Source organism: Tauraco erythrolophus, chromosome 4 (genome assembly GCF_009769465.1).
Source record: "Tauraco erythrolophus isolate bTauEry1 chromosome 4, bTauEry1.pri, whole genome shotgun sequence".
Classification (NCBI taxonomy): Eukaryota; Metazoa; Chordata; class Aves; order Musophagiformes; family Musophagidae; genus Tauraco; species Tauraco erythrolophus.
In genome coordinates, this window is record NC_141468.1 from 41946463 (window position 1) to 42090641 (window position 144179).

Sequence of the window (144179 nt, forward strand, 5' to 3'; positions counted from 1 at the left end):
GTGACAAAGACCCTTATAGCATGGTCCCGCCACAGCCTGAGGTTTGCTTTCACAGGTTGCGCATCCCACTTTCCCACTTCCCAAAGTGCTGTTGGACAGCTTGGAGAGGGAGACCGGCCGAAGTATAGGAACAATGAATAGTCTCAAAAATTATTATGCTTCAAATCTGCTTGTTGTTCCCATTATCAGTTCTATAAATGTAGCAGTGTTATTATTGTAGGCCAGGCTATTTTAAGGCAGACAGACTAATAGAGTTGGGTTTCAACATTTGTTTAGGTTCTTAGTTTTGCCATTGCATATGTTAGCTCCTGGTTTTTGTCAAAATGGCTCTAGTAGAACTAATGCCTAGCACATATCCCCTAGGGAGGGATGCCAAGCTGAGCTGTGAAATACACTTGTCATTTCACACTCTTCTACTGTTACTTGGGGTGAATTTGGTCATGACAGTCCTGCTCAAGCTCTTCCAAAACGAATTAATCAGATGGAGTCTGTGGTCCTCTACAATTTTTAAGAGCCAGGCTGCAGAGATGTCAAACTGAGGAAAGAAAGTAGCGATCACCTGTTCAAAAAAATGGTCTCTAATGTCTTTCCGCTCCCTCCTGGGTAAAATAAGGGAACTCTGGCTCCTTGGTAAGGTGATTTGAAGTCCATGTACAAAAGTACCAGAAAACAAGGTTTAGATGTTTTTAAGACAGCTCTCAATGAAGAAATTTCTTCCTTCCCAGTGAGATTGCTATGCCTTCCCACAGATTGCCATCGTTATTTTGTTCATCGGTATTTTCTTGCATTTGACATGTTTTTCACTGTATTTGAGAGTAGAAAAGATCTTACAGTGGCTTCTTTGCAAGGACAATAATAGTTTAAACTCCCTGAGAATGAGTCCTTTTGTGACTTCTCAGCCCCACATACTGGACTTTCTTAGGATATGTAATTCGATGTCCCATTAGTCTTTTCTTGCAGCTTGAATCTTCCCTCTTTCATGTCCTCTCTTGCTTTTTAACACTGTGGAGATTGTCTGAAGCCAGCAGTAAGCTAAGAAATTTTTTCACTGCTAGCATTTCTTCTTCAAAGAAGTCTTGCTATGGCCACTCCAGTCTCTGCTAGCAGAGGAAGCCTTTGAAATGCATGAGGCTCCACAGCATGGTCACAGCAATGATGAGCATATTAAAAAAAAAAAAAAAAAAAAAAGAAAAGAAAAAAAAAAAGGATTGTTTGTTTAAACTGTTGGTAGTGACCATATAATTAAAGAGATGAGAAGGTCTGGAGTTTGTTTGTCTTTTGGAGGAAGGTTACCCACACACTGTCTTCTACTCTACTATAGGTTGGGCCAGCTATAGCCCTGCCACTCACCCAGTGACTGCCTTGTTATTGCTGCCCAGATGGATTTGGCTCTTGCGCCTCAGCACAGCCTTGGTACGTGCCTGCTAACCTGTGACTGTCTACTACAGAGTAAATGTGAGGTTACCCAGACAGTGTGACACCTCCTGGAGTGACCGCAGGATGTCCGGGCTGGCAGGCTGCCTGCGGACCTTAGACTCCAATGGTGACAGGACAAACCGAGAGGCGGTTTGGTCCTTGCCCCACAGAGGTTGCCATCAGTCAACAAAGCGGGTAAAAGCTAAAAATACCTGCCAGGTGCTGAGAAGCTGTAGGATGAGCCCAGAGTGGGGACGGCGAGGGCCCTGTCACCTGGGCAAGGTCCTGGGCAAGTGCTTCGGCTTCTCGGACTGGCATCCCGTCAGTGGCTGCCTCGCTCTCTGCAGGGACAGGCAAGAGCCAGCAATGAGAAACTATGGCCACAGAGGTCGTTAAAACATGTTTTGCTTGAGGATGAGTCTTCAGCAGCAGGAACTGTCAGCAAAACCCCTCTGGGAGGTGAGAGATCACCACAGGCTCTTGCCGACAACAGTCCAGGGATAAGTAGTTTCCAACAAAGTAATGCAAATAGAGCAAAGAAATGAATCAATCTGCTTTATCCTATCTGTAAGCACACAAAATGACTCAGTTACTCTGTCAGGTAATCCTGCCCTGGATAGAATTAAGTTTGTTAGCCTCTTCAGTAAAGCAGCATTAGCTAAAATGAGAGCGCATTATATTCAATCTATCAAGCTAATCTGCTGTGCTAATGCGATAATCTTGAAAAGACAATTTGTAGGAGATCTCTAGGAAGCTGTGTTTTCTTCTTTTCTTTTTTCCTCTTTGGGAGAGTTCTAGGATAAATACATGAAACATCCAAATACTGAGAAGTTATTGAGATGAAAAAAAGATTAGTATACAACAATACAGCTTCATCTGTGGAATGACAAAAAACTTCATGGTGGCAAAATAAGCATTGTCACTGTTGTTGAAATGCTCTTTTTTTACACGGCATTTCAGAATGCAGCTAGGGAAGATTAGACAAATGTGCCAAGAAGACAGAAAAATATGTGAGATTTATATGAGTGAAGGATATGAATGCAACATCCTCTTGCTTGCTCCTGCAGGTTAGCTTCTCCACAGCATCTGCTCTGCCCTGTCACATCTGAGAATCTTATCAATAAAGAAAGTAAAGCTCAGATTTGGAGGTGTCAAGTTTTTTAACTTCATGGAGTTTGGATCAGGCCTGGAGGATCACAGGGAACAAAATGATCTGTAACAAAACACAAATGCATTTTGAGTTAAATGAAATCTGGAGGGAACCATTCTGATGACAAAATGAACCGCGGGGATGCGGACACTTGGCTGATCAGGCTTTGCCACCGGCAGGCAAATGCTGTGATTTGCTTGGCAAACTCAGCTGATCTGTTGGGTACTTTCTAATGCTAGTCTTGTACTTTCTGAAATCTGCACCTATGGGTAGATTTCCGCTCACTTAAGCTTTTCAGGATGAGAAAAATGCAATAGTCTACGCTTGCTGCTTGGGATGATGGGAAGCAACCCAGGCCTCCAATGCTGTTCAGCCCCGATGCTGTAGAGCACCTTCATTTTCCCAGGCATCTCCATTTCCCCACTCCCTATGGAAGAACCTCAGACAATGAGTCTAAACTCGGAGCCCAGCTTTCGGAGAGCTAGAAACAGCCTTGCTAAATCAATCCATCCATGAATAATTGAAAGTGGGATCCATCTCACCTGGCTTTAGTGACCTAAAAATTACATGTCCAGTCTAAGGCAGCTGACTTCTTCTAGCCAATGCAAGGAAGTAAATGCCTGCGGAGTTCGATTTATCTGATACGACTAGGTAAGACAAATTTCCCTCTGGTGGTCACTGTTCCTCTCCAAAAGAAAAAAAAACAAGTCTAGGGTGAGCAGCAGATGCTCTGTCTTGTCAGCTTCCTGTAGTCCTGTGGAGGCATTAGGATTTCCTCAGTACGACAGAGCTCCACACCTGCACTACTGCAGAACACAGCTGACCACATATGCAGAAAGCCACTCTGGTAGTGTTGTGCTTCAGTCAGAGCACTTAAGCAAAAGTCTTCCTATGAGAAGGAACATCTCCAATATAATTGTCGTGGTTTAGCCCAGCTGGCAGCTAAGCTACCACACAGCTGCTCACTCACTCCTCCCTCCTGGTAGGGTGGAGAGGAGAAAAATGTAACAAAAAGCCTGAGGGTCAAGATAAGAACAGGGAGGGATCACCCACCAACCATGGCTCTGGTCACAACAGACTTGCCTTGGGGACAAATCAATTTAATTAGTTATCGGTTCATTCAGAGAGGATAACAAAAACAAAACCACATCTTAAAAACACTTTCCCCCACCCCTCCCTTCTTCCTGGCTCTACCTCCTCCTCCAGCAGAGCAGGAGGATGGGAAATTGGAGTTGCAGGTCAGTTTGTCACACACTGTTTCTGCTTCTCCTTCCTTAAGGGGGTGGAGTCCTTACGCTCCTCCCCCACTTCAACATGAGGCTTCTCCTTATAGAAGACATTCCTTCACGAACTTCTCCAACATGAGTCCTTCCCGCAGGATGCAATCCTCACCCATCAGATTGTTCCAGTGTGGGCTTTTCCCACAGAGTCACAGCTCCTTAGGGTACAGCCACCCGCTCTGGCGTGGGGTCCCTTCTCATGAACTGCAGATGCATCTCTGCTCCACTGTCAATATCCAGCAGCGTGAGGCTTTTCCTACAGGAGACAGTCCTCTACGAACTTCTTTGGGTGCTGGCATCTCTGCTCCAGTGTGGGGTCCTTTCCCATGGGCTGTGGGTGGATCTCTGCTCCACCATTAAGCTCCATGGGCAGCAGAGGGCCCACTACTGTCTCACCACAGGCTGCAGGGGAATCTCAGCTCCGGCACACCTCCTCCCACTCCATCTTCACTGACGTGGTGTCTGCATGCCATTTCTCTCAGATCTCAATCCTGTCTTTGCTGCAGCTGTGCCAGGCCCAGCTCACCTCAGCAGTCCCAGCAGGAAAAACTCATCCCAGCAGGCACCCTGGGAGTGGGGCGCTTCGGAGCTCTCCAAAGCTGTGCCACCGTGGCCATCTCCAGCTGAGTGGTGGTGGCCCAGAGTGGGCAGCTGCCCACATAGGAGGCTGAGGTGGGGAGGAGGGTAGCCTCCCTGTCTTCCCCCTCCTTCACTGCAGGTCCCACATGATGCGGGTTCCTTTGTCACCTTCTTAAATAGGACATTCACGGAGGCGCCTGTTGGCTCGGCCCTGGCCAGAGGTGGGTCCGACCAGTTTTGGAGCCAGGGAAGCTTCTCGCATCTCCTTACAGGGGCCATCTCTGCAGCCCCTCCCCTGCTACCAAAACCCCATCACATAATCTCAGCACAGTCACACACTGGGTACTCTAAGCAATGGGTTGGAAAAGCCTGTCTGTGCTGTAATCACATTGGACACTCAATAGTAGTATAGCTGCAGGTGCTGTATACATGTAGCCTATAGCATTCATGAATCTGTGTAGATGGATGTGTGAAAATACTTATATTTTATTCACCAGCAGTATCTGGAACTTGTTGAAATTTTTATTTTCATTAAACATGCAAGAACACTATGTACTGTGGTGTGATGTGAATGCATAATTTAGAAGGAAAATGATTTTTTTTTCTATTTTATGAGGATTATTTGCTGCCATCCCTGCCTAGAATTTATTAAATTAAATTTGTTTGTAAAACCAGCCCTTTAAGGTGAGAATGCAACACTACATATACAGATATTGTTTTCCCAAAAGCAATAATAATTATGTACTTACAAAACTTTTTAAAAGACTTTCATCAGTTTCTGTGAAGCAGCTAAAATCTGTGTTTTTAACAAAAAGAATCTAAAAAATATAAAAAGAATCTAAAAAATATAAAAAGTTGACAAGTAATTCCTTGTATAATGTATTCATCAGGTCTGAGTAATTATAATAAATGTGGACTGTCTGCCCGGATTTTTGCAGACAAAATCCCTGAGTCATAGCTGCCTTTATGATTTCAAAGGTTATTTGGTTGAAATAACACTCAGCCTCCCCACTCATCCAAACTCCATTGCTGCTCCATCACTTTCTTCTGTGATGAAATCCAGCAGAAAATTTCCTAGACCTGTACTAGTTTTGATGTAATCCCATCAGCTGCACTCAACCACATACTGCTCCAGACACCCTAAAAAGCCAGTTCTCCTGTGCACGAGTTTTATCAGGTCCCTTATTAGTAAAGTTCACTTTAATGTGAGCATGTTCACCATGGAGAGAGCAGATTACAACTATTAATATCACAGTATATAATTGCAGTGTTTAGTGTGAAATTCAAAACGCAGATACGGATATGCACCATAAAGCTCTTGCTTCCAAAAAGTCCACTGAAGGAGAAAATCATTTTGAAGCTAAGTAAAGCATGATCAAACAAAATCCCTTGACTGATACTCTGGATTTTCAAACTTGCCTAAGTTTTATGTGACTTAGTCAAGTGATTTTCTACAGTTTACAGAACGCTAACAACAACACAGCTGAAAAATGTAATCTGGTGTTTCAAAGGTCTTTTAATTTGTCAGGAAAATACATCACTATGTCATATCTGTTACAATGCATTAACATTTGTGACTATTTTGTTTTGCTTGTGGGATGAACTATTGTTTCTAAATTACATGAAAACAGCAGAAGCACTACTCTTCTGGTGAAGAACTTCAAAAATATTATGAAGAAGTTGATTAAAATCTTACTGACAAGGTTTCTATTAGAAAAAAATTGGGACTTAAAGCAGAGAGGAAGGGATAACGCCCCCTATCTTCTTTCTTTTTCCCTTTTAAAAGAATAGAAAAAGACAGAATAAAGTGGAAGAGCCAAGGACTGTGGGAAGGTGAATAGTTTAGCTATACACTTTTTGCTGGAAATTCTGTGTGTAATACCATGAAGTGGCACTCACTTTTACAAACCTTAGTAGAGGAAAAAAGTCCTCTGATTGATGCGCAGAGCTAGAGAGGAGATGAAGAGCTCGGCTTCATCTGTGCCACACAGGTGCTGAACTGTGGAGAATCCACCTCTATTTCAGGACCAGGGAGGATGTCCTGGGCAAAATGAGGATGGACATTTTGTCCCAGGACTCAGCATGGGATGGTGCCTCCCACTCACCACATCTGCCTGGACCTGGTGGGGTCAGGCAGCAGCAAATATGGGGAAGGCAGCGTCCATGAATTTCATCTTGTGTCCTCCCAGGATGTCACACTGCTGCTCAGTCAGCCATGCTCCATGTTCTCACTTGGCAAACGGACCCTTAAATCTGACATGACAGATGACATTTTCCATTTTCGTACTTCTAAACTCTGCTGCATCTTTGCTGAACCTTCACTGATGCCCTCAACATGGGCTCGTCAAAGGTCTTTCATGCTAGCACCAAGGTGTTGCCACCAAGCTCTGGTGCCTATAGACTGTGCCAAGGACAGCCAAATTTAGCTATGCTTATCTACTGTGCTGCATGACGAGGTGCGTGTATTCGACATTCCCATGCTGTAACACGTGCCGTCGCAGCATTAGCAGAGCGAGCATTTATTTTGTGGTGGTAACTTTCATGATGAGAAAGAAGAGAAGAGAGCTGTGTGACGGGACGTAAAGTGCTATTAAGAGCTGGCTGGGTGCCTGAAATTATCTCACTAATGCTTCCCACTATAATGTGGTAATCACAGGGGACTGGGGTTATTTATAGCTAACTGGGAGGGGAGTCACAGAAATTGTTTTACATGCATGGGGAAAAGTACTTAGGCTGTTTCTGGTTTCGAGACTCCCAGGAACATGAAAAAGAGCTAATCATTTGGCCATAAATGATAAAGAGTTGACAAACGGGTTGTTTTGATGTGATTTAGCAGCTAGAGGCAGTGGCCACGTGCTCTCAGACTTAGAATTGAGCTGGAAAGCCCAAACCCACCCCTGGTCTCCTTAGCTTGTGCCTCCAACCTCATCTCCTGCTATCACCAATGCGTGGCCCTCTCGCCTTCCCCCTGGGAGACAGGAAGCGGTGCCAATGGAGGCAGTGAGGCTGCTTGGATGCCTGCTCAGCATGGACGCCCACCATAATTTGAAGGAGAACAGGGCCATAGCTGCTGAAACACCAGGAAACCCGTAGGAGATTGGGACAGCACCCCGTTTCTGTGCACCTGTGTGTGCTCTCAGGCTGTTGGGAGGGGTGTAAAGCCAAGTGGCAGGGACACCTCGCTCTCTGTATTTGTACCACGTAATGAGAAGGAAACATAGCTTTGGTTCCCCTGGCCCCATATACTGTGAGAAGTCCATCTCAGCATACACGTGGTGTCTCTGGTGGCTAGCGAAACACAGAGAGGGCCACTAGAGGGCTCAGAAACTGCTACTGGGAGATATCCAAACCCCATATATTCCCATGGGCCATAACCGCAGCATGCACCCGTCTGATTTACCACGGCGTTTACTTCATCGACCACTACCAGGAGTAAACGGCATCTGCAAAGTGTCTTCCTGTGGGTTTGACACATCAGTCGATTTACTCAGCGATGCATCTTGGCATCATCGAGTCCTATTTGCAAGTGCAGGTCATTAATCGTCACTGAAACTGAGTCTCCAGAAGTTGAAAGCAACTACTAAAGGAGTGAATTAATTCCAAATTGCCACCTACAGGGGATTTCCCATTTTGGAAATATTTTTACTTTCATCTTACTGAAAAAAGAGGTAACTATATTGAATACTTCAAAGGTAATATAATAGAGAATCATGTCACAGATTCAGGTTATAGTGTGCACAGCTTAAGGCATGTGAAAAGCGGTTCAAAAGCATTTTGGCTGAACTGTGTTCAATTAGAAAAGAGTTTCACTAAAATATAAATATTTTGTAGGACTCTTTCAATTTCAACAAAATAAGAAATGAAACAAAAGTCTGACATAAGATTTCATCATGTCAAATATTTATTTTTGATACTGATTACTAGCCCAGTGACTCCAACAGAACATCTCCAATGAATAACTAAAGCTAATTGCTATAACACGTCTGCTTTTTCTGGGATACTTCCTTGACACTAATATGCTGAGTTCTGACACATAATGGTGTGAAGTAATATACCTCTAAAATGCAAAAAGTCTTTTGCATAGGCAAACTGCATGGCCTGATATGCTCCGTTTTATTTTCACTATTTTTAATTTTAAGTTTAAAGTATAGAGCTCACAGTTTATTTTCTCATTGTCAGCTATCCACCTACAAAACAAAGCATTGGCTAGGCATTGCCAAATCACTGCTTAATTTTGCAGACAGGGTACTTGTGTTCATTTTGATTTTAAATATAATACAGTTTATTTTGTTTTCTAAAAGTAATTTTATCATTAAAATGGTACACAGTTAAAGAATGCTAAGGAAACTGAGTTTATCAGAATAAGTAATGTGATCTGATATAGCTGCCCTTAAAATAAAGTCAAAAAAGAGACATATGATGGCTTCCATTTCACTTCTTACTATAAAGTATGCAGGTAGGCATAACTCCTTTTATTAAATCAGTTGATACAGTTGAATTAAATGAACATGCTGTCAGACAAGCAATTCTTGTCTCAGTCTAACAACATTATATCAAAAGTGAATGTTTCTAGCCTTGGATTTTTGACACTTCTTTGCCAGAGCTACTGGAGATACGGTGTGGTGTGCTCAAAAGTTTCATTAGTTTTTGCAGACGGCCTAACAAAAATATTACCTCTTTCTACAAGCATTTGTTTGTACTGGATTTTGGAACATCATGCTTGCAACACTACCCTGACAGGTATTTGCTACAACATTGATTCTTTGTTGCTTGACACCATTGGCTTTATGAGTTAATTTAAAATATATCTTTTTGTGCATATTTGATTGATTTTGGCTCACTATCAGTAAAATATCCATTTTAGTGTTTGTCTCCTCAAAGCAGGGTGCCATGGAATTTTATTCTCTTAGACCTAGGAAGATTATTCTTGTATATGGACGTCAAGGTTATAGCCCCTTACTCTCCACACCAGAGAATTACACTGTCCTTCCCTTTATTAAATATTTCACTGAAGCAGCTCAATCAAAAAATGTATGACATAATATAACCATCAGAGCTTCGATACTGAAAAAAATCAAGAGTAAAACTCAGCACAGACCAGGATTTAATCCTAGTGGAACGTGCCTACTGTGTAGCCACAAGCTACTGCGCAACAGGTGATGGCTACAGGACCCTGCTGTAAGCTGCCGAGATCAGACACCTAGAGGAACCTAAGCATGGTGTGGAGAACAAACACAGACTATTCTGAGAGATGCTCCTGTTAAAGAAAAATTTTGCAATGTCCCTCTGGTTTCTTGTCAGGTCAGCTGGTAAGTGCCAAAGAACCTCACTGTCAACAAGTAACTTTCTTGTTGGTTTCAGGAGATGGAGACAACCCCTGCGGATGCCTCTCAGCATCCTGGCGGGGCACTGATTCAACCGTGACTCAGAAGGAAATGTGTCACATAATGAGTCACCAGCATCGCTACCCCCAACTCTTCTGCTTTAGTAATTCAGGTCTCCCATCTGAGAGCTGACAGTGACCTCATCCTGCTTGTGGTTCCTTGGGATGGTGAAAGCAACAGATGTCATCACTACGAGGCAAAAATATAGTGGAGACTGATGAGCTACTACTCTGCAGTTTGACATTTGAAGCCGTGTGTACTCTTTTTCTGTTTTTGGTAAGGATGGACTATTGCTCAGGTTTTCAAGAAATGAAAAGCCAGGATAGCATTTACAGGATATTGGTGCCATTATCAGGATAATGATCAATCGTATTTATGTACGCTTTAGACTATGGGTGTGTAACTATGATCCACAGAAGAACTGGAAAATTGTGCCATTTTCTTTTTTCTTTTTTTTTTTTTTTAATGTATTGGAAATAATATCACAGGGAAGAATCAGTTACATGAAAAACTGGAAATGAAGAAGGTTGGGCCATCAAAGGAAACAGAATGCACCCAAAGGGAGCTACTCCTACATAATATCACCTCTTTTGGGGAAGGATCTAGTGCAGTAAAAAATCTCCCACTTTGTTTCCATTTTTAAATAAATATTTCTGATCTGGATAAGGGTTTTGAGTTTTAATGAAGCCAGATGTCTGCCCTTTTGGGTCTGGGGCAACAGATGGGTTGTTCAGTATTAATATTGTATTCATTGTAAGCCTGAAAAGGAACAAAGGCTACTGGATAGTTTGGGGAGGGAGAAATGTGTGGCAGTGGTGCAACATTTGTCACACTCTGCTTAGTTTAGAATAGGAAAAGAGGAAGAGAAATGGGGAAAAAAAGGAAGGGGAACTTTTACTCGTACAAATGCCTTTCTAATGGGAAAGATAATTTATTTGCAAAACCTGTTTCTTTCCTTACCTCTCCACTGTTTGTGTTATTCTCTGCAGAGTTAGGAGGGATTGTCAATGACCCTCTCCTCACTTCTCCCATAATTCCATTAGTTCATCTGTTAGCAGGAGCAATACAATGCCATAGCAGATATTAAGGCAATATGTGTACTGGAAAATCAAACAGGGCAGGTAGGGGCTTGAGTCCTGGTTCAGTCATCCACATCACTTGATTATTGGTGTGGTCCCTGGCCTGTGACACCTGGTACTCTCTGAGAAACGCCTGGGCACGGTCTGGGGTGGCATGTCCCCACCATACATGCTGAGTGTGCCGGCTCTGTGGTTTTGAAAAGTCAGGCTGGCAAAGGTGAGCTGTGAGGGTGCAGGTCAGCCTCAGAGGCAGGGACAGGCTCCCAGGCCTGTCTTATTTAGCAGCGTCGCTGCAGCTGGAGATGGTGCAAATAGACAAGATGGCAAGCAGCAGGAGTGAAGAGGCAGATCTCCTGTGGTCACAGGTCTGGTTGCTGTCCAATCCTTCTCAACCTCCTAGTCTTCAAGATTCCCTAACCAGTCCTCTGTGATCACTGTACTCTGATATACCTCTCCAGGGTGGTTTCTTCAGTACAAGGAAACACTTTAAAATTGTCCATTTAAATGTGAAACATCTTACGTTTTCATATTGATTTAATTTGGTTTTCTGGAATAACCACACTACTCCCTTTCTTGCTTTTTCACCACTTGAGAGTAATGATTCTTTTTTTCCATCCCATGCTAATATTTCTAACAATCACACCATCTTCTAGTCTGGTTACTCAGAAAACATAAAAAAATACGGTAGTACACTGTCAAGGGGAAGATACTTCTCTAAAAGCTGATATTTCTGGTGGTAAAACATCATAAACCCTTTTTTTTTTTCTGCATCTTTTACCAGAAGTAGATCATACTCTGCTGAGCATGTTAAATCTTTGTTTGAAAAGGCTCCTGAGAAACGGTAGCCTGCCATAAAGTGCCATGCGACTTTTGCGTTGTCACTTCAAACCCTCTCCTGGGTGCTACAGAGCAATGACTGCCCATGTCTAAAAGATGGCTGGGGTCAAAGAGCACGATCAGAAGTGCTGCTGTGCCAACACCAGGCACCCTTGCAGAATTTAATCTCATGATTAAAAACACATCGTGCTACGAACGAGTTGCATTGTATAAGACAGAATTTCTGAAACATCAGCAGTTTGGTGACGTGCTTTTATGAGACCTGTCATCAACCAACAAGCATAGAAAGGCTTTTGATTTTCTAATTAAAAGGGTGAATTTATCTTGATTCCCCATATGCTAAGTGAGGTTGATTAGTGAAAGATATAAGGGATTAAAACTTTAGCTGATTATAATTAAGACTAAATTATTCATTGCAAATAATTTATCTGACAAGTTGAATGTTATCCTGCTTCTGAGGTGATCAGAAACTGATCTAATGTTTTCAATCTCATAATCATTTTGCAAGTTATTTCCAAGTAGTCACTACACAGAACAAAAACATTTCAGAAGACAAACATGGACACTTATGTTGATTGTCCATCAATGTAAGATGGATAAGTCTGGAAAAGTTGGACAGTCTTAGAAGTTTTACTGTATGTCTGAAAAAATATATAGATACATCTTGCACACCATCCAACACTCTTATGTATGTATTTCATGTATCTTGCTAAAAGATACCTAGATGTAAAGGAACTTATTTTCAACTGGAAGAGGGGCATAGCGAGGTATTTGCTACTGTATTTTTATGTTTCTGCAGAGGTGGGCCTGAGCAGCTGCAGGTTGCAGAATGGTGCTCAAGACCTTATGGCCTTTTTCGGGTTTTTCATGCAGTGCAAGGCTACAACAACTCCTTTTCCTTTTATAAAATCAGCTTTACATCTGAAAAATTATAAAATCAAGCTTTCTCTGCCTATACCATCTCAAAGCTTCCTGCTGCTTTCAAAGGATCAGTCTAGCAAAAGCTTTCTGTATTTCCCACTGGCAGGTACCTAAGAAAGCAGCGTGACGTACCAGCTTGCCACAGTGTGCCGTGGCGGCTGTGGACCTCGGCATGGTGGTGGGATGTGGCCCAGGCTCGGCTGGCCACCGCCTGTAGAGCCGGGACTGGCACCTTCCTGACAGCTGCCCCTGGCTCCCTTTGAGGCTCAGCAGCTGCTCGTCAGGTAACACTGCAGGAAAGAAAAGCAGGAGGGTGAATGAAGGCTTCTGTAACCCCCTAAACTGCTATTTGTTGTGGGATAACAGCTATCCTGCTGATGCCTGTGCTCTCAAACAGCCCCTGCCCCAGACGCCCGAATACAGCGGTGCCTGTGATGAGGACAGAGCTATCTACACCCACATCACAGGACACTCACCAAAACCCTTCCTAGTTTGGCACTGATGAGTCACTAAATCTGGCACAAGCCCTCGCCGGTGGGCAGGATGCCATGTGAACAGATGAAAAGCAGCGCAGGGATCTGGCCGACTTCATCCTGGGAGCAAGGGCACTGGCGTCGGTGGCATTGCACCTGCGAGCTCTTAGTGCCAACGTGCTCGGCTAAAGATTTAAGACTGAGGTTCACATCTGCTGAGCCAAATGGGCAGAGGAGCATGTTGGTGTCACTGCAGGCCAGAAGTAGATTACCTGAAAATTTTGAGTAAAAGTTTAGTGGTGGCATGGGAGAAACTTGGACTGAATTTTTAAATGAATAAAGAGGAAACAATTATTTGCAAGGTTTGTGTGGGGGTTTTGTCTTTTGAGTGAGTTTCAGGCTGTTGGGTTTTTTTTTTGTTTCAGAATCATCAGATCAGAAACCTCATTTGAATTCTTTATTCTAGAAGATGACTTGCATGACTGGTGTCTGAATTTTGATCAGGTTCTTGAACATTTTTCTGCTTTCAAGCCAAAACATCCACATAAATGCATCTTTCAAGGAAAAATGTCATCAGTTTGTTCAGAATTAGGAGAATATTTCAGGAAAGCAAAATCTTTTCTCTACATTTTAAACATGAACGCTGTATTTCTAGCTGGCTAGGAGGGTTATTAAAGTTTGAAGCTGAGGTGCATAAAATGCATTGCCAGGAAAGAAAGTGCTGTGTTATTGAGCAAGTTTGCAGTTATTTAGAATGAATCCTCTTGTGATTCTTTCAGACAGAAAAAGGTGTAAGCAGCGAAATGTCTATGTAAAAGAGCCAGCTACAATGGATTCAGTGTCATCGTTCTCTTCTCTTTTCCCAGTCTCCTTTTGCAAAAGGAAGGGAATAAGAAGAGTGACTAAAGAGGGGCATAATTTGCAGAGAACTGTGCTCCTGTAGGTATTGCATGTCCTGGGTTGCCACAGTTGTGTGTGTCTCTGTGTGTGTGTGTAGCTGCTGATAGTAACACCAGACTTTTGTCTAATCCAAGCAGTTTCTCAGCTACTCTCCTTCTCACTTTCGGGACACAACCTCATGTGTGACAGCAAAGCATGACCGCGAGCACAGCGAAGGTCAAGATTGTACAACAGGCAGCGTGTTGGTGAGCCTGTGGCTGCGCGCCAGCCATTCTTACCTCTTGTGGTGAGGGATTTCACGACAAATACTCATGGTTACCACATCCTTGGCCTTGGAGGTGATCCTCTGTGATGCACTGAGGTTGGAGAGAAGCAATTGTAGCCCATGCAGGGTTCCCAGATGCAAAAGGTTGTTTTGACACACTCCTTGGTTGTTTTTGACACTCCTTTCTGTCAGAGGCAGCTGGATGGAGGCAAGTGTAGAGTGCAGAGCTGTACCAAGCAGGGAACATGAAACAAATAAGAAGGCCCAAATGAGTATCCAGGCTATCTAAGTGCTTGCCAAAAGCTGAGGCATTGAGAAAAGTCTAAAAGACAGAGGTTTTATTGGCAAGAATGCCCTTTCCACTGATGGACCAAATGGAGCTGAAGAAATTGTACTTCAAACATCAGAGGGGGCGAGAGAAAGAAAGAAAGAGTCCTTGATTAGATGAAGAGAGTAACCTAGAAGGGAATCCTAGAAGAAGGGTGAGGAGGTAGGAGGAGAGATGTCATAAAGCATAAAAATTTACTGACCTAAATCCCAAAGAATGCTAAAATGTGGTAGGAAATCAAGCAGAGATGTACATGCTACATTTCTTATCCTGCTTAAGATAAAATTCAATTGAAAGAGTTTAATTCAGAATGAAGGTTTCCACAGGATTTGAATTTTGAGACAACATAAGATAAACTAAGAGAGTGTATTCAGTGGTTATTACTGGTCCAGAGATGTTCACCACCGCTGTACTGGAGCATCCCACATACAGGCAGTGGATCATGATGTACAGACCTAATTGATCCAGGGAGTGAGCTGGAGGGACCAATGACAGAGGCAGTGCTGTGGGTTACCAGCCCAGGAGAGGTGTACAACCACGCAGGTCAGCGCTGGCATCCTGCATGCAGCCATGCAGTGAGCGTCCGACAGGGACTTTTGGCTTAGGTTATGACACTCTCCACATTTCATGCAAGATCACAATTTCATTTCAGAAGGCAGACCTAAGATAATTAAATGCTGAATATATGATTTAGAAAGTATTGATGGATGAAAGATGTTCCTTTTATAACAGATGAAGAGAAAATCACTGCAGATTGCTCCTTTGCTAAGGAAAACAGAAAAATGTTCCTAAAATGCAAGCTATAAGCAAAGTAGCAATACTTTTACAATAGAAATGAAGTAAAGAGGTGAATATCTGTGATATTTGTGTTCCTTTTGAGTGTGAAGTGAATTTCACTTCTCTGACAATTTGGTTCGGTGTAGAAGTAGCGTTTCAATACTTCCACCACTGACATACAATAATCAGAGTATGTCTCCTCTGGAAAAGTTCCTAGTCTAAAATAAACAAATATTAGGACTTGAGAAGTAATTCTATAGGCAAATAAGTGCCAATTTCAGATATATCTGGCAGACAAGAGAAAACAGAATGTATATAAAAATATGTTGATTTTAACCAATATTTCTACTTCTTTTTTATACAAGAATTTCAGGGGAGGAATGGTTGTGTGAAAATTGTAACTGAGAATCTCTTATTCTCAAGAAGCTCCAAAGAAGATGAAAGTCATGCGACACGTAGCAGCAGGGATGCCTAGCGAGCTTTTATTTTCATCCCAGGAGATGGGCTTAGAAAGTAAGATCCACAACTGCTCTGTTTCTCTCCAGAGAACTGTAACAGTACGGTATTCACACACACGACGCACATGCATGTGACACAGCCCTTGAAACACAATTGTTAGTTATTTTCCTGGCTGTGGGTGGGTGAAGCCTCAGTGCTCATAAAACATCTCTTTTCAAGCAGGAGTGAGAGACTGTTTGCCCAGTTCAGAGAACACAAATGAGGAATTATTCTAAACTAATTCAATAGTTTTTCTTTTCCCCACATTGCCATAAAATGTAAAATATTTGATAATACTGTAAGCAAAAAAATTATTGCTTGTACTTTTCCAGATGAATTTGTACAAGTTACTGCTATATTATACCACAGGGATCTTAACTATATGTTACAAATCATAAATTCTTTAATGCATTAGATATGATTATGCTTAGGAAAATGCTCAACAGTAAGCTTAGAAACATATGTTTTAGCATTAGGATTACTCCCTTTCCTCCAACAAAGTTTTTATCTATAGCATCTATAGTTTCTACTGAAACTACCATGAGACCAAGATGCAGAAGTCACTTCACAGTAGACTCGAATGAAGATATTTCTTTCCTGATAACTAGTGAAAATTTGGTCGACATCCTGCATTTCTTTATTTACAGTGGCAACAGAGAGTGGAATGAATTGGGGGATTGGACTAGATGATCCTTGAGGTCCCTTCCAATCCCTAACGTTCTGTGATTCTGTGATTCTGAGAATAGTTGAGGCTGGACATTTGTGGCAGAGCAAGCATCTGGAGCAGCATAGAGAAAACAGGCTGCTTCTGAGCATCAGATCCGCCTGGGAAAAGGGTTCAAGTGATCTGTCCCAGGCTGCACTGGAAATCCATCTCCCCTGCACTGTAGCAGCTGGCTGTCATGCTGGGAACCTTCCAGGGTAGGTCCTGACTTAACACACTGCAACCTGGGCTCGGTTAAACACAACTCTTCTACAGGCAATTAGCAACTCTAATAATGATAATAGCAATAACATTGAAACTTATTTCCCTAAATCCTGCTTAAGAACACCTATGGGAATTGCAAGAGAGTAGACAAAACTACTTCTGTAAACATGAATTCACTCAGGAAGAGTTAAACCACCAGCAGCTAATGCCCAGCAATCAGAGTTTCAGCTCAGACCTGGATGATTTTGGCAACAAGTATCCTACGCTGTACTCCCTTTTATTGCTTCAGTGGTTTGACAACTGTCTTTGTTGTCTGTTTGATATCTGTTTGATATCTGTGCTGGCTACAGATATCACTTTACAGCGCTTTATATCGCTTGATAGGACAGTAAAACCCCCATCTGCACCAGAAAGAGAGCGATGCCATCTCAGCCATCCCAATGGCAATGAATGATGACTGACTCATGCACTTCACCCAAGAAGAGGGAGAAAAAGCACGAAGGCCAAACCTCTGAGTGCTTCGCCAAGCAGCGGAGCAGCTCACAGGCTCTGCTCTCAGCGTAGGTCTATCGGACGTTTTGCAGGCAGATGCGAGGCCTCTCGCACAGCTCATCCTCTGAAAAACAACGTGACTTTGTTAGTCGAGCACAGAGACCTGATTATTAGGGCTTCTTGGGCTAGGCATTTTTTTGTCAGTTTGCAATGTGACTTGGCTATATAAAAACCCCACAACTAAAATAAGGCTACCTACCCACAGGCCATGATGCCATGATGGCTCATGCCAGATCTGCGCACTGCTGGGTCACTGCACGCTCCGGTCCATCCCAGTACGGGCTTGCTGACCCAGCCAGAGCTAGTTCATAGCTTTTCCTGGTTTTATGTTGGCTGCAGAAGGATGGACAACACATGATCTGGCATGAAGCTAGGCTCTTGATTTAGAAGAGAGCCTTCAGAAAGGCTGCTGCTACAAAATTAACTGGTTTACATATTTTAAAACAAATATGAACCAACCGAAGAGGGGCCGCAATCTTTTAGTGTCAATACTGGGAACTGTGAAGTCAGATTTATTTTCTGGCCAAACCTCAAGTGGTTTCAGGGCTCAGAGCACCATCTATCTTTTCAGTGGATTAGTATGAGGAATCTCCATAAATGTTCTCAATAAAGAAACACTCGAGGCTGAGCGGGGAAGTTGGCACAGTGCCAGAGTATACCTGGGCTGCTGAAGAAGATATCTCTAATTATCTCCTATTTGTACACTTTTTTAAAAAAAATCCTACTCAGCAGCCTTCAGCTAGTATTTTACTTGGGTGCTAGTATGGATTGCTAACAAGGATGTCACAACTACAACTATTAATGATAAGATCTTTTGCCATTCTAACAATGCTAAAAATCATAAAATTCTTGCTCAGGATATTCCATGTTTGAATATAAACTGTTTGCTTTTCTCCTTAGGGAACACCTTCTTCAACTGGAAGGGTCAAGCTAACTGTAGGGTAGACTCGTCCATCTGTAGTCCCAGTCAGCAGCTTTATCCCTGCACTGGAGCTTGGGAGAGGAGACTATTACATGACTTTTAGTAAGTCACTTCAGTTCTTCATCATCTCCTCCATTTCTGTCTTGTCTGGTTTGACAGCAAGTGCTCAGGAAAGGACTATCTCTAGCTATATAGTTATAACACTAGAACCTTGATCTCTGGAGCTCATAACAGCTCTTTTTGCTGGTGAATTTTAACTACAAAAATAGGCATAACTTAATCAGTATGAAAACAGAGGATGTTAGAACTGCTACTTATTTCCAATTCTCTTATGCCACCATAGTATCTCATGACCAGATTTACCATATAGTGCATAAAAGAGAGACCTTCTTGCATACTTTCCAAACACAGGCCTTGAGCAGAAAATCTTTCTATTTGTGCATGAACTTACTTTTTAGTAAACATCTGAATATGCAGAATGAGTAATATTCAGGCTTCCCATTTGAGTAAACTGACTGTATAAGGCAGAATTTCTCCCAGCTAGTGCTAGCCATCCAAGTGCCACACACCCCATCTACGCCAGCCACCTGCAGCCAGCAGAGACACACATCCTCAGGAGGTATCTGAAGGAGTAAAAGTTGCCTTCTTTCTGCACTGACTTGCAGGAAAACCGGATGAATAGCTCAGACTAGGCACCTTCGTTTCAGAAAGGTGGTGAGATGAATTGTATCCTTAGCTTTCAAATTCATCTGACTTAACATCAAAGGAATAATATAAAAAGTAATGTTATTTGCCTATGTGAGATACATGACTGCTGCCAGAATGTGACACTGTATCATTTTGGTTACCACCGGGAATCAGTGTTACACTGTTGCTCAGTTATAAGGGGAAGTGCGTGTACTGTATGGACTTGCTGTGAATACAAGCTTGCTGGGATGGTATCTAAAAAAAAAAAGAATTTAAAATGTGCACGGTTGTCTCTGTGGGTGCGCCCCTGTGTCCAGCCCAGGCACCACCTGCCACAGCTTCTGCCTGCAAAAGTGCTGCAGAACCGGGGCTTTAATGCTTTCACTTCTAGCTATCACAACACGGAATGAAATAGGAAACATCCTGGACGTAGAAATCGTAATTTTAAGTTTTGCCTGATACGACCTGCGTGTTTTGGGCCCTTACCGAAATCTGTGGGGCTCCCCAACAGGAGCAGAAGTTTATTTGAGCAGAAGCCACATCAGGAGTCAGGTTAGTCTCTTGTACTAAAGAGATTTGGCTGCTTATTGCAAGAATACTTATATCACTCTGTGTGTGATTTCAAAAAGACAGCAAGGAGAGGGAAAGAGATAAATCAAAAGAGAGAGAGATGAGAAGGAAGGAAGGAAGGAGAGGAGAGAACGAGAGAGAGAAAGAGCGAAAGATGGAGAAAGAGAGAGAGAAAGGAAGGAAGGAAGAAAGGAAGAAAGGAAGAAAGGAAGGAAGAAAGGAAGGAAGAAAGGAAGGAAGGAGGAAGAAAGGAAGGAAGAAAGGAAGGAAGAAAGGAAGAAAGGAAGGAAGGAAGGAAGAAAGGAAGAAAGGAAGAAAGGAAGAAAAAGAGGGGGAGGGGGAGGGAAATCTTACTTTTCTTCTCTGAAGATGCTGCTGCTTTTCTCAGTGTCAACCCAAGCAAGAAGCAGAGCTAGATGAGGAGCAGGACTTCAATAGAAACCATGGGCTCCACTGGAGGTGAAGGGAGCACGGCAAGCCATTGAATTTAAAATTCTGCTTATTTCTGCTGAGAGACATGTCTGACTGGAGAAGCAGCAGACTGCCTCGGTCAGTTGATCTCCTCATGCAGACTGGCTCTGTGGCTCTCAGATGTGGGCAGCTCCTCCACGAAGAGTATTGAAAATGATCAGCAGGGCTGGTGTGGGAAGAGGTGGGAGAAGTTCAAATGTTTGAACAGTATTTACAGTCGAATTTCTGCATCAGGAGATTTCACAGCTAGCTTGGCTGCATGGTAAATGAAAGTCTGAATTTATGGTCCTGAATAGGAGTAGGGAATCCTCAGTGGTATCCAAGGCTTTGGAGGCAGTTTTGTAGTAAACGAGCATCCTATAGGCTGCAGCAAAACAGCCCCAGAAAACTTCTTGAGTGTCCTGAGATGACATGGGCATATGTAGTAAAGGTGAAGAAGAACTCAGAAGTAGCTGCTATTGCTCCGTTACAGAGCGTTATAGTCCATGATACAGCAGGGTTGTTGGTCAGCTGGGAAGGCTCAGTCTCGGCTATGGGATGGTAAAGGCTATTGGAGACTCCCAGGCATGCCAGGGGTTGGTTTTATGCATGCCATAATTAAAAGCAATTCAATTCAGTATACTGGCTACAGACACAGATTAGTTTTAATGCAGTTAAGTTCCCTCTCTCATTGACCTAGCAACATGTTGCTGCTTGAATTGGCTGGGTGGGTAAGGAGCAGCTTTGGACTTCTGATCCGGGTTTCAGCCTTCATTGGGATGAACAGGCAGATATATCAAGGCTGGCAAGAGCAAAAGGATGTGCTTTTTGTTTTTTCTGCCTAAGTCTGTAGTAAGCAAGTCTCAATTTAAAACATGAGCTGATGATGGCTTTTGATAACTGAGGCAGCTCAAGCCCTTCCAAGCCCTTGTAAGCCTCATTCTGTGCTGGATCTGCAACCCAGTAACAGAAACCAGTGCCGTGCCTGGCAGCTGGCCTTTGGCTTTATCACGGGAAAAATGTAACAGGCGTTCTGCTGATGTTCAGAGTCATTCGATATGATGATCAAGACCTCAGCAGAGCTTTCAAAGTAGCTTAACAGCTGACTCTCCTCTTCAAACAAGCACAAAGCCCAGCCAGATACTTCTGCAATCAGCAAGCACTCCCAGGGTCTGTCCACATGTGAAACCATCTGCAGGTTGAAAGGCTGTGGGACCAGCATGAGACATGGACAGCTAACGGTACCACTGGGGAGCTCAAAGACCCCTCTCCAGGCACCATCAAACTCCTGCCAAGTGGCATGAGTTGGCCAACCTGGCCTGCCCAGGTAGCTGTGCTCTTGTGGGTCTTCTGTAGCTGTACACTGGCAACTTGCTTGAACAGGGCTGGGGCCATGCTCCCAGCACTCTGTCCAGTGAGATCATGATACTGGAGTCCTCTAGCTTCTGGTGGGATGGCAGACTATCATCTGCTGCAGCCAGAGTTCATTTGTTGGGCTTATAACACTTATTTAGAGGAGAGCACATTTTTGGAAATTGATGGAAAATTGACCGTCAAACTTGAAAAACTGTCAAACAGCAAGAACAAGAATCCAGCACCTTCTGGCCCCCCAGGCTTTGTTCCCTCCCCTAGCTGAGACCTGTCATAAAGGAAACTAATCCTCCTTCTGCCTTAGATACTGTAACTGCTTTCCCCAGGCTGCTGGTTATATATGTCAATCGTTATTTACAAAGCCATTTTAATAGCTTAACTTTTAATTATGACCATCTTAAACACTTAAGTTTATGTTTTTATCAATAGAGACTGCAGCTTAATGGAGAGACACATATTCATATTAATGACATCAGTTAGTCACATGGAAAAGTCATGCCAAAAGGCCCACGAAACCCAAAATAAAACATTGCCTGTCTTTTGACATGATTTAATTTTTTCAAACGAGAAACAGCACTTCTGACCAGGCAAGCTCTCTGATGACCACCAGCAAGAGCACTGCTGACTGCAATCTTGAGAAGTGACATAGGAAAGGTGCCCCTGTCACCACTGCAGTAACTCCCGTCTCTCCAGGGATAATTGTGCTTGGGAATGTCAGTCAGCACCTAGTCTGACACCGGCTTGTGTTTCTCCCATACTTTCTCTCCTCTGGAAAACATATTTCCATCTGCAGTATTATCCCTCTCTTTGTCTTAAGAAACACTTGAAACTGCTGCTATCTCTAATTCTTGATTCATCCTCTCATTTACCAGCACTCTGGCAGACCTCTTAGTTGCTATAGAGCAGCATGAAGCATCTTATTTTTGGAAAATTCTACATTTTATCTTCTGTTTGGGGTCATATTATTTTCCAAAATTGGCAGATTTCTTTTTAAACTTGGTGTTTTTTTCCTCTGCTACTCTGGTATAATTAGCACTAAATCGGATACCGAAGGCACTACAGCAGAAGGCTGAGATAGGGTTTCCTGATAGTAAAAATATGAGAGACTGAGATAAAGATACTTCCGCTCCCAGTATTCCCTCCTGGAAACTACAAATCCAGCAGATGAGAGGCCATCTGTGTGGATACCTTGTGATGCGTTTTAACACTAAAACAGTAATGGAGCTGCACTTCTAGGGCTTCCCTTGCCAGCAGCCATCCCTGGAAATCCCTTGTAGGAGGGAAAGGATAGATAAGGACAGTGCCATGGAAACAGCTGATCCTTCCCTTACCTTTCCTAAATGAACTAGAAATTGGAGACTAACTTGCAAAAGTCAAACTAACTAACCAAATCCTCCCAAAACTATGGATTTTGTGCTCCATTTTAGTGCAATAATTAAGAATTATGAGAAAATATAGTAAAAAAAATGAGAGGTCTTAGTACTCTTACTCTTGGAAAAATGTTTTAACACTTGTTTGTGGTGAAATCTTTAGTATCAGATTTGTTGTACGTTTTGACACACCTCTATCCTTGCGTTTTAGAAATATTTAAAAAAATACATAGGTTATATTTATGAAAAAATTCTCCTGTGTTCCTCTAGGGCAAAGATTAACGCAAAGCAGAGCCATAACCCTACAACCTTCTTCTAAAGAAAGCAACTGACAGACTTTTGAACATCATGCAGCAAGAAAAACATCCGTGAGAAGCTGCCGCTCCCGATTCACGAGTCTCACACAGTTGTGAGTTCAGCAGAAATCAGAAATCTCTGCCTCCTTCAGAAGTAGTATTTCACTATTTTGGCTATTCAAGTGTACCTTGCCATCAAGGGGCACTATGTTCTGATTCCAGCTGTTTCTTCCAAGGGACTTAAACCCTAATTTGAGAAAGAAAAATACAACCTCTTTCACTGCCGCTGAAAAGCTGCTAACCCTTGCTCTAGATGATTGCTCTATATTACTTCTTCCTGAGGAATACTGGGACAATCTGTAGGTGGGAGAAGGAAAGACCCTTGCTGCACTCCAAGTGCAAAAATGCACTTTTTTGTTCTACTTAAAAACGACTTAACAGGTTGGCTATTCACCATGTTCTGCCTCCACTTATGATCAAGGACGGTGGTCTTACTATGGCTGATTTAATTTTATATTGTGGCAAAGTGGAACACCCTAAATGTGCCCTGCACATACTCTGGGCAATTCGCCTTCCTCCCACTTCTGTGACCGTGTTGCCCACATCTATCGGTGTCGCTTCGAATGGAGCCAAAGAGCATCCACAAACTCTCTGGAGCAAAGGCTCTGAAAAACTGCAGGGAATTTCCAGTGAACACCCAGAGCCATGACAACAAAGCAGCTGGGGGTTCTGAGCACATCCATGTCTCTTGATGACCTCTTCCCAAACTTCCCTGCCAGATGCTATTGGCTTTCAGCCCTTTGTGGGCTTTAGCAGAAGCAGTAGCCAACTGGAAATCCAAATGGCTACTAGATGAGTGTCCTGACTGCTTCAGAACACCCACGTTAAGGCCCCAGGCTTTCATGGAGATTATGTAGAAGATTGTGCTGATTGACTTCAACAGCATCACATGAATTGTTGACTGCATGGGCCTGCACACGCAATCAGCTGCAGGACAGGTTTTCTGTAACTGCTGCCATCATGTATTAAAGTTCCTTCACCTGTGCTGTCATGGACAAAACTTGGCAGATTGACTCCTACAGACATTTTTATATTGACTAAAAATTGATGTGTACCAGTCTAGTCTGTGAAAATCGTCAAGGAAAAAAAGAGACCATTGATTAAATGAGATTAAAAACAACAAACACGTCTGTTTGTAGACAAAGACTTATACACGGAGGTCAAACGGTTGGAACTATATGAGGTTCAAAATGGATTAGGAGTGTCCACACATGATTAGCAACCACTGCATTAAATGAGCTCAGGACACCTCTTTAATTAAGCAGGTGCAACTATGCAAAACGGGCCTCAACATTGCAGAAAAATGTATTGAGCCAAGACCAAAAGCAGTAAAAGTATGAACACAGCACATACAAGACAACACATCCTCTTCAGTGGCTTCATGGGTTATTTCGAAGCATTAAAATGCTAACAGCTTTCACTTTCTTTAAGGAAACAAACAAGGAAGTAGAATACACATCTACTACAGCCACAGTGACGAGGCTCCTCACCTAAACAGTTTTAGGCAGAAGGGCAGGTTAGATTTTTTTTAATTAACAGAATTTAAATTGCAGTTTACACACATTGTGATTGCTAGTTAGGTTGTTATACCAAGCTAACCAGTCTAAGACAAGAAAGTCTATTTTTTCCATTCCCTTGCTCTGCTGAATTATGCAGGCTTCTTGTCATGTAAATGTTAATTGATTTGCATGTAAACTGTAATTTTGTAATGGACAGAGAAATCAGTCCACATAGATGCAATAACGAAGTCGGATGCTTAGTTTACTTGCATCCTATTGTTGGGTATCTTTAAGTCTTAAATGATTTCTCTTTGGGCAAACAGAACAAAAATTAGCTTTTGAAAAAGAAACTCAAGATCATTAAAGTGTAAAAGGAAACACAATTAAGCAAAATCATAAAATCATAGAACAGTTTGGGTTGGAAGGGACCTTCAAGATCATCTAGTTCCAACCTCCCTGCCATGGGCAGGGACACCTTCCACTAGATCAGGTTCCTCAAAGCCTCATCCAGCCTGGCCTTCAACACTTCCAGGGATGGGGCAGCCACAGCTTCTCTGGGCAACCTGTTCCAGTGCCTCACCATCCTCAGAGGGAAGAATTTCTTCCTTATATCTAATATAAATCTACCCTCTTTCAGTTTAAAGCCATTGCTCCTTGTCCTATCACTACACGCCCTTGTAAAAAGTCCCTCTCCAGCTTTCTTGTAGGCCCCCTGTAGGTACCAGAAGGCTGCTAGGTCTCCCTGGAGCCTTCTCTTCTCCAGGCTGAACAGCCTCAACTCTCTCAATCTTTCTTTGTAAGAGAGCTGCTTGAGCGCTCGGATCATCTTCACAGACTTCCTCTGGACCCACTCCAGCAGCTCCATGTCCTTCTTGTGTTGGGGACTCCAGAGCTGAATGCAGTATTACAGGCGGGGTCTCACGAGAGCAGAGCAGAGGGGCAGAATTAGCTCTCTCGACCTGCTGGCCACACTTCTTTGGATGCAGCCCAGGACATGGCCGGTTTTCTGGGCTGCAAGCGCACATTGCCATCTCATGTTGAGCTTCTCATCAATCAACACCCCCAAGTCCTTCTCCTCAGGGCTGCTCTCAACCTGTTCTCTGCCCAGCCTGTATTTGTGCTTGGGATTGCCTCAACCCATGTGCAGGACCTTGCACTTGGCCTTGTTGAACTTCATGATGTTCACATGGGCCCACCTCTCAAGCCTGTCAAGGTCTGTCTGGATGGCATCCCTTCCCTCCAGCGTGTCAACCGCACCACACAGCTTGGTGCCGTCAGTAAACAAAATCTTTAAACAAAAAATGTTTAAACAAAAAATGTTTATAAATGGATGTAAAGGAGTCAATCAGACTATAGAAAAGCTTGCTTCAACAACACTAAAGATTAGTAAGATTCATTACTCTTTTCAGTTTAAAAGTACTGTCTTTATTTCTGTCATGTGGTGTAAAGAAATCTTTGATTTTTCAGATTGAACAACAACAGTATTCCAGAAGTTCATAGATATCCTACTTAAATCAGGATGTCAATGATGGTATTTATGCTCGTACCAAATCCATGAATACTTGAGTGACAAAGGAAAGGTTAAACTATCAGGGTAATAATATGCAGTATTTTCCTGGATAAAGTGTATAGACATGCATTTCAACGACACGGCACCTATGCTCAGCATGCAATTCTGCTGCACAAAAAGGTGCTGGCATGAAGAAACTGGTCTCCTAGTTTAGAAGAAAGACTGTGTTCTTTCATCTTCAAAACATGCTTATGTTGACAGACGTGTTACTGTAGGCACTGTTTCTATAAAACATGTCTTGTATAACCTACTATTTTTTTAAATTCAGTTTAGAGCTCCAATATCAAACCTGTGAAGAAAGCAAACATGATATTATTGAAAGAAACCTGCTATTTTTGGCAAAGTATTGTATGCTTATCGTTTTGTTTGAATTTTTAAACTTTATGACAATTTCATAACAAAATTAAGGTAGAAGCACCACTATTTTTCTTGATGGAACGGAAGAGGCCAGTTCACAAGTAACGTTGGCCTGGATCCTGTAAACACTTGTGTACAGGCTCAGCTGTTGTACCGTTGATAGTCTCACTGAATTCATGGGGGTTATTTGCATCATGACTGTTTTGTGCATCGGCATTTGCTATTACTTGAGCCACTGTTGTAACATATGCTTTCAGGGTTGATAAATTAAAAGTTCAGTTGTGTCATCTCAGCAATGCTTTTCCATTTTATGAACCGACAGAGCGGATGGCAAGGCCTGCCTGCCCAACATTACCCCACTGACAGAGAAAACACGAACTTTCACACAATTTACTTAAGCAGGATGGTAGTTCCTAACCTAGATCCTCTGCGGGGTAGCGCACGGCCTGCAGCAACGCCAGGCAGCTCCTTCCTCACTCCGTAACCCAGGGAGAGTCGATAGACCAGGGCCACGGGCGATGGGACTCCCCTTCTGGACAGCGGGCTGCTTCCCGTGGCAGCACGGCCGCCCGGGGTAGGTCTCCATGGCCCCCCGGCACCCCTGGGGCTTCTGTCTCCGCAGGGTGAGAAGAGAACCGGGGAGCCCCACTGGCTCCGGACCCTGCTCGCCCCCACACCCCCGTCTAACCCGGCCCGGCCTGGCGTACCCCGGCTGCGCGCCGCCCGCGCCCAGCCGGCCTCTACCCTCACAAAATGGGGGCCCGGCCGGCTGCCGTCGTCCCAGGTCCCTGGCCAGCAAGGCCTCTGTCAGCGCCGGCGCCTCTGGCCGCCCCAGGCCCGCGGCGAGCGGCTCGACCCAGCAGCCCCGCGGCCTACGTGCCCCGCCGCGGGCCCGGCGACGTGCGCGGCCCCAAGCGCTGGGCCGCGTCTCCCGCGGGAGGCGGAGGGAGCGCAGCCGAGCGCCTCGCTGCTCCTTCCTCCTCCTCCCCCTCCCCGTCCCCCTCAGCCACCTCCGCGCCGCTCCCCGCGGAGCCGCTCCTCTCCGCGTAGCGCCGGACCGGGCCGTGAGGCAGCGCCTGCCCCCGCCCCTCAGCGCCGGCGGCCGGGCCGAGCGGCGGCGGGGTCACGGCGGCGGCCGGGTCAGAGGGTAAAGGTTGCTCCCCCAGCATCCTTCGAGCTGGCTACCCAGCCATCTTGGATCCGCGGGACAAGAAAATTCATGCGGTGAGTCCGGCCCCGGCCGCCCCCTCCCCGGTCCCCGTCGCCGTCCCGGGCCCCGCCGCCGTCCCGGCCGCGGGCCGATGAGGGAGGGCCGGGCGGCGGCGCGGCCCGCGGCGGGGCCCTGCGGGCCTGAGGCCGTCCCGCCGGGTTTCCGTTTGCTTTTGTCTCCGAGGGGGAGCGGGGGGGACGCGCGGCGCCCGAGCCAGGAGCGCAGCCGCAGGCCCGACCCGGCCCGTCGCCCTCCGCCCTCCTCCGCGGCCGCGGGCGGCAGCGGCCGCCGGGCGCCGCTCCAGTGCCGGCCGAGGCCGAGGCCGCGGCCCAGCGGTGCCTGGGCCCCGCATCCTCCGCCGCCGCCGCTGGCAGGTCGTCCCGCGGCCCGCTCGGCCTGCCCGGGACGGCTTCTTCCCGCCGCCGCCTCGCCGCCCGCCCTAGCCTGGCCCTGGCCTAGCGGCGGCCGCCTCCGCCACCCCGCCATCACCGAGCGCCTCTCCGCGCTGCGGCGGGGGTGCGCGGCCGCCCGGTCCCCGCCCGCCGCCTCCCTCCGGGCCCAGTGCCGGGGCGGCGAAACCTGCCACCGACAGCCGGGGCTGCCACCGGCCCCGCTCCCGGTCGGCGCCGGGCTGCGAGCCCCGCCGGAGTGGCCTTGCGGCCTGCTCCGCCGGCCCCCAGGAAGGCCCGGGGTGAAGAAAGGGGGTGAGATAGGGGTACTGCTGGCTGGTTTTCTTTCGGAAAAAAAATATTTTTCTTTCGCCTGCGCCTTTTCCACTCTTCTCCTGGCGGCGGTTAAGGTGGTGCGTAAACAGGTCCCGGTGTTCCTCCGGACGTGTTTGTAAAACAAACTTGAAACGGACCGAGCCGCTTTCCCGAGCGCTACCCCGGGAGGAAGGAGCCGGCCTTCCCCTGCCCGCCGGGGCGGCGGTTTGAAGCTTTGGCGTGAGCCTCACCCGGGGGAGAGCGTGCAGGTGTGGCGTGGGGGGGAAGGTGGGACAGGGTGGCAGGTTAGGGGCGAGAGGGGGACACTGGAGTGGTGGGGAAGGGTACGACGGACAGTGTTTACACTGTAGTTAGTGTACGTGTGCCTCTGACAGGAGCAAGGATTTGCTTACAGGTATGGTAGGTTTAGCATTTCTGGTTTGGGGTGGGTTTTTTTTGTGAAGTTACAGGTAACTTTGTTTTGGAGGTTTTGTAATACGAGAAAATGAAAACACGCCTGTGTTAGATGTGGATCAGCAGATAGATCCACATCTAACACAGGCGTGTTTTCATTTCTGTGGTAAGTCTGCTTCATCAGGGAAAAACTTATTTCCAACTCTGCGCTATTTTATCCCCGGGGGCAGATAAGAACTTTTGCGTCTCCTTCTTTTATATGTGTGTGTGTGTGCGTGTGACCCAAGTGTGTGAAGGAGACATTCCTGTGTGCCTGCACGGCAGTAACATCTGGTGCTGGTGACTGCCTGCTAGTCTTAACTCTTCAGCTGGGGGAAGGGAGTTTTAAGATGATCAAACCTGCTGTCACATTGGTTAGTGGAAACCTTTGTGTTTCTGGGAACTTGGATGTGTTTCAAACCGTTAAAACTTGTAAAGACCTGCAAGAGCAAAATAATTGTTTAGGTTTATATTGCAAAGGCATCTTTGCTTGAACCTGGAAGAATTGTTGTGTGTGCATTGATGTAGCTGGAGTTCTCTTATGGTGGCATGTTAATAGAACATAACTCACAAGATCCGGTTTTATGATCTGGAAGACTACGTATGTGTCCAATGCCTTTATTTATTTATTTATCAACTTCCACTGTTGTTTATGTTGAGAATTCAGCTGGCGTGGTAAACTTCAAGGTGTCGACTGGGTCTGATTTTAGGAAGGGATTTGAATACTTGCTATCATGAGCTGACTGACTTGACTTGCAAGTGTGTTTCCGTTTCACTTTCAGGAAGCTGTTGATAAAGCTAAGAGTGTAGTAGTAGATAAGCCTTGTCTACACGTCTCTCCTAGAAACTTAATATTGCTGTCAAAGTAGTCATTGTTATTGTAACCCATTTGTGTGTCAATCAACAAATGAAAGCAAAAGGCCTCTGCTAAAAACTGGGGAAAAAAAAAAAATCCTTGGAATTTATAAAAAAAAGTTATTTGAATTCTCTTAAAAGAATCTAATTTTAAAGAATTGGTATTCAGTGGAAAAAAACAGGACAGTTAACATGTCCTGAAGTTCGATGCTAAAAACTGGTCCCATACTGTTTGCACTGCTTGCGCCTGACAGTCTTGGTCTCTACCTCAGCCTCTTCATATGAAAGTTGAGGGAGCCCGGAGGGGTATGGTAGCTCTCGGAAAGTATTGCTGCTGTATTCACTATGCTTCTAAATGTATTTCTGTATCGATAGAGTTTAGCTTGAAAATTAGAAACGTTACTGCATTTTTAGCCTCTGCTATAGTTTTTTTAAAAATTTTACTTACTTTTGTGTTGGTGCAAGCGTGTCTGTTGTGTAGTAATTGCAAAGTTGTAACCTCATTATAGCTTTAAAGCAGTCAGGTATCATAACTTTGTTTATTCAAAAATACCTTGCACCTCCTTGTTGTTATTGACTTAAGTGAATAGCACTTAAAAATACACCATAGCTGAATTAGGGTAGGGGTTTCTTGTACCTGGCTTTCTGACTTAATCTGGAAACTTAAGAGAAACATTGAATTGCTTGTTTTGTTAAGAGGTAGTACAGAAAGTGCACCTAAGCTTCCAAATATTGAATTTTGTTCTGAAGTAAGTTGGTCCTTGTGTTTAACTTTTTAAAATTATGTCTTCCCTTAAAGCTGTAATGTGCTTGAGTACAGATTTTTTAAAAGGCACCTTAAAAAATGTATTCTTAAAAAAAAAAAAATTAAATTCTTGGCAGAATACTTGCCATATTTGTTGTGTGTTTTTGTAAATGTTAGCTTAGATAGAAAGCTCTGTGCCAGTTTGTATAGAAGTGTAGTACCATAGTAAGTCAAAACAGTATTTTTTTTTTGCCATAGACTTAAATGATTGCTCTCTAAGTGAGACAGTCTTTATATATTTTTTTTATATAGTTATTATTGATACAGTGTATACATGAATTACAGTGCTTGTCAAAAGCTAGGAAGTTCAAGTTGGGTAAACTTTGCTTCATCTGGGCTTTTGAGGAAAAATAAGTAAAAAATTGTACGTAGACATTCTTCTGCACAACAGAGATCTGCTAATATTTTTGGCTGAAGTTTTTCCTGATGTCTCAGATACACTGTACTGAGCAATTCAAAACAACCTGTTTCAGTTGTATTTCCTGGGTAGGGTTGGCCTTTTTTTTTAATTTCCAAATGTGCTTTAGCATATATGTTCTGTGTTTATGTGTGTTGCATTGGTCTCCTGACCCAGGTTCCTGTAAAAACATATGAACAACTGAAAGTTTGTGGGTAGCCTCATTGACTTAAAAGCACCTACTCTCATGTTGACAGTTCACTTTGTGCATGAGAGTTTTCAGGATGGATGCTGTATGTTGACAGCTAAGTATGCTTTTATTGAGCGTTGTAACAGCATAGGAAGAGTTGTATCAAATGAAATTATTGCACAGTAGGATGTTTAAAATTGTCCTTATGGAATTATTTTGTTGTTAAAGGTGTTTGTATGCCAAACATGGTCTGTGCTAATCAGTAAGGGATTTCTACATAGGTTTTAAAATCTTGTTGTCTTTTTATCAGCAAAAATAAAAAAAAATCCATAAAAATTTTGGATTGCTCTTAATTTATATTTTATCTTTCATTTATAATACTCTACTGAAAATTGAATATTTTTATTGTGATAATGTGTACTACCTCAGTTTTTCGTCTGTTTGTGTAACAGGCCCCAAATCAAGGTGTTAAATGATCCTTGCACAAAGAGGTTACTGTGCCCCTCCGATTTGTCTTGAGATAGCATTGGTTATCAGTAGTGTTACAGGAAAATGTGCATTATTTTTACCCCTTGACTTGCTTGCTCTGCCATCTGACCACTCTTTGCACTGCTAATGTGTTTAATTTCACAACTCTACATTTCCTAGGAGGATTCTTCTCAGATTAAGCTAGTAGGTTAAAACTTGATTATAACTGAGACTTTTTTCAGACACATTCTTCTCTTGTTGAATAGCAATGCAGGAGTTGTTGATCAGAAATTCATTAATAAGTAAACCATTGTTTCCTCCTGTTTTCTTTTTTTTTTTTTTTTTTTTTTTTTTTTTTTTGTATTTTGAAGTGTCGTCTTGTACCCCATGTTGGTCGTGATTCTTTTTGGCTGCAGTGAGTAGTTTTAACGCATGAGTTTTATGAAGCGTTTTCAAAGTTCTGCCTTTAAATTTTCTGTGCATTTGAGGTCAGTGATGGATGAATGTAGTTGGCTGAGGTCAAGTTATTTGTAAAAAGATACAGTTTATTTAAAATAAAAATAGTATAAAACGCTGATGTTATTTGTGCAAAGTAAAATGAAAACTCCTGCTTTGTGTTACTCTCACTTGAGCAGACAGTAATCCAGTGGACTGAGCATAAGCATAAGAGTTGGGGCATGTTTTCTGTGTTTCTCAGTTACCTACTAGTGTGATGGGTAACTCTGGATAAGTCATTTAACCAATTTATAGCCGAGTTCTAGTCTGTAGTAAGAAGACAATGCTTTCCTGTGTTTAACTTGCATGGTGCAAGGCTTCTGTGGAAATAGATGCCAGTAGAAGTTAACATACATAGTTAGGGAAAACGATGTTAAAAACACCAAAATGGTCCTATACTAAATTCAGTAGGTGGCAGTTGTCTTGTTCGTCCTTACGTGTTTCAGAATTTTATGTCCACAACATTTTCATTACAATCTAAATATGTGTGTATTTGAAAACAATAGCAAGGAGTTTCCAGGCACCAAAAAGAAGTAGTATGAGTAATTACATTAAAACAACCACAACAATTTTAAATTACGAACAGTTAATGTTTAGATTTGTAGGCAACTTCTTGGCAAACAAGTTTTTCTAAGGCTGTCTTCATAACGCAGACAATGTAATATCGTGCATTATCCTTTCTGTCTAAGAATTGTAGGAAGATGCCCGTCTTAGTGCAAAGTAAGTAACTAACGCTTGTGTCAGTGGGCTGACACATACAGTTTGTATGGCTGCGTGAGTTTTTTCTTCCAGCTTCACTGGAATAGTATTTTTCCCCTTCCAGCCTACTAAAACCTTGCATTGTTTGAGGTAGGCTGATAATTCTTTGTAACTATTTTTAATGCATTTTTTGGTTCTAATTGTGAAAACCGTTCTTTGCGAAGGAAGTGTTGCCAGAGAATTACAATGATGGAGAAAAGGTCAGCCAACCTTCCTTCTGTTGCTCTACTGTGAAGGGGACTTGTTCAGGTATATGCTCGGAGTCTTTCACCATTCAGTAGTAATGCAATTTGTGAGAAATTACTGTTGCATATAAATATATTGAAAAGAAGGTATAAAGTAAGAAAATAGCTGTGAAACAGATATTTTACGTAATGACTAAGTAGGCTAAAAAAATGTACAGGAGAAGGTCTTACCTCTTCTTGAGTGTACCATGCCTTGTGGTAGGAGAAATGGAAATCTGAAAGGTTTTCAGAAAGAAACCTAAGCTGTACACTGTCAACTTTTGAAAGACTGAAGAGATGATGAGCAATTCTGAATTGTAATATTGTGTCTATTTGTAAAAGCATTTGCAGTACAAAAAAAGTCATTTTATATGAGATATTTGATTAATTTGTTGCAGTGTTGGTACTGTTCTTAATACTTTGCTGTGTGGTGTACCTTTTTCAACATGCAAAAAGCATCATCATAAAGTAGAAATGTAACTTATGTTGAAATGTTAATTTGTTGGCTTATTTACTGATGTGGACGCACTTTTCTAATAAGTTGATTCTTCAATGTCAAAATGATTAAGATCAGCATTATACATGAGAATAAGTCAGTATCTCTTTTTATTCCATGGCAGAAATTGAAGTAAATTCAGGTTCCTGTGCTGTTGCCATATGGAGTTGTTTAATTTTTTTTTCAGGCAACTTTTTGGCACTTTTGGGATGATATGTTTTGGGCAATAAATACATGACTTGTTTTCCCCCTAATTCATGGAAGTTCAATTATAGAAGAATGTGTATGTTGTGGGACGTCTGTGATGAAACAGGAAGTATTCCAAATTTCTTGAAAGGATAAAATGTAGTTTTCAAGAGATTGATGCTCTTCTGAGCTTTCCTTATATCAAGTAGGTGTGTATTGGGACTACCAGCGATATATGCTTACTGGCAAGTAGTATTTTCATAACAGTTTAATTAGGAAACGCAAACTGTTGATATTGGCTGTGATCCTAATATTGTATTTTTCTCCAAAAGACACATAACTTTAGTTTAAATGACTTTTTTTTTTTTTTAAAAAAAACCCAAGCATCTGGCAGTTCTTTTAGCTTCCTAACTGTAGATTCAATTTTGGGCCTTCCTTTCTAAAATACACTACCAGACTGAATTCATTTTTATAGCAACAGCTCAACAAGTCTTGAAAACTGGAATGACCAAGTATAGGTCTGCTTGGCAACCAGGAGTGACTCGCTGAGAGCAAGCTGTCTTTAATTGCCCCTTAGCTGCAGCACATATGTATTCCAGTGTACAGCTACTGGACTTTTCTGTACTAGTGAATACCTGCATCTGCAGAGTCCATCTTTTAAAACAAAAAACATTTTGAGAGGTGTATTTCAGAACTCAGTAGACTAAGCATAGTCTACAGGCTATGCTGTTAACGTACTTAGTGAAGAGCCTGAAGAGGGATAGTGTAGGCTGCAAATTAATAAACACTGGTAGTAAAATCTGTTGGTAGTAGGATGCACTTAATGGATTGTTTTATGTCTGTGTCTGCAAGAAGTAGGGGAAGCAATATTGATAAATTCAGGTTGGGTCGTTTTGAAGAGCAGTGTCATGCATGACCACAAAGTTAGCTGTAGTTTTTTTTAAAAGCAGTAAAAATGAGAGGAACAGTGAAGATCAGAGATGGTGAGGGAACAACAAAATTTAATCTAGGCAAATGCATGCTGGGTTTGTTCTGCAATATGTAGTACTGTTTAAAGAAAGCAAACACCTAGGAAGGTTTGATTGTTTTTCTCAGATGTGATTCATGAAATTATTTTGTTTGTCTCTTCCCCTGCAGTGAGTGTATATGTGTGTAGGTATATATATACAGATTTAAAATATGTCAAGTATATATAGGTAACCCAGCTTTTGAGTTAACTCAAAAGTTAAGCATTTAACTTAATTTATACTTAGAAATATATTTATATATGGAAACTTAAATCAGAAAGAGAAATTAAGACTCAAATTATGGTCCTACAAACCTCATAAAATTGTGTCTAGGTAGAGGAAGGAAGTCCAAATTAGTGCACGCTCTCGGAAAAAGAGATAGTCAGACCTGATCTCCTATGTATGCTGCAGGGCAGCAGCTGGTCAGGCAGCCTGTGAGCACATGCAGACTTCCAGAGTGTCTGCACCACGACTCTCTTTTGCCTGGAGCAGGAGGGAGAGAGACATGAAGAGATGTGGAAAAGAGGGAAGTTGAGGGTCATCATGGTGTGGGAGAAATATTAAGAAACAAAGGAACAAATCTGTAAGAAGCTAGTTTTTATTAGTTCTGCTGCTCATAGAAAAGAATATTTATGATTAGTAGTGTGTTTGGTTTCTTTGATTTCTTTTTTAATGAACCCAAATTTTCTGGGTCTCAGGTGGTTCAGTATTTCTGGGATTGGCAGGAGAGGACTCTAATCTGAATCGAATCTAATGTTCTGCTCCAACTGAGCAATTGCTCTTTGTGCACATTGATGTAACTGTCCATGGCTCTGCAACAGATTCCAGTGCAGTACTTAATTTTGTAATGTGCTTCTAAAAATAAGTGCATAGTCTTATGTAACACTTCTTGTATTGTTCGCACCTAGAGGCTCCATCCCCACTGGTATGAAGCGGAACACATCCTACATAATTTTTGATTGTGGGTATTTACATCTGAAGTGTTTTCCCTGTTGGTGTCTGTGGCCAAACAGTAACTTCGCTTGTGTTTTAGGAATATCAGATATCTTATTTGCACAGTTAGGTGTGTTACTCCTCTGCATTTGCAGAGTTTTACAGTATTATTTTGGCACGTCTGAGGGAAACAACGGTTTGAGAAGTACTATTCAGTACAGTAGACATTGATTTCTCTAATTTAAAGAAGCCCAGTGGATTCCTGCTCACAGGTATGTGCACTTTCATAGAGACCTCTCACATAATCCAGCTCTGCACTGTAGCTGTAAGAGTTCTGAAAGTCTGTGGATGTTGCAGACATGAAAAGGAGATGTTAATTGCATTAATGCAGCTTTGTGGGCAAACTTGAAATATGCTTGAAAATAAACTTTATTTTTTTGTTATTTTAGGTGGCATTTATGATCAAATTATGCTATTCTCTTAGCTGTTGTACACCTCTTGCTGTAGTCTTAGTAGCGTTTTGATCTCTTTAATTTTACTTTTCTCATGCTTTTTGAATTCAGACTGCAAATAACATTGTAAATTAAATGATAGAATGCATCGTGTCTTGCTGATAGGATGACACCTGTGCAGAACAAACTTGTCATATGTAAATAATTTAAGGGACAGAAATTGGATTTATCAAGAATTATAGCTTTATTAGAGAGTAACTTGGTTCTCACTTTTCACCACTTCTTGAAGTAGGTGCTGTATTTTTACGTTAAAAGCACAGCTGAAATTTCAGAATAGAGGATTGAAAATTGAGAGTCTCAAAATCTGAGGCCAAAACAGAGACATCCATTGTTTGTACTATTACTGTCCTTATAAAAGTTAATTTTTGATAGTATTTTTTATTGCTATCTCAAGTGCTTCGTTTTACAAGGTCCTTCACTTTCCCTGAGAGATCCTGCAGTTCAGTGAAGAGTGAATTCAAAGGGATCTAGGGTGTGAAGGAAAAGATACTTGTAAAATTAAATAAACAGGTGGTCTCTTCGTTATGTTGCAGGTTTAAGAATGAACGAGATTTTGTAGATTCTTTTAATGATTGTTTTATCCGAACAATTCAAATGACTTAATTTCCTAGCAGTGTCTAGGACAGGTATCTAGAACTTTGGGGCCAGGGAAGTACTGTCAGCCCTCAGACTTCCTAGTCAACCATGGAGGTTGTCCTGAAAGACTGAAACATTTGTAAAGCTTAGTATTTATGACACCAGTAGCCCACGCTTCAGTATGAGGGTTCCGCTTGGCAAAGTATGGATTACTGTTGTCTTTGCTGAGGCCAAGCAGCACATATGCACATTCAGATAGGTAGATACATGCCATTTTTACATGGATAAGTTTTGTTTCTAAGCTGGACTCGGGCTGTTCAGTGGGGGAGTGGGCAAAGACAGGAGGTGACAGCCTGCCGTGAGGCCTGTCATCCTCTGCCTTCTCCCTTTAGCCGTGGCTCTTAGGAAACCCTCTTGGCCCAGCTTGCGTATTGGGGGGTAAGAACCACAAAACGCTGCTCTGCCCTTCCTGGAGGTCTGTGGGCACCATTCCCTTATCCTGGTGATGGGGAGGCAATCCCACCTGTTCTTGGGGAACCGATGCCTATGAGGGGAAGGAGCAGGATGTCTAACACGAAATTCTTGCTCAGCTTTGCCTTTTGAATAGCAAAGTTTTGTGTTTTTTCTCAGTCCTAGGCTCTCCAAAGAGCCCTGGGACACAGCTAGAGCCCTGTGGCTCTGGGGAAGCAAGGACTCTGGTCTGATGACACTGAGGGACTCCTGAGTGCCGTGTTGTCTGTGTAGAAAGCCCAGGGCTGTGCCCTGCCATGGTGGAGCTGGCTTGTGCCTCTGGCAGGCAAGGCAAGGAGCAGGAGGGCGAGGGCGGGGGAAGCGCCCCGGAGGGCAGAGCCTGTGCAGCCCAGGCCATGTTGTTCGTGCCCACTGGGTCAGCCCGGGCCTGGGCCCTCCATTAATTCTGCGTGAGTAGAGGAGAAATGCAGTGTTTTTCTGGAAAACACATTCCTCTGTTCTGTTCAGTATCGTTGCCACTTTTTCTAGAGTAGTAGTCCAGGGAGCCAAACACAAGAGTAACGCATCGGTTGTGCATTTTGGCATTTATGTGCCCAGTCTTTTTCTAAGAGTGTATACCAGAGTTTCCTCACCACAGCTGTCTGTCGTCTGTCTGTCCACCCACAAGAGAAAACTGGTAATGTCGGGGAGGCCCTGGCGGTGGTTGGCATTTTATTACAGGGTCTTCTTGGCCTGGATTGAGCAGGGCTGTGTCAGGAAACTGTTGGTATCACTAGGTTCACGAGGGATTGTTAGGAGAGCAGAGTTTTGTGAAAAGAATTTCCTGTTTATTTTTGTGTAAAGAGTCAGTACGTGCTTTTTAGTTTAAACACTGAACTGTCCTGTTAATATAATTTAATTTTGTGAAGTTAGTGTGTTTATCCTACACTCCCGCTATAACTTGATATTTATGAAAAGTTTTAGATATTTGTCGAAGATGGTGTAACTGCCCTTCCCGCTCTAATCAAGTAGAACTTTGAAATTTTATGCCAGGTTTATTCAATGTCTGCATTTTTGACTTGCAACATGTAGAATGAATGCATAGTCTTTTCATTGACTAACGCAGGGTCAGAATGAGCTCACATCCCTCTAATGTTGCCCTTACCATGGCACTGTATAAAACTGTGTGGGTATGTTTTGATCCTTCTGAGGTATGGATATTTTGATTGTGAACATGTTTTTGGTGAAAACTCTTAGTCACTAATAATTGTAGTGACACTTTAAAATATCTATTACTGTTTTTACTGGAAAGGAAAAAAGTGTATAAAACCGCAAGAGAACGACAGATTTTACATAGAAGGTAAGCTTCTGAAATTGTTATGCATGAAAAGCATTTAAAATAACCCAGTTGTCAGTGTTAAACTCTAATACTGAAACAGGAGGGGAAAAAAAAAAGTGAAAAGGGTCTTGCCTAATCAGGTGCTCTCATGGTTGTGTCAAACCTGGAAGGCATACTAGGTTTTGCATTGGTTAACAAAAGAAAGTTCCCTTTGGTGGTGTGTTTCTTCTGAATGCAGCTACCATGGTTCTGCCCACATTATCGCTTTTTCTTTTCTCTTTTTTCTCTCCTATGTAGAACCACTCAATATTTTCCTCTCAGAGGTGACAGTCCAGCAGTGTCAGGGTAAGGGTGCTGTCTTGGAACAAGATGGACAGTTGCTGATAGAGGGGGTTTGATTTGGGTTCCACAGCAAGGTCTCGCCATTCACCGGAAACTTCACCAGGTCTTGCTCCTGTCAGCAGTCTGACCTCTGTGGACACTGTAAAACTGGCAAAATAAAATCAGCAAAAAAATCAGAATTACAAATGGCTAGATTACTAATGGAAATATGTCCCTTGAGTAAGAATGAGACTCCTAGTGATACCTCGTAATTGTACATCTGTTATGAGGAACTAATTTAAATTTAGGGTTTATGTATGAGGTAATAGTGATAAAAATCTATGCAGTGCTGCTGAGGTGGTCATATCCCTCACATATTCATTTTGTAATATTTCCTTTATACTTTTTGTAATAGCAAATATGCTTTGAAATTTTAGCTATTAAAAGTTTGAATCTTTTTCACTTAGTGAGAGATGCTTTGAATTGCATTACTGTATAAATCTGGAGAGGAGCAGCTATGTTTCATCAAGTGATGAAGGCGTTTCTAGTGTTAGTACAGGCACATGATGCAGTGAACTTAATTTTTATCTGAAAGCAGGTTTTTAGATAAACACAGAACACTTCAGCCAGCCTTTTTTGTCTCCTGTGCTCCCAGAATGCCTCTTTTTCCTACCTTATGTATTCTACTGTTCATATTTTTTTTTTGTCCTTGTGCTTTTCTTACTGTTTCATCCATTCTTTTCATTCTGTTTCTTTACTTCCCTTTGCTTCCCTGATAATTTAAGGTTGAAAAGTGAAGTTTTGGATTACCTCATTGCTTTTCCTGATGCTTTGTATTGCCATGTCATAAACTTGTCTTGTTTTCAGTTCATAAACTGAGAGGGATGTAGGTGGCTGTTTATATGAGCATTTGAAGTTTTGTTACAAGCAAACCCTTCCTTCAGTCAGTATGTAAAACCCTGCTTCAGTAACTGTTAAAATTACAAACTCGGGACAATATGAATTTAAGAAATGCTGGAATGAAGGTTGTCTTTTCTATCTTAAGTCAGGTTCCATCTCAATGTCACTATTATATAGTTTTTTTGATCAAATGCTGCTTTTTCCCAGAGGACCAGCTGGAGAGGATGCATGGTGTTTGCTCACTAAGGTTTTTCTTTTTTAATCTTATTGTTCAGATCATGCTATTCAAAATTATAAATAAATTCTGGATTAATGTTTTCTCCCCAGTTTCTTCATTAATTTCATAGAAGTGCTTTATAATATGTTTTTGAAAAAGTTACAGTTTTGTATTGCCTCGCTGAGGTGACAACTGTATGTTACAAATAGAGAAACTGAGATATTGGCTTAATATTTCATATATTTCATAACAGAAATACCTTTCATTTAATTTGCAGCTGTGAATGGTTAATGCTTCTGCATAGACTCTTGAAATATTTCAAGCAGAAGGCACTTGTAAAAATCTTAGTGTGGCTCCCCCAACATTATTTAAAAAAAATAAAAAGACAAGCCTTAAGAGACAGGCATAAAATCAGTTTACATATGTGGCATTTAGACATCTTAGCCAGGCACATTTTCTTTCTGTAGTCTCTGCCTCATTAATTAGAAGAGGATAGAGGTACATCTTGACAGTGGTCCTCTGTCCATTGGCTGTACACCAAAAGAATGAGGAAATCCACAAATGGTGGGTGTGAGTCCAGGGTCTGAAGCTCTGCATGCTGTAGTGGCTGGGTCTTTGGGACTCTGCTTTCCCGTCAGCGTCTTACATGTCTGTCTTTCTCTGCACGCTGCAGTTTCTTTTTCTGTTCCTGTTCCTCTTCTGGTTTCCTCCTCCCCTGTGTCCCAGCTATCGTGCTGATGGCACCCAACTGATTTTTAAGAGAATTAAAGTATTTCTCAGTCCTAGGATGAAGTGTCCTTAGTTATCTTGTGGCTAGCCTTACATCCACACCATCGCACAGAGGTCTCATGCAAGGTGGTGAAACGTGTGTTGTAGATCAGCAGAGAGAAGTTGTGAAATTCTGTACGATCTCAGTGTAGTGTAGCGTGTGAGCGAGGTGATGTTGTGGAGCCCTACAACTGAAGCAAACTTGAGCAGGTCTTCCTTGTGATGGTACACGGTGCCTTCCTAAGGCTAGAAAATGCCCGACTTGTCACTGTTGCACAGCATTCAAGTACGTAGAGCATCCCAACAGACTAGATTTTTCAATGTTTTCAGCTGTGGGGGGGATATTTTCCTGTTTAAAAACATTCAGAAATGATTGAACTGTCTTAGCTACTTTAAATAAATCTGGTCAGTTCAATCTGAAAGATGGTTAAAGGAAGTATTTGGGCGTAAAAGTCTTGTGCATTCTGTAATTTGGCCGAGTGAATAAATACGGGGTCTTAAAAGCAATGACGAAGATTATCCAACACAGTATTACTGCCTGTGCTCTCTGTAACAGTGTAAGTTGCTCTTAAAAGTAAAACTGAAGTGGTATATTTTCATAGCTTTTTCTTCTTCTAAAGTAGTGCATTTGAAGGCAATTTTAAACAAGGCCCAGAATAAAGTGCATTTCATGTGCATACAATTTGTTGTGCAGGTCTGTGAATATGGAATATAAGAAGAGGAATAGAAAATTTGTGGAAAATCGTTAGTCTAGAAATGTTGGATAAACCTCAAATTACAAGATTGTTTTCAGAATTCCTAACTTTAAAACATGATACTGTTTTCAAAGTGAATTATCTGCCTAAGATTTCTTTTGAAAATGTCACTGGAGTTAAATGCTTAAAAAGAGTACTTTTGTACTCCAGATTTTTTGTTTATGTGTTCATTTTCTGAAAAGAAGCTTCCCTTCAGGAGAGAAGTTGTATCCATAGGAAGATTACTGGCATCCATGAAAATGGATTGTAAAGCAGAGGTTAGCTATAACTTCAAAGTTAAGGAATGACTACCATTGCTATGCTCAGAAATGTTTGTGTTGTAAATGAAGATACTTTCCTAGTAAAGGTATAGGAGGATTATGTGATGAGGAAAAAGGTGAAGCGATTAAAAGGGAAGTGTTTGTTACTAGAGGAGTGAATGTTCTCAGGTGAGGTGAAGGTTTTAGTTTTATTTGCTGTATTCACTTACATTAAAACTATGGTGAAAATGGTAAAGATGTCTATTCGAGTAATATATGATTCCTTTTCTTCCCTTCTTTGTATTTTACAAGTAAGGCAGTTAATATCCAGACTCAGCTATAAATCTTTGAGTATCAATTTAAGATCCAGATTTATTCCATGTATCTTTGTCTACTTAATTTTAATGCTCGAGGTGAAATTTCTCTTCAACTGTCTAAAAGGTAGGCATCTCAGCCTCTGGAAGTCCAGGGAAAGAAATAGAAGAACTTCTTATGTATCCTTGAAAACACAGGCATATACTGGAAATGAGCATTTGCTCTCTGAATGAATAAGCGTGACTGAACAGAGTATGTGTGTTACTGTAGTGTGTATAACAGATCATGCAGTCTGTTGAAGGTCTGCTGTAGCCTTTTCCTTCTTTTCAGGCTGTGCTTGTGGCAATACGCATATAGCCATCTATATGTTTTGTGCATATACTTCAGATAATGAACAATCAGTAATTTTCACTAGGGTGGACTTACAGCATGTGACCTTGACATTGTGAGTTGCTGGAGTGGAACTTCCCCCTTTCTGTTTCAGCCTCCAGGTAGAGGGACTTTTTCTTACTATGCAGTCTGATTTTCTGCCTGTAACCCAGGGTTTTGGTAAAAATCTTCCTATTTAAATGGGCATTAGCAATTTTAGACTTGTGCTAAAGCCTAAGAACCTAAGTAAGTCTTCTATCCCTATAGCAATTGCAGTATAATGTATTAACAATTCTGAAACCTTTGAATAATCTTTTTTTTTTAAAAAAAAACCCAAACATGCAAGAATGTATAGTCAGTAGAACCCCTATGGGATTATGCATTTTTTTGAAGGCTGCCTCCCTTTGCCTGTGTGAGTAGTGTTTGTTGAGATCACAAATGAGAATGTGGTTAGTGTATTTTCCTGTAAGGGATCAGTTCTAGACTCATACTTTCTTCTCCCCCCTCTGTCAGGCCTGTGTTGTGGTGCTTGTTGTTCTCGGTGGAGGGCCTGTATTGAATTATGGTTTGTTTACTGGCTTTTCCGACCTCAGACACAGCGCCTCTGGGATCTTTCCTCTTAAACCTTCTTTGTCTGGGAAGACCGGAGTCTATAGTTTATAAAATCTATTTAGATTCTTTTGGCTGAAAAGTGTGATAATTTTTTAATGTATAATTTTATAATGATGTGTAGCGCTAGTGCAGAGTTTTGCAGACTCTTAATATGTGCTTCCCCCTTCAGATGCATATATAAATCATTGCATTTAAAATGATAAAAATCAGTTTTGACTAAAAATATGTTTAAGCTACAGTTTGGTAGTTATTTGTAGAGAATCAGAACAGTGTAAATTGGATTAGGTGTGAAATATGCAGAATAAAAAGTTTATGAGCTGTATAATTTTTGCTCAGTAAATGACTCAGTGTCCTCTAATTTTCTACTTCTCTTTAGGTCTATTGTGAGAAAGCCCTTACTGGGCCATCAGGCTAAGGTATGAAGTTAGAGCAAGGTACTGACCTTGCTTTTAAAAACCTCCTTAAAATATGAGGTAGAGTTCTTGTCATCAGTTTCGGTGTCCTGAGAAAGCTCTAAATAAGACTACATTGCCTTTTGGGATTTTTAAGGGTTTTTTTTTTTTTTGATTGAAGTTTTATTTGTTTATGTCAAGTCAAATAAATAACATACTCAAGAATCACTGAGTTCTAATAGTGTTAAAATTTATCTTTATGATGATGGTTGGTCTTTAAATTGGTTGTTAGACTTTACAGCTGTGGAAATGTGCTTGATACTGATGGACTTACTGTAAACATTTACTGTGAAAACTACTTTTTTTAACAAAAGTTCTGAATCAGTTAGAAATGTAATGGTAAAAATCTAATTTTCTGAAAAGAGGTAGATATGGAAGTGGTTAAGGGAGCCTCCGTTAGGATAGCAGAAGTATATTACTCCCATATACATTATGTAACTGGCACATGTTAATCATGATGCACTTCAAAAGAGTAAACTACTGAAACAATTTCTTTCATTTAGGCTTTTATTTTGGGATGTTTGGTCATAATTTAGGAACGCTTTACTGTGAAAGAAAAGTATGAGTGGGTTAATTGTATTTAATTGAAAACTTTTTCTTAAAGGATTTTTTTACACTGGAGCCATACTAAATGACATTAAATTGTAACTATGCCAATTAGAAAAGATGATGAGCTTGCATACTTTAGTTAAAAATTTTAACTTACATATCATGTGATTTTGAAGATTCTTGAAGGGCCAATTCTTTTAAAAAGTGAAATTTCTTTTGTGTTAAGCAGCAGCCTTGCTGGATTTAATTTCAGTATTAAAACCTATAGTTTCCCAATATTGCAGATAATAGATTTAATACCGAAGATGATTTTTTCTTCATCCTATTCCAGAAATCTCTAGACTCTTTTGTAATTTTTCTATTGTTTTAATTATGGAGTAAAAAGTATATGTTTACTGTTGATTTGCAAACATGAGTTGCAAACTCCAAACTAATATGCTGTCAGGTATATATTACAAAATTGGACAATCATTTTTTTACATATAGATTTGTGGCTTTGCTACATTTTGTGTTCTTGGAGAATTTAGAAAACAGTTCTCAAGTGAACTTCTTCCTTATAGAACCTTGTTATGGGAAAAGTAAAATTTAGAATTGCATATTGAAAGGTTCCTCAAAACATCTCAAACATACAGTTGTCACTTTCATTAAACCAAGTTAAGAGATCAAGTTTTTATCCTTCTGAGAAATGGCAAATCACACCACAGCAGTCTATACGGTGCAGAGAAACGCTTGAAATGTTGCTAGGTATTGCAGATGACTCTGATCCTGACCTCAAGATAGAATGGTGAGTAAAGGAGATACATTTAAGTGGACATCATCCTTTTAATTTCAGTATCTTTAGCTGGTGTCCATATAAGTGACTGTCAGTACTGTTTTTTGTTTCAAGGTGCACATTTTTTTTGATTATTGGGATGCTTAAAACTACCTGATGGACTTCCTCTGTTAATCTTTTAAGTAATGTCATGCCTCTGTTAACCCTTTAATAGAGACATTACCTGGGCATTAGGTCTAGCTTTCCTCAGTTAGCTCAAAGGACCTTCCCATAGGGTTGTTGCAGAAAGTAAATGTCCAGATCTAGGGATTCTCCTGCTGTGGCTGAGTTAGGAGAGGCACAGCTGATTCTGGATCTCCCGTCTTGGAGATTAGTGTCCTGGAATGTACTATGATTTGATAAACAGATACCATACAAGACTGTAGGAGAGTGTCCCCTGAAATGCTGTTTAAAAGTTTATAAAGAGAAAGTCATTAAACTGTTCTTTGTTGATATGATTTCTCTGATACCTTGCAACTGGTCTTGCAGCTTGCTGTTCCAAGGGCATAGAGGAATGGGCTCTGTCTCTTAGAATTATTTTTCCTTCTCTGCTATTCTTGAAAATGCCAGTGTTAATATCCATAGCCTGCAAAAGATGTTTTGTATAGGAAGATAAAAGCATTAGATGGACAGGCTTTAGAAAAAGGGTGCGAATGTAAAAAGCGACGAAGGTCTTGGACAGTGTGGGCTGTCCAGGACAGTGTTGTGTTCTCCTCTCGTGGAAGCAGGAGACAGAAACCGTTTATGCAAGGTGCTGGTTTCCCCTAGAAAGAGATAAGGGAAGAACAACCTCAACCTATTCTGCTTTACTGCTGTGGTGTCAGCCTTCCGAGTGAAATGTCAACTGCAAAGCAGTAGCTTTGATACAGCCATGTTTGAGCAGACTGTTTATGGTCGTCACCACCACCAAGTGCTTTGCTCTTCCTTTTTTCTACTCGCCCCCCCCCCCCCCCCGCCACTGCTTCATTCATTCATGAAAGCTTCCTGGCAAACAGCAGCCTGCCAGCACAGGTACCTGTATGACAGGGAAGTGAGCAAATAAACAATAAACCCAGGAGATCCTGCCAGTCTGTAAACTGGCTACAAAGTTGCTGTGAGAACCGGTGGTGAAGTTGGTTGGCAGAGCCTGCTGCGGTAAATCTGGAAAGTCTTTTTTTCACTGTTCGTTGCTAGACAAGCTTGCGAGCACTGCCTTAGGCTCTAACAATTATCTCTGATTTCCAGCAAGGCAGCTGAATTAAAGAGAGCTGCTACATCAGGGAAAGACAGGAACAAGTTTCTAAAGAAATATTTCAGGTAGTTTGCTGGGCTCTTCTCCAGCTTAAATGTCATCTAGGAAGCTATTGCTGCTCTTGGTCCTTCTCACAAAATTGGATTTTGGAGGTCATAGATGGAATATTTCATAGATGGAATAAGATCCTGGCTTGCCAACTAATTTAAACGTGTCATTGAAGTAAGATGTTGTGCGTCTGTTCCTTATGTGACTAATATGGTACTTCATAGAGTGTCCATTTGAAATTGCCCAAGGTGAGGTGAAGTCCAAGATCCTTTCTTGTATAGGATGCCTTTTTCTGTAACTGTCTATAGCAAGTGTACTACTTTTGTGCAACATTTCCAGAATAATTTCTGCATTTTTGTTCTGCTTTGATGCCTTCTTAAAGATGAATATCATGCCAGTGAGCAAATGGATAGAAGGTCCTGTTGTTCTCCATGCCGGTGTTACCTTTTTACAGAAGTCACTTGATAAGCTATTAACCCGAAATAGAAAAGATCTGTTGGGAGAAGTCTGCTAAGTGAGTTATGATAAAATAAACTTTATGGGGGAGAGACTTCAAATCTGTCACCTTGCATTGCTCTAGACTCCTCTCAGTTTTCTTTATTTTGTTACTGTTCTGTATGCCTGTCTTATCCAAAGGTAGCTTTCTGATATTTTCCTAACAGTCCAATTACTTCTCAGCTTATTTAAGTGTGTCTGTTTCCAGGAGCCAGATCTTCCTCCTTTCTAGTAGCAAGTCTGAAGTCTGGCTCTTGACTGCTGCAGGCTGAGTATCCATTATAACAGGCTTATAGAAATTATTTCTCTAGGAATAACAGTTTTTATAGTAAGTTCTGTTCGTCTCGCTTCTCAGACTTTAGGTAGAGAAACAGAAGCTGCATTCCTTGCATTCTATCCATAGGGAGGGAATGAAGAAGTGAACTCGTGCCTTTCAGAAAAGAGTATAAACCTGGGATTTGCTCTTCTGCGTAGTAGCAAAATATGCTAACAATTCCCCATAACTTTTGTTTGTGTGACTACTCTTGGTTAAGGTCTGTTCAGTACTAACAAATATTCAGTGCAAAATTCTAGCTTTAGAAACTCATTGGTAATATGCAAAGGAAGGAGAAGTAGAATAACTCGTATTAATTCTCATTGTAAATCTTTGATAAAACTGGCAACCTCATTTTCCCTATGTGTTGCTTTTGGTATTTAAGTGGTACTGTCTGAGACCTTTAAGGTTTTTTACCTTGTCTCAGTTTCTTTTTATGCTTGTCAGAAGTGAGTGAATATGGATGTATAGGGCATGTCCAGTTCAACTCAAAGCAAACTTTGAAAGAGACCTAATATTTCATCATCTTTTTATCTAAACATAAGCTGTTCTACTATGCTTTTTTTTTCAAATCATTTATTATGAGAATGTATTGAGCTTTCAAAAAAACTGTTTTCCGTATTGATATTGGAACTGAAGATGTATTTGGAAGTCGAGATATATACAAAAGCAGAGATTATACCAGTGTTATTTAATTGATTTGTCATGGAAGGTTTTCAAATACTTTTTTTGTTATTGTATTGTTACAGGAGCTATTTTTAAGGGGTGAAAGGCCAGTAAATCTATAGCAAGAACAATTTGAATATGAGGCAGCCTGGGGATGATACTATTGGGAAAATTTATTAAAAATATTATATATTTTGGTATTTAAATCTATGTAAATATCATTATCTCTACCATTGACTTTGGAGCATTTTTTTGAATGTTTTATTATGCCTACATATCTTTTAATCTTAATTACATATAGTTAGTCAAGAAGATCTCTAGGTGCTCATTCCTAGTAGCTTAATTAATTTAAAATACTGCAAGAGAAGAGTTTAGCATACATAGTAACATTTGTAATACTGAAATTTGATTGGTTCTTTCATATATTGTACAATAGTCGAAGCAGTGCTCTGTATAGCTCTATTTAAGAGTGGTTGTGTAATGACGCATTTTTAATTACAAGTTCCTTGTGCTTTCAGATATATCTGTGCTTACTTTAGAAAGTGAGCTTTTTTTTCTTTAGCTGTCATCTAAATATTACTAGTGCCTGTTCAGAACCGATGAGTGGAATTACTGTTCTGGTCCGTCAACAAATTAGGAGCGTGGATTGGCGTAGACAATACTGAAACAATAATTTGACCTAACGAGTTCTTGCATTGTCATCTGCAATACATCAAAAGAAAAGTTTGCCATTTAGCTCTTTCAATTTAAAGAGCAAAAGGCTGAATAGTTTTCTGATTTGAGAACCGAGCATGTTTATGAGAGAGGAGATGATTAAGCTTCATGTTGTTCCTAGGTACTTTACCATTCGGGAATAAAGTAGAGTTTTCTAATCAAAGGCAAAGTAACCTGGACACTGATCAGCTGGAAGAGATGTGTAGATTGGTTAAATTACGTTGCTACCTTGCTTCCTCCTGTAAAGGGAATGTAAAATTTGGATGAGCTTTGGAAGGAGTAATCGTAGCCGTACTTCTACATGTTAAATGCAACTAGGTGTTTGTAATTTTGCATAATTATAGGTACTCTGCAAAGACCGAAATGTTTTAAGTTGTTATCTCTTGCCTAGGGTTGAAACATAAGCAGTAAAGTCCAAATCTGTAGTGTGCCTGATCAAAGACAGTTATGCAGGTAAACATTCAGTTATGAAAGAATAGGCTATGATATTTAATGTGAAAAACAGCTTTGTTTTGAAATTCCTGTATGAAGGATATGTTATTACTGGGGAGTTGTAGATCTTAGCGCTTTTCTTGTATTTTCTCCTTGAATTTTTCCTTCCTCACTGTCTGTTTATAGCAAGAGGAGGGAAGAATGAAGAGAAAGGGAAAAGGATCTTCTACAATTCTCTTTCCCTCCTTTAAAAAAAAAAAAAAAGGAGAGGCAACTTAGCTTTAAGATCTTAATTTAGAATAGACTGGGCCATGTTGGTATTGGTAGAATTCCCTGTGTATAGTGGCACCTGCATTCAGGGAGAGATTGGCCCCAATCCCACACTAAACAAAGCTTGATTTAAGACACACAAGTCTCTGATTTGACTTCAGTGAGGCTAAATGTGTGTATAGTGTTTCCACTTGAGGAATATGTTGTGTAAAAAGAAAATAGAAGAGTGAGTGAAGGGGCATTGCTGATTTGGTTTAAGTTGACATTTTCTAATAACACATTTTGAATATTTTACTAGGAGGCCTTTTTATTTATTGAAATACTTCCTCGCTGCCCCCGCATCTCAGTTGCTGATCTACAGCTTGCTGCAGAAACTCTTTTGCATGCCAGCAAAGGTATCTCACTAGTCTGTTCTCCTCCTCCCAGTGCACCCTCTTCTGCTTTCCGGCTCTTCAGGGGGAGGGTTGTTTCTGCCATTCGTTGCTGTTGAATGCTGCGGTTGGTCTGGGCACACGGAAGTGCATGAGCAGCATGCAGCATTGGTGGATGAACCAGGAGGTTCTAGTAAGAGTGAAACCAGTGATCTGCAAAGTGCTCTCAAACCAAATAAGCAAAAACACTAACAATATTTTGAGTAACTTTCACTGATGATTAGGCATTTGTTTGCAAGCAGAGCTGACAAGTGCATAAACCACTGTTTCATGGTTTTAACGAAGTCTGCAAGAGGTGTGTATTGAAGTCATGTACTCTTGTGTCTCTAAGGAGTATGTGTATATTAAGGATGAAGGCATGTCTCCTTGTCCTTGTAATAGTAAGTCCTACTTAGGGCATATGTGACTGTTTATCATGAATTATGCTTTTATTTTGCTGTTATTGTTGCTGCATTACTGTAAAATTGCTATACTGACAACCTAAAGATAACGGCATTTGGAGATTGTCAAATATCCACTGAAATAGCAGTGAATAAAATGCTCGAAACATTGATGGGATATCGTACTGTGGTGTTGGGTTAAATGGAAAGATTGGATAAAGATACACCTGTGTCTGGGCTGTGTTGTTTGAGTAAATGAAACAAAATAGCTCTGCATCAGTGTTTGACTGTGCTGGACTAGCGCAGGTGCATGTTTGTAGCACAACATAAACATACAACGCTTGAAGAATTAAGGAGAAGGAAACATGGAGAAATCATAATACATTAGATGAAATAGAATGAAATCCAGTTTCAGTGTAAAATTTGATTTATCTGCAATGGTATATACTGACCAACTTCAAACAAGAAAGCAGGAGTAGTGTAGGTGTGCTCAGATGGGTGGTGTCAATTGACGCTGGACTCCAGTGTGCAGAAGCTGAGCTGTTGCTGTCGGGACTGTCTCGGTTCTGTTTCCACAGACACTGTGACAAATGCTGCTTGTGCTCTAAAGCTGGGGCTTGGATCCTGCATCCAACAGTTTGAGAAGTATGTAGTTAACTTGTTAGCGTCTTTGCCCAAGCTTCTTATTGAATGTAATACTCCTTTAACTATATTAAAAAAAAATTATGTTTGCAGGTTTCTGACAGATGTGAGGATTGTTTTGCCTTTGAGGCACAAGCCACATGTGTTTGCACAGGGATCCTTGTATGCCCACAGCTACTTGAACCAGAGACCTCTTCTGCCTTGCAGTTGGTGTTTAGCTGGAGTGTTCTTGGTGCCCTCCCCTGTTTGCTGACAACACTTTGCTATTTTTGTTTTTCCCTGAGCTGCGCAGTTTTTCACTCAGAGTTTCTGGCCTTTAAATTTACTCACCCTACTTGTCATTGACATCTGTGGTAGTGGCTTGATGATCTCTTCATGCTGTGTATGGTGTAGGGCCAAAAGATGGTAGCTAGGTGCAAAAGCTTCTGTTTTCTTCTTAAATAGCAAATGAGATGGATGCCTATTAACTTAACCTGTCTGGGCATCTGCTCCAGGCCGTGGGTTTGTGCAGTGTGTTAGTGGATCTTTGTCTTCCCCACATCATCTGGGGGTAAAATAAATTCTGTTTACAATACAGGTCTTCTGCCATCTTCGTCCTTCAGAGAGAGCACCACCCCGAGGTGCTAGTGGGACAGTGGCTGTACTTCTAGGATTTAATTCCAGGCACTGCAAGGTCCTGTGTGTTAGCAACAGAAGTGGGAAGGGAACCATCCCACAACCTCACCGATGTTCTGCAGTAGCTGGTAGTAGCCAGGCTGTTCTCACCTGCTGGTGTGGCCAAAGCACAGCTGTGCTTTGCTGCAGACTTCTCCTTCCTTGGCTATTGGAAAGGTCAAAAATTCCAGGTTTCTGGGAGGATATTTTTGGTATTATCTTCAAGTCTGGCTGTCTTGACACAATCAGAGAACTTTTAACAGTCAGAGTTTAGATGTTCTAAGAAAGCCCAGAGTATGCAAGAATACACCTGTTTTGCCAAAATGCTTGTATCTGTTGTAGAGGATCTGCCTTTTAATAAATCTGGACTGTTTGGCCTGAAAACAGATGATCTTTCATTCTGTCAAGGTTTCTAGCTGACAATGACATCCATTGAGCATCTTTTTTTTTTTTTTTTTGCTCTTTATATAATTTTTTCAAGTAAGGTGGCTTTTACACTGCTTGAAGACCTCAGGTTCAGCTTTTCCTTACTCATTCAGACTTGCAGAAAGATACTGCCAAAGAATGAAGGCTTAACAAGTGTTACCTCCAGTACCTGTGACCCATCTATATTCCCTCTGTTGGTAACACTAGGTGTCCCAGGAGGTTCATGTCACCCACTTTGTCCCCTCCAACCTACAATTTCCTATCTTTAAATTTAAAAAAAATAAATAAATCTCCTGTTCTTGATACACTAGCCACAAATATCACCAGTCATGCTACCGCTGTCCTACAGTTCACCACTACGTTTCCCTTTCTGCAGTCAGAGTGTGAACTTTTCGCTGTATACTAGAAAAAGTTTCATTGTACTGCAAAAGGAAAGGGTTTTACAGCCTGTTCTTCTAATATGAAGAAGGAGGAGAAAGATGGAATCATTTTAGACTTAAGCATTCATCTTTTCCCCTCCATTTTCCGAAGGGCTTCAGGACTGGCTGTTCCCTTGGCCAGTCAGGAAAGAAATCAGTATGTCTCTTGATTTCAAGATAATGGAATGGAAATACTGAAGTGAGCGTCACAGCGGAAGTAACTGCCATTTTTTAGTGATACAGATCTGCTAACAGTACAATATCTGTGTGATTGGCTTCTTTATGGTACTAAAGTATGGTGACGTCGTCTCCTTTCTCTTCATAGTAGTGATACAGGAGTCTTTAATTAAGATAGTCAAGAAACTCTATTGTTGACTTGAATCATATTTTTTTTCTCAATGGAAGACTAAACTTCAAGACGAATGCCCAGAAATTTTGCTTATATCCTGTCGGTTGGATGCAGCTGACTGGGATGATTCTGGACATAGTATCTGTGAAGGCTTTTCTGCCTTGGTGGTCTGAGATGCCTGTCTTACCATGTACAGTAAGACCCTTAGGATTGTCTTCATAACAGGTTGCTCCTTTAAATTTAAAATTTAATTTTTATTAGTTTTACTTAATCTAGGATGGGATACACAGGTCTTGCAGTTTAGAGTTGCTCATCCTGGCAAAGGAGAAATATGACGTCAGCTTTCTGGAGCTCTTCAGTGAAGTGGAGTGATTGACAGGTCACTGTTAAAGTGATACTTCAGTGTTGAAGAAAATACTATGAAGTCACATGGTGTTTACCTGGATTAAATAAATTAGACTACCTTAGTGAAAGTCTGAGTCTCTTCATGGCTTTGAGTCTGAATGGGAGGCTCAGACCAGTGCATTAGAGGTGGACATCTACAGATGGATCTCTGTCAGCTCTGTTACGCATTCAGACAAGAATTCTTGAAATACCAATTTTGTTAGTTTTAGTGCTGCAGTGATGTGTTTTGGGATTTGCACACCTTAGAAGGTACAACAGGATCAAAATTTGGCTCGGACAAGTGAGAAAGTTTGTTGCTCTTTTAAGTGCTTTCTGTGCTCCTGTTTGGATCTGCTTCTGCATCTTGTTGGGAACCTGAAGGTACTTTTCAGTTTCCTTTTTCCAGCAGTAATGTCTTCCAGTTTTAGGATAATATTCATTTAATATTTCTTGCATTAAAATTTGGGATTAAAATAAAAATTGCCTACAATGGATATTTTGAAATGTCCTTTATTGGCAGAAGAACCACTGAAAAACAGCTTGAATGTTTTGGGTAAGCTGTAATTTCCAGCTAACAGAAAAAAATATATGAGACCGTAAAAGCATGTAGTATCAACAGGAAATTGAGTAATTTCATGTACGTTGTAAACACTTACCTATACTGGCACAAATCAGATACTTTTTTTTTTTTTTTTAATTCCTTTTTGACCATATACTCATTTGAAATTGCTTTTATCTGCATGTGTATTCTTGTTTTGGGCTAATTCAGCACTGGAAATGGCTCACTATTGATATAGTGATGGCAATTTAGTCCCATTTCACACTTCTCCCTGTATACCACTTTGAGATTGTTTCCTTGCTAGGGTGTTGTCTGAAGAGACTACTGGTGTTCCTTCATACCACTGGTCACGGTAGGGAGCCTGTGTTATGTCTGTGCAACATGGACTGAGTCAGTGTGTTTGGAATGCTGCAATTTTATGCATTTTTGTGGTGACATTTACTTGCCTTTTTTTATCTGTTCAGGAGATTTTTGATGATCTGAAATCTAACTAAATGAATGCTACATCATTTTTAGTCATCTTTATTAGTAGTAAGTAGTCCTCCATAGGAAAATCATTCCTCAGATGAAGTCTTCAGTGTATATACCCATCCCAGATACTGAGGAAGACAACAGTTTGTGCACAGATAAGAAACGAGGATTTTAAAGTTATGTTGTCAGAGGTGCAATATGAGGAGGAATTAAAAGTGGAAGATGAAGAGTTGTCAAATCATACAGGCTAATGAAGAAATTTGAAAGGAGCAAGTTGAAAAACGTTTATTGAATGTGAATATTGTTAACCAGAATATCTGCTTAGATTTTATGGCTTTGAATATGCTTCCGTTATTCTGTTGTGAACTTTTTGGGGCAGGGAGGAATAAAAGCAGAAAGCTTACATTATAGGAGTCATGTATTATCAACTTAAAAAAAAAAAAGAAATTGTAAGCACTGCCAGTTCGTAAAGCTTTTGAAATCTGTAGTCTGCAGGGAGACTTTTTTTATTGAGATATGCATGTACACACATATTTGTGTGAGTGTATGTATGTCTTGATATAAGGATTGTTATAGCCCTGCCCTGTAACTTTGGTGAAATGAAAACCTTTGTTCTGCTAGGATTGTTCGATCATCTGCGTGATGCAAGTGAACAAGAATGTGGTTGTAAGGTTCCAAGTAGTGTAGTTTATTTTTATTATTTTTTTTTACCAAGTAAACTGGACAAAAAAGTATGCAGAAACAGGAATACTTTAGGTTGCTGTCTCCGTTAATATGTTAAGGCTACTAATTAAAACGGTCCTGCATTATTTTTCTTCATAATAGTTAGATGGTGACTTTTTTAATGGAAACTGTTACCGTATTTTGGACTTCTATGTGGAAACTAAGACCTTCATTTTGTTTTTAACTCCTGAAGTGCGTGAAGGGGAAACTGCTACTAGAACAAGCATCAAATATTTATTTTTCCCCACATCACTTTACCTGCACAGTAGGAAGTTTTAGAAGCCTTATTTGGATATTTCTGTGCATCTGTACTTACCAAGTGTGACATGCAGGTCACGTAGGTGAACTTATCTGCAAAGTAGCGGTGGTTCTGCTTTGATAGCTGTCCCCACTCAAATTAATAGCCATAGCATCTATGGTAAAAGATAATTCAAGATTAGCGATCCTTTGTGTTTACTGTTTATTTTCTGTTAACTACCTTTTGTGTAATTATTTGTGCTCCTGCCAAAGTTCTGCCTATTCGAGCAGTTTGTAAATCATTAAGTGCAGCTCATTGGTGCCTGTTCTATTTCAAGTGCTGCTCACTTCAAAGTGAGATACTGATGCCAGTTTAGAGCCATTTTAGATGAGGTAAGATGCTGTTGAAATGGAGTATGTGAGAGTATAAGTAAATGAACTGCAGATAAGTACAGTAAGTGGTAAACTTTGTTGTACTTTGTTGTGCATGGTTAACTAGTCATTCATTTTAGATGGTGGTAGCATTTCTGTGTGACAAATAAAACTGTGATAGTCTCTTTATCGTGAACCATTAGAATTCTGGTGTGACAAATTTAGGATTATTTGTTTTATTCCAATCAGTAAGATCAGAAGAAATGCAAAGTATGCTTAGCTAGATGCAGTGAGTAGATCTGCCTTGCTTATATTTAATTACTAACAAGTTTGAAATCTGGTTCACCTACCTCTTCAGACTCCCTTTGTAGTCAGTGGATAGAGGTCACTCGAGGGAGCAATTCCTCCCCTGGTACTTCTCTTGACTGACTATAAAGCAAGCCTAAGTGTTGCTTTTGAAAGCAGGATTCTTCCTGCAGCTATCTGTTTCTGATCTCCTCCATTACTGACAAAGACCTTGTGCTGCAGATTTGTTTGGTTTGGTGGAGCATGCAAAAGGACCTCAATTACCTGGAGAAACCTTTTATTTTTATTTATGCAATAGTAAAGACAGGAGGAGGGAACTATTTCTCTGAAAAAGAAAAAAACCTCTAAATAATTTCTAGCAGCATTTTGTTCCTGAAAATGACCTGAAGTGGTTTGGAGTAGGATCACTGATCAGCTGAAGGTTCTGCAAGTATGTAAAGTCAAAATAGTATAAGAATATTTGAACTTAAAGGAAGATGCTGAAAATAATTTAATTTTCAGCTATAACAACAGCAAGTCAAAGTTGAAAGTAATGAAATTGTCCATCAGTCAAGACTAATGAGTATAAGACTAATGAATATGAGACTACAGAGAAAATATCTTTAAAAGTAATTCTTCTACAGGGAAAAATGCAGGCAACCTTCTCCAGTATTCAAAATGCAAATATCAAACTAATGTATCACAAATAGAAGCAAACTATATTATCTGAGCTTAGCATTAGAGGAAATGTTATGCAAAATGAAGTGCTTGTTTTAATCTGTTTTAGTACAAACACTGTTTGGACCTTTTTACTGGGATTTGTAAATGAAATAATGAAACTTTTCCAATAGTGAAATATTTCCCATTGTCGTTGCTGTATGTGACCTAAGGTCTTAACATCAGAGGCATATTTGTTTTAGCTTTACATTAATCTGTGTTAAAGTTTGGAATGCTGGGAGTATTTTCCAGGTTTCCTGGCCTTTAATGTGTACTTTTTTTTTCACTAGGTTTGGTTTGTATGGAGACAGTTGTCCAAGCTAGGTTATCTGAAATTTGAAGTGGGACTGGATCAATACAAATACCGCACAGTATTTCTGAAAATCAAATGAGGGGAAAAAAAAAAAAGAAAGCTGATGTTTGAGAAGATGATGTTTGAATTTTCTGTGTTTTTGTCAAATTTATCATTGATAACTGTTTTCTCTTTTAAAAAATAGATTGTTACTTAGTTTTCTTTGACTTTTACTCTGTATCTAACTTTCTTTTAAAATAAGATAGCTCTCAGAGTGTGTCATGGTTTGTTTGAGTTTTTTGGTTGATTTTTTTGGTTAAACTTTTAGAGTACTTAGCAAAATTTTTTCTCAGTGTATTAGAATGGAGAGTCAGTCACTTGGTTGAGGTTTGGAAAACCTAAACCTACGCTGTAGACAGAATTTGACTTGAGTGTTATTCTTGAAGCTTAATCTGAAAGAGATTTAGTACAAAACCAAACTGTGCCGGAGCAATCCAGTATCCTCCTGTGGTGGAGCAGTCCTGAGTAGAGGAGAAACAGTAGATACTGTGTATTTTAAGAAGCACTTTTGGCACACGCTGGTATGGTCCACGTAACTAAGCTATGGAGGTGCATCCTAGATTGAAGTTACTACAAGTTGTCTGGAAAACTGTAGTATGAGTACTTCGCTGGGAAACTGTAGGTCTCATAGGCGTTTTCTCGAGTTGATATTTTCCTGAATTATTGGATGATGGAATAGGAAGTAAATGTACTTATTTTGCGTAAAGAGACAAATACAAAAATGACAAAAGTACAGATATATAATGAGTAGTGATTAATTAGCAGGGAAGGATGTAGTGCCTCTAGTGAGTAATAAGCCATTCAGACCAGCAGTACGTTGTTGAGCAAGAGAGGGAAGCAGACAGCTTTCCAGGATGCATATGTGGGAGTGTCTGTATCCAAATTGTAGTGAAGTACTGTTACTGTGCTCAGAGATGTTAGGACCTCACATGAAGTACTGTACTTACAAAAGTATGTTAACTGTTAAAAGGACTGAAGAGGATCATGGGTCTAGCAAAGATGGCCTGGAAGAGCAGGGAGGAGTAACTGAAGCTACTCTCTGCTGGGAACAAGTACAGTACTGTACCTCACAAGTGCAAAAGGAGAGGGAGAGGAGAAGTGATTCTTTGCCCTCTGGGAAGGAAAAACATCATCATGATCATAATCAGGACCCCTTGTATAAAAGGGGTTTTAGGAGCTTGGAGGGAGTTTTGACAAGTATGGTCAGATGCTGGGATAGATTCCTCAGGATGGGTTGTGTAAGGTCTGTCATGGGTCTGAGAGCCAGTAATGGTGTTACCCAGTAGACATGGGCTCCTGCTTTCTGTGGAACTGAAAGCTCAGCAGGAGCCAGGACCTACCATCCAGGAGGGTGGTAGCAGTTGCTAGCCTCTCTGGAGTGTGAGGTTATCTCTTCGCTAGGGAGAATTTTCCATTTCCTGCAAAACTCTTAATCGACAAATTAGCATCTAATTTGGAAAAGAAGAATACAGCTTGATGCACAGCCTTTGGGCCAAAGAATTCTCATTTCCAATAAAACACAGAGAACAAAAGCTTTGTAATGAGGTGCAATTACAGTGATTTTAATCAGCGTACAATTTGTGTGTATATATGAAACAGGCTAATATTTGTATTAGCATGTTGTCTTCTCAATGTAACATAACATATATACGTAACAAAATGATGAAGATTGGCATTTTCTCTTTCAGAATGTATTTATTTCCAATTTGCTTTGACTGTAGCTCTCTCAAGTCGTATTTAGGTACTCAAGTAAGGTCCCACTCTTGCTTTATTAATCCCTGCCTAGGGATGACAAGACTGGAACATGGAATTCGATCAGTGCAGTTTTAATTGGCCTGGTAAAGATTGCATTATAATGACAGGAGATATCCTTCTTCTGCTGGAACTGAACAGAAGGCTGCTTTGGTGTAGCTGGTTGATCCTGTGAAGAGATGGGAGGGAGGAGCTGAAACCCAGTTACTTCTGCAGCACTGCCTAGAGAGGCTTTGCAACCCAAGTCCTTTCTCTTCCTGCAAGGGAAAGGGGAAATCTAGTTTTTGTGTTGAAGTTATGATACTTGGTGATTATACCCTAAAACCAGTTGCTTATGCTGTGACTTTATAATATCTATTCAGGAAAAGAATGTAACTCTTTTCCTCTAATTTCTGTTACAAGTTTTTTAATATTTGCACCCACCAGTAAATTTATGGGACTGGATGAAAGAGCCATTCCATGTGTAGCAAGTCAGAGTTTAATGAAATAAAAAAAACTTATACAACCTGAATGGTTACAGTGTTAGAATAAATACTTAATATTGTCAAATATGCAGATGCTAGAACTAAAATGATAACATTTTAAGACAAGTAAAGAAGGCAATGTTACTGAGTGTGGGGTGACACATTGTGAGTTTAGAATCTGCCTGGACGGGAGTCTTGGAAACTGAAATTTTATGTCTTACAGTGTTGGAGCTCTCTCAAGGATCCAGTCCCTTGTTGAGTGGAAAGTATCAATCTGCCTATTTAGACCTCAGTGATATAATTTGTATTTTTACAGCAAATGTAGTTCTTATAGAAATCACTTCCTCAAAAAAGAAACCTGTGGGTTTTCCACAGTATTTGATACCATTTCCATTTTGTCAGGTGAAGAATCAGCTGTCAGACACATCCTTGTACCTAACGGAGCCAAGTCCTCCTTGCGTTGGGCAGTGCTACTGCTCATTGCCACTGTTGGCAATGGAGGAGGGTCTATGGATCATCTGGCATAGGCACTTGGCTTGGGAGGTCTGATCTCTTCACAGAACCTGTCAAATCTGAAACTTTCCGCTGACTTTATTGGTGATATATATTGACTTTGCAACCTTTGGAAGTAGGAGGAGGACAGCAGCTTGCCTGGTGTCCTGTGTTTTTTTTACAGGACATGGCGGGCTGGGTGTGCACCAGGGCAGTATAGCAGTGCCAGAGATGGCGATCTCTCCTGGTGTGCTTCTCCCATCGCCCCACCATTGGCAAACTGAGGTTTTGGTTGTGTGGTGCAGCCCTGGCACTGGGGCCACACAAGTTACTCAGGGACCACAGGGGTAACTGCTGTGGGCCTGGGCAACTTGGTTGCTTTCTTCAGACAGTTAAGTCCATGTTCAGTGGTAACCACTTTGAATGCGTCCACTAGTGTATCATTGCTTCGGTGATATTTTCAGTGAAGTGTTTTTGTTGAATTGCTTAACGCTGAAGAAAAAGTTTTGCAGAATAACTGTGCACAAATTATTTACCAAATCTACCTTGAAATTTTACTGCTCTTCTGAGATGGGGAACCTTAGGGAAGTATTGTGAGAAGGGATGGTGAAAAATTCTTGGTAGATTTTTATCCTATAGCTGCAATACCCACAACTGATGTTGCTGTGCCTCTTCTGGGCATCACTCTTAATAGTGTGAATGTACCCTTTGACTTTTTGATGGTAAAAAAAAATCATAACTTTATCATTGCATGCAACTGCTGGTTGCTTCACTAGCTTAGGGTCCTGTAATACGGCTCTGTGTTCAAGATTCGAGTGATGTGTTTTTTCAACTACTGATGTAGTTCATTTCTTGTACCAGTTACAATCAGAATGTACTGATTCTGGAGATCCCGAAAGGTCAGAGCTTCTACTTTCCCAGATGTTGTGGGTTTTTTTTTTTTTTCCCTCCCATTATTTCTTCAGTGAACCAAAATTTCTGTCAGGAATGGTTTTTGTTTCCTTCCTTGTCCTTTGGATTTGGAAACACAGATTCTGTGCTTTCAGCTTCTGGTTTTGTTTTTTGCAGTCATCTCTGACAACTGTTGGAGCATGAATTTGGGCTTGTTCCCCTGCTGTCTCAAGGGTGATTCAGAAATATTTCTATCTTTCTTGTAAAGAGGCAAAGTTCTCTTTAAGGTGTATAATAGAAATAGTCGGCTTCTATTCAAGTTTTATTGGGTTTAGCAGAGAATAAAATGCACACAGTTAAGAATAGTTTTGGGGGCATTTGTGATTTCTTATGTGGTTTTCTTGTGAGAGTAATTCTGTATTATTTTTGGAATAACTTGCCTTTACAGGATCAAGGCATCTGTACCTTTCTGTTTGGACAAAAGATCTGTAGATACATTAGATCTGTGTAGCCTTTTAGTTCATGTTGTGAACTCCTTTCTTTTCCTGGAGGAATAAAAGCTTACTCCCAATTATCTTATTTATAGTTCTATCTTTAAAATAAAATTTTGACAGTTAATGACTCCTGTTTTAGTTTGTGTGTGATTATTATTTTTTATTGCATTTGCTTTTTGCTTTAAAACTACGCAGAAACTTTTTATTTTAAATTTATATTATTTTCAGTGCACAAAATGTTTTTAAATGGATTCCCCCCCCCCCCCCCCATTTATGGAACAGTAAGAATTGTAAGAAGCTTGGAAGATAACAATATGTTTTTACTAATAATGTTTTGTTAATCTACTTCATTTACAGGAAGTGGTCATCGGTCAAAATTTGCTTACCTCAGCAGAGACAAAAAATTAATGGGCAAAAGTACAGTGTGTAGGTAGGTAGCTATTTTCAGTGCACTTAAGGTTCTTTGAGGAGAACTTTATTCTAAGGGAGTGGGATAGATATCAAAATGTAAAGTTTTGCTCTTTAAAATGTTCAGGCAGTAGATTCAACAATGAGATGTTGAAGGAAGTGGCTTTGAAGTATATTAACGTGCTCCCTACTTTAATTATATTTTATTAAAAAGTGCTTTGAAATTATGCGTATATGCATTTGTGTGGTAGAGAGAAATTGAAACAAATATACTTACTTTTATGTGTGCTTTTAAAAATTTTGCAAATGTTTTTCTTCAAGATTTGTAAACAAAGTCTTCTTTCTGATACTTTATCCCAAATTTGAACATAACTCACCTAATATAAGTTAGAAAGGGATTGAACACAGGCGTCTTTATTTTGTTGACTGTTGGTGAAATGTAGTGCAATAATTGTCACATTTTGGTATATTCTTTTCTTTTACAATATTCTGTAATCATAACAAAAGTTAGTCAAGGCTTCATGACTGTAACTTTACAGCAGTTGTACGATACAGTGGGTGGGTGGGTTCTGCATTTTGACATGCGAATAACAATCACATTTCATTTATCCTCTTAAAAAAAGAAATAAAATAAATCCTCGATTAAAATTTTCATCTTGACATAGTCTGCTCTGCAATTAAATGTTTTTTGGAATCTCAGTGTTCCTTCAGCTCAAATGGCAAAGACTGAAAAAATCCCTCAAAACAACTTGGTTTTGTTCATATAGAAATGTGTGTTGTTAATAATTATATAGGATATTTCCGGATAGCATTGCATTTAATTCAGTAAAATCATCTTTGAAGATGGAAAGTTCAATTTCAGTACTGTTTTCTTTTATCTTTATATCACTAAAGTAAAAATTCAGTGGCTTTGTTTTTTTATTGCAAGTCTCGAACTGGGGTGCTATGTAATGTAGCCAATTTTTGTATTTATGGCCTGAAAGTACAGTAGGAAGGCGGTGACATTTCTAAATGGGGTATTACGGCATTTTAAAAGTAAAATTTGTTAAATTCCTCTGAGTTAGGAAGGCATTTCAGCGGACTGCAGACTGTCAGTTAGTTAGAGCTTGCGAATTATTGAGGGGGAAAAAAAGAGTGAACATGATAAAAAGACATGAACTTAAAAACATACGAGTTAACTTTGGAGTTTTGCCAAATAGCATGTTAAAGTAGCATGGACGTGTTCCCAGGAACATGTGATGACATGCTTAAGTTCGTTAACATAAGATGAGCAGAAGAGTCAGTAAACCTGAAGAATAGCTTGCTTCTGTGATTACTCTGTTTTACATTTTGGCGATATGTGTTTGAGTTTAATGATATACTGTGGAAGGTCCCAGAAGTCATTTTGAAGAGTTTTTCGTTTCATTTGTCATGTATTGTTTGTTATACTCCGTTAGGCTTCAGTTTTAGGATTTAAATGTGAACGTGAACTTTTCTCCTACACGCTCCTAGCTCTTGTCCCAGAATCCCAAATTGATTGGGAAAAAGTTATACTTGGCACAGGATGGTTTCTTGTTCCTTGGAATAACTTATCAGTGCATTGCTTTTGCTTCCAAGGCAGTCTCCAGACTGTTTTGACTTTCCTAGAGCAAAGCTAGGTAAGAAGTTTACCATTAGAGAACGTGTCTTTTCACTAATAGTTTCTAGAATGATTTTGTGGCAAACCGCGTTTCTCTTCATTCTCCCAGGTAGTGCTTGAAAGAACCTGAGATCTAAGTAGTCTGTAGTGTGGAATTACAGTTCCCTACACAGGTGAAGGCTCAGCTTGGAGAACCAACATGTAAAGTGCAGCAATGGAGTATGCAGACTGGTAACTGGGAGCTTGAGAAGTTGCAGTTCCAAATGTCCTTGGTGTCAGGAAGACAAAAGCTGTCCTGACTTAATTGCTGTGATAAGGAAGGCAGGTGACTGTTCTTGTTTATGAACTTATTTGTTGTCAAGCAGGTAATAGGATCACTTCTTAAAGTTGGAATTCCTTGAGGCAGATGCAGACACCAGGGTATGGGGGGTAAGGACTGGAATAGCTTGGGTGCTCCTAGGTATGTGATTCAGGAGTGGCAGTGCAGCCCTGCTTATTTAAATTTGGACTAGATGTGATACTTCATGAAGCAGTACCAGACAGACCTGTTTTGAAATACTGGATTTACACATGAAAAGTCATTCATTTATTGAGAGTAATCTTCAACTCTGTTCTTTTTGAAATATTAAAATAGGTTTGTCTTGTAAAAGAAACCGGTTGTGCACTCTTCTCTCTCTATTGTCTCTCTTTTTCAGTCTGTAGTGCTTTTGACACCAACAAATTTTACAGAAACCTCTCATAGTGGACTATATTTAATGTATGTTTTGCTCCCCTTAACAGTATTTTAGAACAGAACTTAGAGCAGAGGGATGCTGTTGTGAGAATATTTTCAGACGTGGATTTTCATTTGTGTTAAATCCTTGAGAATAGATTTGTTGCTTTGAACAAGGATGAAGGAATTGTATTTCAGAGACACTGATTTAGAGGGTATATCAGTCCCTATGAACATGCATGGGACGGAGGGAACAAAGTGTAAAATTCTACTTTGTATTAAAGTGTAAGACCAATTATAAAAGTTAGTAGTCTTTATAGAAAGAAACTGGAGAATCCTTGTAGAGAACAGCACGCATGCTCTGCTCTTGAGAAGTTAAGAATCATCAATACCAGAGCAGAAGATCAGATAAGAAATGTTGGAAGTCAGTAAGTTCCCAGAGGGCCTCCTGTCTTCTTATTAGACTAAGCCCCAGCTTTTCCGCCTTGACAGTTTGTAGGATCGCTAAAAATAATCAAGATTTGAAATAATTTTTTTTCTGAAATTTATCAGAATTGTGATAAGAAAGAAAGCAATAATACTGGAAAACAATAACAAAAGGAGGAAAATAAAACTGACCAAGGGTGCACTTTCTATACAGAAAGTGAAAAGCCTAAATGGTTTCATTTTAATCTTTTGTGAATTAATCAGACTATAGGACTTCATGAAGCCCAGAAAAATAAATACACAGAGAAGGCAGAATATTTTCAAATGACTAGGGCTATGCATGCCCAAACAGCTATCTAAGCATTTAATCTAAAGTTCAGCAAATTTATCTTTTTTTTTTTTTTTTGAAGAGGGAGAGACAGAAAAAGAAGAGCTTCAAATAATGCATCTTTTCTCTGTATGTTCTTCATGGCTTGCTGATAGATTCTTTTCCTTTAACGTTATTTTCTCATAGCACGCTTAATTTATTACCCAAAGCACAAATTAACTGACATTGGTCGACATTTTCCTTCTCCGATTGAAATTTTAGACTGAGTGTTAACACTGTATTGAGAAGCATGAGGGTAACAGTAGCTAAGATCTTTTAGTATCCATGGCTTTACTGCGATTTTGTGGACATTGTTTCCTGGTGAGGAGGCAGTTGAGCAGATACAGGAAAACAGCGGAGGAAGGTACTGCGTGGCAGTTTGCACCCTGTGGAGTGAAAGAAGTGGGATGGTTGGTGTGATTACCACCCTGCTGTCCCAGAGGTGGTTGTACCAGCTGTAGGGATGGTTGGACTGGGTATGTAGCAAATCCCGTGCAAATTTCTGTATAACCTGCTGGGAGTAGATTGGTAGTAGTTCACTTGGTACTTGTGTTCTGTAGCTTGTCAGCAGCCCCTCAGGAAAGGGCAAGATGGAAAATCTTACGATGGCAACTGTATTGGCCACCCTAGTTCAATCCACCACTGCATATGATCAGTTATGTGTTATTCTTGCTTAATAGCTTTGTCCATTGTACAAGGATTCATCCGTTTGGTAAAATGAATTTGGACAACAGGGTGCTTGCCTTTCTTTCCTAGTACCTTGATCTTCAAATACAGTTTCTTGCCTGTTAAGATGCTGTAAATTGAGGCTGTGGCTGGTACATTGTCCTACCTTCCATGGCCGTAACCATGTAGCAAAGCTGCCCCGCCTTGCCGGCTGGCTGAAAACTGACCAGCTGAGAGCAGGAGTGTGACAGTAGACGTCCCTGCTGTGAAACCTTCTGCCTTATGGAAGTCCTCCTCAGTGATGATTCAGTGTGGTGAATCTTTAATTTAAAAAAAAAAAAAAATAAAAATAAAATCCTCCTGTGCAGCCCCTTACTGTAAGAACTGTCCATTGAATGTGTAGGCAGCTTCTTTCTGTCACTTCAAAGTGCAGAAACCTTGCTTACCCTCAAATTTTTGTAATTGCAGCCTATAGTGGATCATGGTTATGTGTTTGTATTCCTCCTTACCCATGACCGACTTGCTGTCACTTACTTAGCAACTGATTTTAGAATATCCTAAATAACGTTCCTGTTCTCAAAGAATGTTTTGAGGTTGCCTTCTACCAACCATGAGTAGTATATCTGTTTTTCCTTGTTCTGCTTTCAAAGCTTTTGTCAGATATCTAGTTTATTGAGTCATGTAGACCTTTCTTTGCAGCTGCTTAACAAAATTCTGGTCAGTACTTCAGAAGCAGTGAGTACTAATGAATCCCTCCTTCCAGGAATCTCCAGTTTTGGAGGTAAATGGTTTGTCTGCAACATAATTTGCTTGATAACTGTTTGAGTTCAGATTCCTAAAAATATCATTTGTTTGTGACTGAAATCTTTTCTGCATTTCAGTTAGATGTGGGAGATCCAGCATTCTCGTCAAGTGTTTTTCTGGTTAATAAGCAGAAAGCTTTTGACGTATGATAAATACTCAGTCCCTATAAGGAATATATGGTTTTGACTCTTTTATTCTTACCTATATACATTGAAAGTGTTGCTGTTTCTTAGCTTTTTGAAGATAAACTCTAGGCAGAACTGGAAAAATATACTTTTTTTGTGTATGGCTTGGTTTTGGAAGTTTTGAATCGTGCACAGTGCTGCTCTATGGGCTGTTTACATACACTGCTTCCAGGGACATTTTTCTTTGTAGCAACAAGCATTTTGGTAACTTCACTTTTAACAAGGGGAGAAGGGTTAACAAGAGTGGTAAAGAATATGTTTAGTGCCATAAAAAAAACTTATGGCACCACAGAGATTCAGAAACCATTTTTTTTAATGATGACAGTAATACAGGAGATCAAACATAAAGAATACTGCAGTATTTGTAAATGTTTTTGCCATTTGTAGTTTTTGAGAGCTAATTATTGTAAACTTTCTGTCACTGAAAGAGAGCTGTAAGATGTGGGTGATGTTTTGTTTAATTTAAGAATAGTACAAATTTATGTAACACATAACTGCCTCCAGTTATCTACTATATAGGATCATGATGAAACTTACAACCCTTCATGTTCTCACCAGCCTGATGCTCAGAGAAAGACATATCAATGCCTTTAAAGAATTCATTTGGATTTTGAGAGCAAATTTGATTTTTTTTTTCAGATATTTAATATATAGATAAATATAGTTAACTGACTATATTACATTTTACATTTTGAAAATATGGTAAAGAAATTAGCCTTTTTCTGTCTCTTCTGAACAAGATCTAATGCTGGAACAATGTGTCTTTTTAACAGCAAAACTTTTAAGAGTTCTGCTTCAAGGTTGTGCAGGGTGGGGGAGGGTGGGGAAGGGATTGTATCACTCAAGAAATAGGAACTTTTCCAGGACTTGGCTGACCCTGAGAAGACTTGAAAGAATTTGGCATCAGATTGTGGTGTAATGATTTAAATCACTATATTTTCCCCATCTGCAATACTGGTAAAATGAGTTGAGACTAAAATTGATTGGAGTGTTTTGCTATTGCAACTCTAGATGGAAAGCGTAGTAATGCTGCTGGTCAGGATAACTTTTGAATCTTATGAAACCAGCTGTAGGAAAAGAAAAACTGAAAGTTGAGGTCTTGCATTTGCAAACACTTCACCGACTACAGAGCTTTCGCTGTGAGCAAGACTATATACATTAGCTGAAGATTGAGTAGTCCTGTTTTCAGTAAAAATACTCTTTTTATGAGAACATAATAACGGGAAGTAGTGCCCTGTTGCTTGTTTTACCAGGCTGTTGAGGGACTAAACATTGCCGTCCTGATTGGGAGCTCTAAATACATGCGACCATTTTCTGACAAACTGTGAGGAAGGTATGAGATGGAGGGGACCATCCCGTGTCTGCGGCTTGGATGAGATCTAAGCAACATTTGCAGTCTGAGCTTAGACTGCCAGTTTGAGGTAGCTCTAATTTAAAATGTTGTGGTGTGAAGTCTGTTGCTTCAAAAGGGAATTGCTTTAAAATGAAAAATGACATGTTATTTCAGTTTCTGATATTTGAACAAAGTTTATGGTACATATTGAGCCAAAGTTTTACAATATGGGAGTCTGAATGAAGTCCACCTGCTTAAATGAGAGCTCTCATAGCTAGATTAAATAATTTTTTGACAATCTTCATGGAGAACAGAATGATTGAAAAGGTTTAAGTTAAACGTGTGGAGGATTGGTACAGTGGAAAGGCATGATAGGTGCATTTACTGCTTTCTTAATTTTACTTGGTGATTGTATTTGCGATAGCATTGTAGGGGTCTCAGAGCCTGTAATTTATCTTTTCCAGTGTGGAATAGTATCTAACTCTGAAAATTCTTTAGTAACATTGATTAACACTTAAATAATAATAATAAAAAAAATCAATTAAAAATTGCAGTTCAGCAATTTGAAGTCTTAAATAATTCTGGTACTTTTTCATTATCTTTAAAATAAACTCAGGATTTAATTATTTTTTTTTTTAGGATGGATTGTGTCTTTGTTCTTTAGATATGATGTGAAAACATCAAAGTTGCTTTGTCATGCTTTATTTTATGGCTGAAACCGGTACAGCTGTAATCACAACATAGCCTGGCTGTGTAGTCAGAAGGTTACAAGAAACAGACCCTGGAATATTTTGAGAAACATGTTTCCTAAAGCGACTTAAGGCTTTCATTTAAAAACAAACAAACAAACAACAAAGGATAGAAGTCTTTAATTTTAATTTTGCATTTTTACGTTTGCCCTGAAGAATCACGGTCTTAAGTATGTTTTAGGAGGACACACTAAAAAGCTGTACATGAATGTAACTTTAACCTGTCTCTACTTTTGGGAAATGTTTCTGCTTTTGCAGAACATACCATTAGTCTGGAGAAGGAGAGTCACTGAGAAGCAAGTATACTGCCAGGAAGTTGTGGCAGCTCGTAAATATTTCTTTCTCTTCAAGGATTCAATATATTAAACATACTTAATGTTTTGAATTTTCCAGTTGTATTTTAAGGTAAGACAAGATGTTTGATGTTCTGTGTGTGCAGAATGAATTTTTTGGACAGAATATTCTCAGCTATTTCTATTTTTAGAATACCTCTGGGAAAAAAAAAAGAAACCCAAGCCAAAAGGAACTCTGTGTTTCTTAAAATTCAACATAAAGTAAACATGCTTCAAACAAATGGTCCGCAGCTTATATTAAATACTGTATGTGTGAACATACTGTTAGATATGTCTTTAAAAATTAGTTGTTCTCTTTTTCAGTTGTCTACTATCTTGTGATCCCTTAACAAAAAAAAACCCAAAAACACAACAGCATACCATCCCTTCATCCTCCGTCGGCAAAAGCTAGAGTAGAAATGGATCTAGTACTGATTTACTTAATGTCAACAAAGTCCATCTAACTAATGAAAGAAAAAAAAAAAAATAATTCCTGTTAGTACTCCATTAATCATGATCTACATCTGACTGTATAGTGCGTAATTGCAGGAAATGCTTGGGAAAGCAGAACTTACTTAAAATACGATGTTTTAGATTAACCAAACATGAAAGTTTTGGCTGTATCCAGGAAGAAATAGGTAGGCAATGCTGCTGTCTTAAAAAGTTAATGGAATCGGTTGTTATGCAAAAAAAAAAAAAAAAAAAAAAAAAAAGAAGAAGAAGAAGAAAAGAAAACTACAGTATTCCTGGAAAGAGGAGCCTGTTCAAAATCAACATGGAAATGTCCTGGCTGCAGCGATGGTTACCCTTCTTTTAGCTGAAGCACAGACGCAGAAATCTGGCCTCCTGGCCGAGAGTCTCAGCTGAAAGCAAATAAAAAGTCAAAGGAGTCCTATTCTTTAATTTTTGATCTTCTTTTTCTCTCCTGCAATAGAAAAGATTTGATGTGATGAAAACATCTAAATCCTGAGATCATGAACCAAATTTGAATTACTTTAAAGTTTGTTTTTTCCTCTCGGTTTGTAAGCTTTACCTTCCTGTCTGATATATAGCGTGAAAGTTTTTAAACAGTAAATAAACTAACAAAATATAGTGTGCAGTGAACAGATATAGATTACCTAATAGTTATTGTAACATACATCATTTAATAAGGCTTAATATTTTACAGAAGTACAGATCTAGAAAGTTTATCAATGGGCATTTTTGGCTTCAGGTGAATCAGGTGCGTAGGAACTGTTAAGAAATACTGCTTGAAGAGTATGTAAGGTGATGACTTTACAGAGGAAGCTGGAGGACAGGTGAAATAATAAACAGCTTGGCTTAGATGTGATATGAGGGACGACATCAAGATCAAGAGAAAGGGAAAAAACACTCTTCCAACGAGAGAGCGTGCATATGGTCTTTTTAGTTACTCACTGACAAGGGTATGGACAGTGTCCTCCTAATGCTGCTCAAGAGTCGCTTCTCAGCTGCACTATCAGCACCCATCATCCTTTGCCTGTGAGGCCCAACTGACCCTCATGTTTCTAACTCATCCACTTCTGTCCCCGTGCTACCACCCCATGCCCTGCCAGTGTCCTTGCTGCTGGCAGTCTTCAGTTTTGTGTCCTCTGGAGGGATAAAGCTACCCTAAGACCTTCGGGAATGTTGTTTTCTCTTTCCTCACCACCAGCTTTCCTAGTAAAAGTTTCTGATTTGGCAAATGCAAGAATCTCAATGAATGTTTTGAAGCAGTGTGATGTGGTTTACATGTGAATTAGAAGGCTTTAAATTGTACAAAATGAAGAAAGATGTTTGGCTAACAGTACACAAGCCGTTGGTTTAGTGTGCCGCTTTTATTTAAGGCTATTTTATTTTAATCTCTCTTACCATTTAGGAGGCTTAAGTATATACTTTTTTTTTTTCCTGTTAAGTATAATGTCAGACTAGGCTGGCATGTAACTAAATGTGTAGATGTTTTAAAAGAAGGGAGTGTAACGAAGCTTGCAGATTAATTTTTAGAGTAACACATGGTGGTCTGTTGTGAAGCACCAGAAGTAGACCCTTTGTTTGCAATTGTATTGGCAATCAAACATGCATCTGTCCTCCATAGGGTCAAATGGCTTTTCTTGCTTTCGGTAAGTGGTAGCAAGGAGTTGACTCACAGAACAGTTAAGGCCTCTTTCTTGGGAGGAGTATTGGTTATTAACGTACTAGTTACAATGGGCATAATTCAGAAAAATGGGTACCACCTTATTGCAGTGTAAAAATAGGTTTGTATGTTACTCCAGCAAGGGTTTTCTTTTGTTTTTATAACTTCATAGGGGACTCATCAACATAAAAGGTTTCTGAGATGCTCTGTTTTAATGAAACCTTTATATCATTTATGGGAGCAATTATCTCTGCTTCACAAATGGGACCTTAGTGAGAGCATTTGCCTGGCTTGGACTGGATTAGCACCTGGTTTTCCAGGTTAAGCTCAGTTGGTCCATGTGTGCATCATCCAAGTTGTTGTTTGTGGAAAAAAGTGTTGAGTGGCCAGCAGTGGTATCAAACATCAGAGAGAGCAAATATGTCATGTTGATATTGAAGCTGTAATACTTAGTAGAGAGGAAATATTTTAGCATAGCAGATCTCTCTGTTGTGAAGCTAGAGGCTGACCTACTTAGTCTTAATAAACTTCCTGTTCTTATTGCTCTTAAACATATATTTTGTGAGTACATGATGAATAAAGAATACCAATACTGTTAAAGTTTCATTTTGGTTTTTTTTTTTCTTTTTTTTTTTTTTTTTCTTAAGCTGTTCTGAGCTTCTCATCAAAAACAATACTTAATTTCTTTATGTTTTTCCCATGTTTGCCCTGTCTGGGGATTCTATGGATTAAGATGTTAGAATTTCAAACTTGGTTTACTGCCTGTGTGATTATCACTTAACCTGCTTAATTCTCTTTATAGGAGTGCATTTATGTCCCTTGAGGTTCTTTTTCTCTGCTGTATAGCTATGCATGTATTATGGAATATATACTAGTAAAACAACTGTCTTGTTTCAGCGCATTCTAGCAGAGGAGTATGGTAAGGAGAGGGCTGATAGTACCAGTACTCCAACAGGAGGCTGGCATTTCCCTGTTGAAATCCCCTGTTCTCTTTTGCTTAAATTGCAACAGTTTTTTTCAGGCTGAAATGTCTTGTTCCCAGTATCTGCTTCACCTCCTTGTCTTGCACCCCTCCTTGAGTTTTCAGCTGAAGTTACTTAAATTATAACTAGTTCTAAGATGTATTTCATACAGAAATGAGTTTTAAGAATAGGAAATAAAAATTTCTTCAACTGTTGACTTTTTTTGTCACACTTTCCTTTTTTGCCTCCACGAGAAATGCATAGAACCTGTCACAGTTCTAAGTCTCTGAGAAGAACAATTTGTGCTTTGTATGATTTTATTTTATGGGTTCATTTCTCCAGTTACCTGATCCAGCTTTCAGACTGCACATACAACCTGTGAGTTTGGCCATACACAGAATTTGATGCAGCAGAATTCTGCTGAACACAGAAACTGCATTTTAATAAATTTATTCTGAATATTGCGATGTTTAAGAAAATGCTGAATTCTAACCTTGTTCTTTGGGGACTGGAAGGGGTGATAGGATTTTGTTATTTCTGAAGAACTTAGTGCAGTAGCTGATTTCCTAATCTTTGAAAGCTGGACTTTATCATTGTACATACCCTAATAATAACTCTCTAGAGTGCATCTGAGTAGATATAGAATTTCCAACTGGGAAAATACCTTTTTTGTTGCTTTGTGATATATGGGATTTTTTAATAAAACAAATAAAAAGGTAAGGCTAGGCATACGAGAAAATTAAAATAGATTAACTTGCTGAATTAGAGTATATCGTATTATAATTTGTTTTGAAAGGGTAACTTCTGAAATACAGCAAACTTGTTTCATCTACAGCAAAATACGTGAAAGCACTAATGCAGTCTATATGGCAAACTGCAATGTTGTTCAATTGCAAAATCAATTTTTGATTACAACTGCAAGTAGTTTTCAACCAGTGCATTTCTGAATTACCTAATGGGATGAGTCAAAGGTTATCAAACAATAGAAGATAGGAAGTTACTGTTCTGATACCTTCTAATGGCAATTTTTATTATGAATAAGATGCAAAATACTGGTGGAGAAAAAATCATAGAATAAAATTCTGAGGATCCTGGAGAAGTTCTGAGAATATTTGAAGCAAATTTGATTTTCTTTCCAGAATGGAATTTTGATTTATGCTTATGTATTTACAAACTTGACAACTGAGTTTCTCCTTTCTAAGACTGACCAATTTCCTTATTAACCAAATACCAGTTTCATAGACAGGTTTACTGTAATAGTTTCTAGAAATGCAAGTTTGCTTATCAGTTATTTTATGTGCTGCTTTTCTTCTTGTTTTATGGGTTTTGCTTTGTTTTCCTATGACAACATAGGTACTTCAGAAGCCTGTTTGGTTTCTGAATTTAATTTTGGTTAAGTTTGGTTTCTTACTGTAACTTTTTTCTTTGATGGTATTCTCTAAAGACATCAGTAATAAATGTGGTACATGAATAGTGTATATATAGCTGATAATTGTTGTGATGGGTCATCAACTGAGAACTTACTCTGTAAGTCACTTTTTGTTCATAAATTGAGCAAGTTTCTTTTTTAAAAAAATGCTATGCCCGAAGAGTGTCTTGGGTAGATAATAGGTATATAATAGGAGTATGCCAGTACTTTTTTTTTTTTTTTTTGTGATTCTTCCTGTTGTTCACTGCAGTATTGAGTTTTAAAGTATGAGCCAACATATTGCCCCCTAAATTTACTGGCACAATTATCACTTCTTTCTAAAAAGCAATCATCTTTTGAGGTGAAAATTTAGAGTTGAAGGGCACTGCACAGCCAAGTGTATAGTGTTTCACAACAGTAAGTCAGAAGTGCGATGTTAAATCTAGAACCACTCTTAGTCTTGAATGGGACTGTAAATACTCCAGATGACTGGAAGCATGAAGATGAGAGAAAGTGAGTAAATATACTCATGTTTTAAATGGGCTGTTGAAGGTGGTATATCGATTTTTTTTCTTCCTTACTATTATTGAGTAAATAATATTGTTTATAATAGTATCGGACAAGTAATCGTTGTTCCTGATCAACAAAATTATTGAACTATGTCTTTGACAGATAGTCTAGCTGCGTGTTTTTACGATACGTGTGTGAGTCTGTGTGTAGCGTGATGAGTCAGGACTTGCGACTGCGTTGCCATGTTTACTAAGGGCACGCTCCTACTTCTCCACTAAATAAGGTGGAGTTTGTCTAGCATCTTCCTGGTTTCTCCCACGGCTGCCCTCAATTACATTCTAGTTCTAGTTCCTTGGCTCTTCTGGTCACTTTTGCAGATCCCTTGCTGCCTTTTCTCATCTTTGAAATGTCTTTCTTGTTGTATTTGGATATTGTTGGATGGCGTGTCTGAAGATGATTTTCTGAGTGAGTGAATCTTATTGATCAGACCCATAAAAGGCATCCACACAGCTTAGTGCAAAGTCTTATCTCCAACCACTGTCCGTTTCTCACATCTTCCAGATTTTGTCCCTCTGCTGAGTAGGAATAGAACCTCCGGGAATCTGTCCCAGGATGGGCATGGTGTGAACTATGCTGTGAACCCAGACGGAGCTTCTCGTAATCTCAATTTTCGAGTTTAGCTTTAGTAATTTCAGTATTGGTTTCTTTTTATTTTAATGTAGCATAATTTTTCTTGTTCTTCTTGTGCTGCTTTATTTCAAGAGTGTTTTAAAATTTCATTTTGCAATAGTTAAGGATGGTTAAAGGTTTAAAACAGTTTGCATGTAAATCTTGGTCAGGGGAATTTCTGTGGCTTGTTTAATGTTACGGACTGCACTTTCCTGACATAGTTTGCTTGCAGCAGAGATTCACAGTTTTAGTGTAGCTTTTGAAAGCATAATAATGCTTTATAGAACATTTGAAAAATTTTACCTTGTAGATGGCTGTTCTTGAGAATGTGAGCAGAGGATAGTCTAAAGTCATAACTATATGTTCTTTATTTCCTTCATTCTTGAAATTTTTGTCTGCAGTTCTTGCATAGTAGTCGCTATGCATCTTGCCTGTCATGTTATTTCCATTTTGAAAGGAAAGACCATACAGTGTTTTAAGTAGACTGGTTATATCTTGAACTACTTTTGAGACTTGACCTAATTAAGTCTGTAAATCGAATAATTGCTTTATGGCTGTTATTTTCTACTGTGTTCTGTGAATTTGGAAAATAATCGATTTATGAACCATATGACACAAATACTATGAGATTATTCTAAAGGCTATCCAACCTTCAAGTTTTTTGGCAGATTTTGTGGCAGATTTCTGTCTCAGATACATTGTGGTGGTCTTCATTTCAATCTTCCATATTTCTGAGATGGAAATTTTAAAATACTTATGTAAGTTAAAAGAATATAAAGCCAGCAATCGAAGATGGACAAAACACGTATTTTACTATTGTATTCTTACAGAGTACAAATCTGTGCCAGTATTAAGCTCATCAAGGAAAAAGACTTTGTGACAAAAAAAATAATATAGTGAAATGTTCCGTTTCTCCATGTTTATGTACTGTTGGTACTACAAAAGTTGTTGTTTGAAGGGCTGCTGTTGCATAAGTATATAGTATACTGTTAGAGATTATATCAGTCACCTTGGAGAAATGGAGTGACAGTAATTGTGAAAGGAAATGAGGGAACAAAGGATCTCAACTTCCAGTTTTGTTTTATCTTTCATCCTGAAAATAAAATGTATGTATTTGTACTGGTGTATGTTTCATGGTGTTTTTTTAATAGCTATAACTTATCGCTAAAGGCTTGGGATTTGAGAGATCATTTGTATCTAGCAAGTCGGGAGTATATATTCTCTTGTATATCTGTTCCAATTTGGGCCAAATATGAATTATCTTTTAGAAATAGGATCATAAATAGTAGCAGTTTTTACTGTAAATTGAATTTATGCTACCTTATACCAACTGGTGGAGTTCCAAACTCTATATTTTGACTTAAATTACAGGCTGATTTTGTGGTTACAAGCATGTGACTTTTGATAGACACTTATTTTTTGAGACATTTACTTTTTACTGAAAGACTCATTAAGGGTCAATTTTGAAGATACTTTGGATATACAAGTATGTTACCTTACGTGAAAACATTGATTTATAACAGAAGAGAAAAATAGAGTAAACTGGGGCCAGTGCTATTTAACATCTTTGTTGGCCACATGGAGAGTGGGATCGAGTGCACCCTCAGCAAGTTTGCTGATGACACCAAGCTGTGTGGTGTTGTGGACACACTGGAGGGAAGGGATGCCATCCAGAGGGACCTTGACAGGCTGGAGAGGTGGGCCTGTGAGAACCTCATGAAGTTCAACAAGGCCAAGTGCAAGGTCCTGCACGTTGATCAGGGCAATCACAAGTACAGGCTGGGCAGAAAATGGCTTGGGAGCAGCCCTGATGAAAAGGACTTGGGAGTGCTGGTGGATGAGAAGCTCAACATGAGCCGGCAATGTGCACTGGCAGCCCAGAAAGCCAACTGTATCCTGGGCTGCATCCAAAGAAGCATGGCCAGCAGGTTGAGGGAGGTGATTCTGCCCCTCTACTCTGCTCTTGTGAGACCCCACCTGGAATACTGCATTCAGCTCTGGAGTCCCCAAGACAGGAAGGACATGGAGCTGCTGGAGCAAGTCCAGAGGAGGACCACGAAGATGATCCAAGGGCTGGAGCACCTCTGCTATGAAGACAGGCTGAGAGAGTTGAGGCTGTTCAGCCTGGAGAAGAGAAGGCTCCGGGGTGATCTTATAGCAGCCTTCCAGTACCTAAAGGGGGCCTACAGGAAAGCTGGAGAGGGACTTTTTACAAGGGCATGTAGTGATAGGACAAGGGCCAATGGCTTTAAACTGAAAGAGGGCAGATTTAGATTAGATATAAGGAAGAAATTCTTCCCTCTGAGGGTGGTGAGGCACTGGAACAGGTTGCCCAGAGAAGTTGTAGATGCTTCATCCCTGGAAGTGTTCAGGGCCAGATTGGATGAGGCTTTGGGCAACCTGATGTAGTGGAGGGTTTCCCTGCCCATGGCAGGGGGGTTGAAACTAGTTGATCTTTGAGGTCCCTTCCAACCCTAACCGTTCTATGATTCTGTTAACTTTGCTTAGTAAGACCTGAACAGCAACATCAGAACCCTTAGTATATAGATGGGTGGAAGCTCTGTAACATCAAACTGAGTCTACAACTTCTGATGCTCTCACATAATGATGGTGTGCATGTTGACAAATACCATGGTCATTGGAGGAGCAGGAAAGGGAAGAGATTGCTGAAATTGCTAAAGTGGTTTCTTTTTTTGAAACTTGTATTACTGTATATAGTTTTCATCTCTCGTAGAGATGGTGAGTTTAATCATTTGTAATGCAATGATCAATTTTTCTGCTTTATGTAAAATTAAAAATATTCATTCTCAAGAAAGATTTTGTAGTATCCTCTTAGTTTAGAGTTGGCTACGTTAATGTCATAAGTCAGCTCTCCTTGGGCACTCCCTATAGTAATATTGCAAAACAGAAACATAATTAGTTTTCATATTTTAATATTATAATTTGCTTCAGGTTGTTAAACTAATTTAATGTACAATCATAGCATCACTTTATAAGTGATTGTAGAGAAGATCTTTTTGTAGCTTAAGATGACAAAAATTTTAATCATTTTTCCTTACAAATTCTATGTCAACCTGTTTTCAGTTATGGCTAACAAACAAGTTTTTGTGTGCTGAAGTATGCTCTACTGCAGTGTTTCTTGCAGTGAAAAGGATTTTTCTTGAAATCTGTTGGGATGGTTGGTTGGTTTTTAAGTAAGTGTTGTTGGGTGATGTGTGTTACGTACTCAGTTGAAGGATAAAGGTCAATGACTGCAGCAATCTGCTTATTAGATGCATCGAGTTCTTTAAAATTTGTATGGTGCTTTTAGTTCCCCCGTAGTGACTGTTGTTAGGAAATGTTCCACAGAAGTATTTATTTTGGGTTTGTGACTGCATTTTGCTTGGTTAACATAAACCTGAAGTTGTGGGCAAATCTGATTTTTAAACACATGTGCTTGTGCTTTGCAGGAAGCACTTGTGTTCATCTGATCAGAATTGGGCATGGTTTGTGGCAGCATGGCTGGTTAGCTCTCTGAACTCCAGCCGAACATGTAGCTCCTTCCTCTGTTACCACAAATGCTTTCTATAATAATATTTGAATGTGGGTCTACCAATGGAAGTTGTAAGTACTTTTGCATTATTCTACCAAAGGACGGATTGACAGAAGTACACCATTTTTACATTTTTCATTAATGGTTACACTGCCAGTGTGTCTTGTGCAACAGAGGACTGAGTTCCCACAGTAGAACAGAAAAAGTAGTTACGGGATTGGGAGAGGTTTCTGTGTGAAATTAGGCTGAGCAGACAGGAATTCTCTACTTAACAAAATTGCCATGCAACTGGAGTACCACTTCTGTGAGATTGTGTTGGCTTAAATGTGTGTGTGTATATAGGTTTATATATATGAATGAGGGACCAAAATACAAGAGCTGATTTCTGCCTTTCACCTCATCAGTCTAGACCCTGTGCAGGTACAAAACCTCAAGTCACTGTTACTTTCCAAAGGGTTTAAAATGTATTTATAAGCGCTGCATGAACTTTGCCATGTTTACTTTTATAGCTGATTGGACACTGATCTATCTGTCTAGGAAAAAGGAGCTGCAGTCTTTGTGTGTGAGGTTTCCTGATGCCTTCCATTGGAGAGGGATTTTTTACAAGGGCATGTAGTGATAGGACAAGGGCCAATGGCTTTAAACTGAAAGAGGGCAGATTTAGATTAGATATAAGGCAGAAATTTTTCCCTCTGAGGGTGGTGAGGCAGTGGAACAGGTTGCCCAGAGAAGTTGTAGATGCCCTATTCTTGGAAGTGTTCAAGGCTAGGTTGGATGAGGCTTTGGGCAACCTGGTGTAGTGGAGGGTTTCCCTGCCTGTGGCAGGGAGGTTGGAACTAGTTGATCTTTGAGGTCCCTTCCAACCCTAACCATTCTATGATTCTTCTTGTCCTAAGAAACAAGAAAAAAAAGTTCCATCCGCAGATCTGCCTGCGTTTGGCACAGCCTCAGTTATTCTCACACCTTCTTACAGATAGTACTGCAAGAGCGTTTTTTCAATATCTGTGCATACACTTCTAGCATGACTGACTAATAATTATTTTAGTTAATACTGGAATAAGTTAATGTGGATAGGAAGATGCCTGCTGCTAACTAGACAACCATCTGACGCTGTCATTGCATAAACCTGCTGTAATACTATAAAAGTCTGCATGGGGATAGGTGCTATGATTCAGAAGTTTGCCATCCGTTTACTCTCACCAATGACTACTGAGAAGTAGATAAATTGGCTGCCGTGTTAGCAGAAGAAGAAGGAAGAAGCAAGCAGCCTGGCTATGGCAGCTGCAGCTTCAGTCTTTAATCCCAGTTCCTGCCCTTTCAGTTACTGGTCTTTAGCAGCTGCCTTGTTTTATCGACCTGTTGGTTTTGCAATAGGGCTGGACAGCAGCGTGACTTCTAACACCACATTTCTCTGGTGTGAATCCGTGGTTCACCCTGAGAACAAGTGGTGGTTCTCTCTAGTGCAATGAAATGCTGTCAGGGGTGCAGGCAGCTGCCAGAATGGCCTCCAGCGCCTGTGCCGTTTCCCTCGGAGGGAGCGCGGACAGCTTGAGCACTGCACGCGACTGCTTTGCTTGGCAACACAGAACAGCACAGCTGAACGGCACGGAATCACTTACAAAAATCGTGCTGTGAAGAAGTGTCAGTCTCTGCAAAAAGTTTTTGAGGGTCTTCAGAGCAGTGGGGCGCAGCGATGCAGCTGGGTTGCAGGCGAGGCTTCTCCACCCTTCCCCTCTTCCCCTGCAGCTGCAGCCTGCGATGCGCTGCTCTGCTCTCTGGAGTCCAGCAGCATGGTCCTCTTAGTTACTGTGCAGAAATATGGGTTGCCAATAAAAATATAAATATTTAATCCATCTAATTATTTAAAACCTTTTTATTTCTTTTTTCCTTTTAATAACTGTGTTCTTGTAAGACTCCATATTAATATCAGTGCACTTCATCAGTCTTCAGGGCATAATCTTGACTAGTTTGTGAGCCGCTGTCTTATACACTTATCAGTTTAGGAAATAATCTTTTAGACAATCTAAATTTAGTGGAGAGTGTTTGAAGTATCTTTCAACTTTTCGGTATGTAGACTTCATATTCGGACATACTAGCTTCCTTGCAGCAGCTTTAAACAAATATTTTCAGACTGGAAGCTCTGACCTTACCCCACTGACTCAGAAATCTTTACGGTGTGTGTGTGTAGCCAGCCATGCATAAACCTTTGTGGAAATAAGACCAAAAGCTATGGGGTCAAAGAAAGAAACATTTTTTTTCCTTTTATATAGTTCCTGTACTGTAGCTCAGGGTTAGGTATTACATTAGTACAGTATTGTGTACACTTCAGTGACTTGCTTTCTATCCCAATTAAATTTTGTTTTTCTGATGATGCATGACAAGAGAAGGTTATGTGGCAAAAAACAATTTCTTCTTTTATCCCAGGTATTGTTAAAGGAACACCAAAAAATTCTTTGGGACTTGTGAGAAGCTGCCTTTTACTTTCTCAAGAGTAGTAGTTGGTTGAGACACTGAGCTTTTCCTCATTGCTTGGCATAGCTTCACCAAAGAATTTTACTATCCTTTTTACAGCGGTTAAAGGCAACTGCTGGTCCCTCCGCACTTTACTGAGGCAGAGCAAAGGACAAGATAATCCCCTTAGCCTGTTAAATGCTCCATCCCATCTGGTAGGTGATAATTGCATTGTAAGGGGATTAGCACAGTGGGACATGCTTACAGTGTAATGAAAGCTTTACTACAAGTGTGAAAGTCAGCTGAATGCATTCGAGCAGTTTGAGACCTTATATTTGCACATTTTTGTAAATATCATGAAATACAAGTTTCATTTGGAGAAGATGTGCAGTACCTTTACATACCGTCACGTGTGTGTAGTATTATAAATTTGTTTTTACGATATCAGTAGTCTAAATATCTGAAACACTGTTGTAGGAGTAGTTTTTAGCTGAACGTTTAGGGCAATTCTGTCATTATAGCTATATTAAATGCATCCCAAGTCTTGACTTTACTTTTACTCAAAACTCCTACGACTTTGAAATCATGTGGTTAAGTTGTTTTTAGTATAGGAGCTCCCATGTTATTAAACACTGCCTAGAAATCTTCCTCAGTAAAGGTGAAATTTGAATAAGCCACACTGAGGAATATCAGAGTAATTTTGTGTCAGTAGGGATAAGAGGATTTCAAGCTGAAAGTAGCTCTCCTTGCAGCCAACCAGAATAAATAATTCAAAATTTCAATTTCAAGCATGAACCTAAGGTAGGGGAGAACAACTCTCTTAAAAAGAAAAAAAAATTTGTCATATGTCTCTAAGTTCAGCTAATGCTGTCAGTAGTGAAGATAGTAAATCTTAGGGCTCAGAGCATTTCATAAGCTAACTGTAACTTAGCTTCCTTACCTTTCAAGGTGTTAAAGATCTGTTTGAAGGTATGTTGTGTAGGGCGGTAGCTCAGGGTCGATTACCATCCTGTTGGCTGCACTCTCTCCAGTCTCCGCATATGGTACAAGAAACTGGCTGAGTTGCTCAGTGCTGACCAGTATGTGCCGTTTTGCAGGTTTGAACATTGACCTGTTAGGTTAAACCAGGGCTTGGTTAGCCCACACTGTGCCGTGATAGCCAGATAGATGAGAGAATTAATAGAGGCATGTGTATCTTTACGTAAATAAGAGTCAGGTGTGTAAATATGCACTGCATGCGGTAGGTGCTTTAGCGATGTTGTATGACCTTGCTGCGGGATTAAGTTTTCTAATGAATTAAGGTTCTGTGACCAGTTGCGTGGTTGCTGTTTTTCTCGTTTCCAGTTCCTGACTTAGCAGCTCTGACTGCATGTGCGCCTGTGGGAGTAAGGGCAAAGTAAAATCTAGTGGGTTTTTATGGGCCATCTGCAGTAACTTTGCCAGTCTGTGATGAGGTTGTTGAGTGTAGATAGTCCACCTTCTCTTGCTTAATCATGGCTCTGAGTTCACAGAGTCGAGCAGAAAGCTGCTTTTCCAAAGTTGTGATGATGAGACATGGAAGTGATTTCACAGATTTTTATTTTTCTTCTTTGAGATTGAAAGTGTTTACCTGAGGAGAGGAAAATTTGAGAATTTGCTCTCTTTTCTGATATTCTGTAATTAAATAAACCTGAGTGAAAGGTCATGAGACTCAAAACACAACCAACACTCCTCAAAAATGTGAAGTGTGTCCTCTCTCCCCACCTCAGTCCTTTCTGAAATGTGAGTTTGTCACATGAAAATCCCACTTGAAAGAACCATTACATTGGCAATATTACATAAAATATTTTTAAAGAGGAATTTTCAGATGTTTAGAAACTTTTTTTAACAATCCTTACATATGTATAAATTGTATACTAAGTATGTATAAAACCAAATCATGTATTCATATAATCAATTTTTTTCTTATTTAGGTGACAAACAGCATGTTTGGTGCTTCAAGGAAGAAGTTTGTAGAGGGGGTTGATGGTGACTACCATGAGGAGAACATGTACTACAGCCAATCATCGATGTTCCCACATCGATCAGAAAAAGATGTAAGTTGAATAAACTTGTCTTTTCCCATTTCAATAGCGAGATAGCTTCAAGTGCATGAAATGTATGTGAGGAAGGGCTTCACTTAGCTTTAAGCTGTGCGTGACTGTGTTTTCAATGGCAAGTGTTTTAATTTTAGGGAGTTTATACATGTAAACTTCCATATGCTTGCCAAGGTTTTATTTTTCAATCTTTAAGAATTGTATTTGTAACTTAAATGGGGTTATTGATTATATCTTGCATTTGTGTCTACCATGTTTTTCGTTGTAGTTTTTCATTTTACATCTTCAACTGTGTTTAGTTTCTGAAAATGCCTGGTGTAGCTTGCTTGTCTGTGTAAGTATTCTAATTTAGATATTTCTCCCATGTGTAATGACACAAACGTACAAAACCAATCATTCTTGAATGTTTTTTTCCCTTGGTAATGCATTATTTTATGTTAGAACTGCATTGACATCACTGAAGCTCTGCTTTACTAAAATAAATAATTTAGCTAGAAAGCATTTCACTTCTGTATGGAGTGGCATGTAGAAATACATGGAATACTGAAAGCATGACTTGAAGTTCATGTCACCTGAAGGTCAGTAATACCATCTCATGACAGGCTTGAATTTAATATGTCTAAGCAACATATAGACTAGACTTTAACTAAACAAAATAATAAAAAAACCCTTTCAGACTTTCAGAAAGGTGTCATTGCTTCAGGTCTACCTCTATGGCTGTCCAGAAACGTAGTTATTTAATAGCAGATGTGAACATAGTATTGATAGACCTTGACCTATGTAAAAATAAACATTTCCTAGACTCTTAGTTACATGAGTTTTAATCCAGATTTTCAGAGATGGAAATAGATTTAGAGTAGAAGGCTTTTTAAAACAAAATGAAACAACAACAACAAAAACATGCTTAAATGAAGCTTTCCAGTTCAGTTTCGTAAGTTATTTTGATGAAAAATTTCAGGTGAGCCAGCAAAGCATTAAAATGTACTCCAGTGTAAAGAAAATTAAATAGGCTACTCCTTTCTGTTTATGCCCATTACATATGTGTATATACCACAGATGCATATAGGCACAATGGAATATTTGTAATGTCCAACATACTTCCCTTTCTGTAAGCACTGAGAGGTGCAGCTAGCACTCTCAAAACCAATAGACATTATTTCTCCGAAGTGGTTCTTAAATATTAAATCCCCACTTCTAGATTTGACGCAATGAGGGAGAAATCATCACAGTGTAGTAAGAAAGGTAAAGTGACATGAGTGCTATGCTGTACAGTGTACACGGTAAAAGCTGATGCTTGGTACGGTGTTGACACGGTGAATGAGTGTTTTAGTTGCCTACTTTTTCTGTAGGCAATGTTGCAGAAGTGGATCTTAGAATTGGACTTCACGAGAAAGAAGGTGGGTGTTCCAGACACCAGGAATGACAATTGAGAAATCATGAAAGCTTGTGGGAGAAGTGGCCAAAATGGGGCATAGAAGCTGCTGTAGTTCACAGAAGAGTGATGTCATTCCAACAGAAAACAGAAGAGTGATTTTTTGCGAAAGCTTTTTAAAGTTTTCTTTTCAAATCCTTTTTAAGGGCCTTTTTTGTTCCCCTTGTAGCTTTACTATTGACCATTACAACTTTTTGAGTTTATGCTTATGAGATCTTAAACCATTATATGCTATTGTAATATTTTTTTAAAGTTGATCAAAATAAATATATGGTGGTGGTATTGACATTGTACACCTTTGATCGCTCAAGTATAGCTAAATGCATATTCTGTATTGCATGTTCCTTTTGATACCTCATTTGGCTCACAGTAGATGAGAGAGATTGCAAAGGTGGTTGTATTCTTTTAGTTTCCAGCCAATTTTACAGCTTTGAAACCTTTTCCAATTGAAAATAACCATGTTTTCAAATAGTCTTTCAACTGGGATTCTACTGAAGATGATGTTCTGTATATGAGAACACAATAAATATATTGACTGTGTTGTTATTTGTATAACAGTATTGACAGAGAAAAAAATAAATTTACTCAGAATTTTCTCTGGGTAAGCTATTAAAGACTAATGTTCAAAACCTGCATCCAGTTTTATGAATACTTGGAGAGAAAACTTCCAGTGTTCTAGATCTTTAAACACTTGAATCTTTGTATCGTCACACTTATATTGAAATGGAGTAGGTAAATGTGGGGATAAAATAAAGGTAGAATAAACTTTGGGGAAAGGAGTAAATCACTTTTACATTCAGCAAATCCAACTGGTAATAAAAAGATTAAAATATAGCATACACAATCTCTTTGTAAGCTTACTGAAAAACGGCAGTCTTTATGCCTTTTTTGTAGTAGAATTATCTAAACAAGGTGCAGTTTTACTGCAATTTAAATTATTCGTCTTTCATTTTCAGTTTCTTGTATGTCTTTACCGAGAGCAGGTAAAATTAATGTATTGCAGGTTTTAGCCACAAACCTGTAGAAAATGAGTTAAACGTTAATTTTTTTTCTCCAATGTATCATATGTACATATGAATCCTAAGTCCTCCATTTATGCTTCACTCATCCTCTAGAGTTATTCAACTGGGAATGAAGTGGTTCTGAGGGAAGCCCTCTGAATGGCCTCCTTAAATACTGCTCTGGGTGTTTTCTGTTTTTCACTTTGTTGAAGTCTTGCTGATTCTGACTTTAAAAGTTGCTGCTTTCAAGTTGTTACCTGCATGCATATGTTTACTCCAAGCAGAGGAACATATAGAATGGTGAAACCTTCCTAAAATTTAGAGTAAGGACTATTACTGCAAGCATATTTTATATAAACTTTGAAACCTATTTTTCATTTTACAATAGGGTTTCTGTCCTTGCGAAGAAGCATTGTCTTCAAGGGGATGCAGTGATGATTTGTGCACAGTTTTTGACTTAGGTTGGGAGCTTTTCAGCTTTCTACGTCGTTTTAACACCTAAGGTGGTAGTTTTAATTTTTTTCCAAATGATATTAGGAAATAGTTCTTCACTGACTAAGTGGAAAAACAATTTAGAACTTATCTGAAAAAAAATATGAAAAAATACTTTCTGCCTTTTAATAAACAATTTTCATAGCACTTACTGATGTGATGTTCTTGTGACATGTTGCTATGGCGAATTTGAATTTTAAAATCATTTCCTTTACACGATGGTGAAGTGAACTAAGGCTGCTCAAGTCCTGTCTTAATTTTGAAGACTTTTTACGAGTGGAAAGAGGTAGCAGCAAATAGTTTAGGATATGTTATTTTTATTTCAGAGCCTCAGTGTAGCTAAAAGCTTTCTTTCAACTTACCAGTTTTTCCTCTAGTGAATACGGTTCAGACCGTCAGGACTGATATGGTATAGAAAAGTTGCATGTTACTCTTATGCACAAGTGCTTCCAAAATCATACCAATGCTGTTTGAGTCTGTTGTTTTAGGCACAAAATTATGGTTCCTTAGATGAGATTAGATCTTATTCAAGCCATCTAATGCTTCCTTTTTAATAAATGAGTGGCTTTGCCTGAGTCATCACAAACCCTCCTGTGCTAAGTAGGGAAGTAGAACAGAGTACATCCATGAATGCTCTGTCTATGAATTATGCTACATTTAGGATCAATGTGTGATAACCAGGTCAATAAGCCTTCGGCAAAGAAATTAGAACTTGAAAATAGAACAGTTTAATAAAATAGTTTAAGATTTGGCTTGAAACAAATGTGGTCCTGTAACTTAAATCAACAAAAAGATGCACTACGTGCCCACAAAACAATTACAGAGCTTATTTGTGGCCAATTTCACCTGCTTGATTCAGCTGCCTGTATACTCAGCAAAATCATTTCGAGGACAGGGCTACCTGTATTTTTATTTGGATAGAGTGACAATGGTAGAAACGTGTAACTCAAAGCCTTCATATACTTTTGAATCTACTGTCTTCAGCTGTTTTCACATGAGCAAAACAAAAATGACAATGAGCTTTGAGATAAGATGGGGACCCACTCAATCTGAACTTCTTACATTCTTATAAATGAGAAATCAAAGAAGCACTCTACAAGGTTTGACCAGTCTAGCCCAATCCACTGAAGATATCTATGAGAGAATATAAGATCAGGGCATCTTCTGTTCTGAACACGGTCATAAATCTGACAGTAGACAGACATGCCTTTTAATGAACATCTGCCCAAATTACGAGGAAAGTTAGGAGAATTTTTTCAATGAATGCTTCTTCCGTTTCTTAGCCCAGTGCTTTGCTGTTCATTTACTCTCTGTTGCTCAACAGGTGATAAAATGCTCACGTAGCGTACCAATAACTCTGATTTGCACTTCTAATGGATTAGTTTGCTGAGCTTATTCTCCTCTGAAAAATCCTAATGTTTTAACTGATTCTGGACTTTCTTAGTTGAGACCTGATATTCTTTTGCAGCTCAGTTATTTCAAAAAGTGGCTTCTTGTGGAGTTAATATATTTTAATGATTGGAGCAAGTGAGATGTAGCCTGCAGATTAGATTTGGCTCATTGCGACTAATAATCTAGCTCCCTGGCACTCTCTTTCCTGCACTAGGACGTCCTCAGATTTGGATATTGTGCACAATTAGTTGGGTTATTGATTCTGGGAGCTTGCTTTCCAGAGATTTCTTCTGTCCTGGTGTAGTAGAAGTATGCCTGTGATGGGTCAAATTCAAGCATTCCTCTGTCATGAGACAGTTGCATGAAGGCGAACGACACGGAGTTTATCTTGTAATGGTGGTGGTGATACAATGAAGGGATGGTCAGAAGCTGTTATCAAAGCCTTTACTGTGAACTTTCGTTGAAGTAATTTATAGAACCTTTACCTAACTCTTACTGTGTTTTGAAATAAATGGCCTTACAAAGAGGTGGTACTTTTACTACAGAGAAAATGCTGAAACAAGACTTAACTTACCATGGAATAGAGACCCAGAATCTTGCTAAGTTTGAGAGGCTAAATGTGGAAGGGTTTAATCAGTCTTCTGGAGACAGCTTTGGCTTTAGGGTTGCTGAACACCACATTGTTCCAACTGGATTGTTGACTTTCTAATGCTTTTTTTAAGGATTCTAAGGAAACCTATGGTATCTTGTTTCCCAAGGCATCTTGCTTGGCATTTGCCTTAGTCATTGCACGAGAGTTTGTTAGCTTAGCCATAATTGAACTTGAGATGCTGCTCATAGAGTTGGTTTAAGTAAATAAGAATTCCCATGGAATACTCCTGTATCAGGAGCGGTTACAGCATTCACGCTAATGCTGGCTGGTTGAATAGAGCTGCTTTACATTAACGTAACTTGTCATAGTCTGAATAGTTTTGATTGCTTTGTGGAGCGGGGGCGGGGGGGAGGGGGGGAAGTAAAGCTTATTTTGGAAAGAAAATAGATTAATCTCTTTAATTATAAATGGCAAATTAATATTTTCATATGCATTACTTTGCATGTAAACATACTTGTAGATTTGACTGAATAGTGGGTTGGTTTGCCCTGCTAGCTTTGTAAAACACATGGCTTAAGCTTTTTTCTTTGAAGTGTGAGTTGCAAAGCAACAGAATTGCTTTTTACCTTCCCAGAGAGTGATTAAACATCCTTTGCATCTTTAAACATATTATGTAGTCATTTAAAAAAAAACAACCAACCAAACAAAAAAAAACCCCAAAAAATAGCACAAAACCCCTCGACTTTAAACATTTGAAAATTGCAATGCCATTAAGGAAACTGTTGGAAGGACTTGCAAGGAATGAGATTAGAAACAAATCAAGGGAGTTTTTGTTTCAATGCAGTATACCTTTTCAGAGCCTATTGTCATCCTACCTAGAGCTTGCACTTTCGTAATGAAGTTATATAGTATGAAGAATGAAAAGTTTAGTTTGCAAAATGCAGCCTTTTACTGTGTCACCTATAAGTTTGTACCTGGATGGGTTTATTAAATAAAACAATACATTGTAAACTAATTTTCCTTAGAGAGGAAAATGGATTTTTACACTGTTATGCTGTTTGCAAGAAGTATATGTCTGAATTAAAGTTATTTCCTGTCACTTACTTTACAATTTGAAATTGTCACAAGAAAATTAATTTCACTATTGATGACTAGTATATAATTTTCATTGTAATTGAGTTTGTGTTTATTTTTTTTCTAATAGAATAACTAAATGACTGTGGTAGGTGCTGTTTCTGTACTTGCATCTAAAAGTTGTATTTTACTGCATCTCCACTTAAATCAACAATATATAATAGTTTTTGTATGTCAGCTTTAGCATTTGAAGTGGTTCCTTGGACCAGATTAATTCCATGCATAAAATTATCTGCCTTTTCTAGCAGGGGGAGGCTATGGTTTCTTGCACAATAATGCTCTTCACTGAACGTGCTGTATTGTAATATTGTAATATTTACATGCTCAGTGTGTGGGTGCTTTGGTTTTTTTGTTTTTCATATGCAACTGGTTATTTAATGGATATAAAATTTTCTTTGTTGTCCTAGTTCTTCATTGTTTATGACATTTTTTGTAGCAGCTTTCAACAAGTTTTTAGTAATCTTTTGGCTTGTTAGCACACTGTACCTTCAAACTGAATGTCTCTACACAGGGAGAATTTGTTTTTAAGAGTTTTACTTTAATAGCCATGTTAATCTCAGGTTAATAATGTGATCATCATTCAAAGGCAACATCTTTCCTTTAAGATCTTGAAATACTGCTGCCAACAACAGTGCGGTCTTACCTCCTTGTGCTTCCCAAGTGCCACTGGAGGCGGAAGACCACAACCGTAAATGATGAAATCTAAAAGATTGAATACAGCTTCATATATTTTTCAGTATTGTATTTGGTTTTATATTTCACAAATATAAATTTGTATTTGTATCAGTAACAATTTTCACTTGCAAATAATACCCTGCAATTATAAGGCTTTCAGAATTTTTCCATTGATCTCTGATTTTGAGATTTGGAAATATTTTCTTGTAATGTGGGAATTTTGTGAATGCTGTGTTAAAAAGCAGTTTGTAATCTAGAGGGGGACTAATAATACTACTAAAAAAAGTCAGAGTAGAGCAAAATCTGTATTTTTTGAATCTGTCATTTTTTGGCTTGATTTATTATTCTTTTTTACACCAGTATAACACTTTCTTCTTTTGAGCCCATAGGTCAGCTGTTTTATTATTAAATAGTGTAGCACAGATGGCAGATACCAGAAAGAAAGTAGTGCAGTTACAAAATGATGCTGATGTTTGCAGCTGAGAGAAAACCATCATTTATCGGGCCAGATACTACTCACGGACTTGCTTATTCTAACAAGTTTTGATTGTAGGAGTTGACTTGGTAGCACCGGATTGATGTATTTTAACTTCAGGTTGCCTCGTGTTTTCAGACAGTGGCTTTAGGCTGTAACTGCGTAACATGGCAGCCATCGCAGAAGTGTTCTTTACTGAATTTTCTTGGTGCTGCGTTTAGGATGAGAGGCAGCAGTTAAGGTGACAGGCGGCTGTCCCCGCGGTAGGTTGGGGGTTTGCTTGGAAGAGGCAGGATGCTGCAGTGTGGCGGGAAGCTGATCTGGCAGCTCTGCTGCTGGGCCTCCTCCCGCTTCCCTCTGCTTGCGGGGAGGCTGCAGCCTGCCTCCGCTCGTCTCCCGAGAGGCTTGTAAAACGCAGCAGTTTTTTCGCAGTTCTGGCAGATTTAAGCAATTGCTGGTGCTGTTTTCTCGAGATTGTTGACACTCTGAAGTGAACTTACTGCAGTAAACCCATCAGGAGTTAACGAAAGCAGTTACTGTAAAATCTTGTTCATCACTAGGAATAGGAAATTGCCTGATGGCATGTTACAGCTTACTGATTGTTGGTGTGGACAAGTCCAGAAAAATTGGGCCATCTGCTTGGATCGTCAGTTTGTTTGAGTTCAGAAGCATAATCTTCCATGATCAGAACTGCACTGTGGCTATTTGAGACTTGCGGGTAAAATGATGTCTACGTCTTAGTTGACTGTTGTCAACTCAGCCCTTCAGCCTGCCAGTACTGCGTGTCGGTCCTTCCGCGCGCTCGCAGAGTAAAGCGCACCCTGCGTGTTACACAAGGCCTTCCTTACTCGGTTGTCTCCTTGCCCTGTGGGAGATGCAAGTCCTAGGCCTCTTCCATCTCCTGACAATAGGTATAGGGAAAGACGATTGAAACAGTCTGTCTAGTTCAGTTGTACAAGGTTGGAACAGAAGCAAAAATGCCGTGCTAATTGCACAACTGGGCTTTGTAGCTGTTAACCACTAGCAAATCGATTTAAACCTAAATGCAAAAGTTTGAAGAATGGAGGATTTTTTTGTACATGTGCAGCAAAAGCTTTAAAGTGTCACAAGCTTGTTTAACAATTTTCCTTGACTCTATCAAAGATTATTAGTCACTTGTTTTAAAAAGTTGTATACATTGTATACATGCTGCTAGAATATGCATTGACGTCCTCTCAGTAATTTGTTATGTTTTGTTTCTCAAAAGTTGTTACAAGTCTAAATCTGAGCATTTTTTTCCTAAAATATTGACGTAATTGGGTAAAGCTCAAAAGATCTTTCCAACTCAAAGAGGTTTTAGTCATCTTAAGGGTTAGACTGCTTTAGTTTATATTGAGATTATCATGACCTTTGGCAGTTGTAGACTGAAAGAAATTCAAGAGTGACTTCCAGCCACTGTGGAGAGTTGTTACATTTTGTGTGTCGTGTGGCTCGTAGTCCAGTCAGTTAAAGTAATGATTGCAGAATGCCAGAAGGAATGTTTTTAATACTACTAATAGCATCCATCTTGAATCTTCATTATCTTTGGTAGACCAAGTTCGAGTAGACTATAATAGTGAATCAGAGATTCTGAATGCAAATAAAGGTCCTGGTGGCATAGGTTAAGTTTGTGGTTGATTTAGTTGGTTTGTTGTTGACCTAAATTATAAGGAAATAATAGAAAAATAAGACAAAACTTTAAACTGCTCCCTATTTAGCTATGAGAGCAGAAGCGTTTAATATTGGAGAGGGTTTTTTGGCCTATTACAAAACAAACTAGAGAGACAATAAGTGAGATACCTGTACAGCATATTCCTTCTCCATGAGATGTTAAAAATCCTGCGTTTAATCAGCCTGGAACGGATCCACAGAAATCTTTGTTTATTTCTTCTTGAGGCTTGTTATCTTTGATGTTCAAAGTATGTTATGACTTTAACACTAGTTGTTAGACTTACTGGATTTGATACTTGGCCTTTATTATGGTTTTCTATGAAGGTTTCTCTACAAGTCATTTTGCAATTAACTCTTCATGTAAAAGCAAATGGCACAATAAACGTGACCTACTTTGCAATGTTTCAAAAGAAAATCCAATTTCTAGTAAGCACTGTTCATTAAATATTATTTGCCATTCCTTTTAACTGAATTTAAAGAATCAAGTAGTACTCAGTGTAAAAGAGGTGGGATTCTTTTTCTTCTCTTTCTAGAGAGGAAAATCTTCTCAATCTAGAACCTCTTAGATCTGTAATTTTTTTATTATTATTATTATTTTAGGGTTTTTTACATTTGAAGTTAACATTATAAATAAAAGGTTTTTGTGCTGAGGTTTGTATCATCTTCTGCCTATTGTATCACATACCATCACAGCAATTTTCAAATGCCCAGATCAGCTGATCTTCATTTTGACTTAACTGTTTTCCTAACCTGTCCCAAAGCTAGTAGTACTTTTTGACTGCTGTTTCTATCTCAGTGACCAGTTGGTGTGGGATTTTTTTGCTTGTGTGCCCTTGTAATTGTTTCTGAAGGTGTCTTGTAACTTTTTTCTCTCATTTTTTCCCATGGGATTAGAATTTACTACACCTTGCAATATGTTCCAGGATTTTCCAATTTGTCAATCTTGAATGTTGGGGATTTTTTTTACCTCAATATTTTTACTTTGTCTTTCCTGTCTTAAAACTACTGTATCAGCTTGTTTTATTGATATTTAACAAACATGAGTTTGTTAGTTTGGGTTGGCAGTGTGCTTTTGAAGTCTGTCTCCCATGTATTCTCACTTCTCCATGCTTTGGTTCGTGTTGCAGAGGAGTCTTGGTGTGAGTGAATTTGATTCCTTCTGGATCAAAACAGACTGGAAGAGATGCTGCAGGAGTGCACCAAACATATTCCACTTAACTAACAGGCGACCAGTCCCTGGCATGAGGTGTTTCAGTCACAGCTAACTCTAGTTAGAAATGCATACAGTATGTATGTTCAGCCCTCAGGACCAGCTTTTTTGTTTTACAAATGCACTTCTCTCTGGCTGCATTACTTGCTGATGCAGATGTGGCCTGTGAACTTTGCTATATGAATGCTGAGCTGAAGCCACTGGTAGTTATTTAAAGTGTTCTTTTTGTTCACAGCCAATTTGTCACTAAGAAAGGAGAACTTTGGTCCAGTTTGGCACATATTTTAGTTATCTTTTTTTTTCTTTTTTTTCCCGCAGGAGGTTTTTGTCTTAGTATTTCAGATTTTGTGTATGCAAGTGTGGATGTTTATTGCTGTAGTTGCTTGCTATCAAATATGTGCACTTTGTTCAAAATATGTGTGAATATGTAGTATTTTTGTGGTGATATTTCTCATCCATTTTCTGACGCTGTACAGTAATGCCTGTTGTAATTTCTCTTCTCATGTCTTCTGTATTCAAAAAAATTATAAATACTTTGTGATTTACAGATATGAATGCTACTTTTGATATTTAGTGTTTACCCTGCATGTCTTCTTTCTCATTTCTACCATCTAGATTTGGCCTCAGTATAGAAAACTAGCAGATTCAGTTTATAAGGTTGGTTTGAGTTTTACATCTATTAGATTAAGTCAACAAAGCAATTTGCGATTTATCACAGTAAAAAATATTTTTATTTGAATTCCTTACTCTGAAGTTGAAAAAGCTTGAAATCCCCTTATGTGTAAGAATACGGACATTGCATTCCTTAAAACCATCCTAAAATTCAATCCAAGTCCAGACTACTGCACTAAACAAGCAGATGTTTGCCCATGGGTTAGTAAGTATGAGTAGCATATTCTGTTGTGAGCTGGATGGATTAGGTCAACTAATACTACTTCTTGCTCCAAGGGACAATCAGCTATACCTAATGATGATGAGCGTCTAATCTGTTCTTTAAAAACATCTAGGGATGGATGTTCCAGTGCTTAACTGTCCTTAAGAATGCAAAAGGCTTTTTTTCACAAATATTTAGCCTAAATTTCCTGTTTCTCAAATTTATTAATACTTTCCATTTCTACTGCAGCATGGAGAGTAGTTTATTCTTTTCTTTTACAGCAGTGACTGGAAGTCTGGTGTCTTAGTTGCCTTCTCTTTGGAGTATGCAACCCCAAATCTCAATCTTTCTACATAGATCATAATTTATTTAGATCTTGCTGTTCCTGAGAATTCCTTTAGTTTGTTGCGTTTCTTGTGTGATGGTGTCTGAAAGTTGACAAAGAAGGTTTTAATGGAAATATTTGGCAGTATGTGAAGTCTCTGAAGTGGATATATTACAGCAGGAAAGATTACTTCTGATGTTTGTACATCTTACTTATTCATGTGGTGTATATAAGCATGACGCTAGCTCTTAGGACAATGTGTTATAATTTTAACATTGGAATCTTATCCGAAGTTCACAGCTGTTTCTATATACCTGCTGCTACCTAGCCACTCATTTCCCACCTTTTGCTGTTGTAACTGATAATATGAAACTTTGCACTTGCTGTTGTTACACTGAACAGTGATCTGCTTGTATGATGCATGTTTTAAGGGGGAAAAAAAACCCTATATCTGATTTAAATAACTGAGTATTCCTTCTTCTGTAAAAATGACTCTTAGCTACAAGGTTAGAAAAACTGGAAGCTTTTACGTCATCTTTGTCTATGCTATTTATCGCGAGTAAAAGAATGACTGTTTTTAGACATGTAAATTCATAAATTTTTATTGACATGTAATATACTGTTACAGTTGTTACTGTGCAGATACTTTGGAGATTTTTCTAAAACTTTTGATGACTTTAAAGGAGTATTCAGTTGCTGTTTTGACTTTCATGGCAAAAGAATGTGCTGTTGTAAACTTTCAGAGCAAGATAGCATGGTATCTTTGCGTTTTTAATAACCTTGTATTCTTCTTACGTTTCAGATGCTGGCATCACCATCAACATCAGGTCAGCTGTCTCAGTTTGGGGCAAGTTTATACGGGCAACAAAGTAAGAATTCTTTTTATTTATGATATGTTTATTTTATGCTACGTATGTTCTCGTTTCATGCTCTTTGGCTATAGAACATGCATATGGCTTTGTTTTCAGATGATCGTAAAAAAGGACAGTATGTCTTCTTACTTGTGTGATTTTTATAACTTTTTTGAAGATATGTTTTTGCTTTGCTTCGTATGCGTTTTTGCAGTGTTTAGTATGCTAAGTGTCATATATTGACACTGTATAGCTGTTAAATATCCAAATATAATCATCCTTTAAAGAATGTCTCTGAAGGAAAGTGAGCTGGGCCAAAATGAGCCTAGTTCAGAAAAATATGTAAAGAATAGAAGGAAATTATAACTGATATTTCATGCTCTACAGGAGCAAATTAAATCTTGTGTACATGCTTGGCAACTCGCATTTGGCAAAGAACTATGCCAGAAAGATTATTGCCTTCTGCACCACTGTTTTTTTCTTTCCCATACCTCGAAGATTTTTTCTGTGTCTGCCAGTCTTGTGTATACTGTTGCAGTAGAAGACCTATAGAGCAATAGTCACAGTGTGTGATGCGAGCCATCTAACTTAAGGGCCAGCATTGAGAACGGAACCTCCTTGTAGTTGAGAGGTGCATCCATAAAGTGACTCAGAATATCTGAGTTAGATACAGTTACACAAGTACAACAAGTTTGTGAACAGCTCTCTTTTATCACTGTACGCTTTTGAATGTTTGAAACTTTCTTGCTAAGTACATCTGACTCCGATTGTAAGAAAAAGTATCTTCAGAGTACTTTTTAGAGAGTGTGGACTTTTTTATCTGGACAAACTAAAAGCTTTGTCTGCTAGGTGCATGGCCTTCACAACTTCTTTCAGCTTTCTTCAAATAATTTTAAAAATACAATGATTACTTTGCTATCTCAGTGGCTCTTGATGAGTGATCATGTAATATAACCTGGCATTTGGTTATGCTACTGAGATTTATATGAACAGTTTCTGGCCGGTCTGAGAGTCATGTTTGGCTCTCGATTTTTTGGGTCCTGCATCTGGCACTATTGAACCTTTCAGATTTAACTGTATAAAGATACTGAAGTAGTTTATTAATTCTATTTATCACAATTATTTGTTGTTTATTTTTAAGGTTAAATTTTCATCAACTTAGTTGATCATTCATTTGGCTGTGGTGCCTAGGGCGTAATCTCTCTAACATGGAGACATGCATGGCCAAAAAACTAGAAAGTGAATATTATCTGCGTTTGGTTTCTACCAAATATTGAGAAAAAGGGGCGAGAAACTTCTGTGTTAAAGTCAATGCTTTGAGGAAGATCAAAGCTGATAGTGCCTGTGCATTTTTAGATTGTAGCTGTCAGTCATTTAGCAAGATGTCATGTTATAAAGTTAATGTAACTTAAACATAACTGTTAGGCAGAAGTTGGCCACCTCATTTGATCAACCTCCAACATAGCCCATGCAGATTGTTTAACTCAGTTTAAAAAGTGGAAAAAGGAATCATAAGGAAAAAAGATATTTTTTTTCCTTATGGTGAATATTTCAACTGCCCCTACTTCCCAGCCACAGGAATATACTTCTACTTCACTGTAACAGCCCTATTCATTAAAAATTCTAGTTTACAGAAAGCCAATAACAAGAAATAACCATCAGTGTAAAACTGGCTTTGCTGAAACAAATGCTTGCATAAAATTAACCTGAATGTTGTAATTATGTTTTTCAGTGTACTGTATGTAGTTTGAAAGTGTATGTATTTTTCTTTACTATTTTTAAAACTCCACCTAATTGTTAATCAGCATGAAATATTATTTATAATGTATATTTATGCTCATAGAAATTATTCTGATGCAGCAAATTGCCAAAATATTTATAGTGAACATCTTGATATAATCAGCGTTTAATGAAGTCTTAGGATGCTTATTATAGCGGATCACACTACCTCTTAATCTGAATGTATAGAGATAAATTTGAGTGTTATCAAAACTTTGAATGTGATTGCAAACTTCTTGAGTTGCAAGTTGTAGGGTAGGACACAGACAGCAGCAGTTTTTAAAGTGTGAGAGCTAACCGACTGGGAGGTTTCTTCAGACCTTGTCCATGATAATAACCTGAGCATATACCGTATCCGTTCTTTACATTCGTAGCATTTAATCATGTTATACACTGGCATATTTAGCTCTTCTGCAGGAGTCATCTACCATGGGAGAGTGCTGATTCATCATAACTTTTCTTTTGTTTGGTCTGCAAGATAAGGCTTTGAGTTCTCTTAGTCTACTTCAGCGACCTTATGCCAATAGGGACCGATACTTACAGCTATCTCATTGTATGTGCTACGTTTGTTTCTATTGATATGTTGCACTAAAGGACTTTTTCTTGTCTTTGAACATCCTTCCAAAACTTCATAAGCACGGAAAAGCAATGTCAGAATGATGAGAAACTTCATAAAGTTTCTGGATGTTTTGAGACGGGGCAGCAACTGGTTGTCTTTTGCTGTTCTGAGTTAAGAGTGATTTTTTTTTTACCTCACTGAAATGCTTACTATATTCTGTCACACCCAACTGTTTGTGTAGAAAATACTTTCCATCACAATGTTAAAAATCTTCTGTATATTTTTAAATGCTAACAGAGGGCAGTTAAAATTCTGCTTGCTTTCTTTTCTCAAAAGATTGAACTTGACTTGATTGTGGACACTGAAGTTTCATTATCAAAAAGAGGCAACTTAAACTGCACAGAGAACTGGCCTAAAAAGTTGTTTCTGTTGTCCTAAACGCAATATATTGTTAACTAAATATTCATAGTTTTATTTTTTTGTTAAAGATTTGCTTAGTTTTTAACAAGGCAGATCAGTGTTCTAAATACTGGCCAAATAAATACCAGTTCTATTCAAAAGCAGTTACTGTATTTCTTGAGTACAGCTACTAATTTTCTCAAAATCCTGCGTTTTTTGAGGTAATATGTAGATTTCCATGTCCTTATCAAAACCTCAAAACAAAAACCTTTATAGTATGCATCTCAAAGGAAACAAAATTTTTAGTGACTCAAATACAGAAATTCCATAAAGAGCCTTTCTAAAGTTTAACAGAGATGGGGCTAAATTTGAGATAATTTGGCTTCTACTACTCAAACAAGGACTTAGTTTTTACAGTGCACTTTCCTTCAGTCTTTACACTTTTTTGTGGGTTGTCAGCATAAATTGTTTCCATCTACACCTGATGGAGAAGACTTTGTTCCTGATTGCTCTATATCTCCACCCCTCTGAATTTTTTTTCAATAGGTGCACTAGGCCTTCCAATGAGGGGAATGAGCAACAATACCCCTCAGTTAAATCGCAGCTTATCACAAGGCACTCAGTTACCGAGCCACGTAACGCCAACAACAGGGGTACCAACAATGTCACTTCACACGCCTCCATCTCCGAGCAGGTATTTATTGACAGCCAATATTTCTGCAATTGTGTCTTTCTGCAGAGCACTTGTTAAATGTTCTGCATGTTTTGTACAGTCTGATTAATTAAAAAAAAAAAAAAAAAAAGAAGAAGAAGAAGAAGAAAAGTAGTTTCTATTGACCACTGCCTATGTTAGGGAAGTCATACTGTAAAACAGTAAGATCAGACTTACTGTAAGACAGTATCTGATTTTTGTATGTAAAGGGCAAATTGCTGGCCAACTCTGCTTCCGAGTGTAAGAGGCTGTTTTTTGACTGTTCTAGTAAATGTACAGTTGAAATTTTTGTGTGGATGTCATACACCATGTAAGAATATTAAGGTAGTAGGTCTGAAGCGCTCATTAAAAAAAGAGCTGTAACACCTCTTCAAATGCATAATACTTAAGTATTTATCTAAACCTGACTGAGGACTTGATTAGTATGTAATGGGTCATCTGGTGTTTCTGAAGAAATCCAAAACTACGTTAATTATAGAGAGTAATCCAAACATGCTGTATTGATGCTAAGCACAAATTAAGTTGTAACAGCTCAGAGTCTGTCCTATGTTAGTAATCTAGATGAGTAACCAAATACTACTGTACAGATTCATCTCTGTGGATGGTTTTTCTCTTTCAGGGGGATATTGCCTATGAATCCTAGGAATATGATGAACCACTCCCAGGTTGGTCAGGGCATTGGAATTCCCAGCAGGACAAACAGCATGAGCAGTTCAGGGTTAGGCAGCCCAAACAGAAGCTCTCCAAGCATAATATGTATGCCAAAGCAGCAACCCTCTCGACAACCTTTTACTGTGAACAGGTAAGGCTGTTTAGTTGGACCATCCATGTACAGCCATGGACATGCTTAAATGCTGCTCTGGGAAATCTAATTTCTGTCCATTAGAGTAAAGCTCAAAAGCTGCTTCGTGTGTTCTCGTCTCCTGGCAATAAATGTTGAAGCTGTTTTTACTATTCACATAAGCTTTTTGAAGCCTTTAAGCTAAATTCTGTTTCTGACTATTGAATTTCTACTGCTGCTACTTTAAAATATGTGATGTTTCTCATATGTTCCCAAGTTTGTTTTTGAAACATACCTTGATTTTCGGGTGTATGCTTACATTTTAAGACTGTTCATCTACGAGTTTGGGAAGAAGTAAGGCAAGATTTAAAAACACAATAGTTATTCGGAAGAATAGTTAACTGATTCAGACACAGTAGGGACCTAGTATTACTTCTTTAAATTTTGAAATAATACAGAGAACAGTGGTTTGCCATTTGTTTAATGATTTGGTGCTCATTTGGATGCCAAAAGCTTTTCAATCACTTCTGCTCTATTTCTAACTCTGGGCAAGATTCTAACATCATAAATCATTAGGCTTTAACTGTGTTTTGATGCTGTGTTTATGTGTAGTTCATACCGATAAACTTGTAATAAAAAGTGTGTGAATTCTATTTAATGTGTGTAGTTACAGCTTTGCCTAGCTGACTGCTTTCCAGGCTTCCTTCCACAACCTCACGATCTCTGTGCTCCCAGTTTCATCCTTTTTCTCCCTTCAGGCCCTTCTTCAGGGGACTGAGTCTTACACAGAGCACAAACAAGCTCATGGTAGCGATGTGCCACCTCTAACCTAGTCTAATATTTTACAAAATGGATAAAGGAAGGTGAAAACTAATGTTACGGTTATCTGAAACTTGGTCAAGCTATTTAGTTCTGTAGTTTCATACTATGATATAAACATAAAAATGCTTTTCTCAATCCCAGCAATAGAGATTTGGTAGTAACAGTTTATGTTCTTGTATCTTCCCTCTGATTACATAGAATTTGCCTTTTCTTTCCTGTGATTATAGCAGCAAGTAAGAGATGGTGATTTGAAAAGATAATTTTATATTTAAAGTGTTTTTTAAACTTGAGAATCAAAAAAGATTGAAATAGTAATATACTTTAAAACTCTACACCCAGAGGACAATGATTTTTGGTGATTGATATAGATATAGAAAGTACTTGTATAAATATTGTTCAGCAGTAGAGTAGATAATGAAATCCCTGTCTGTAGAAGCATTTGAATTAAAATCCTCATCTTTTACTGTTTGCATTGTATATCTCATTTTCAAGAAGCTACAACTTTTACAAGTTGAGAAGGAAATACCACTGGAACAATGACAAGTTCTTATTCCACAGTTCCCTAGCCCACAGTAGTAGTAGTACATATCCAATTGTTAATTGATATATGCAACAAAATTTTAAAATTATACTTGGGGAAAAAAAACCCACAGAGGATGTTTCCTTGACAGGTACAGGAATTATGTGACTTCCAAGAAGTGTTTTCTGAATGGTTGCCTTAGTTAGAGCAATGAAAGTTTTTTAAGGTTTTGAACATAAAAAATACTTCACTTTGCCTTTTGCCTTTCTTAGTTACATTGGTGAAACAGGTTACAAATAATTGTAGGGAAGTACACGTTTTGTGGCCTAATCCCTTTCTTATCCCTGAAATTCTTAACATGGTTATTTCTAATTATTTTAAAAACAAACAAAAAAAACCTTGCGTGAGAAATACTGTCTGTCATCAGGCTAGAATAGATGCTCTCAAGATGGAGTTGTCTCCTGTTGGTGCTCTCACCAGGTCTTAGAATTCACAGATGATAGCAGGAATGTGTTTCCTCAGATGTGTGAGATGTCAAAGATCTGGATGTCTTTCATATACACCACCTTGGGGAAGCAAAGCAGGACAGGACTAGTCTTGGCTAAATGTTCCCTTTCTTGATGTCTCGATCCAAAATGAAGCATTTCTGGCTATTTCAAAACGGAATGAAATGCTTCAGATTTTTAACTGTGGAAAAGTCCGTGTAGGTAAAATTTCCATTAGGAAAATGCTTGACATATTTATTTATGGAAACTTCTAAAACATAAACTTACATCCTGTTACAGGAGAAAAATGAATGTTGTAATTTTCCAGAGGGCAGAAATTCAGAATTTCACTCAGCTGGGGCCTACCTTTGGCCTTCTCAACATCTCCAGCTTGCACAGAATGAAGCGGATCATTCCTGAGGGTGTCTTTTCGACCACAGTAGTCCTCTGTGATATTTAGATGTCTTCAAACATTTTTGCCTGACTATATGAAACTTTAATTTAGCTGGTGTCCTTGTGTGGCAGAGACCATCCTTATGCTCATAATAGGTACCGTATGTCCATGGCGATGGTTGCGCACTGTAACTGCTCAGCTTATAACTGGGTCATGACAGACTGGATCGCTTCCATGATTGAGCTTGCCACCTGAAAATGAATGGGTTGCCGACTGACTTTTCACCATTGCATTTACTACTACTACTACTACTTCATTTTTCTATATGAAATTATTGAGTAATGATCACATTTGACATAACTTGTTGGTTGACAGATGTCTTGAGACACATTGGCTGTTAAAAAACTAAGTTATTCTGAAGTAAATCCAGTGGTCTTGATTGAGCAGCTGCTGAGAGTTTTCACAAGTATAAAGGAAATAATTAAAAACTGCGTTTAGGCGAAGGTGGGTTGCTTAGGATTGAAATAATTTAACTGCCTTAGGGGTTTTTTTTCCCCTTAATGCTTTCCACTGGAAGTTACAAAGTATGTATACCCTTTTGTCTGACTTCCTGGATTTTTTTCACAGTATGTCTGGATTTGGGATGAACAGAAATCAGGCATTTGGAATGAATAACTCCTTATCAAGTAACATTTTTAATGGAACAGGTGAGTTTAGTCTGATTCACGTTGATCTTAAACTACAGTAGAGAGATTTTTTGACTAAGTCTAATTGAATATAGTTTGTTCTGTTAGAGTGCAACTTTGTTAAAATTTTCAGTTGTTTCATAGAAATGCTGCTTCAAGAGCGATGGTATGAAACTGTTACTACTTCATACTGGTGGATTTTAATACTTTTGAAGACAAAGTGAAAGTATTCTGTAGAATAGTCACTGTACCTCACATGACTATAGATTATACCTAGTTGGTTAGAAATGCAAGTTAGCTTATGTAATTGAAAAGAGGATCAGAGAAGAAAAGATATATCTATTTTCTGTGAAAATATTATATAAGGTAAAAACAGCAAGAAAGTGTTTTTTGAAATCTCAAATTCCTTTTAAACAGCTGATGTATAATGTGATCCTTTCAATCAGTTGTTTCAGTTTTAATTTTTCTCTGGGCATGACTTCTTCACCTGAATTTAATGAACTAGAAAAGGGGAAATATCCTTGTGCATAAATGCCTTAGGTTTGTCCATGGTGACGCTTCCGTAGGTGGCTGTGTACATGAAGCAACTTGAGGTGCTGATGATATCACAGAGGGTAGTATTTTTTACTGCAAATTGAAAAATATTCCCATGTAACTTGTACTGCATTGGCTCTACAGCTGCTTCAGCTTTATCTTACCTTACCTAAGGACAAAAGAGCTCCTAGATGCTGCTGCTAATATGGGTTATTATCTTCTCTCAAATTTCTTCTTGATATAACTCCTGAAATTTTAAACAGACTACCTATCCTAGTACTGTAATTTTGATAGCCTGCCTGCGTTTTACGTGTGCAGTCTTTAATCAAAAATGAGTAGGCCTTGTTACTAAATACTGCTGACTAGCTATCGTTTAAAAACAAACCCCAAACATCTTGATGCTCTTTAGGCTAGTCTCATAACACACAGGCTGTAGTTATTTGTAATAATAATTATAGTAAGAGTAAAAAGATCAACTAGAAGAAAGAAAATACATCCTAAATTTATCTTGCACATAATGATGTCTTTGAGTACTTAAGGGAATTTAAAATATCTGCTTTTATTGTAGATGGAAGTGAAAATGTGACAGGACTGGACCTCTCAGATTTTCCAGCACTAGCAGACAGAAACAGAAGGGAAGGAAGTGGCAATCCAACTCCATTAATAAACCCTTTAGCTGGAAGGGCACCCTACGGTAAGACTATAGTTTTGAAAGCTCTTTGAACGAAAAAGGTATTTGCTTGATTAACCTTTTACTGTTCATAAGACAATAGGCAGTCTTTTCAAACATGCCAGACACTTGAGCTCCTGAGTCTCATTTTTGAAAATAAATAATCAATATCTCTGTAACGGGAGATTCCTCTCAGGCTTTTGTAAGTATTAGAACTCATCTGTTTTATTTTCTCCATCGATAGGGAGTTCTCAGTCTGTATAGTGTGATTACTCTGAAGCTGCGCACTCTAGGCATTTCTTAGGAAATAAGTTGCTTTCTAGTTGCCTGTACACAGGAGCTGTCAAGGTCTGAGTAGTAAATTTTAGAAATAATATTTGATTACTAGAGATGTTATTGTGTAAAAAGTCAACAGCTGTAAAGATACTGCATATTTTCACTGTTTATTGGTAGTACTTGCTCTAGTATTGTTCACTGTCACTCTTAGGCTGAACATCAGATTTCAAAAAGTAACCTGTAAGCATCAACTATTATCAATCAGATTCCAAGTCTGTCTTAGATAATTCTTACTAAACAGCTTAAATAATAATAAAGGGAAAAACTTTAAGGTGGATACAAATCTTATTATTTAGGTCTGGATAAAATGCAGGCAAGCTTAGTGTGAAGCACAATACTCTTTTTTTGTTATTGCTTTAGTAGATTTTGTCATGCATGTTGCATCAGCTACTCTGAAAAGTTGCTTTTATAACCTAAAGTTATTCTTGCGACACTTGTCAAATTTCCAGCCAAAAATACTATAAAAACTATAAAAACCTGGTGTTTTTCAGAGATATCTCTAACTGTAATTGGAAAGAAATAATAGATAGCGCATATCAGGAGAAAGTAACCTCGTGGACTGGGCGTAACCAGGGCCCTCTGCTTAAGATAGCTGTGAGAAACAGCTAAACAAGTTCAACTCAAGTGCTCCTAAGCACAGGGAAACATCACTTCCCTGAATAAAGGCACTGAAAAGTCACACTGAGAGTGGAAAGCTAATATGGCTTGTGGTTTGTATGAGATATGGTCTGTCTCTGGAAAAGAAGCTATTACATGGAAAATTTATAGAAGGTAGGAGGGAAATCCACACAGATGTACTTCCAGAATGAAGCTGGAGCTCAACATTCAGCAGCACTGCTGCATAAAATGTCTGTAATTGCTCCTGTGCTTACACCATTTCCCTGTTTTGGTGCTAGCATAGCTGTGCGCACGACTGTATAGTCAACCAGCAAGGAAATTTCTCTGTCTGAAGAGTTATCTTGAGCATCTGCACAAATGCAGGGGATGAGTATGGTGATAGAAACAATCAAGAAATAAGGATATAAGATGTGCTGGACGCTATCTCCAGCAACAAAAAGAGGAGAGCACTTTTGGTTGTGGTCAAGAAAAAGAAGGTTTGAAACTGAGCAGAGGCATACTTTCCATGCTTAGCTTATTTAGGAAAATTGGACTTCAAACAATTTTTAGATAGAGCAAGAATATGCAACACAGTTAATTCATTATCAGTTTTATTCATCCACTGGAAGAAATCGTAATAACTGTGGATGAAAAGGGTGAACAGCAGAAACAAGATTAACTCAGTGCTTTTTTTTCTTAAATAAAAGAACTGTGATCTCTAGCTCAGAATGCTAGAGAAAGTCATATATTGTCAGCTACTGAACTATACAGCTCTTAAGAATCTTTGAAAAATAAGCCCTAGACTGCTTCTATCTTCTCTTCCTCTAGTGCATTGTTGTTTGCAAGCAAATCACTGTATTACCTCTCTCTCAGCAAAGAGTACTTGCCCTTGGGTGCGTGATGTGGGGGCTTTTCTTTGGGTTTTTTTTTGTTGGGTTGGGTTGGTTTGTTGGTTTTTTTTTTTTTTTAACTGGCATTAAAAAAAAAAAAGAATGTTGCTTTTCAGTAGTCGGAATCTATGTTCCAATGTGACTGGCCTACTTTTTTTAAATTAGGGTCAGAGCACTGAGAGTTGCAGGCTAAATGCTTTCAGTTTTCATACTGAAAGTAGGAGTCGTTCTTATGTCACAGGCAAGTATTTCATTGGTGATATGTTCTGTTGCAAGTTAGCTGGGCATCCTTTAAGAATATGTGCTTCTAAAAAGATTATGCTAAGAAGTTCTTCATGCAATTAGGGGATGGAGGGAAAATGTATTATAATCTTAAAAGCAGTACATCCTTCATCAGTGGATTTCCTTAAATACCGCTTTAATAATGCCTGTAAAGATCATTTGATTATTTAGATGTGCAAAACAGGTGCTGTTCCTGGTAAAAGTACTGGGCTTCATTCTTAAAGCAGTGGATGTGTCTATGAATTTAACCCGGAGTGTTTCTCAGCTCACATTTAAATAAGAGGCTTAAGTCTAATATGTGTGGATGTTTTAAATGAATATGCTTTGTTTTGGTTTACCTGTTTTTTTGAAAGTCATTTCTGCTGTACAGCTTGCACATAGTGAAAATGGACAGTAAGCAAGATCAGCAGCAGAAAATTCTTTACTTAGCAGTCATTTAATGTTATTCCTGCTTTCGTTTTGATGATAGTTGGAATGGTAACAAAACCAGCAAGTGAGCAGTCCCAGGACTTTTCAATACACAATGAAGATTTTCCAGCATTACCAGGCTCCAGCTACAAAGACCCAACATCGAGTAATGATGACAATAAATCTGTAAGTAAACCTTAAATCTTCTTTTATTTCTAGTGTTTGTACTTATTTTGATGACTATATTTTAAAACAGGCAGTGACTATATTTGTAATAGAAGATTTTCAAATTTTGCCCTCTAAATTGGGAAATTTTGCATAGGCAACATTTCATATGTAACTGCATAAATAGAATTTCTCAGAAAGTATTTGGTCCCAACAGTCACTGCAATCTTGCTTTCTTAATTTCATGACTTCTGTGTGTCCTTTTGTATTTGGGGAATGGGTCAGGGAGGAGCTTGCAAGAACACCTCAAAATTTATTTTTGAGAATTGATACATATTTTTCAAGTTTTGCAATAATTTTTTCCACCAATTCCAGCTCATTTTTTGCTGTTGATGCCTCTCATCAGTACTTGTAATTTACACATTGTAACATGTTTCTTCAAAGCTGTCAAATCCTTTGAAAGTGAGGTGGTACAATATCACTTCAAGGTAAAATTCTTGATGGGGAAATGAAATCACAGGGAACAAGCTCTTATGATAGAGACCATGGTGTTCATGGATGTGTTGTAGACTAGTGGGATACATTGTATCTTAAATATTGTAGTAATTATCTTGTATTAAATATCTACCTTAGTTCTTAAGATTATGGACTTTTTTATTGTTTACTCTGAAAGATTTGTAATAAAAATTACTTTTTTACTCCAAATGAAAGGTGAATAAGATTTGAATGGCAGAGAACAGTTTCCTAGTGTTTGATAGAATATTCTTGTTTGTGATTGGTTTATTACTTGTAATTGCAAAAAGTATCTTAATCAGGGTGGTATAAATACTCATGAGTAGGTAGTAGATGTGACTGCAAACTCGAGTGAAAACTGAAAGAATGCAACTGGTCAAAAAAAGGACGAGGGGAAAGCCTGGTCCCCAAATGTTGTGGCTATGTTTATCATGTGGAAAATGTTCTGATACAGTTAGTATTGAATACAGTAAGGAAGGAGGGGAGTAAATGTGATTACATTGTGTTACTGCAGACTTGGTTTAAAGAATAATACAGAGTAAGAAATAATAGTTAAGGAAGGTGTCTTTTGTCAATGTAAGAGCTCCTGGAGCACAGTCACAGTTTTCTTGCCAGACAGAGCGTTTACATCTCTTTCCTGATAATTGCAAATGTGCCAACTCTATGTTGCTTGCACCTGAAATTGGCTTGAGTTATTATTTGTTGCTATGTCCTGGAGTGTTGTGCAGGAGCAAGACTGTATGGAAAAAATACACGATGTGATGATTCCGACAAGTCACAGACTCCTGGGATATCCATTGTGTATTCAAACACTAGTGTAAAATATTTTCTTATCCTTTTAGACTGCAAGCTGTTGGCTCATTAATATCTCTTATTGTGTGACAGGTATACTTTATTTAGGAAGTGGTAAATATTACATGAGATTTGTCTGCAGAGCTCAAGAGCTTCAACAGGGTTTCATTTTAGTGACTAATTTATTAGAGTGACTTGATATACTTGAAAGATACTTGACTGAAAGATATGGTCAACAAGTTTATCCATTTTGGTTTGTTTCTCTCATACCAACTCTGCAAATTATTTTTAATAGAATTTGAGTACATCAGGCAAAACATCATCCAGCACAGATGGGCCCAAGTTTCCTGGAGATAAAAGTTCAACTACGCAAAACAACAACCAGCAGAAAAAAGGGATCCAGGTGTTACCTGATGGTATGTGTCATTCCACTTTTTCTCCTTTAAAAGTTTTGACAGTCATTTAGATCGCTTTGTTGTTTCCTCCACTTCCTGAAAGGAGAAAATTAATTTTTTCTTCTTGCTCAGGTCGGGTTACCAACATTCCTCAAGGGATGGTGACGGACCAGTTTGGAATGATTGGCTTGTTAACATTCATCAGGGCAGCAGAGACAGATCCAGGAATGGTACATCTTGCATTAGGAAGTGATTTAACAACACTAGGTCTCAATCTCAACTCTCCTGAGTAAGTTTCTGGTTTTTAGTACTATCTTCAGTTTTGGTTTTATTATGCTGTCATTCATAATAGTAGTCATGTGAGCTAAATGAGCCTATCAAACCCACAAGATATTTTGCCAAATAAAATTTGAAAATGTAATGACAATAAAATAAAATTTTCTTAAACAAGGGAATTGTGCTTCAAGACATACTGAGATCTTGTTATGCAAGCTTTCAATAAACCTAAAGGCTTTGCTTATTCTCCTAACTTCTTTAGGACTTTCTTCAAGGATTTGACAGTGTAATGTTAGTAAATTTCATGGATATGTTATTTTTCAAATAATAATATTCCTTGAGGATAGCTACACTTAACTCTCAGCAATTTGGGGGGTAAATTCAATTTCTATTAGTGTAATAATGAACAGAGCATCTGTAGTATCACCCAGCATCAAAGATTAATTTAAATGAAAATGTAATTTTATAGTTAACTTCTAGTCATTCAGTTCACCTAAGTTTAGTCATCTAGGCTTCCTAGAGGAAGTGGTGAGAAAAGCAGTTAGCGACTGCACTAATGGCAAGATAAATGCTTAAGATAGATGAGATTAATCACCAGCCCAGGGTGCCTCTCTTTCTCCACTAGTTACAGAAGGAACCTAGATCAGTTTGCACAAAAACGCTTGTCTTCTAGGGGGCTCTAATTGTGAGAGAAATTTAATTTCTGGTACTCTGACTGTCAGCTGAGAATCTCCCACCATTTTGTTTCAGCAGAGATTTACATAGTGTTAGCCTTGTCGACAGAGCAGTATATGTATTTTAAGATTTGCACATAATATGTTGACAAAACAAAAGACCAAACAGCACGCATGCACACAGTTTCACAGAGCTGCACTCTGAATGGATGAGTTGAGGGAAGACTGATGAATGTGGAAAGCATAGGAAAAATAGCTCCTGATTTTTCTGTCTTGAAGTAACTGACATTAATTTACGTATTTCTTTCTAAAGATGTAACTTTTACAAATTGCCTCTTCTGGAAGTTCTTTCTATAGACCTTGCATCAAAACTTAGTCAAATTGTTAGGCTATTGGCACTTCTGAAATATTTCAAAACATCCAGAGTCAATTGTCTGTAGTTATTTTCAGAATGCGTTACATTAACATAGTATCTTCTTCACGTGTAGTGTTAGTCTCACAGGTCACTTCTCTATTGAAGCCAGTAGTTTCCCCGCTCCCATCCCCTTCTTCTGGAACATAAAGAGAATGCAAATATAATGCATAAAGAACAGTTGTACTGGCTAAGGGGTTGCTGCTTTTGCTTGGTAGTCCCAGAGCTTACAGCGTTCCCTGGGAGGCTGGTCTCCCGGATCTACAGAATACTTAAGTAATTTGCTGTTCTCAGTGTGGATTGCTCAAACTTAATTTGAGTCTAATCAGCTGAAAGTAGAATGCCTTTGCTTATTGAAATAATTTCAAGTACATCTGTATCTGAATTATTGAGTTGTTCCTAGACACAGGTGGAATCTGGTTATGTTGTTTGGTTGTACAGCTATTTTCTCTAGGTGTTAGCATGCAGAATAGTAGTAGTGATGCTACTTTTGGTGGTTTCATGTTTTATTCAATGTTATTCATTAATTTTAATGACTAACTTCAAGTTTAAGTTTAACATACCTGTTGGAAAGATTCACATAGTACCTCATTGCAGAGGAGTACCAAACAATACTCTGATGCTGTGATGACTTGTAGCTGTGTTATGCAGCTCCTGAACACTGCATCCAGATTATTGTGTGTTTGTACATGAATAGTATATATACCTGACATGCTGCTGCTTTTCCTTAGCAACTATGCTGTAAATAGCTGGATTTTTAGCATTTTATTACTGTATATAGGGTTGTTAGGGTCACAGATGGAGGGGATAGGGTTAATATTTAATCCAGACAGTTCTGTATCATAAAATTGGTTTGATTTTATACTACAGAAAAGCTTTGCAAACAGCCTGTGCAGTCCTCAGTGTTTGGCCTGCCATCTTGCCTTATGTTAAACATACGTTGCTTGCTTTATGAACTGTTGTTTGAAAAACTAAAAGCATTTCACCCATGTAAAGTCGAAATTTTCTGCCATATGAGGTACTTCTGATGGTAAAAATACCTGTCTGACTTAAACAGCACAATAAGTGTGCTTTTAGAAACAAAAGTTAAGAATTCTGCATGTATCTCTAATGGTGTGAATTAACCCTTCTGCCTCCTGGTTTCGTATAGATTTTCTGTGCAGGTAGGTTAATTTATTTTGGGGGTTGAAAGAATTATTATGTATTGCCTGTACAATCCTGTAGTTCTTTGTTAAGAAATATGCCTTTAATTCCTTAGGATAACTTAAAATTCTACATAAATAAAAATGAAAAAAAGGCATTACTTCGTTTAGTTCATGACAGATTATGTAGCTGTTTGTGCACTTTCTGAAGCTTTCTGAAATACTAATCAGATGTACGGTAGGCTGTCCAATACCTCCTTGAAAAATGTTAAATTAGTAGTTTTGTTTATATCATAGAGGCAGCACTGCACAAACTCTTCAGTTTTTATTGCATACAGAGGTGCAGTCTGAGTCCGTAAAATCCTGGATTCTTTGCCCTAGGAAGCCAAACCTCTAGGGCACATGTGACGCTCTTCTTGGGGCAATGCCTATCCATGCTTTCAGTAGAAGGAATGATTTCATTACTTTCAGCATCTGCAAATTTTGTCACTGAAATCCTCCTTTGGGTTCTAAAGCGAAAGTTTTTGCTGACAGTAAGGTTAGTCAGCCTGGAGTAAGATTGACACCACTTAATCAGTGTAGTTTGTCCCATATAGCTCAGCTGGGAGTTGGTGGTGTTCGGGTAATTTGGTAGGTTTCTGATGGTTTGGGGTTTTTTTAATAGTAATTACTAGGCCTTTGACAAGAAGGAAGCAAGGATTTGATAGAGTGTACCACGCTCAAGTTTCGTTTGCAAAACTTGCCATAATAGCATGCTATCGTGGATAATTGAAAGCAGACTGTAGCTACCTACCTGTGGAAAGTACATTTTACTCAGTCTTTTTTTTTTCACTTTTTTACCTGTTAATTAGAAAACTCATTCCTCAGTACATCAGTCATTGTAGTAGAGTTGGAAAGTTCATCATTTTATCTTTATTAAATTAATGTCACCAATTTTTTTTAATATATGTTAGCAAAATCTATATGAAAGTAAAATACTAAATCATAATAAACTTATATTCATGTTGTACTGGGATTCAGTTTATTTGTCATCACTGAAATTTGGAAGAAGAGTAAAATATTTACTGGTTAGTTTGGGGGGGAAAAAAAAAATTAAAAATCTGCCAGTATAGGCTTTCTTCCTCTTAGGAAGAAAAAGGCTAATAAGTCATAGGCTAATAATTCAGAATCCACCAGGCTTGTGGCAGCTGTTCCTATGCAAATCGAAACCCTATGTAAAATTAGATCCCTAAAAAGGGTTGAGGTCCCTGGCACTTAAGTTGAAAGAATGATAGATTAAAAAGGCAATCTTGACCCTGTAGATTCCCATGGCCGTTTAAATGCAATCTTACTCCACTTCTTAAAAAGTGAATAAATGTAACAATTTTAGGAAAGTGGGCTGGAAATTTCCTTTTTTCCTTCCTTCTCACTCCAGGTGGTGGTTTCGACTGTGTGATATGATTTTTAGGTTTTGAGATTGGTTGTGGGGATTTTTTGTTTGGTTGGTTTGTTTTTAATTTTGATAAATGTGTGCTTTTTTCTTTTCTTCAGAAATCTTTATCCCAAATTTGCGTCACCCTGGGCATCGTCACCTTGTCGACCTCAAGACATAGGTAAGAGAGAAATAACTATTTAATTCAATATTAATATTTGCAAATTATATTCATTTACATGTCTTAATAGTTGCATCAATTCCGATTCTTTTTTAGACTTCCATGTTCCATCTGAATACTTAACTAACATTCACATTAGGGATAAGGTGAGTACGTGTGTGTGTGTGTGATTATTTTTTGTCAATTTATTACCGGTAATTTTCTAAATTTTCTTTCAGATAGGTAATGTTCAAAATCAGGGCATTTTATCTTTTTAGGAACAGTGATGCATTAACCAGCTAATTGGACACATCGTACACTCATTCCACATTAGAAAAAGAAAGAGAAGAGTAAACCGAGAATGGGCATGGTTAGCTAAAGGACACATTATGTTTTTAAGAGGATGCCCTTCCTGCAAAACAGAAGTTTGTTATACTCTGTATACTGTAATATTCAAATGCCATATTAAATTAAGATATTTCTTCTTGAGATAAGCTCAGAATTACAATTCAAGATATTCTCATGTTTATCTGTTGCCTTCCATATCTACATGAATAGGGATTTTTTTCTTATGTGTATTTTCTTTCAACTATTGAAGTTCTGTAAGAGGGATCACTGAGAAATATTGTAAGAAGTTGTAGTAATGTTACTTAATAGAGTGTCAAGTAAATGTTTTGTTTTTTTTTTTTTTAATTTTTAAAAAAGTAAGTAGATGAGGATACACACAGGTGCAGGGAGAAAATTCTGTCTTACTGTTCATCACTTCTGTTTATTTTTCTGTTGTATATTTTAAGTTGGAAAGGTTAACTAAAAGTGAAGAAAAATTATTGTTTTAATAATTATTACTCTTGTTATATTAGAGTATCATTTGCAACACACTTAGGATGGAAGCACGTTCTGGATGTATCCTTGTCTTATTTAAGTGGGATAGTATGTCTTAAAACATTTATCTATTGTGATTTTTCATCCTCATTTTCTTCAATCTTTTGCAGCTGGCTGCAATAAAACTTGGCCGATATGGAGAAGATCTCCTGTTTTATCTCTATTACATGAATGGAGGAGATGTATTACAGCTATTAGCAGCAGTAGAGCTGTACGTTCAAACTATTTTGTCAGTCTTATATGATTTAATCTATTGCAGTAATGAAGTAGTGGATGTAAAAAGAACCCCAACAAGTTAGGCAGTGAAAACAGAAGCTTAGTCAGTCTGAAGCTGGAAACCTTTTTTAAAATACCTCCTCCAACCGTGATTCCATTTTGTGCTTTTTTTTTTTTTCCTATTCATATAGCAGAAATCACAAGTCTGTCTCATAAATTTTGCATTATTATGAAGCACTGGGAAAAAGTGGCAAGTGCCAGTCATCGTTAAACATCTCACTTATCTTCAGCAAAATGAAAACCAGTAAATAATCATAAAAAGAATTTGTTATTTGAACCTACCAGACTTCTTAAAGTTTCATATGTGCTTAGTTTGAGGTGTAATAATTGCATGGAAGAGGTATGAGATGGCAGGTATAGCAATGTCTTAGAAATTTTGCTTTAGTTTTGATTGGAACACTTGAAATTGTATTTTATGAAGTCAAATTCAGATAACTAACACTAAAAATTATTTTTCCTTCTTATTAAAAATGAAAGATTTAACCGGGATTGGAGATACCACAAAGAAGAACGAGTATGGATCACCAGGGCACCCGGCATGGAGCCAACAATGAAAACCAATACGTACGAGAGGGGAACATATTACTTCTTTGACTGTCTTAACTGGAGGAAAGTAGCTAAGGTATCTCTTTTCCCACGTGCAGATTTTTTAAGTCTGTCAACCATGTATTTTTAAAAAGACAAAAGTAAAACCCAACCTCCTCCTCAAAAATAGCAAACTTTTAAACATCCTATTGTTTAAGTTCATTATCTTAATGTCTGGGGTGTGAGGCAATAGAGATTGCCTAAAACACTGGTTTATTCATGCAAAAGGAGATGTCTCTCTATTGGCTGTGTTCTTTGGGAGGTACAAGGATGTAGAACTTAGGAGTTTTGTTCAGATGGAAAGCTTTTTTTCAAGTACAGAATTATAGACTAGAAAGCATTATTTGGCACTTGAGAAACTGTGCTTGCAGATATTTTATTGTTTTGCTTTAGAAAATTCAATAGGGAACTACCTCATCTGACTCTGGAATTAAAAACAGGTATGGGAAGTGTTTTGAGGGGGGCCTGGGTTTTTTATTTTGTTTTGGGGTGGGTTTGGGTTTTTTTCCCAGATACTGTCTCTCCTTGAGCATACTGCAGGACTTCTGTGCTGTTTGAACTTCAGAGTACTTTGAAATAAATCACTTCTTTTAGGGTGGAGGCATATTTTCATAATGCTTCTTTTCTGTATTCTAGGCTAAGGGGCATTAAAAAAAATCTGAAGGCTACGGTGTTCTCCCTTCCCACTTCTGATAATCTGTTTGCCCCTTTCTGTCCATGAATAGTGTCAGTAATGTTCACCCTTTACTTGTTAGCTGAAGAAATTAATAGAATTGTGCTTAATTTTCTCCCCTTCCCCCAAAGATAATAAATTTTCAGTATCTTCCAGCTTCTAAGGCCATCTGACTTCCAATTCCAACTTTTAAGACCATCTTGTACAGTGCCTTTTCCTTACTGCATCCCAATTTCTATGATTTCTCATGTCCACTAAAACAAAAGAATTTTCTAGTGCAGATATGTGTGCAAACATTATCTGAGAAATCAGGAACGCTAACATTCCCTAACCTGGCAAGAGGTGATCTCTTCTGAAAAGAGCCTTCCGTACAAGGTGATACATTCAGCTTCAGCTGGAGCTGAAAAAAAGATGCGTTCACAATATAGACACACTCACTATACTTACCCAGAGTCTGAGTTAAGTAGTTAGTTAAGAATCTCATTCCCCACTTAAGCTTGCTTATATGAGATTTTATGGATGTGGCATGATATTGCTTCACGTTTTAACCGATGTATTGGACTCATCAATGAAAGAGCAAACATAAAACTTTCACTTCAAACCTTCTGTAGATACGGTGTCACTCTCTTGCTTTTCTCTAAAAACACTTAACAGATCAGACTAGATTAATCTGGAAGCCTTGAACTCAGCAGATGTGATTCCAGCATGCTGGAACCTATGTTTTGTGGTTCCATGTACTTAGGTATTTTGTTTAATCAGAAATCTTTTCACCTGGAGCTTAACTTACAAATTGTTTGCTGAAAAGGCATTTCATTTCTGTGAGCCAGTTGCATCTATACACTTGGAGATTATGAAATATTTCATCAAATAGTTACATGTCTTTTGATGTGTTTTTAAACATCAGCTTTAAATTAAAGGGAATGAAGTTCATTTTCCTCCCCTCTGTTAAGTGCGTTACATTTCTTCCTAGCCAGTATATTGAAGTTTGCAGTCTTGTAGAGATTAATTAGATACGATGCTCTTTCTTCTTTCTTCCCGTCTCCCCCCAGTAAATGTGCTTAGTCTGTGCAAGCTCCCCTCAGAAATTAATGTCTTAGTTGCCCCAGATGATACGGGGGGCTCTTGAGTCCATTTGCGTGCATGACTTGTTGCCTCTGCTGCCTTTCCTGTGATGGTAAGAAAACCAAGATTTTTAATAGCAAGCCCTACTTGTATAGCCTTTCATATGTGCAAAGTAATGCCAGAACTTGTGAGCAAAAACATCACTCCCCTCAAAAGAAAACCCAAACTAAAGGAAAGTTTTACTTTCTACTTGAATTATTTATATGCTGCTTGGTATACTTTCTTAGGCTTCCCATGACACCGTTTAAAGCTATTGTATTGTTATGTAAGATCATCAGAGGAGAAGTAATTACCTTTTGCAAGGATAGATTTCTTCTTCGGAGTCAACTGAATATCTTCCATTTATTTATGAGCAATAAGAGCCTCATGTAGATTCATGTGTCAATGGAATTAAGTTTTTACCCTATGTGGAAACATTTCTTTTACTAGGAGGAAGTGGTGCCCATTGTATAAGCATAGTAACCTCTTTAGTGTCTCTTTCTACCTGTAGTAAATGTGTGAAGCTGCTACTTAATGCTTAAGCATTACTTTTGAAAGCAGTATTTTCTCTGTTTGGAGTCCTGAGTGCTGTCCTGAAATTCAGCACCCAGTGCTTGAGTTGTTGATTAGCATGCTACATCTGTCTTTTAAAGAGTAGAGCTGGCTTCATCTAGAAGGCATTCCTGGAGATACTGCAGTGAAAGAGATGAGAATCACTACTCTTCTCCGAATGATTTTGCCCAAGATCTACACAGATTCTCTTCTCTTTGCTTTGCATACTGAAAATGATTCCCCCAACATTAAGAGGCAATGAATAGCTAGTAAGGAGACAGACAGTATTTTCGAAAGTTTTGCACCTGCAGCAGTAAGCTAACAAGGAACATGATCTCCCCTGCCCCCAGTGTCCGTAGGAAGAGACACTATCCTTTCTGCTAGGCTTGTGTATTTCTTAATGCAAAAATAGGAATTGGAATATTATTTTGAAATTTTTATTTCATTTTAGTTTGATGCAAAATACAGCAAGCAAGTTGAGTATTGTTCACTGGAAGCTAGACAAGGATTTGGGGAACTAATTGCTATTTTGTTATAGGGAAAAGGAATCACTTGCTAGAAATAATTCAGTGATGTTTCCATCTGATAAATAAATAAGAACTTAGATGTATGTCAGGTGTGATATTGGCGTTTTATGGTGCTGCTGTTACCTCTGATCTTAATTTCTGGAGTTGACATTTCCTTGGAGGAAGACTAACATAGATTTACTGTAACAAGAATGGCAGAATTTAATAACTCTGTGTTGCTTTGAATGCAAAGAAAAGTACAGCCAAGTAATTTTTTGAACAAATGCAGCAAGTATTAATTAATGTTTCAGGAAATTAAAGATATAAGAAGCTGGGGAGAAAAAAGGAAGAATTCTGATAAATTGCAGTCTCTTACTATAACTGCTACGTTATTAGTGAATACTGGGAATATAGGTTTCTTAGGAGACCACAGTAGTAATTGCTGCTTAACGGTTTCATTAGTCCTTTTTCAAAGCAGTCAGACAAGAATTTTTTCTGGTAAATGACTCTCTCTTGTGTGTGCAAATTAAATTGGTTTTCAAGGTACTTTAGAAATTTGTCTGTTGTTTAGTGTATATCCTTAACTACAGGGCAGCATGTATTTTAATGCATTGTGCTTTGCAGACAGGATGCATTATGAGCTTACATATTGACTGTACCTATTTTACATTATACTGCATTACGACAGATACAGTGAAATACAACTATTTACTTTGGATAATATTACTAAATCTTAAGACTAAATTTCTGAAAACATAAACCAGACATGATTTAACAGATTTTTTTGGTAGTGTCCTAGCTTGGTTTTAACAAAGCGCAGTAAAATAGACTGAATAACTTCTTTCAAGGAAACATATAATATATTTATCTTTTCTTATTAAGCTGTAGGCTCTATTTTTATATTCCTAATAGATAATAGACTAAAGAAGGAAATGCAGCAAAGTAACTGAGTCGTGAGACAATTCTTAAACTGTTAAGAAATAAAATAAATTCTGTGTTAATAGGTGGTAGTAAATAGTGAAAAAACATGAACTACAGTAAACTTCAAATTCACCTTAAATGCAAAACAAAATGCAGGAAAGTGCTGATTACAGATATATCTGTGTATATGGTTTTTCATCCTAGGGCATGTGGAAAGTACAGTATAGTTAAAGACACTTTGATTTTTCACTGAAGATTTGGCTATATAGTTTGCTGGTGTTGAGGAGTCATGAGAGAGAGACAAATGAGAGAGGAAGGGAAGTGGATGAGAGACTAAAAATGCCTTCTGCAATTGTGCATTTACTGAAATCCTCATTTAAGTAGTCTGAAGTAAACTGTCTGGAATTTCTCCTTTGAAAAGTAAGGAGAATTAATCCAGTGTAAGGAACAAGAATATAAAACCCTTTTACTTTGATTTTATAGTTATAAAACGTGGAAATCTTTATGGGAGAGGTTAAATTTCCAAGTGTTTATTTGCTTGTAAGAGTTGCTGCCTGTATTAAATTGCTTCCTATCCTTTTAAGATCAATATTAATTGAAATACTTTTGTAATTGCTAGAAAGTTAAATTTGTTGTTCTAATAGAGATGTGCCATAGCATTTTAATTCAGCCCCTAATTTAAATTTGGGTCTTTGCATCCATCTTTAAGCCGGTATAAACGCTGCTTTTTTGGGCTCATTTGGAATTTTGAGCTAGCCATGGAATTTCTGCCGTCTCCTTTGATGGACTTAAAACAATCCAGAATATTTTGTCCTCAGGGCACTTCCTATTGGGCTAACTCTTTGTCTTGTTTTACTCTATTAATGCTATGGGTCACCTTAAGCAATGCTCTTCTGTCTTGAGTATTCTTACCCATTATTGTTTGTACGGGCACAGGCTGATGTAACTTTACCATCAAAACAAGTTTTCAGAATGGCGTGAGAAGTGATTGATTTCTTTGCATAGAACAATTTATTCAGCGTTGCATGTGTGCTCTTAAGTTTACATACACACTTAGTGTTCATTATTCTTGGTTAATAAAAGGTATTTAATAATTACTTCCATGTGGAAAATAAAACAATTTAACACGTTTGTCAATGGATAAATGGCATTTTTTTAACATTTTATTTGTATTTGTTTATATTAAAAAATATATCAGTGCTACTGTTCACATCCTAAACCACAGTGGCCCCTGGAATCAAAAGCAAAACCATAAAATATACCTGTAATACAAGTATTTTTCTATATGTAATAAATAATTGCATCTTAGTTTTCAAAAATATTTGGTCAATGAGTTCTTTTTTTGGTATTGTCAGATATAACTTTAGGTGTTCTTATACCCTACTGGACATTAGACTTGAGCATTGCTGACACAGGGATGCAAATCAAAAAAACTCTGGTTTAAGCCTGTTTGTTTTAAAAATCAATGGCAGTTTGAAGTATCAACTCACGTGCTTCTAAAGAAAGTTTGGTAGGGAATTGTATTCCTTCTTCTAAATGAGGGGCTTTCGATTTGTGGCACACAAAGGGCTGCTGAAGCTACTGAGCGTTTCTTTCAGACACACACCTTGCTTGCAGCTACTACTGCCAGTAGAGACACAACCACCTTAGGTCTGGAAAGCCCTTTTTAGGCTACCAATACTGTCTTGCCAGTTTAAGTAGCCAGTATAGGGTAATCTTGAAGGCATTTCAGAGCATGTGGAGGTTCAGGTAGCTGACTGAAGCTGACCATAGATTGGCAGTAATCTGCAGACCCTTCCATAATTATGTGCAGAGTGGAAACTTTGAAAGCCAAGTATGGGAGAGAAGTTAGGGTGATATTTTTTCTGTTATAAAATAACTTCAGAATTACTGAAGATCCACCCAGCCTAAACCAACCTTTGACATCAAAATACCTGCATAGATTTGTACACCTTGATCTTGCTTCTGACAAAAGGAGGGAGCAGGCGTCCTTTCAGTATCAGCAGGTGTGTCTGTATCTGCACAAGAAGAAAATATAAACCCGACTGGCATGCAGTGTTAATTAGAAATGCCAAAAGCAATTAACTTGTATATGTAACTTAAAAAAGCCCAAACAAAAAACAAACCACCACCAAAAAACCTCCACTCAATCAAAAAAAAAACAACCTTGGTTGGAGCAGAAAGTGGGGAATCAGAAATGAAGCAGATGTGCAACACTTCAGTGCAGATGGCTGTAAGCTCACATGGGTTTTGCTAGGATTTTCCAGGTCTAGGGACAGTGTGCTCTGGAGAATGAAGGCCTTCTGAATGCTTAGCATTTTTCTCTAGTTTGTTTCCTTACCATGCTGAATGTTCTTTCTATGCTAGATGGACCTTGTTTTGTCTCCAAGAAGAGAGGTCCGGGAGTTGGATTACTTAGATTTTCTTTCTAGTCTTGCTTTGACTTCAATTTAGTTTGTCTACCTGTAAAAACTGAAATATTACACTATTTAATCACGTTGAGGAGTGTTCTAAAATGATCAGTTCACTACTCTTAGTGTTTTCATGTGTATGTAAAAATAGCAGGGTAAGTTGGCTCTGCAGATCCAGATGTCATTCTGCTGAGATTCTCCGCTGAGTTAGGCAGAATAAATCACTGTGGGTGTCCAAGGTAGCTGTTGTTGAATTACCGTGAAGTACCCTTAATCAACAATTCTGAAACTTCCGCTGTTTCTTGAGTGAAGGTAAAATGGAGATGAGACACAGTTAAATTGCTGAAAGGATCTGAAAAATAAAAGATTTAAGTAAGTCCTTGTACATTTTTGCATGAATGAAGTAACAAGCACCAGATGTCAAAGTACGCTAATTAGGGTTGTGTGCACAAATTAAGGTCACAGGGAAGGAAGCTGCTTTTTTCACTGTAATAATCAGGGTGCATTTAGACATCAAGGGTAGTTGCAATCTGGTTTGTAGTATCTGCTGTAGTCAAAATAAGAATTCGTACTGCATCACCGAGATGTTTTGCAGTTTTGCCAACCAGATGCCCTCAAACAAAAGTAGGGTGACTGTGCCAGTGAGGCAACAAAGCTGCTTATTTGTGAACCAGTAGCTTGTGTGGCATCTGAGTAACATGGGCAAAGATTTTTCTTCTGTGTGGTTGTTTGTAAAAAGCTGAGAGAATTTCTTATGAAAGATGCTGGTGAAGTGTGATACAGGAGCAAGGAGCTCAAGGTACAGGAGGGTTGGGTGAGTCTGAGGCTTAAATCTGAGTATGAAACGTGGTGGAATATTTTGTTAAATTCTGGTTTAAGTACATCTCAGTACTTCATCTTTACCGTTTTAGATAGTACTCCCAGTTTTGTTCTAAGAAGGAGAAACTTAGCTAGTTTAACTTACAATTGGGCCTGGTGGTATGCCACAAAAAATGCCAAAACTTCAGGTCATCCAGAATCAGTGTCTGTATGTCTGATGTGTTGAAAGACAAAAACTTTTATTCGTCGTTGAGCTTATGCTGTGACTATGTGTTTGTGGTTTTTGTATGTGTGCGTATATAAAGGTGTTTAAGATCACAGCTAAGGTTCTGAGAGTAATGTAGCATTAAGAATAGGAGAGCTTACATGTTGCAGGTGTAATGGCTTAGGATATTGACTTTTTTCTACTTCAAATACAGAATCCCAGATAGTGAAATGATGTGTTTCTGCCTTGAGATAAGTTAGGACTTTATCTCTTCTGTATTTGTGCTTTTCAAGTATGGCTGGTAGAAAGACTGGGTCTCGACAGGTAAATGATATGTTGTTTTATTTTTTTTTTTGTCTTTTTTATTTTAATTGTAGGAGTTCCATCTGGAATATGACAAATTAGAAGAAAGGCCTCATCTGCCATCAACCTTCAACTACAACCCTGCTCAGCAAGCCTTCTAAAGACTTCCCTTTTCTTGGGGTATGGCTGTCTCAGCACAATACTCAACATAACTGCAGAACTGATGTGGCTCAGGCATCCTGGTTTTAATTCCTTGAGGATCTGGCAATTGGCTCATGCGAAGGGTCACCATTTGAGGTCCTGCCTTACTAATTATGTGCTGCCCAACAACTAAATTTGTAATTGTTTTTCTTTAGTTTGAGCAGGGTCTGAATTTTTGTTTTTGTTTTATTTTTTGCCAGCAGACAAGCTTGGGTCTGTAAAGACAAGCGAGTACACTGACAAAAGTTTACCACTTAGTTTTCCAAAATGTAAAAACAAAAAAACAGAAAAAAGACAAAAAATTAGACAACAAAATTTGCATTGTTCATTGTAGCACTATTGGTAATAAAAAAATGTTTGTGCATTTTTATGTGAAGATCCTTCTCGTATTTCATTTGGAAAGATGAGCAAGGTTTGCTTCCTTCATTTTACTTCCCCTTCTGTTTTTGAAAGGCAGTTTTCGCCAAGCTTAATGCAAGAATATCTGACTGTTTAGAAGAAAGATATTGCCACAGTCTCTGGTTAGTTTCCAGAGTTGTGTATTACTGAGCTTCATCTTTCCAGAATGAGCAAAACACTGTCCAGTCTTTGTTACGATTTTGTAATAAATGTGTACATTTTTTTTAAATTTTTGGACATCACATGAATAAAGGTATGTATGTACGAATGTGTATATATTATATATATGACATCTATTTTGGAAAATGTTTGCCCTGCTGTACCTCATTTTTAGGAGGTGTGCATGGATGCAATATATGAAAACGGGACATTCTGGAACTGCTGGTCAGGGGACTACTTTGTCGCCCTGTGCACTAAAGGGCCAGATTTTCAGCAGCCAAGGACATCCATACCCAAGTGAATGTGATGGGACTTAAAGAAGTGAACTGAGACAATTCACTCTGGCTGTTTGAACAGCAGCGTTTCATAGGAAGAGAAAAAAAAAAAAGATCAATCTTGTATTTTCTGACCACATAAAGGCTTCTTCTCTTTGTAATAAAGTAGAAAAGCTCTCCTCACTGCAGTGTTGACTTTGATTTGAGATTGTGAAATTATTTCTTCAACAATGAAAAATGGAAAAAAAAAAAGTTGAAGTATTAAAACTATCGAGCTGTACAGTGGTTAAGACACTCGAAGAGTCTTTTTGCTGCTGACAAGTAAATCCATGAGTGTTTTACTTTCTTTTCCACAGTGAAGTTTCCACAGCCAAAAAGTTTGGTTAACCTTGGTTTCACATCCCCTCTCCATAACAGCAAATAAATAATTCTTAGAAAGACGGGTGGGTAACATTTCAAATGATAGAAAAACGCTTCAAGAATTCATCACAGAAGGAACACTTGGAAGCAGCTGGGTTTAGTTAGAACTGATCATAGCTTAGTTCCAGGTTGGTATTTTCCCACTTAAAACAGAACTCCATTTCATTTGGTGATCACTACTACTTGAACTTGCAGATGCAAACAAACACGAATAGACACTGGTTCTGAAAATTATAACTGTTCTCTAGAGCGGAGGAAGAAAAACCTGACCTGTTTGGATAGTTTCCTTTTTCTTGACATGACTGCCACTTCCCATTAAGTTGCCCCTGGTGATATAAGACTTTTCAAAATACCTGAAATAACCAAAGCAAGAAAAGACAGAAAAACACGTGTCGGTGAATTGTGGGATTTTATTTTTAGGTTTTGACCTGCGTTTCTACGTAGTGCAAAAACATCTTGTTGACATGTATGGGATTATGCTTGGAAATAGGACCGTTGATGGCATTGCTGTGGTTCTGTATCAGGTTTATAGCAATTTTCAATTCTACGCTTTTTTATATCTATTTTAGGATGATAGACATAAAAACATAAGCCTATTGATTGTGATTTTTTTATTATTATTATTAAAGCAAACTGCTTTCTCAGCTTGAAAAGAAGAGGACAGTTATAATCCAGATGATGACTAACACAGCTGAAAAAGATGTTGGCTCTTTCTTTTTCTCAAATTAGAGCAGATACAAACATGTATTTGACTATTCAAACATAAATTTATATATTTTAAGAAGGATAGCCTTCCAAAAGCATCTTGCTCACTCCGCAATTAACCTTACATTTTTGTACTTCCAGAGGTCCACTGTGATCTTTGCAATAAGGATTACTGAAACGAAGTTTACATCTTCGAATCAAATGTGATTATTTCTTCTTATATGGCCTTAGGGGTTTTTAAATATCATTTTTCCTCTGCATAGCCAGTCTCATGGAAATGAACAACAGATATGGTACAGGGAGCAAGTTAAATTCCATTTAGAATGGTATCTTATACTACCAAATACCTATGATTCTTCAAAAACAATTAGGCTAAAATTGAGAACCTAAGTTCTCCAAAAAGCTGCTTTGATGATACAGTTGTGTTCAATTGCGTGATACTTCAAAAATATGAGGTACTTGATTTTAACAAACTTCTCACCTGTGATCAAGGAACTGGTGCTTTGCTCCTTCGAAGGGGAAGAACAGTCTGGCTCTCGTAGCCGATTAAGTAAGCGTATATGGAGACTTGAAAATCTGTGACTTAATTTCATGTTGCACTCTTGAGTTGAACAAGGAGAAACAAGTTTAAATAGAAAACAAGATATAAAATCGGAAACACTTCTTAGCTGATACCACATTAATTAAAAAAAAAAAAGAAAAAAACCCATACTGCCTTTTTTCTGAAAGGAAGAAAACCTCAGCCCTCAGTTATACGTTTACACACGTGGCAAATTGGCAACTGAATTGACTTGGAGATTTTTAACACTGACAATTAACATCTGAGGCTTTTTTAATATGTCTTTACATTCCACTAACACTAGGAAGAAGGGGAAAGAATGGAATCCAACTTTAAAAATACATTTGTTTGAGTTGGGTTTTTTTCCCCTGTTATTAGTGTTGTACAGTAACCTGCAAGGTAAGTTCTGAGTAGTAAACCCAGTGTTCTTGGAAACAAGTAGAAGTGGTGTTCTTATTTCTGCCTTTTGACACACTCTTGCATTCATCGCTCCTTATTGCGTATTGTTTATAAATCTTTATCGAGTAGTTAGCTCGTTTCTCTGGAAACCCACTATCCTGAATTTCCAGAGTTAAAATGAGTTTCACACACTTGATTATCCCGAGTATTGCAGAAAACACTCGCAGTTGTTATTTTAACAGTTACTACTCAAACCACCCTGCTTGTGGGAAAATCAAGGGTACCAGGGAGTCCCGGAGGAAGGAGGTAAGGACATTCCACCTGGATGTTTAAAAATGAACGAACAAACAAAAAAACACCCAGGACTCAATCTCCTCTGCTTTAATACCTGGTGCCACAAATACTTAAGCACGTGAGAACCTTCATGGGCTTGATTAATCTAATTGAAGACCCAAGTAATCCAGGGAAGCACGCAGACACTCACATGAGTAAAACTATTTTGCACGTGACTGTGACCTCTGTTCAAGTGTCAGGGTTCAAGACTGACCACACCGCTCTTTCACAGACGTGACATCTATATGGTACAAAGACGTATAATCGTATCGCTTTGCTGCGTGTCAAGTCTGAAATCTTCTCTATCCCTAAGCCAGTATTTTTTGTACTTCTCTTTCTGTTTTATGATTTCCATGAAAAAAATACTGAGAATGTACCTAAAATAAGAACATATGTATTGTACTCAGGTGCAAAATTGCTTGCAGAGTGCAGAGGGACTCTTTCTGTTGACTGTGAAGAGACCATAAACCATCTTTGGTAGGACCTAAGTGGTGCTGGAAGGCATAGAGAGCTATGAGGCAGTCAGCTCCATCCTGCCAGGCCATGGCTATTGAAGAAGGGTGTTCAGTTTCTAAATAACATTGGTTTAAAGGTATTTGTCACCTTAATTATTTTTTAATTAATTCCCCATAACTTCTGATTGAAAGTACTTCAATGGCTGGGTATTGACTGCAACAAAAAAGAAAGTTTTGTTGCCAGCTGCCATGCTCGAGAAGAGCTTCTGAGTGCACAGTTCTCATGAGGTAGCTAGACAGTGCTTTTGATTTAAGGTACTGAATATAACAACTACTTCCATTAAAACAAAATTTCCGAGTGTGATTAGTTTTCAAATACCCTACCCTTTCATCATGTTCCTTAACATTTACCACTGCCTAAAAATTATATTAATAGGACTTAAATTCTGGTAAAGAATGCAGATTGGGCTAAGCCATCTGGATTGAAAACATGCTTTTATTTTCATATAAAAATTCTCTTAGTACAAGAATTAAATTGGTGTAGCTGTTTTCATTTCTCCTTTGATAAGCATGCGTGCTCTCATGTCCACAAATTGGAAAGCTTCTAGTACACTTAAAAAAAAAAACAAAGGAAATGGAGCTGATGACTTATTTTGAAACTGGTTTGAATTACTTCAGTAAGTTCATCTCCTAAAACCACTTTACTGTTGAGGTTAAACTTTATTTTGAAAGTAACGCTAAAGTACATCGAACGATAGCGTTGATATTCCTGATTCAACCTACTTCAAAACTAGCGGTGCTAACCAAGCTTCCCTATTATTTTCCCAGACTTCAGTTTATCATTTGCATTTCGTATTCCCTTGTCGATATTAACATGCTGATATTGGAGGTGGGTATACGTAAGAATTTTCCTGCTGAAGCTTCCAAAATAATTTTCTGCAAAATTACTTCTTTGAACTCCCTCTGGTTTAACAGACAAACAATTCCGTGAAGTAGCCAATTTTCGCGATTGCACCATCCTGCATCACCTGTAAAACAGTCGTGCTGAGGAGCAAAGGGAAGGCAGGCATCCAGGAGCTGCTCTGCCTGGTGCCAACATCGATGAAATTCTGTGGAAACTCGTCAGCTTTTTCTACAGCTGTTATTTTGGACAAAAGACCTGGTTTGGTTGTTCCCAGGCCCCAGGTGTGTTTCGACCAGCCGGCTGGGATCTCTCTCCCTTTGAAGGCCAATTCACTTTCTAGAGGGCATCACAGTATTGGTTTCAAAAAGGCGTTTTATTATTGTGTGTGTATTTGCTGTTTGAAAAGGTGGTTAATTACTGGCACTTTCATGGAAGAAGATGTGAGGCAGCTCCATGGTTGACATCATGAGGACCGCTGCTAGACTTCAGCAAGGAAACAGGGATGTGTGAGCCCCTTCCCGTTGGCCGGCCTCTGTGGGCATGTGGTGACAAAGCCCCACCATGGCCTGTCCAGCCTGCAGGTCTGTGACTGAGGTGGAGACATCCTTGCCATGGGCCCTATGGACTGCCATCAGGTGGGTGACCAGTGGTTGATCACAGGTAAGACAGCCTCTCAATTGCAGGGCAAGGAAGGGCCCAAAAAAGCAGATAGCAACGTGTTTTCCTGCTGTTGGAAACGTCATACAGACATTTAGCTTTCCATGCCAGCTTCCTCAGCCCTGGCCGCTCCTGACACAGCTGGTGGTGGTGGAGCCAGTGTGCTGACTCCTGCCCTCAGCAGGTGACAGCAGAGCTAAAATCTTTGCAACAGGCCTCTAGTAACCCAGCTTTGCCCTCTTACAAAACGGGCTTTAATATTCGGTTTTCATTTCTGACTGAATTATCTGTGCAAAGCTTTGAAACCGATGAGATTACCTGATAAATGTTAAACACCGCTCCCAGTTAAAATACAGCCTCAGCGTCTCCTCCGACCACGGATGATGTAGGGGTTGGATGCAGGCAGGAAGGCCAGCTCTCAAGGTTACCGTGTCACCCAGTGAGCTGTTAACTTAATTTTCGGCTGATGGCACTTTACGTACAAGGCACAGCAAGGAACTGAACTGAGTACCAAACACAGGGAGACTGAGCGCCAGCTGTTCAGAAGATAAGATGAGAGATCACAGCCCATCTAAACTGGGAGAACAGGGATGGACCTTCCCTTCAGGTGGCTCCAGGTGGCATGCAACAAATCTATCTGATTAAAAATTTATCTTTTATAATTTGAAAGCTCTACGCACCAAACCCCACCGTTACAGACTGCTGTCACCACAAGTACTGGCAGCAAAACCCGACTGATGGATGTACGGAGCCAAGGACTAACCAAGATGAGTTCAGCTTCTAGTATAAAAACTTACTGCAGGTTCAAGTAAAAATAAAAATAATCCCGAGTTTAGAGCTGGCATACTTTTTCTGAAACCCTTTGGTATTAGGAAAGGCTGCTTGCTACAGAGCAGCTGGCCTGAGGGCAGCGTGGTACCACACTGCTGCAACCAAGGACAGTATTTGCATCCATTTATATTCATGTCACAGCGCGGATTCTTAATAGTCTTCCTGCCAAACCTTGCTCAATAGTCCATTTGGAGAACCTATGGATCAACTTTATTTTTAAAAGTTTGACATCGTGCTCTGGAGTGAGAAAGTGATTGAAAAAAGTGGCCAGAGGAAAGTGCTATTTCCCATATTTATTTTTCTATTATTTCTGTACTTTCTTGTCTGCTGTATCATCAAGTTCAGCTATCAGCTCCGAAACTGTCACATTTTGTTCTACCTAATTGCCTATGATAAAGACTACAGAATAAAAATGTAACTATCGCTTATGGTACTTTGGCAGCGAAGAGCTTGTTCTGTTGTATTGCCATGGTGGGAAATGCTGGGAAATAACCAAACTTTATTTGCAAAATAAATGGATTTTCTTGGACCGAATGCCTTTCTGCAGACCTGCTTCAAAGAGGGCACTTCTTAGGGCAACTTTTCAAAAGTCAATACTTTCCTCTTAGAAGCAATTCCCACCTGAAGTATTTTGCCAGCTATCATCTTGCTTACCTATTATCTTCACGTAACAATGAACGACTCAGAGGCTGGATCCATCCCTGCTGTGCGGATGCTGGATTTGGGGCTGACCAGAGCACAACACTTGCCCTGCACTCCCAAAGATTCCTATTGAGGCAGGATAACACTGGGCCAACTCTCGTTATTTCTCTTCTCAATTAATAAAGTGCAAACAGCAGCTGCTTCCTCACTCCCAGATATTTAAGTTCTTTCATTGTGGATCTAACTCTGTGTGTACACATAGAGACCTCACATATTTTGACATGTAGGGGTGCTGTGCGTGACTTCACGCGGGCTCTCCCAGACCAAGCTGGCGGTGAGAATTAGGAAGTGCAAACTATTTTCATGACCTGGCTCAAGCCATGATTTTATTCTTCTGGAGATATCTGCGGGGCTGGTACCCCATCCTGTGTGGGGATGCTGGTTTAGAAGGGGGGCTGGGGGGGGGGGTGGGCCGCAACGCGCCCCAAGGGCGCGTTGCGGCCCACCCCCCCCCCAGCCCCCCTTCTAGACATCGCACCTTGCACAGTACCCGATATTAATCCAGACTAACCCTCCCCACAGCAAATCTCTCGGGCTAGATAATCCCGTTGCAATCTGTCCCTTCCACCCCCGGAGGGTAGTTTGAATTAGGTCAACCGAGTTTGCATTTCTATTTTATTTATTTATTTGATTTTTTTTTTTTTTTTTGGTTACACGCACACCCACCCCCGTGGCTCCCTCAACCCTGAAGGAGGCGGGGAGGAAGGCGGGGAAGAACGGGAGCTTTAGCCCATGGCAGCGGCTGCCGGGCGGTGGATGCCAGCGGGAGCCGGGCGATGGCGCGGAGCCGGGCGGCTTACGAATACACGGAGGCGGAGGATAAAAGCATGCGGCTGGGTTTCCTCCTCATCGCCGCCGGTTTGCTTTCCCTCTTGGGTTTGGGTTGTTGCTGGCTCCGACCGGCTTTGCAGGAACGGGGCGGGGGCGGTTCCGCCAACTGCACGGTGCTGGCGGTGCGGCAGCTGGGGGAACGCTTCGCCTGCACCTTCTCCTGCGGGGCTGCCTGCCGCGGGACCGCCCGCTATCCCTGCCTCCAGGTCCTGGTCCGGACCTCCCGCTCCTCCCTCCCCGCTCTGCTCCATGAGGACGAGCGGCAGCTCCGCATCAATCCCAAGGTGAGAGACCCGCTCGGCCCCGCGTTCTCAAAATGAATTGTAGAAGGGGGGTGGTGGGTCCCACAGGGCAAATCCTGTCCCCCTCGTCGCGGTGCTGGTTGCCCTTTCACTGCGCCTTGTGCCCGCCGCTGGGCTCCGGGTCTCCCGTCACCGCCCTCCGTTCAGGTGCGGGTGTTTCGCTGATGCGGGGCGGGGGGGCGGGGGGGGGGATGAAGTTGCGGAGCGTCCCTTCGAAGCGCCCCTGTACTGTTACTCAGCAAAAAGTACGTATATATATATAAATACTATGCATGGTGCATACATATAGCGTGTACATATAGTCTCTCTCCCTGTATACACACGCTGTATATATAGTGTAACACGATACTCCCTATATAGTATACCGTTATATACATACACACGCACACTTCATGTGTATCTTTTCGCCAGCAGCCCCAGCCCTGGGTCCCCCTTCCCGCGGGAGCGGTGCCGCCCGGCCCCGGGCGCTCGCGGGGAGCAGCGGGCGGCTCCGCTGCCGCTTCCCGGTCGGCCCCGCCGGCAGCCCCGGGAAGCCGGGGAGAAGCCGGGAGAAACGCCTGCTGCCGGCCGGGAGATCGGTCTGCCCGAGCTGGGACGGACGCTGTCGCGCTGTGTGTCCCGGGAGGTTGTTGGAGGTTTCCCGGAGCAGCTCCCCGAAGCGGAAGGAGAAGCTTTAACCGAGCCGCTGCTGGTGAGAGAGGGCTGCACCGAAACAGAAGTTTCCTCGGTGCTGTTTTGATTCTTGAACTTCTCCACCACGTGAAAACGGAGCGAGCAGAAGCATCTTTAAAGTTGCATCTTCCTCGAAAAGCAGGATAGCCCGAAGGCAACGTGTGATTTGTGCTTTTCTTTCTTCAAAGGCAGTTATTCTGCTTTGTTCTTTTTCCTGTCGTGCTGGGTAAAGACCACCTTGCCAGCATGCTGTCAACGTGGAGGAGATTTTCTTAAGTAGCTTCCAGAAAATCCAAAATGTGGCAGAATTCCTCCCCTGCCCCTCCCTCTGAAAGAACCTGAAATTGGGAGTGTATTGGAGAAGCGAATTTCAGCTGTTCGACCGAGACAGGGATGTAGAGCAGTGCCTAGGGTCACGCTAAGCACGATGCAAGGGTCTGCGTGCAGGGGCTGGGGAGCACACTTGTGTGTCCAGTTTGGGATGTGCAGCCTCACATCTCCACAGTCGCAGTTACACAGGTATGGATTTGTCCCTTGGAACAAAGGGATAAGTTGCAAACTTGGGGTTTAGAGGTTGCTTTTTTTCCCCTTGACAGCTTGTGGGCTCAGGAGGGTGGTCGGGGTAAAAATCAGCACAGTAAGAAGCAGAACGATAAGTCTGACAGGATTTGGATTAAACTGTTGGCACCACTCAGAAGCGATGAGCGATGAAGCTGCAGTGCTGGATGGTGCCTGAGAGCAAAGCGGATGAAACGTTGGCCTGCAAGGGAGCTTTGCAAGCTTCACCTTTCCCTGGGGCTGCTGCTGCCAGGCTCCCCGTGGAGAGAGCCATGGTTACGGAGAGGTGCACCATGAGCACCCAGCTGTCCAAGCACCAGCTGTCCCTAAACCTCTCTTCATCTTCAGGTGGGCTGGGAGTATTTGGCGAAATGCCCTTTTGACATGGGGTGAAATGCCATGTTGCCGCAGAGGGTGCAGTGCGACTGGCCCAGAGCACAGCCCGACGGCCCCGTTGTGGCCATCTCCACCAGGGCTGGGAGGTGGGCGGTGGGTAGTAAGCCGTGTCACCAGCGCGCCTTTGCTCAGCAGCTCTTGCAGCATCCTCAGTTTCAGCAGATGCTTTCAAACTGGGCTGCAACTGCAATGTCGCTCTGAGTAGCCAGAGTGTTTTGTTTTGTTTTGCTTTTACTTCTTGATCCCATCTTCTTCTGCTTTCCTGGAAGTCTGATGGGAAGAGGAGGATTGCACCTGCCCAGGGGCTGGATTACAATTTCTGCAGGGAAGCACTCAGAGCTTCTGAAGTGATGCCCGTAAATGTCACTCAGAAGCCTATTTTTATTTAACAATTAATAAGGAGACACAGGGCTGTGTGTTGGCAGCGCGTTGTGCTTGCATGCTCTTACAAATATAATCCATTTTCTCTAGCGTGCACCTTGCGTGTCTAGGTGTGGGCTGTTTGCCCTGGAATATTGATTGCTGGGGACTGAATCTGATTTACCAGACGAGAGCAAGCAGAAAGGATGTATTTCTGGATGTAACCACATTCTCTGGTAGTAATTGAATTTAACTGAGTGGAAAACAACACAGAAAAAAAAATGCACTCTAATTATTTCCTTACTTAAAGGAGCTTATATAAAACCGATACAAAATAAGAAGAAAAGTTGTTTAGATCTCATTAGGAAAACATATCCTTTTAAAGGAATGAAGTATGTGTAGCTGTTGCTTTGTTTTTCCCTTTTTTCCCCAAGTTTAATGTTTGTGTAGCTGAGCAATTATATTCTCCTTTTAGTTTTCATCCTAAAATCTCGTTGTCTTTAAAAGCTTTCAAGATTTTATACTGAAATAGATTAGTCATACCAATGGAGTAGGAATCTGCTGGATTTAATTCTTGGGATCCAGTATGTTTTCATGAATGAACACTTAAGGAGCCATTTAACCCTTCCCATCTCCATCACCACCTCGCAGCACGCTCACTTGTGTTCACGCAATCAGACATAAAACACGCTAATCAGTTCCAACGAACTAGAAGGAAGAAAACGTTGCCCAATTTTGTTTCGAACAGTCTTTAAATTTTTCGAAACAGTCTTTACGTTCTGTTTCGCTGATTCTCTGCGTGGGGCAGCAATTCTCGCTGGTAAATCACCAGTGCAGAAAAGGCATAGTTCAGGCTCCTTCCAGCACGCAACAATACTGAGTCAGCTGGCAGCTTCGCTCTGCTCCAAACCCCCCCAGTGTATCGGACCAAAAATACTCTTCATTCTGTAGTAGAGTGGGCTGGTGTATAAACATATCAGCAGCTATGAATCTGTCTGTTCTGGCGAGGTCTAGCTGCAGGAAAAAGAAATTATTCTTTTTTTCTCTCTTGCTTCCTCAGATAATCACACCATTGTAGAGCCCAGGATTCATTTTAGCTCTTAAAAGATTATGTAGCTGGGTCAGAGTTAATCCAGAAATGTATATATAAAGCACCAGGCACGATTACAGTCGTGTTCAGTCCGAGAGATTTGTGGATTTCTTTTTTTTTTTTCTTTTATTTTTCTTTTATTTTTTCTTTTTTTTTATTTAATTGTTGTCCCAGAGGAAGAAATCTCAGCAGAGGGACTGTAGCCTTTCTTCAGCTGCCTTGATAGCAACAACAATCTCTGAGATAAAGCTTAAGGGTGATTAATTCTAAAGTCAATTTGTCACTATTCTGGCCATTGAGTGCGGCGGCGGCGGCGTCTACAGCCAGCGCAGTGGTCAGGCCATAGATTTGGTTGGGTGAAATGACAATGGAGTATGTCAGCTGCTAAAAAGATCTGCTTTCTGACTTTTTAGACTTTTCCCTTTCTATGCTTAAAGTTAAGTGTGGTGCCGGAAGAACTTGCCGACTGTTTTGTTGAAGAAACTTTCAGGGGAGTGAATTGTGAGCCTAATGTTAGCAGCTGCACGACAAGATCAGCTTCTCCCTGTCCCCATCCCCGTCCTTGTCCCCATCCCTGGGCAGGGGAGCAGAGCAGCCAGCAGATGCTCCTTCTCTGCGCTCCACATCCGTGTGTGCTCCTGGCACTCTTCGTTCTGTAACTGCTCAGCCTGCCGAGCTGATGCACAGCTCTCTCTTCTGTGCGCTTGTGAATAAATTGGTTTCGGGTTTTGGACTTTCTTAAATATGACCCAAGACACAAGAGGTTTAATACCAAAATATGCCCAATTCTACATTAGTTTTGGGAGTGTCTGGTGCATCTGGTGAAGCATGAGATCTGTGTTTGGGCTGGTGCCTGTGAAGGGCAAACTCTGCAGATGCTGTCTAGTGATTCCTCTAGAAGCAGCCCCAGATGCCACGGATAAACCCCACCACCATCTCCTCTTGCCTGGGGCACCCCTCGCTGTCTTGAGCCTCTGTGAGGGGTTTGGGGTTTGGTTACACCTGGTGGCTTTGTCTGTGCTGATGGACGCAGGTGGAAAGCAGACATGATGCTCAGTTCCAGCTCCCTCCACACAGTCAGTTGGGAGGGAGGCATTTTTTTGTACCAATGGAATGAGTCCCTCTGCTCATCTCCTGCCACAGTAGGATGGTTCTGGCAGCTCCTTCTCCCTTCCAGAACATGAAGATAACCCAGTAATGCACAGAGACACTCACACTGAAAGTTAGAAGAAATTCATACTTGAGTTGCTTGGTGTGGTGGATTGACCTTGGCTGGCTGCGGGGTACCCACCAAGCCACTCTGTCACTCCCCTCCTCAGCTGGACAGGGGAGAGAAAATATAACAAAAGACTCGCGGGTCAAGATAAGGACGGGGAGAGATCGCTCACCAATTACCGTCAATAGCAAACCATACTTGACTTGGGGAAATTATTTGAATTTATTGCCAATTGAATCAGAGAAGGGTAATGAGAAATACAATCAAACTTTAAAACACCTCCCCCTCACCCCTCCCTTCTTCCTGGGCTCAGCGTCACTCCCCATTTCTCTACCTTCTCCCCCACAGTGGCGCAGGGGGACGGGGAATGGGGGTTGCAGTCAGTTCACCACACGTTGTCTCTGCCACTCCTTCCTCCTCACATTCTTTCCCTGCTCCAGCATGATGTCTCTCCCACAAGAGACAGTCCTCCACGAACTTCTCTAACATGAGTCCTTCCCATGGGCTGCAGTTCTTCACGAACTGCTCCAGGCTGGGTCTCTCCCGTATGCGGTGCAATCCTTCAGGAACAGACTGCTCCAGTGTGGGTCCTCCTATCGGTCACAAGTCCTGCCAGCAAACCTGCTCCAGCATGGGCTCTTCTCTTTCCATGTGTTCACAGGTCCTGCCAGGAGCCTGCTCCAGCATGGGCTTCCCATGTGGTCACAGCCTCCTTCGGGAGCATCCACCTGCACCGGTGTGGTGTCCTCCATGGGCTGTGGGTGGATTCTTGCTCCACCGTTAACCTCCATGGGCTGCAGGGAGACAGCCTGCCTCACAACGGCCTTCACCATTGGCTGCAGGGGAATTTCTGCTCTGGAGCCTGGAGCACCTCCTGCCCCTCCTTTTTCACTGACCTTGGTGTCTGCAGAGTTGTTTCGCTCACGTGTTTTCACTCCTCTCTTCTGACTGCTGTGTCACAGCAGCTTTTTCCCCTTCTTAAATATCTTATCACAGAGGTGTCACCACCATTGCTTGAAGAGCTCAGCTTTGGCCAGTGGTGGGTTCATCTTGGAGCCAGCTGGCAAATGGTACGTGCTGTGCCCCATAGTTCCCCAGCAGCCAGGAGGATGGTCCTTGACAAGACTGAGGCTGGAGACTTGCTTCTTAGTGCCATTGGTTTGTCTTCTGATGGGCTGACTTGCTTCTAATTTAGGGCCTTGCAACTGCTTGCATTTGAGACTTTCTTGATCTCAATTTGTAGACAGTATCTTCCAGGCTTGAGACACCTTCTCTCAGAACCTACCAAACCTGGCTTCTTTTTCATAAAAATATGACTGAATTAGGCAAGAATTAGTCTTTGAAAAGCATGAAATGAAACTTGGAAACTAGACCATGGTCAAGAGTTCATGCCTCTGTCCCTTCTCTGTGATACAGAAGAATATCTGCTCTGATGAAGTGTTCAGAAGGACTGGGAGTCTTCCCAGGCATCTGCAGAGACACTGAAGTGGGAGCATCCAGCAGCAAACACAGATACAAATCTTACAAAACCTTGGTGTAAAGGTATATTAGCTGCTCGCTGACATTTTTACTGAATTGAATACTGAGTCATCCATCCGAACACGGGCTTTGATTGAAGGGGGAATATTATTAGCCTGGCACTGGGTTTGAGCTGTGTAATTGAGACCATATTTGAATTACATAATAATTTTATCGTTGCTATGACATAGTGTAGGAGGTGCGATTACGGCATCGTGTACCAATAGATCTGCTGAAAAGGCCTCCACTCCATTAGATTTATTCTGAATGTTTAATCTTAAGTGCTGTTCTCCAACCTCATTGTAACTTGTTTAAGAAAAAAACATCAAAGAAATACAGAGCGGGACACTTCCACTGAAACGGAATGGTGCTGCGCAAGCTGCCTTGTTTGAGCGCAAGGCGTCCTAGCTTGCTTTCAAACACTTGACATTTGTTTATGTTTTGATGGTAGGATTTCACACCGTGTCTTGTGGGAGGACTGCAGAATTAACCTTTCAGAAACTGCCTGTTGCCAAAGCAGGAGGTCACTTTAGGTTCATCCACCAACTCATGGCAGCAAAAGTTGTCAGTTTATGGTTCTCTTTTATCTGCCTGCTGATTGTGCTTTGGAGGACAATACAGCTGATCAAGCAAAGTCCCCAAGAAGTGTGCTTGGGAGGCTGAGAAAGGAGAGATCCACCACCTACGTGGATCAGAAGGGGCCAAAATGAACGTCAGGTTGGTGGGAACTGTGCTGGCATTCTGGGATGGCATACAAGCTCCACTGTTTGTGCAGCAGGTAATAAGTCCACATTGGGGTTGGACCTTGGGTGTTGACTGTGTCTCAAGGCCTTCATCACGTTGAGGAGATGTTTCAGGGTGACCCTTGGCAATCATATGATGATGATTTTGCCTTGAGCAGGGACTGCTCCTCTCTTTAAGTCTGTAATTCCTTGACAGGCTCGAGCAATGAGGTGTCGTTGATTTATGGCAAGCCCTTGGATGTCTTCTTTGTGTTTTCCACATGAAGATAAAGAGGAAGAGATGAAAATGAGTCCAGCGTGTTTTCTGTCAACTGTCATTGGGATTACTTGTGCAAAGAGTGGTGTGAAGTTTGAGTTACAGAGAGCATATTCACTGCTGTCCCCAACTTCTAGGTGTCCCTCCTGTAGGTACTGGCAGTACTCCCATACTCTGTCTTGCCTTGGCACGAGGAAAGACAAATGTGTTGATCAGACAAGCTGTCTGTGGGCCCCTTTACATCTTTCAAACCAAGCAGAATCCCTGTCCTGAAAACCTCTGTTTTTTATAGCTTCCTATTGAGCTAAAAGCATGGGGACTGGTGTCAAAAATTGTGAAGTCTCTGTGATGGAGCTGTCCCTGGTGACTGTTACAACTTGCTACTTGTCCATTAAGATGGACATCTCTTGGGAAAAGAGATGTCTGCAGTTGTTTCTAAGCCTGAAACTCAGGATGGGCATAAACAATGGTTTACCAGGTTGTGAACTTTGTGAAGGATTCACATAATATTTGGAGGAGGTGGAAGGTGTCTGAAGGATTCGGAGAAAATTTGGCCAGCAGAAGAGTTGTTGGGTTGGACATGCTTTCATAGTGGAGGACAGGAGTAGACTTGACCACGAGGAAGAAATATTTCAGAGGAGAGAGGGAAGCTGCCTACCAGAGCTGGTACCACAGAAAAAGGAGTTTTCAAGATCGCTGGGGAAATTTAGGCAGAAGATTGTGTATTGATACCTAGTTGTTTCGTCAAGTTATGCATTGTATGGTGGTGATGGACTTGTAGGCCTGTACAGCTTGGGTATAGCAGGCAGCTGGAGGCATGGTATGCCCCTGTGAAACCTCACCAGATAGAGAGGGCGCAGAAGCACTCACCAGGCACAGTGAGACACGGGGACCTTCATTTTCAGTTTAGAGAGGGTATCACTCTCCTTGTTGTTATTACCTTCAGGATACTGTGAAGAAACTCATGTTGTGATCATATGTGGGTATCCCTTTAGGGGCTTCCCACAACCTGCACCTCTTACGTCCTCATCCTATCTTCACAGTTGCTTTTTTCTGCTTGCAGCTCCCACTTTTAAAGGAATTAAAAATCTGTGTGCGTAGCTAGAGCCTTGCTATCCATACATCTTCCAGGGAGAAAAGCCCTTATGTTACCCCAGGATCATTTAAGCTGTGTTACTCAGTTTGTTTCAATGTCTGCTGTAACGATCTCCTGTATAGATGCCTGGTAACAATAGGAGAGATTGTGCTTGGGTACTGAGATATTGATACTGCCAACATGGGATTCAGCAGATTTTTTTTTTTTATTATTTTTTTATTTTCTTGTTTAACTCCCTGTGGCTAGGAGAGAAAGATGGTGTGTCAAAGATAAGACTTGGAAACAAGGTACGTGCGTTGTGTGTGACCCAGAGGGGAGTCTTGAAAGCCTAGTGCCAGGTGCACCAAGCTAGGGGAGCAACTTCCCTTGATCTCTTTGGGCTTTGAAGCAGATGTCTGGGGTGATATCTCCAGATAGCTCAGCTGCACGCTCAACTCTTGTTGTCTTCTATAGAGCAGAAGCAGATGCTGAATCTTTCCGCTGAAGTGGGGCTTTGAACTTTCTGTGCTTGTTTCCTTCTGTTGTAACAGTGGAAGAATACCTGCCTTTTGCCAGCAATATCAGCCAGATATCAGCCATCCCATCATCTGGGAAAGCTTGCTGGAATTTTTTTGTTGTTTATTAGAATGGTGCTAAACAAAACTTGTGATTTTGTGCCTCACTGAAAATAGGAAGTAATTCAAACCTGATCTGTGCAGCTGGCTAGGAATGTGTCAAAATGAAACAATCATTTTTACACTCATATGCGAAAACTCAAAGTGTTACATGGCAGGCTGGTTTGATAACAGAACAAAACATGATACAGCCTTTATTTTTTCTCTAAATGTTGGCAAATTCTTTTCCAGTACCTGCAGGGAGTAACTAGCAATTGAAGTAAAATTCAGCAAACTCTTCTTTTTTGTTTCTTTGGAGTTTCTTATTATTCTTTACCCATTTCAGTCACACTGGTGTTATGAGGAAAATGCAGAGAAAGTAATGCCCTGCGTTCTTGAGCATGGAAGTAACTCTGTTTTGCAACGTGTGTTGGCAGTGTTCGTACATCCCTCCGTGCGCAAGAGACGATCAAGAGAACTCTGAGAACGTCACGTACAAGCAGAAATACTGGAAAGAGAAAGTGGGTTCGCAGCCATTTACATGCTATTTTAACCAGCACTTGAGGTGAGTAATCTACATTTGCACAGGCAGAAGTGCTTATGCATCTGCTTAACAGCTGTCCATTGGTTCTGTTAGACAAAATATATAAATGCATGCATATGTATGTACACACCCACCCATACAGTGTTATGGTTTATGGCACGGAGTTCAGTGCAGAACTCTGTAAAACAACTCTGTTGATGGAAAGCTACAAAGAAAGTGGAGAAGTGTTTTTACAATTTGAAGTAAAAATATAAAGCTCTGAGGAAAGTTTCCCCTAAAACATATCATTTCATGGCAAAAAGCATCTTGGCTTTTAACACTCAGGTGGCAAATTTTTGCCTTGAGTATTGATGTTTCTTTCCTTCATGGAAGACAAATCCTACTGTGTTTGGGAGGGGTTAGAAGAAAAGGAGAGATCAGTAAATACTAAAAATCAACTCAGGAATCATGTTCGTAGGGGATTAATGAGTCAGACACATATAATAAATGTTCACAGAACTGATAGTTTTCATACATGCTTCCAGAGTGGAAAGTTGTAACTTAAAGCATCTCCTCTTCTGTTTCAATTCTTACTTTTACTACTGATGTTGATGTGACTTACGTGTGTATAAGGGTGACTTGTGGTTTCCTTCCTTCAGTACATGGGAAGAAGAGAGAGTCCTTTTGCCTGTCTCTTTCTGGTGATGATGTGCCAGGAACAAAAGGTGATGTGGTGGCAGCAACTTACTGTTACTGCAGTGTGCAGGCTCGCTGGGAGGACTTGGGAGAACAGCAATGGTTGGGATGATAGATCCATGTAGACAGGGAGATGGAAAGAGACTATTTAAGATCTCCAGATCAGCCAAGGTTTTATGGGATTTAGACACCAATTCTGAAAGCATATGACACTTGATTAATTTGATCAGCACAAGTAATTTTGATAGAGCTGAGGAGACTGTTCTTGATTACTAAGATAAGCACTCAGATATCTGCATATGAGGGACTAAAGGAGGAGGCTGGTCCTACCCCAACAGCACTTAAAAGTTAAACAGATGAGGGAAACCTGGGTGGGAATAGCTCGGTGCTTGCTGGTGTGATTCAGAGTGTGGGAGTGCTGGCATCAGATGTTTAAATTTATTAAGACACACAGGAGGAAAATGGATGCCAGTGTGTGCTAGGACCTTGGAGGAACCAGGGAGCTGGAAGAGAGTGGCAGGCAGAGAGATGCCCAGCTCTCCTATGAGTGGCCCTCTGAATGCATTGGGGGCTTCAGTTTTGTCCTATGCTGGCTATGATTGTTGTTCCCTCCCTTGAAAGAATGTAGACCTAGTCAGCATGCCCATGATGACAGTCTGTCCCCAGTCAACTCTTTGCTGAGGGAAACCACCAATACTTTGTCGCAAAACCTGGTTATTTCTTACAGTGAGGAAAAAAACAATCTACAGCATGCAGAGGTTAAAATTTAGGGCACCCTGTGCAGTGACATAAGACCTGGCAAGGTTCTTCTTGGGAGGTGCTTTGGCCACAAGGTGCTAATACTTGGGTCTGCTAACCAGGAGCCGGGTGATGATTTTGGCTTCTCAGGGCAGGTGGGTGCTGCCGGTTCCCCACTCTGCTGAGACCTGGGACCTGCAGCAGCCACCTCCTGAGCGAGCAGCATGGTCAGAAACACGAGATCTTCTGCAGGAGACATCAAGGCTAGGATGCATCTGAGCTGTTGTGACTAGAGGCTGTGAAAGTTAGCTTTTATAGTCAGTGGAGAGAAATAGGAGCCTTTTATCTTACCCCAAAACAAATGTCTAACATAGGTCAGATGCCCAGAGATGTTTGTTTCTTTTCTGTAAAGGAGCTTAAGGTGAACTGCTTGGGTGCAGGCACCTAGGTGGTAGGTGTCCAGAGCTAGGTGAGCTGGTTCTCACATCACATCTGTAGGTGAAGCAAAGGCAAAACTTTTCCGAGGCTGCATACTGCCAAGGGTCAGCCATCTATGTAGGTTGACAGTGAGGAATTGAGCAGCACTCAGGCAAGGTTTTTTTTCTTATAGTTGATGCATCCTGTACTGTTAAATGTTCTTGCCAAATGCAACGGCTGCCTTGAAATGCTGCCTTTTGCTGACCATACAACAATTTATGTACAGCAGAAGAGAGACTCACTGCCAGAGATACTTGAAAATAGTCTAAGCTGAAATGCGTACGCCATCTATTTTCTCCTGGAGATAGGAATGAGCTTTGAGAGATAAGTTTTGCTGATTAGGAATGTGCTTGCTTCGGTATACTTTTAGAGCTACGATGACTAAACAGCTTGTGAAGCAGTAAAAAACCATACAAATTGAAGGAAACATCACTTCAAAAAAGAAATATGTAAACTTTCCGTCAGTATTTTTTTAACTGTGTGGATGAGCTAACTCTTCTGTGTCGGTCTGTATAAAACACATAGAATATAGTGGTAGGTTCCTTCGAAAGAGTAGTATTTGCAATATTAATACTCTCTCTTTTGAAACGGCAGAATAAAACCCTAGGTAAACATATAGGTAATGAATGAACATTGTCTCCTCTTCATCAAATTTGATTTAACACCATTCTCAGAACTGTTGCTGCGTGCAGAGCGCGCCGTTAGGTAACACCTCCCTTCACTTTGGTGGGGCACATTTCAACAGGCTGCTTTGAAAAGAAGAAAGTGATGCCATTTGTACAGTTCAAAGTCATACAAAAGGGGTGAGAAGCAGACTTGGCAATTTCAATCATTCTCGGTTAATATAAATAGAGAGGCCCAGCACAACCAGCTGTATGACATTCATCTTAGGGAACCACAGCACAGCTCAGCTTGGATCTCAGCGCTTTGCTGAAAAGAGACGCTGTGCTTTGCCACTGTAGGCACGTACCTTTAGTGTCCCACTCTGGCTGGCTTTGGGCCAAGTGGTGCAACCTGCATGGGAAAGTTGCTTTTCTGGACCTCTGGTGAAGGTGCCTGTCTGTTGGTGTGACGATATTTGGGTTTGAAGGGAGCCCTGCCCAGCAGAAACCAACCCCTAGTGTTTCAGAGCACAAAATAATGACAAATTCAGGTAAAGTCCTCAGGCTGTTGCTGAAGGTTTGAGAAGGCACTGAGTTCTAGTGGTTCAGTGTTCATGGATCTCACACCGAGGGTCCCAAGGGGTCTGTAGTCACGACCACAAACAAAGGTCACGGCTGCATGCCCTAAAGTGGGAGGCCTGTAGGAACAGGTGGGATGGGGAAGATGCCGTCACTTTATTTCATGTTCCAGGTCTCATTGACATCAATAACAAGAACAAAAAGAGAGAAACCAAGATTCCCATCAGCTCAGACCCCTCAGTCTCATGCCATGTAGAGACAGATAGAACAACATGTGTCAAGTAATTTCTTATTAGTGGCTCATTTATGAAGCCTTATTGCTGTTTAGCTCTGGATGCATCCAGTATGGCAAGAACACTCTGTGGTTCCTTTGCCATGCTCAGCAGATGAGCCAGCCACACTTTATACTTCTCTTTGTTTACTGCAGGATGCTGTACACAAATTCCCTTGAGATTTGAAGAGCAAACACTGTATAGTTATTAGCGACCAGTTGTACGGTGTTGGGGTACCCTGCAGGCCATTTGTCTGAGAATATCTGCAGAAGCTGAGGGTGCTCAGGTAGAGTCATAGAACCATAGAATCTTTAAGGTTAGAAAGGATCTCTAAGATCATCAAGTTGAAACGTCAACCCAATACCACCATGCCCACTAAACCATATCCTGGAGTGCTACATCTACACATTTTTTGAACAATTCCAAGCATGATGACTCCATCACTTCCCTGGGCCACTTGTTCCAATGTTTGACCACTCTTTTAGTAAATAAATTTTTCCTAAAATCTAATCTAAACCTCCCCTGACATGAGTAGGTAGTAGGGCTGCTCATTTATAAACGGTGGAAAACGAAACCTCGGTTTGCTTTGGTACTTCACAATGTTTTCGAAATTAATTCCCTCCAGTTAGAAGATGATGTTGCTATTTCCTATGCTTTCTTTTACTGTATCACCTGTGGAGCAGTGCTGGGGCCAAGAGGGAAAGGACTTTGCAGTTAGTAAGACACAGCACTGCCCCAGCATGCAGCCGTCCAGCCGAGGAGCTCTACATCTTGCAACAACAGGGGAAAAAATATTGATGGCTGCTCGCCATAGAGGAGGGATATGAATAATTGTGGCACAGTAAGTGTATGCAGATTGCAAACATCTTTAAATCCAGATTGCTTGAATACAAAAAACATTTGTAAGGTTTCCCTATCCCATGCTCCTGTCTCTGTCAGCTTTCTCTCTGTCACATAAATTGCACGGTGTGGTGCATAAGTGATAACAGAAATGTTTACATGCCTGTAGCTTTTTGGTCCTACATGACTTTTTGGTAACCTTGCACTGCAATTCTCCCTGTGATGTTCAGCAGTTGCTCTGAAGGCTCTGATAGAGGCCTGCTTTATCCAGTGCCTGTTGTGAACTGCCTGGCAGCGCCTAGCAGGGATGTGTTGCATGATGTAACAGGTAATCCAGTTATCCCTGGTCAGAGCCCCATGAGGCTTCAACCCTGAGCTCAAAGTCCTGCTAAAAGTAAGTGCTGCTCTCACCTTTCAGCAATGAAAACAGAATTCCTCCCTCCTTGTCTGCTCAATGAAAGGGAAAGGTGTGTTTTCAGAGTTAAGATAGGACTTCTTTAGGGGTTTTTAGTTTGTTCATTCTTCCTTCACCCTGGGGCTGCTGCCAGGCCGTGATGGTGGTGCTGCACAGTGGCTGTCACTGTTGGCAGCAGAACCAGGTCTCAGTGCCTGAGCAGGGCTTGAAAGTATTCAGGGTTTTTTCCCCCTTTTGTCCCACTAGACCGCTCTCTTGCCCCTGCCACTGTTTTGTGCACTGATAACTGGTGTTAGGAGTTTGGGTACATCCCCTTGAGAGGCTTTGCATTTACTGGAGAGCTGAATGGTAACATCACTGGAAAAAGAGATGGTCCATAACTGAGCTTAGGGAGAAAATGTGCAACCCCTCTGGTCAACGCCTTTGAATTGCAGTATTATACAGATGTCACAGTACATTATTACATGTACTACACTTGCAGGGACAAGGCAATATATCTGCTGATTTTCATAGGGAAAAGAAACAAGTTTCCAGGCATGACGTACCTCCTTTTTTTTTAGGCATTGCTGCCTCAGCACCAAGGGAGAGAGATGCTGGGGAGGTTTCCAGCAAAATCGTGCCCTTGTCATGAGAGGATTTCCTCCAGGAATGGGGACACCTTCCCTTTTCTGTTTCCAAGTCAAACAACAAGCCTTCAGACTCTGGGAACTGGCAGGGAACTTCTACAAAAGCAGCAAGAAAAAGTCAAAACTGCGGTTTTGATACATGCTGACCTTGCAGTGCAGAACGAAAACAGTTACGTTACTGTGTTTCCAGTGCCCTGATAGCTACTTGTTTTTCTTCGCAAGGAATGGGATCGTTCACTGAAGGACTACAGCCCTCTCCTCTACTTTTTGCTGCCTGTTAAATACCTCTTTCTCCCTTCCCCCTGCCACCATCCTCTTGTTTTCTCTGCCCGGTCCTGCTAGCCTTGTCTGCTGCTCCTGCCATTCCCGCAGCAGCTCCGTGGCTCCTTTCCAGGCTCCTGCTCTCCTTGCTTCTGCTATTGATAAGAGTTACTGTTTTAGAGCTGGAATTCAGAGATTTCAGCTAAAACTTTCTGCTCTTTTGGCCTGTATCTAGAGCTCTTGGGTGGCTGCAAGATTTTCCTGCTGCTGTGTGCTTCTGTTTCACGGGCAGGTGATAATCACCCAAAAGCCCATTCTCCTGAAGGCCCTATAGGGTGTTTGGTTTCAGAACTTCTCGTCTCCATTGTGGTGCAGCACTGTGCTGGGAGTCTGCACCCACTGGCACAGTCCGGCTCTGGGTCCTCTTGTCTCACAGTGCAGCTGTCGTGATTATCTCAGGACTCAGCAGCAACTGTGACGGGCCACATAAACCTCCCGTCTCACTGCCAGAGACTTTGCTTTCTTGGTGACACTCTCTGTGTGTGCTCGGCAAGACAAGTATCTCTGTGTGCATATTTCTGATTCAAAAACCTGCGGGCAGCTCTCTTGTATTAATCACTGCAGAAGCCTTGTAGCAAAAGCCAAAGATTTTTGTACCAGGACAGCAGGATAGATCCAACTCTTCCTGATCCCCGAGGTGGGCTGATGCAGCACTCTGGTAACGAGCTGAGCCCCGCACAGGACGCTGCAGCAAGCTGTCCAGCACCATGGCTGTGTCTTGCCAGCTGAGCAGGGCTTCTGCAGTCCTAGCTGCTGCTCTGGGTACCTTCTCCAAGCAGATGTTGTCCCTTATCCCTCAGGGTTCATTGCAGGATTGCTTAGGAGTTGTCCCAGGGATGTCCCCAAACACTCCGTCGGCTCGGAGGTTGGAGGACAGCTGCTCTGCGCACCTCGCCGGTTCCTTCAGAGACTCACTGGTCGGTGGCGGCTGTTCTGCTCTGTGTGATCATTAATTTCTTCAGGAGGTGGAGGATGGCTCTTCCCCTAAACTAATGCCATCACGTGAGCATAACAAACAGCCTGGATGAAGTGAAATCCAGCTTCTGTAGGCTAACCTCTTAATTAACCACTAATGACTTTCCTATATTTAATTCTTCTGATCAATTCTGATTCTAACTCCCTTTGTCTTTTCCTAATTTTTCGCCAGTCTTTCGTTCTGGACCTTGCAGATCTCACATGAAATACGTATGTTTGTTTTTTTATCCTGGCATGGATCACCTGAAAACAAACACAAATGTGTTTATTTTTCAGGATTTTAGCCAGGTGGCCCCCTAAGCCCTGGCTCACGCTGCCCGCCATGCTAGTCCCTGGCTGCTCAGCTGGGATCTGCAAGTCCGGCTAGCAAATCACCCACCTTGTGCCTCCCTACCCCTCTTTCTGAGGTGCAAGAGAAAACCTGGAGA

At 39.9% G+C, this 144179-nt stretch overlaps 2 protein-coding genes across 3 annotated transcripts in view; both read left to right on the forward strand.

Moving 5' to 3' along the window:
* Positions 1 to 27640: 27640 nt before the first annotated feature.
* CNOT2 (CCR4-NOT transcription complex subunit 2) lies at positions 27641 to 121263 on the forward strand. Of its 2 annotated transcripts, XM_086610866.1 has the most exons (16): positions 27641 to 27743; positions 81765 to 81887; positions 83237 to 83284; positions 93981 to 94047; positions 97313 to 97460; positions 98098 to 98280; positions 101108 to 101187; positions 102269 to 102394; positions 104945 to 105069; positions 106649 to 106769; positions 106881 to 107037; positions 110783 to 110844; positions 110941 to 110990; positions 111816 to 111916; positions 112459 to 112603; positions 120132 to 121263. In XM_086610866.1, exons 2-16 carry the CDS (start codon positions 81777 to 81779, stop codon positions 120216 to 120218), a joined length of 1611 nt encoding a protein of 536 aa, XP_086466992.1. In that variant the 5' UTR covers positions 27641 to 27743; positions 81765 to 81776; the 3' UTR covers positions 120219 to 121263. The 2 variants fall into 2 exon arrangements, with proteins under 2 accessions (XP_086466992.1, XP_086466993.1); XM_086610867.1 differs by lacking the exon at positions 83237 to 83284.
* Positions 121264 to 127832: 6569 nt separating this feature from the next.
* Positions 127833 to 144179, forward strand: part of KCNMB4 (potassium calcium-activated channel subfamily M regulatory beta subunit 4) — a 19965-nt gene continuing 3618 nt past the window's right edge. Inside the window, exons 1-2 of the mRNA XM_086610903.1 lie at positions 127833 to 128171; positions 137125 to 137252. Coding sequence (XP_086467029.1) covers positions 127833 to 128171; positions 137125 to 137252 — 467 coding nt within the window. The remainder of the gene's footprint in view (positions 128172 to 137124; positions 137253 to 144179) is intronic.

Bases quoted from the DNA above. Each gene is read 5' to 3' on its own strand.
- CNOT2 (XM_086610866.1), top strand. From the start codon at position 81,777: ATGTTTGGTGCTTCAAGGAAGAAGTTTGTAGAGGGGGTTGATGGTGAC. The intron at 97,461-98,097 runs GTATTTATTGAC...TTTCTCTTTCAG, and splicing joins ACGCCTCCATCTCCGAGCAG to GGGGATATTGCCTATGAATC. The intron at 112,604-120,131 runs GTATCTCTTTTC...TTTTAATTGTAG, and splicing joins ACTGGAGGAAAGTAGCTAAG to GAGTTCCATCTGGAATATGA.